General features: G+C 36.3%; 6 protein-coding genes and 3 long non-coding RNA genes across 10 annotated transcripts; 5 read left to right on the top strand and 4 right to left on the bottom strand.

Annotated features, from left to right (window-relative positions):
• Window positions 1-5,955: 5,955 nt before the first annotated feature.
• Window positions 5,956-6,734, bottom strand: LOC131930398 (ubiquitin-like FUBI-ribosomal protein eS30 fusion protein). Its single transcript, XM_059286859.1, is given in 3 exon segments — window positions 5,956-6,134; window positions 6,392-6,661; window positions 6,663-6,734. Coding segments are annotated over 3 exon segments (411 nt in total). The 3' UTR covers window positions 5,956-6,065.
• Window positions 6,735-6,777: 43 nt separating this feature from the next.
• LOC131930393 (uncharacterized protein C9orf85 homolog) lies at window positions 6,778-28,171 on the bottom strand. The gene is made up of 2 exons (XM_059286854.1): window positions 28,161-28,171; window positions 6,778-7,346 (listed from the first exon to the last, which is right to left on the bottom strand). Exon 2 carries the CDS (start codon window positions 7,341-7,343, stop codon window positions 6,810-6,812), a length of 534 nt encoding a protein of 177 aa, XP_059142837.1. The 5' UTR covers window positions 7,344-7,346; window positions 28,161-28,171; the 3' UTR covers window positions 6,778-6,809.
• Window positions 9,259-13,332, bottom strand: LOC131930397 (uncharacterized). The gene is made up of 2 exons (XM_059286858.1): window positions 13,064-13,332; window positions 9,259-10,294 (listed from the first exon to the last, which is right to left on the bottom strand). The coding sequence occupies exon 2, from the start codon at window positions 10,237-10,239 to the stop codon at window positions 9,259-9,261; it is 981 nt and encodes a 326-aa protein (XP_059142841.1). The 5' UTR covers window positions 10,240-10,294; window positions 13,064-13,332.
• On the bottom strand, window positions 22,632-29,248 carry LOC131930391 (three prime repair exonuclease 2). Its single transcript, XM_059286853.1, has 4 exons — window positions 29,204-29,248; window positions 26,571-26,792; window positions 25,323-25,440; window positions 22,632-24,471 (listed from the first exon to the last, which is right to left on the bottom strand). Exons 2-4 carry the CDS (start codon window positions 26,782-26,784, stop codon window positions 23,511-23,513), a joined length of 1,293 nt encoding a protein of 430 aa, XP_059142836.1. The 5' UTR covers window positions 26,785-26,792; window positions 29,204-29,248; the 3' UTR covers window positions 22,632-23,510.
• Window positions 29,249-31,252: 2,004 nt separating this feature from the next.
• LOC131930395 (von Willebrand factor C domain-containing protein 2-like) lies at window positions 31,253-34,061 on the top strand. The gene is made up of 3 exons (XM_059286856.1): window positions 31,253-31,384; window positions 32,855-32,999; window positions 33,922-34,061. The coding sequence occupies exons 1-3, from the start codon at window positions 31,283-31,285 to the stop codon at window positions 34,059-34,061; spliced, it is 387 nt and encodes a 128-aa protein (XP_059142839.1). The 5' UTR covers window positions 31,253-31,282.
• Window positions 34,062-52,184: 18,123 nt separating this feature from the next.
• Window positions 52,185-55,930, top strand: LOC131930394 (uncharacterized). Its single transcript, XM_059286855.1, has 5 exons — window positions 52,185-52,219; window positions 52,958-53,085; window positions 53,850-53,882; window positions 54,332-54,430; window positions 55,632-55,930. Exons 1-5 carry the CDS (start codon window positions 52,185-52,187, stop codon window positions 55,862-55,864), a joined length of 528 nt encoding a protein of 175 aa, XP_059142838.1. The 3' UTR covers window positions 55,865-55,930.
• Window positions 55,931-58,251: 2,321 nt separating this feature from the next.
• Window positions 58,252-69,847, top strand: LOC131930399 (uncharacterized). Its single transcript, XR_009384123.1, has 3 exons — window positions 58,252-58,324; window positions 68,954-69,051; window positions 69,613-69,847. It is a non-coding gene; the product is annotated as an uncharacterized LOC131930399 (long non-coding RNA).
• A 2,492-nt stretch (window positions 69,848-72,339) lies between these two features.
• LOC131930390 (uncharacterized) lies at window positions 72,340-75,339 on the top strand. The gene is made up of 3 exons (XR_009384122.1): window positions 72,340-72,437; window positions 74,537-74,596; window positions 75,091-75,339. It is a non-coding gene; the product is annotated as an uncharacterized LOC131930390 (long non-coding RNA).
• Window positions 75,340-89,581: 14,242 nt separating this feature from the next.
• LOC131930389 (uncharacterized) lies at window positions 89,582-95,203 on the top strand. Of its 2 annotated transcripts, none has more exons than XR_009384121.1 (3): window positions 89,582-89,646; window positions 94,283-94,380; window positions 94,947-95,203. It is a non-coding gene; the product is annotated as an uncharacterized LOC131930389 (long non-coding RNA). The 2 variants fall into 2 exon arrangements; XR_009384120.1 differs by having other exon boundaries at window positions 89,597-89,698.
• Window positions 95,204-106,937: the final 11,734 nt, after the last annotated feature.

The raw sequence follows: 106,937 nt of genomic DNA, 5'->3' as shown, positions 1-106,937 counted from the left end.
AGTCCATATGTCTCTTGACGTCGGAATATGAAGGGATAAGCATCCGCCTTTACTTTCTACTAACGTTGAGTCCGGAACGAGATCCGAACTTGAGACTTTCGGGCTAGCAGTCGAGCGTACTACACCCGACCACGACGTCTCTCACTAGAGTCGAGAAGAAAATGGATCACTTACGACTAATATTAAACTGAAGTCGACTCGGAAACCAGAACTGAAAGATATCCTTACCCACACGGTAACCTTATCAACTAATTAATTGTACTATCTAAGCATAAACTGAAGTAATATTAGCGCACTTATAAGAACTAACAGCCAGAGTACTAATGAACTTTGAAGTAACTTCCGTGCACTAGAGAATCAATTGCACAACATGGCATTAAAAAACAAAGAAAACGATAGCATAACAGGAGCATAGATAACATTAAAATATTTCTATTTTTTTTTAAATGTAAAGTTGGAATTGCGAAACAATCTTTCTCTGACGCAAGTTTTTCCCAGAACATTTTGACAACTTAATCTCCTTAACGCTTATCGTGAGCTGGAAAAGGATCAATGACCATTCTAATAAGTCCTTTCTCTTCAAATCGTAACTTTTCTTCTTTTCATCCATATATTATTAACGTGATCTACACCCCCCCCCCCCCCCTCATTTATAGCGCAGTTTATCAGCTAATGATTTTCTAGGACTATAGTGTTATTAACATAGACCATCTGTTCCGCGTTCAAAATTGACGTTTTTGTCTGTACTTCTCCAAGCGCTTTTACACTTGCAACATGTATACTATACATATCCGGAAAAAAACAACCTCACAGCAAGTGAGTATAAATGTACCGTGGGATAAATGTTTCAATATAAAATTAACTTGTTGTGATTTTCTTTTCTAGACATTTATAGTATACATGTCACAAATGTTATCGCGGTGTTAGAAGCGCGCTGTATCATTGAGTAAATAAAATAAATTGTTATAAAGCTTGAAATCTTTTCTTTTTATTTAAAATTTAAAAAAAATATTACAAAAACATTAGTTTACATTAAAACACTAAGAAAACAACAATGACTGCGGAGTTGAAATTTAGAAATGTTTTGTTTTGTTTTAATTTGGTTTTTACTTGGTTTTTTCGTGTCTTTTTCTTAGCAAAGAAGACGGTTGGTCTAATATACGTCATTAAATCTGCAGAGTTCTATTATTCAGTTTTTATTACTGTTAGTAATTGGTATTGAATGAACATTGCAACACTGCATTAGGAACCCAGCAATAGACCCCTGAACATTGGCGTCAGCTGAACATTGCATTAACCAGCCAACATCCAACACTGAACATTGGCGTCAGCTGAACATTGCATTAACCAGCCAACATCCAACACTGAACATTGGCGTCAGCTGAACATTGCATTAACCAGCCAACATCCAACACTGAACATTGGCGTCAGCTGAGCATTGCATTAACCAGCCAACATCCAACACTGAACATTGGCGTCAGCTGAACATTGCATTAACCAGCCAACATCCAACACTGACCATTGGCGTCAGCTGAACATTGCATTAAGCAGCCAACATCCAACACTGACCATTGGCGTCGACTGAACACTGCACTAGAGAGCAGAACCTCAAATCAAGGTTGAGCCCAGTACGGTCGTTTAATTGAATACTTATAACAAAAATAAACATGTTTCGTACTACATTCACCCCCCCCCCACACACACACACACAAACCGTCATAACAACTCTCCTATACATGTGACGTCATACACGAACGACTCAGACCTCGGTCTTCTTGTAGCAGGAGAGTGGACCACTTTAAACAAACAGACGCACCCGTCCATCCTTCACCAACTTCATCTACCCACAAAACAAATACGGTACTTCTATGCTCTATCGTAGGATGCTTACAATATTGTATCGTCGGTATCGGTTTTTTATTTCTATTATTTTATGTTATTTTTTCAATTAGCGTCTAAAGTTATGGTAGAGATACCAGCCAATGCGCCTTACAAGTGTGACAAAGGTAATCTCAAAGTTTTTTTTCTTCTTTGAGACCTAACACCAGCCTATAGCAAATGTAGTACAGCGAGGTTTCGTGTCGTTTTGAAAGGGTCGTGGTGGCTGGGCTAAAACATCAAGGATACAATTTCAAACCAGGAGGTGTGTTGTCTGTGTTTGTATATCCTTCTGTGTGAGTGTATGTCTGTATGTGTATGTGTTTGTGTATGTGTCTGTGTATGTGTCTGTCTGTGTGTCTGTAGGTGTTTGTGTTTTTGTTTTTGTGCCTGACTGTGTGTCTGTCTGTGTGTATATGTGTGTCTGTGTGTATGTCTGTATGTGTATGTGTATTTATGTCTGTGTGTCTGTAGGTATATGTGTCTGTGTTTTTGTGTCTGTGTATCTGTCTGTGTATGTGTGTGTCTGTGCCTGTATGTATGTGTGTATTTGATATGTGGGGCTGGGGGGGGGGGGGGTAGAGTTTTAGAAAGACGTTAATATAAACATGAACACTTGAGCAATATGGACACAGGTAGTTCAGCACGCCAGGTAAGGCTCGCACGACCAACCCCGGGTAGACCAGGTAAACACGTACCCGTTTGGTCAGGTAGGAGCCTGGTGGTTACATCACACCGAGGGCGGAAGTAGTTCACTGGACCGTTTAAGTGTGCGCGAGTTAGTGGACCGTGACCACAAGGTGTCTTCTATGTAACAACAGGGCGGATATGAAAGTGAATCTTTAAAAACAGGTCTAAAAGTAGTTGACGAGATGGAAAGAAGTGGTAATGGAATGACAGTACAGAGCATTAACCATAGGGGCTAAATGGGCTAACGGGGTAAAGTGATAAGACGTAGGGGCTAAAAATGGTATATCGGGGTGACATGATGGGCAAAGAATGTGGGCAAATCGGGGCGACATGTTGGGGTGAGGTGCTCAACGTGTGACATGATATGAGACCTGGGTGCTAACCGAGCCATTGGACTGACATGTGTCGTACCAGCATCGTGTATAAAGGGTAGCCAGTAAAAACAACGGTGACTTGTATCATCTTACTTTCGGTCGCCAAACTTTAAATTCTAACAAAATATGCTTTGTAAAGACAGTTAACTGACTAGCACACCCCCTCCCCTTCACACGGATGAAAAAAAAAACATCACTCTTGTATTCGGCAAATACATACTCTGAAACTTCAGTTTTCGTAGATTTAGTTATCATCTGTCTCGGATTTCGCCGATAATTTTCAAAAACTATGATTTTACTGTTTAAAATATATAAATGTATGCTCTTTTTATAGATAGAAAAAATCTAAAACGTGTGGGATCAAAATCCTTATAGGCTCATATCCATTGAACATTTCACATGAAAATACACTATTATATATTATAAAAATTCCACTTTAGAATGTAAACCAATTCTTATCAATCCACAGCCACTGAATAAATGTAGAAAGTGATATCCAAAGATAGCGCTGAGATCACATAGGAATATTTAAACCATATACTTTTATACCGTACCATAAGAATTCCACTTAGTAGCTAGTATCTAACACCAATAAGCTTGACCTATGACCTCTGACCATGTACGATACAGTCACAAAGCGGCGCAACACCAAAAAGAACAACAACACATCCTTGTCGTCTGCTAAGGACTGTTTGAAGTTTTTAGTACACAAACTTTCCCTTCGCCAGTGTCAACAGGCAGATAAACATGCCAGATAATCTTCGCGTTTGTCGCAAATCCAAATATAATTAAAAATTGTCGTTCGAGAACACAATTTCCTGCGGCGAATCTATGTCCTGAATGGTTACGTCCCTTGCTAAGATCCATACCGTCTTACAAACGACACACCCGAGGTCAGCGCGACACACGCAACACAGCACATCGCGAGCGAATACAACACATCAGTTTTTAAATTTCCCACACCGAGACAGCTGGCCATTGTGGCCGTCGGGGCGTGTGTCAGGTGAAAATATTCGCTACTTGAGAATGGGGTGGGGGAGGGGGGAGGGAGGAGATCGTTGATAAAAAAAAAATCCCTGTATGGTTCAATCCGATAGGGTTGTTCGTTCAGGTAGGCTGGGGAAAGTGATGTCTGGGGAAAGTGATGTCACGGGTAGGCTTACCCTGTCACAAAGGGGGGGGGGGGGGGTGAGTTACTCGGGTAACACTTAGCCTGTCAGAAACGGTTTTTGTGGTAGTACGGGCAAGACAACCTACCTCGGCGAGTGTTGTATTTCGTGAGGTAAAATAATAAAAGGAGGATGGATTTTTTAACACTTGAGCAAAACATTTTATCAAATCTTCAAAATAAAAATAAATATTATATTTCAAAAATAAATTTATTTAAATAATGCAGCTACATGTTTTTTACACAATTCGGCCAAACATTCAATTCATATTCAACACCATTTCGAGTAGAGTATCTCTAGACTCTATATTTGCCTAGGCCTATATTTAATTTTGGTCTTAACATAATAAGGAAGGCGCGTCAAAATTAGCATTTCAGTCCGATATTTTTAATAAAAAATTAAAAAAAAAAACGTGTGTTATAGTTCAAGGTGGGTCGTAGCGTTATACGAAACAGAATTTTATGTCTGAATTTTGAAAAGCCGGGCTTGCTCATCAAGATTATTCGTTGACAGTAACTTAGTGTTTAAGTTTTAACATTCCTTTTTAATACTTATTTCCACCTTACAATATAAATTTGCTCTTGCAAATGCTTAACAGTAGAAGAATCGTGTCTCCATTCACAGGGAATGCTCAAGGAAATGCTAGCCCGCTTCATTACAGCTCAGAAACTCATTAATCCTGTTGCGTAATTAAATTAATAAAGCGTCTGAGTAAAAACCAGAGCCTGGCATATTTGGAGAAAAAAATCACCCCCCCCCCCCTTCTTTCTGGACATCCCTGTACTATCCACAGTAGTATGTTACCGGTATGCTGACCACTGCATAGCTCACGCTGACCTTTGGTCAAAACGCTTCAGGAGTGACCGAGCAGATTGGGGGGGGGGGGGGGGGTGACACGCAGCAGACACAATAGCTACAGATAAGGTCACATGGTTTGTGTCTGTCTAGTTGGTGTGGGAGGGGGGGGTGGGTTAACGAGGAGGGGTATGGTGATAAAGCTGATAAGTGGGCGGGTTATGGCGAGGGGTGTAATTAGACACGAGTGAAAGGTCAAGTATGGGGGGTCATCTGGCGGATTGTTGGCTTTCGTGTCATCTGGAGAAATGTTCGTGCTATATACGAGCGAGAAAAATAACGCACCTATAATAAAAGAAAATAACCGCTACATATTTGTGCTTCCTTAGATTTTCTAGTAACCTAGATTTTTAAGCACTGTGTTCGGTAACAAATATAAAATTAAAGTATCTAATGATAGGACTAAATTACTTTATCCCCGGGATGTGTCTTGACTAGTGAAATGATTATTGTCTCCCTTGGATTAGTATGGAACATTACCAAGGTTTGCGTCCCTTTGATAAGGCTACACTTCCGACCAGTGGATTAGCTAAACAATATATAGAGACATATTTGTTGCATATATTGGTGGGGGGGGGGGGGGGGTAGGTTGGGGAAAAGGTGTGGGTGGATTTTTGAAGGTTGAAGAGAATATAATTAAGTGTGGGTGGATTGTAGAATGAGGTAGGGGCGGATCAAGGAAGAAAGGAGAGTGACCTGTAGGTGGTAGTGGTGTTAACAACTATCCTGTACTCACCGTATGGACACAGCGGATTCGTCGACCAAGGGTAATCCCAAATGACGCCAGGGGTGGCTGTGGCGGTGGAGAAGAGCCCCGACCCCTGGTGCACACAGCCGATATATCCAGCGGAACCCACCCGCAGGTTACCTGTGAGCCTGAGACGACAAAAAAATATGATGTTAGGTTTTTAATTGGTTCTGTGCTCTTTTTTGTATGATGTTAGGTTTTTAATTGGTTCTGTGCTCGCTGATGCTGCTGACTCAAAAACGACCTCATCCTTTGTTCTAAGAATTATAGTTTTCAGCGGATGTCAGAAACGCTGCTTTGCTAACACTTTTTTTCGTGCGAGTTTATTTTTTATTGTACATTCAATAAAACCTATGAGCGGGCATTGAGTCCCTTCTTTCTCCCAAAGCCAGCGACAACATTTACGAATCTACGGTTGTACTGCATACCAGAGGCGTAGCGAGGGGGGGGGGGGGGCGGGGGGTGCGGACCGCACCGGGTGACACCATTTAGGCGAGGGGGTGACAAATAGGCAAAAAAAAATAGTAAAATATAAAGAGAAAATATTGAGGGGGGGTGTAAATCGAAAGATTGAGGGGGGGGGGGTGCAAATTGAAAATTGAAGGTTTGTCCCCGGGAAGAGTCACTACGCCTCTGGGGGGTGACACCATTGAGTGCCGTACCGGGTGACACCCGACCTCGCTACGCCACTGCTGCATACGACGTTTGACACGGCCAGTCTTTCCTTTTTTCTTTTCTTGTTTATCAACTCTAGGTGTCTGCCCACGTACTTTACCAGCACGAGCCAAACATCCATGGACTTTACCTCCAAGCCAGCGCAGCTCAACATTCAATGTTGCCTCATTTCTGAAAGTTACAAGCTCACAGGAATCTTCTGATGACTGGCCTTCATAGAACACTGCCATCTGCTCAAGAGGGAGACCTTCACGTTCTATAACCAAAGTCTTTGACATCTCATACTGTCTTTTGTTGAGCAAAGTCCAAAACATGGGTTTGGAGAGAATTTAGGAACATAGGCATGATGGATGACTTTATTTTTCAAACTGTTTTTTTTTTTCATTTTTAATGACCATATAGTTTTATTGTAAATAATAGCTAAAAATCTTCATCACTACTATCTTCATCATCATCTTCTTCATCATCATCCAAATCATCTTTGAAAGCAGTTGCCCCAAGAACATCTTCAGGATTCTCTCCCTTCTCAATATGTCGATATAAAGTTCTTCTCTGCCTTTCCTTTAAGTGCTGATCTTCAAATTTTAATTGCTCTTCTTGGGCTTTCTTTTCTTCCTCACTCTGCCCCGTCTGTATTATACTATCTTGTTTGGTATTACATTTAGCACAAACTTTAACTTGGGTTGCACAAGGCTGACACACTGTGTAATAAGCTCTCTTCACAGTTTTCTTGTGACATCTGACACATGTAGCAGGCTGGGATAATGGTTTGTATTTTTTGTACTTTATTTTCCATTGAATTATATCCTTACAGCGAAGACAAATGCCTTCAAAATTCAAGTTGTTAATGAGTTTTGTTTTGTCAGATTGATCATGCATGTCATTTTTGAAGGCTCTGTTATTCTGATATTTCTGTTTTCGTGTGCGAGAAACATTGCCACGTTGTGAGCTCATTTTCTCATTTTATCGGATACTGGTGACTGGTATAAAATTCGGTAAAACTCCATTTTAGCGTATTTTATTTTTCAAGCTGTTGCGATTCACAATCAAATACAAACTCCAGAGGATACAGTGTACTGACTGAAACTTAACCAAATGTTTATAGCATTATAAGGGATATAAACGTAAGTACGCAAAGGGTATTCGAAATTTGCATACTGTTGAATTTCAATTTGCGACTTTGCTCAATCGGAATACTGCTATAAAACTTGTTATTGCAATTATGTGGTCAGTTAAAGTTCTGGTATACTGTATTTTAAATTTTGTTCCACGCGTATGTGTTTGTCCCAGTACTAATTTTTCGGAAATTAATCCTGAGTTGTCTGCCTCTATTTATGTTATCACTTAATGGGAGATAACTATTTTACAATTAGTCCAACCCATCGGTATTGCTCAAGTCTCAATGTGTGCTCATCTGTTTATACATTATAAAACGTGTTTTAATATCAAACACGTTACATTTTATAATTTAGTAAGCAAATGTTACGCCCAATTCATCTTCACATGAATTTATATACAGGACTGAGGTAAGTAAAGATAGGGGTCATCCATAAATAACGTCAAGCTTTTTTTGACGATTTTTATCTCCCTCCCTCCCCTCCGTCACACATCGTCACAAAAAGCCAGACCTCCTCCCTAAAATGACGTCACACCTCAGCCTACAACCCCCCTCCAATTGCAGATAAATTTTTCTTAAAACATCGATGTTTTTCCAAAATCTTGTCTGAACTCTCTCAACATTTTAATCAATTCCTATTACAATTTATTAAAACAGTTTTCTAAATCGCGAAATAACGGCTAAAATTTGTTTTCTAACATTACTTTTTGTTAATGCAAAAATGTGACGTCCCACCATCAGAACCCCCCCCCCCTCCCCCTCGTCATACACAGTCACAAAATTACGGACTCCCCATCCCCCTACGGTGTGACGTCATTGATAGTCGACCCTATAGGCCCACATGAATGGATAAGTAAAGGAGGGCCCCACAAGTAAGTAAGTAAATTAGCCATGTAAGCTACTAACTAAACTGCACATATAAAACAAAATTATTTAGATCTTGAGAGCTTGAAGAAAATAAAACACCTGTTACATGATCACAGCAATCACATGTGATGCTCTTTGTCCTACTGCTCAAATATAATGGACATCAAATAGCTGTTTTAACTGTATTGTCACCAATTAGGAATTCTTGAAATGTTTCCACTGTGGAAGCTTGTGAAACTAAACATTTAAGTTCTGGTATTCTTTTTGATCTATCAGTAAATTGTATCTAGATTTGTGTGTGTGTGTGGGGGGGGGGGGGGGGGGGGCATGTTAATTCTATGGGTAAATTGCACCTATGGGAAAACTAAGTACTAGATTTGTGGGGGGCATGTTGAGTCTATGGCAATGGGTGGAGGGGGGGGGGGGGGGGGCATGCAAGTTGATTCTATGGCAATGGTTTTTAGCCTGGGATTGATTAATCAAACCCCATGTATTCACTGATTCAGTCTCAGGGGTTCAGCAGAGGTCAAGACACACACCAGACTCATACATTTCACAATTTGATGGGTTTTGTCAGTGCAGATAATAGAACTGTTACGAAGTGTTTGGTGAATGAGCAAATGAAACAGGTGGTGTTCTGTACGTCCAAAAAGGTTAAGAACCATTGGTCTGTGGAAATGTTATATAATAATATTATCTCGGTAGGGGTGTGTAAAACAAAATGTCAAATTGTTTGTTCTTTGATATGTGAACAATCCACTGAAATTGAATTAGCGATTATAGGAAACTCAAATGTTTACTGGTTTACTATCAATTATTGGATACGGTTAGGGGCCCTTGGCTGCTGACTTATAGCCTCCCGTTTAATACACCAATGAGTGCTCACTAGATATTTTGAGAACCATTGTAAAACTTAACAGTGACAACATATCTGACGTTTAGAAGAAAGGAATTGAAGTTGGAGGGCACACTAAATATTTGAGAACCATTGTAAAACTTAACAGTGAGAACATACCTGACGTTGAGAAGAAATGAATTGAAGTTGGAGTTGGCCACAAGCACAGCGCTGGCCACAGCCTTGGTCCCTTGAAGCAGGGTGAGATTCAGATCGCCTCCAATGTACTCCATCTTCACCATATACCATGAGTTTTTGTTGACCCAATACTTGACAGCAGCTATGCCAGATTGTCCGCTGATGTTCCAAGCAAAAACAACAGAGTTGTTTGATAAGGCTAGTCGAAGTTCCTGAGTGGTGGATGATGATGGTGATGATGATGATGTGGTTAACAAAGTTCCAGAGTCTGAACACGCTGAGAATGAGACTGCAAGAGTAGCAGTGAGGTTCCATGTGTAGTTAGGGACAATTAAAGAGGATGTTGCATTCAGGCAGACTGAGTTGTTCTGAGCTGTGGTATGGGGTGGTATTATGAGTAGGAGTACTGCAATAGTCCAGTGGTACTTTCTCAGCACTGCACGGTGCTTTGTTAAAGTGCTGCTATGGGCAGGATGATAATCTTTTGTGCTACTACCCCTTGTGTTAAAGTACTTTGTGCAACTACCCTTTGTGCCATTACACACAGAAAGAAAAATCTTTGTATTCCTATACTCAGGCGGAGAATCTGTTTTGTTACAACATGTGGTGTGATAATCCTTTGTGCAGCTGCACAGTGAATGACAGCCCTGTCTTCTAGCACCATTGGTGCTTCTGCACTTAGCATGACAGCACCTTACGTGAGTACACATCTTAGAACAGCCCTCTGTTAGTGGACAGCCCTCTGTAAGTGGATAGCCCTCTCTTTGTGGACAGTCCACTACAAAACTCTGGTCAGCATTGCTGTAAACTTCACCCTGAGCTGGAGCTTCCATTGTAGCTCTAGTCGAGTTACAGGCAGATAAAATAGAATAGTCTCTCTAGTGGCATCTGTAAAAGATAGGTTTAATGGTTTTATTTAGTTTTTCTATCAAATTAGATGTTAGAGTGCAAAATATTTCCTCAAAAATAAGTTCAAAATTTTGACAATAAAACCCTCAACAACAAAGCATTTGTGACAAAAACTAGCCAAGCTAGATAAAGGTATTTTGTTTAAATTTTAATTAAAATTAGAGCCACAGAAAATAACATTTCTAATTTTAAGTAACTAGGCCTATATAATTTATTTATTTAACTTGTTGAATTTTATATTAACAAACAAATAGTTTGGCAAACTATAGAACTTACACTACACTATGTTGTAGTTAACATTTACTCTTGCATAACCTTCCATTATAATTTAATTTCTCTGTAGTTAAGTTAGCTTTCAATTAGTCTCTGTTAAACATGTTTCTGTGCCCCTTACATTATCATATTGAATGGAAAAAACACACAAACAACTGATTCACCCATTCAAAATGCTTGCAATTAATTTACTGCATGACAACTGAAAGCTGGGGGTGTGATACATGTATTGTAAAAAAACAACAACCAAACAATGTTTATTTGGCAAGTCATTCTATTAGGCAGCTTTAAACAAAATTTATCTGCTGTATAGCTAGAATAGGGCAGATTTGGGAAGTTTTTGCTTGATAAATGTATGCAGAGGTGAATAGATCTGTTAAACAATTGAATGTGTTTGTGAGTCACATATTGTAATACATTAGTCTTAGATTACAACTGGAGTTTAAAAGGGAGGGTGTAGTTAAGTTGAGCATTATAACAATTACAAGCACAATAGTCTTGAGTTAGGTTTCTGACATGCTTCAGTTGAATCAGTTTTGATGGGTACATGTACATGACAAGTTGAGGAAAGAAAAGACAGATGGGCATAAAATGATAACTCCACTAGCCTTTGCAATGCCATGGTTAAAGAAACAGATGAACGCTACTTCATCGACCACCATGGACTGTCTATTCAGACAGGGTACTTCACTAACTTCAAGGTTTAGGACTTTTAACATGGATTGTACCTGATACAGTCAGAACAGACCTGGTTTTTATAAGTTAACAAGAGATTATGGTAAAGCTGTAGTTGTGGTAGCTTTTGAATAGTGATACAGTGGTCTTTTAATGTGGTTGTCTGTGTGGTACCTATAAAAGATATATTTATTCTGTCTAGTTGAACTACCAAAGCAGTGTGCCTTGTACCTATAATATATATGTCCCAACTTTGTAACCTAATAAGCAAACCTTGTATACATTAGAAACAACCCTTCTGTGTTGTAAAAACCACCATTCAAATACTTCTATATGTTGTAAATACCACACTTGAATCGGTTGTAAAACATAAACACCATTGTATGTTCAAATGTGTGACAACATAATACTAACCAACCCTTTCTCAAGCATATTGATTTTGATAGTGGCTGTATACAGACCAAGACATTTATTAAAAAATATTGGACCATAATTTATGACCAACAATTGTAAATCACAATCTAACTATGGCGCAATAATAAAAAAATAGATCTCCTATAAACAAAACCAGCCCAAATATTGATTAATCCCCAGCTGTTTTATGTTTGAATAAACCTATCATGCAACTGGTGACGTAGGGTCTTACAAAAATTTATAAATACAACATACTGTCCACGTACGCTGGGTATTTTTTTAATTTGTAGGATTTATGCTATCACCAAACACTAGTTGGCTGGCCTGTGTATTTACTGTAGGATTTATAATGCCAGCAAACATTGATACAACACCAGTATAAACAAATGAGGGTCCATTGATTTATCAGACACATGCGGTATGGCCTTATTACTAATATTAGAAAACTAAACAATAACTCTGACAAAGGCTGAGCCTATGAGATTAACAAACAGCATTGGATAATGGTGGTTTGGTAGCCAATATCTAGATATCCTAAATTTGAAAATATCCCAGATGGGGTTGAGGATCTAGTCCTAGAATCTCTCTCTATATTATATATAATATAAGGCCTATTTCAATATACTACTAGATTCTATATAAATCTAGGCCTACTACTTACTACATATTTCAAATGGTGTGGGCTTTTAACTGGCCATAATACTAATTAATAGGCCTATCAATTTTCAATTCTGGATATATATATAATATATATATATATATATATATATATATATATATATATATATATATATAGGCTATATATATATATATATATATAGGCCTATATAGATCTATATATTTATCACATAGCATAGGTCAACTCTAGCAGTTGAAGTAAGAATGTAAGGGAAGTAACTTAAAAAATGCTAGATCTAGACTTCTTTTGTCTGAGGCTCAAAAACAACGCCTTAAAAATCTATAAGCCACAAAAGCTGTATGCCTACACAAAGTAAGTAGGCCTCATGTCTGATTTTACAAGTGGAAGCTAAAATGAATGTTATACGTGAACCGTTATTCTTTAATAATTTATGGACTAAGAAATAAAAGTTTAAATACTTAATAAATTACTTAATAAAACACCTGAAACGGACGTGGTGTGCCATTTTTTATTTTACCTGTGACTTGTGAGTCAACCCAAACGACACACCGAGAAAGCAACACACACACACACACTAAACTTATAATTATAGTGGACACTGACCATATTTATTATTTAATATTTGATTTTAGTTCAAGAAACCAGTCTAAAACTATCATCTTAAAGATGTAATTATTAATTATCATTAAGCTAAACTGGTTTGGCTAACCCAATTTCCCATGTTTATTTTAAAATCGGTCACAAACCTGCGTGTTGGTTTCCGTGTTGGCGACAAAATCTGAAGAAATTTTTACACAATTTTATTTTTTAAATATTTTAATCCAGTCAATGTGTTGAAGTTTGAAAAGTTTAATACATTTTATTTTATCATGTCAGCGTCCTTACACACCAAACAAAACTAGACATTTTTGTTCTAGTTTACTTGTAGGCAACATGAAACGAATGTGTTTATTTTTTCCCACACCTATCCTACACCGAAAGCACACAGCAGAAGAATTGTTTCCGCATTGCGAAACGAAATAGGGCCTACCAGCCTTACATATCCACTGGCCTACAGTAGAACTCTTTTCTCGGCTGGGGTGTATTCCAAACAATCGATCATGTGACCTCGGTGACAGTGTCGTATGGCGAGGAGGGAATACAGGTACGGCAGGTGTGTCAACTGCAAGCAACCGTTTTACCGAGGTTTTTTAAAGCAAGATTTTTAAGCTAAACATTTTAGACGCATTTCTTTCAATACTAGTATAAATTGTATTCCGCTTCGTTTTTAATTAGCTAGATCTATATATCTAAGAAGAAATCGTATTTTTGTACTTTCTTTGATATGTTTTATAAATTAATTGACCACTTTGGCTTGATTTCTTTTGATCGGTGACAGACTGTAAATGTGGATATGTTTAGTTCATCGATTTGTAACAACTTGGAAGTCAACGGAAATCCCCCCCCCCCCCCCCCCATATAACAGGGGCATCAAAAATAAGACTGCAGAACGGCCAACACCACAGCTAGCCTACCATTTTCCCTTTGAACGCATAATCGAAAGTGCATGCGATTTTTACGACACGCACAATTGTTATAAAACGATTTCTTACATCTTTAAAAAGGCTTACTCCTGTGTAATTTTTGTGCGTGTGATAAAATACTATAACACCAAAACGTAACGAGGTTATGCGAAAAACATTTTAGTTGAATAAGTATTCCAAGCACCACGCACTCTGTGTAAAATGCCCTCATGGCAGTGGCGTAGCGAGGTCAGGTGTCACCCGGTGCGGCACTTAATGGCGTCACCCCCCTCCAGAGGCGTAGCGACCCTTCCCGGGGACAAACTTTCAAATTTTCGATTTGCACCCCCCTCCTCATGTTTTTTAGCTATTTTTTGCCTTGGTGTCACCCCCCCCCCCCTAAATGGTGTCACCCCGTGCGGTCCGCTCCCCCCCCCCCCCCCTCTCGCTACGCCTCTGCCTCATGGTGAGCGACAGCTTCCTCTACTCCCCCAGTAGCTACGCCTCAGTCTATACAATCCCCCACCCTAGAAAACAACCACAGCTTGTTTTCGTTGTTCATTAATTCCAAGTCACTTGTCTGTTTGTTTTTGGCTTGTTTCCCAATGAAGGCAGTGTAAGTATACGTCACATATCAATGTGATGACGGAGCGAATTGTGCGCTCCCTCCATTCCTATGTACCGTTTCAACTTAAGCGTAATCGGATCGTTTATAGTTGGAAGGAGTTATCGTTCGTGATAGAAAGCGAGTCGACGAACTGGTCAAGGGAAATGTGTGTATGGTGGGAGGGGGGGGGGGGGGGAAGAGACGTACGCTAGTATACGAACTGGTCAAGGGAAATGTGTGTGTATGGGGGTAGGGGGACGTAACCACTGATCACGTGTCCGATTCAAGATTTTTCCTGAATGTATCAATTTATTCAATACGGGACCTCCATTTCGAATGGCGGACTGCTCGGTTTGGGGTCATCCAATTATAATGTCCACATTGGTGGACGCTAAAAATGGCAATGCTTGTGTGTGTGGAGGGGGGGGGGGGGGAGGAGGATCAGATCAACGTGGACGTCCACATTACTTTAAACATTTATCAACAAAAATTGTGTACAACAAGATTTTTTAAAATTTGCATGCAAGATGTATGGTCCTACATTTCAATCAATAGCAGTGTTCGTCTTTATTAACAGACCTTAGCAGAGCAAAAGGATCGTGTCTATAAGTGTGCCAACTTGTCAACAACGTTCACTAATTTGTTTTCATAAAGCTCACACTTCACTTCAAGGATGATTCACACAGCTGATGTCAACAGGACATCCAGAAGTTTTTCTTCACAGTGAATTTTTTTTAGGCCTTTCTTTGAACCACTGATCACGTGTCCGATTCCAGATTTTTCCTGAACAGTAGCGTAGCGAGAGGGTAGGGGGGCGGGACATGTCCCCGGGCGCCGACCTTAGGGGGCGCCAAAATGGGTTGGAAAAATAAATTGAAAGGATGAGGGGGGTGCAAATCGAAATCTCGAGGGGGGGGGGGGGGGGGTGCAAATCGAAATCTTGAGGGGGGGGGGGTGCAAATCATCGAAAAGTTTGTCCCCGGAAAGGGTCGCTACGCCTCTGTTCCTGAATGTATCAGTTTATTCATTACGGGACCTCCTTGTCGAGTGGCGGAGTGCTCGGTTTGGGGTCATCCAATTATAATGTCCACGGGGAGGAGGAAGAGGGGTGGACGCAACAAATGACCATGTTTGTGTGTGTGTGTATGGTGGGGGGGGGGGGGGTCAGATCTACGTGAACGTCCACATTACATTTAACAACATTTTTAGTCAAAAAGAATTTTTAATTTGCATGCAAAGTGTATACGATATTTCAACAACATGGAACTTATAAAAGCAAAACGATCGTGTCTCTGTTTGCCAACCTGTCAGCACCATTCACTAATTTGTTTTCAAAAAGCTCACACGACAAGGATGATTCACACAGCTGATTCAAACAGGACGTCCAGAACTTTTTCTTCACAGTGAATTTTTTTTTAGGATTTTCTTTGATCAGGAAATGCTCTATGTATTTTAACTGTCTTTCAAAATATCTACTTCATAATTTTTAAACGTTGGAGGTGATGTTTTTTTCCCCTTTAATGAGACAAGTGGATATTACAGATATGACACCAAGGCAAAAAATAGCAAAATATATAGAGAAAAACTTGAGGGTGGGGGGGTGCAAATCGAAAGTTTGAGGGGGAGGGTGCAAATTGAAAACTTGAAAGTTTGTCCCCGGGAAGGGTCGCAACGCCTCTGGGGGGGTGACACCATTAAGTGCCGCACCGGGTGACACCCGACCTCGCTACGCCACTGGATAGAATTAAGACACTGTGTTTGAAGAAGGTAAAAAAAAATAAAAACTTATGATAGAAGTTCAAAATGTTTATTATACTGTACTATTTCAAAATGAAAAAAAAAATGCCATCACTTAAAATTTGTTAAACTACACAAAAGTTCAACCACAAGAGCAAAAAGTTGGAGCTAAACACATTTTAGTGTCAAGTTTTTGGATACAAATTTTTGTCACAATGCCATGAACATGAAAGTTAAACTACAATTTTACATTTTCATATTACACTAAAACACTGTTACAACATTACATATGGTGGTTGTGAATTCATTAGAGGTATGATGTATGTGCTAGTAAATGACAGGTTGATAGAATGTTACACACAATTTTTCAATGTTTAAGTAAGCTATCAACTAGATAGAAAGTTGCGCAAAATTTTATACAGTTCTTCAAAAGACTTACCAACCAGACAGAAGTTATGCTAAATGTAAACAATTCTTCAAAAGATTTACTATAAACAAGACGAAAAGTTACGCAAAATTTTAAACATTTCTTCAAGAGACTTACCAACCAGACAGAAAGTTACACATCATTTTAAAACTACCCTTTAAAAGGCTACAAACCAGTTTGCCAACAGATTGTTGAGCACATGACAACAAACTTCAAGGACTAGAGTTTGAATCCCGCAGCAGTCTTTAGGGCGCCCATTTCTCTGACCAGCCCCTAGTGGATCTCTGACGTGGGTCAGGGAAGGTAAAGGCACCTGGGCACTGTATTAACCAGATATGCAGCGGACACAGAAATAGATCAATGACCAAAAAATACTGGTCACTTGTTTTTACAGACAAATTAAAATTCTTGATAGAAGGTTTATTCTTCTTAAGTCTTCAACTACACTGCTGTGTGCTGGTGAAGACCTTGGGTTGAAACATCAACTAAACCTGACTGTAACTGTTTTTTTTTTTTTGTGGGGATACAAACATCACCTGTCATATAACTATTTGCATAAACCACACTGCAGCTATCATTTCCATTTATTTTACTTAAGGTGGGAAAACATACACTCAGTATTCATTTATCAACTGCAACTAAACATTCTGCCTTTAAATATATAAAACCAATGCTAAGCATTCTATCAATTTTTTTCCACGAGATCAAGAACTGTCATGATATATAATACACTTTACTCAAAATAACTTTGTTCAACTCTCACCCCAACAAAATAATAGCTATTGCAAAATAGAAATAATTCCATATCATCCCAAATGACAGCTATTGCTTTTTTAAGCCTTCCATAATTATTATATCTATACACATTACACTACATAAATAATGGAGTCTGTTAAATTTCTGATTAAAAGCTAAAAATATAATTAGAACCTTTTCATTGTGAAAGTTCAATTACTTATTCGATCAAAACTTATTTTTATTTTAGATATTTTTTAGATATGGTCTACATAGAACAAGATATCGCAAGGTAGTTAAACAACATTATATGGTTAAAAGATTGTTTTATAATTTTAAAATTGTATATATTACAATATCAATGCTTTAGAAAAATACATTATACATGCATCAAGGTGGTATAACATATATTAAACATGAATGTATATCAAGGTCTAAATTTTGAAAATATCAAATTAAGTGCTGTACAACTTGTTACAAAAATAAAAATCAACCGTCACCATGGTAACTGAAAAATACCGTAATACTTATAATTGTAATAAATTTAAAAAAAAAACAGCCTCAGTAGGAGAGTAGCTATCATGCACCTGGGCTAGGTCCAACACAGGGTGATGTGCTACCTGGTCCAATACCGACTTGTTAAAAACTTCACAAGAACTATTTAATTCAAAGAGCAGTGTACTGATTTTATTTACAGCCTAAGCCTCAGTTGTTGGAAGGTATAGCCCACAAATTAAAAAAAACAGTACAAATAAACTACAAGAAAAATAAAAGATAACAGCCAATGAATTGCAAGAAGTGTCCATTGAAAATACAATAAGTGGTACATATTTCAAGACCCTCACGTTACACTTAATAATCAAGCAATTAAAACTCCTCAACCATATCATAAAATATAATCTGAATTTACTTGTGAATATTTTATACAACTTACCGACAAGTTGAAGCATGACAACAAAATGGTTACAATACTAATTGTTAAAAATACCAGTAAATATCATTCACAAATAAAAAAATTATCTACACAATTTTACCACACCAAAAAAAGTGTCACTTTGATTCTGCATGATCAGCAAGCTGAGTTGATGATCTGAGTAGCAGGTCTCTCCGCAGGGGGCATCATTCTCCTCAACTTCGACAGCTCTTCAGCCTTAGTGCTAGCGTAATGATGATACATCATTTTCACACCCGTAACGACGGACAGCCGCAGGCGCAGGTTGTACCTGAATGAGTTTTTCTTATTCTTGACGGCCCGCTTGTACCTGATCTCCAGGTCCTTGATCTTCTGGTCCAGCAAGACAATCTGCTGGCAGGATCTCTCAAACTTACCCCTGGCTTCATTCATCTTTTCTTCCAGCATCTGGGGGTCCATCACAACACTCATTGAGCTTGGTGATAAAGTAATCCAATTTTGTTCTTAGGTCTACACAGAAGAAACTCCTCTGAAGCTACGTCAGTGTAATATTATCACAAGAGTAATCCTCAAAACCTGGGAATTAAAATAAAACTTAAATGTACAATAGTGAAAAGAACTAATATTGATTTAGTTTTAGCTCATTTCCATGGCAAGTGAAAGACAGTGGGCGCATGAGTAACATGGCAGCTGTCCATCACAAATAAGCACCAAATGACAGCCTGTAATAAGTTGGCAGAGATTCTATCTATTTCTTGTTTCTAAAAATTCATTATAAATGGATGACTCCTTATTATTCATCTTTGAAGAGCTACTCAATTTATTTTTACAGAATGTTGTAGGCCTAGGCCTACATAAAAACTATAATTTTATTAGTGTATATTTAATTTAGTAATAATAGTTAGCCTATTTGAGAAATATAAAACCATTTTCTCATAGATCTATATTAGAAAATATAGGCCCTAGGCCTATTAAAAAAAAAAAACATGTCCTTTCTTCTGAATAAGAATCGGACACAACTCTAAGCAGCAACTACTACCACTACCAGTATCAGTTCACTGCTAGTGCATGGAAATGGAAAGAATTTGACATAGATTCTAGTTTATTTTTACATGTAGGCCTACTATGACTATGAGACTAAAAAATCATTTAGAATCTAGGCCATTCCAGATCTAGATTCTAGTACTGTCAGTCACTGACATACATTGTACCGACAACGGAATTTTTACCCTAGTACTAGATCTAGTAGTACTACTACTAAGCTAGATTAGATCTAGAATCTATCAGTCATCAGTGTTACTGTGTTAAAGTGTTGTTAACTGTACTGACACTGTGGGTGTAGTCTTCTTTCTTACTTTTTAACTGTTTCAGTCAGTGTGTTAGGCCCTATGCCGCTATGGATGGAAATTGAAAGTATAATTGAAAGCCTAAAAAAAGTCAAATAAAATAAACACTAAAACTTGAACGTCTTGTCTTTATTTTAAACAGTTAAACTTCCAACTACACCAACCAGTGGCAGTACACTTCAGTCAGTATCTCAGACTGTCTCAGAGTAAAGAGTATCTGATTACAAAAAGTCTTCGACAACTCTTCGAAATTAAATTTTATTAGGAATATTAGGGCCAAATTAAGATCTAGATCTACTTAGCTAAGATCTAGATTATACTTTTATTAATTTACTAACGTGTTGCTGTTTGTACAATTTGATTCTAGTAGATTTGCGACTTAGGCTAGACAAGATAAAATTAATTTTATTTTGTACGCTCCGTACTCCATATTGCCCTTTGTTGTTTTGAGTTTTTTTTATGGTAAGGGTTGATCTCTTTACCGGAAAATACGCTTAATATTTGAAAACAGTTCTTGTGTTATAATAGTAGCAAGAAAACCAAATATAAGCCTGTACGCCTACTGTTTATTTGTTTTCTTTTCGATTGTTTCATGATGATGCAAACTATAAAAATATATACACTGATCGAATACAATAGGTGTATGTATTAAATAATAGTTTACAAAATATTTCCAGATAATATGTGTATCACTTTTTCATACTAAGCCCAGGCCTATAAAGAGCGTCATTCCCTAGGGTCACGTTGACTCTAAAACGAACCAGGCGCGTCCAACGCCCCCCCCCCCCCCCGCCCTGCGGTGAGTTGAATCACAGCAATCGGAGTCCCATGTGAGCAATATGGCGCCTACGTTAGTTTTTAAAGTACCCCACAATAGAGATACGGTCGAAGACGAAACTGAATTAGCGGTTGTGTAACTGGTTTGCGGCCGGTTGCTCACATTATAAAAATATTTATTTTATTATGACACAAACTTTTCAAATATGTTGAAAATTTTCTAAAGCCTGTGAGACAACAGGCTTGAAACTATTTTTGACTTGTTCTTTAAAGTTATACCTCAAAACTCAATATATTTAAAATGAGTTTGTACATTTAATCAAATTAAAACATTTTTTTTTTTAAATTTAAATACTCAGAAATGGAACACTAATAAAATGTTTTCAATCTGATGATTTCAAATGATTTTCCACAATGTATGCCTATGCAACAGTTATTTCCCATTTTAAAATTGCTTTTTATTGCTGTATCAATTTTTATTACTTTATGATCCCAGTATACAGGCCTCTTTGTGTTGTGACAGTCTCTCTAACAAACTAGACTAATTCTGTTGTTTTTCCGTGGTCAGTGTCCACTGGAGTCTGGGTCATTTAGACCAGCAATCTGTTGAAAGAGGCAGCTAGAACTGAGGCGGTGAATTTTGATGGACATGGTCCAATCTCACAGTTTGATGCCATGGACAAGTTTTGGACAGTACCTGGGCAAGAAGTGTCACATGTCACTACCAATATGTCACTGCCAACATAAGTGTCATATGTCAGTGACAACCTAAGTGTTAGTATGTCACTAACTCAAACCAACAAAAGCTACTGTTTTACTTCTGTACTCTGTACCCTTTCTTAGTCTATAAAAATTTTTAAAAATAAAAAACAAAAGAATTAATGTAGACCTGACTGATGTATATCAACTTTTCAGATATAAGAATTTTATTCTATTTATTTATAGTGATTTTTTTTTAATGATTTCTTGGATATTATTATATTCAGTGTGCTATTTAATAATGCATGCTCGGCAGCCGGAGAATTTGACCACTACCATTTAAACCACTCAATGAGAGAATGTTTACCACTACCACTAGTTGAGAGAATATTTACTATTACCATTTAAACCACTCAATGAGAGAATGTTTACTATTACTATTTAAACCACTCAATGAGAATGTTTACCACTACCACTAGTTGAGAGAATGTTTACTATTACCATTTAACCCACTCAATGAGAGAATGTTTACCACTACCATTTTAACCACTCAATGAGAATGTTTACCACTACCATTTAACCCACTCAATAACAGAATGTTTACCACTACCATTCTAACACCATCTCCATGGTTGAAAGATATATTATGGATGTTGATGGATGACAATTTGACAAAGATCTTAAAAGGTCAAATATGAACAATCATGGACACAAAGATCTTGAAAGGTATAATGTGAAAAATCATGGACACAGACAAAAATCTTAAAAGGTCAAATAAGAACAATCATGGAGACAAAGATCTTGAAAGGCATCTAGTGTTTATTTGGTAGCAATAAAGTGACATCATTGAACAATGAAATACTTTAAAAGAAACTACTTAAAGTATCAAAATTATACATTAAAAAATACATTACTTTATGTATGTATGTATGTATGTATGCCTATATAAAATGTGCAAATAAAATGATCAACAAAATAAAAATTATTATAGAAAATAGGTTATCTTACTATTTTAATCAACATCTTCTGCACAAATATTGTGTCATTTAATCAACATCAGCTGCACGAAAATTGATCCATTTAATTAACATCAGCTGCACAAACATTGTGCACCATTAATTTAATCAACTGATCCTTGTAAAATATCGTATTGCAAAATATGGCACTAATAAAAAAAATGTAAGTGTAAGCACTAAATATGACCCAGAGGAACTTGTTTGTAAAATATTACATCATACATTTTGACATGACTATAAATGCTAACATGAAAAATGCCCATAGTTAAACAACTGCCAGGTTTAAACACTTATGTTAAACTATCTTGCTGGACAATAAAACAAATATTTTCATCCAACAAGATAAAAGAATACTAGGAAAGAAATTTAACAGTATTAAAGTCACAAATTTTTCACTGCATTGGATTTTCTAATAAAATTGATTTTGTAAGTATAAAAATATATACGTATATATAAAATGTTGTTACACTATTGTCACAATATTGACTTCCCTACCTCTCTCTCACATGCCTTTCATTATCCCAGACAGACCCCCCCCCCCCCCCCAAAAAAAATAATGACATCACACTTCTGCCTCCATTCCTCCCTCCCTCACAATATTTTTCATTTTTAATAATGCCAATTCTTTGTCTTAAATATTAACTAACCTCATCATCATTAGGTATATATTGATATGTTTGACTTACTTTCCCTGACTTATTGAATGCCCATCAGTAAAACAACACAACTGTATAAGAATGCTTTAGCTGATGTAAAAAGCATTGTCGTGAACACAGTTATGGCTACATGTAGTTAAAATATACACAGCTTATAACTGCATGTAGCTTTTAGATAAAGTATTAAAAAATATTTGAATTAGTCAAATAAGTGTATAGATTTTTTAAAAGTTATAAAACTTCGTAAATGCTTATAAGTAGTACATTTTAAAATGCAATATTTCAATTCAATTCAAATTAGACTGATTGTTATAATGTATCTATATATCGATCTCTCAATTTAAAAATATATATTGGTCAAAGCCAAAATTTAGCCAGTTCCAAAATAGAATGGCCTTTTTGCACTTTGACTGAGAAGTGTCGCCTAAATATGATTATACTGCATCAAGGTGTAAATAACAGGAAAAATGTACTGCAATCAAAGTGAAGCATATAAATACATGACAGGAAAGATATACTGAGTCAAGGTGTAGCATATAAATGCATGACAGTAAAAATATAATGCAATCGAAGTGTAGCATATAAATACATGACAGTAAAAACTGACTGCGTCAAGGTATAGCACATGAAATGCTGCACCAACATTTCATTTAAAAATCAGGTTTTCTAATACATTGTTTTCATTTCCTTCTTTAGTGAGGACATTTGGGAAGTGGCCATTTTGAGCTTTGGCCGTAACATATAATTTTACTCCAGCGTATAGGCTAAAATGTGTGCATTAATACAAGGGACCTATTTTTGTAAGTGGGACAGCTTTTTCATCACACCATCTACAAAAGAGTTCTGCTTTTTGCTTAATTATACTCAACAAAGTCAGACAGTCACCTTCAGCTGTGTGGCAATCAGGGGGTTGCTGGTTAAACAGATAAAAATAAATGTCACTCAATTTGTAAGATTTCTTAACATTTGACTGGACATGTTTTGGCTCTGGTTTCTTTTGAGAGTTTTTTGCCAGAAGGGCATCACCGTTCTCATGTTGTGGTTTTGGAAAATTTTCTAAAAGATTTTCTAGTTGTGTTGGTATCTCCTGACCAGCAGTTGTATCAGAACCTTCCACATTTGATTGCTCACAACTAGTGTATGTTGGCAGATCAGCTGTCATTTCTGTTTGGTCGTTACACATTTTTCTTTGGTCAGCAGAGTTATTTTGATTCTCAGGGCTAAAATACAGCTGCTCAGCACTTTCTGCAGCTTCAAGCAAAGAATGATCATCACTTGAGGCATAGAAACTATCTGCATCAAACTGTGAGCCATTGAAATTATCCCAAGCAGCTTGCTCTGCCTGATCTAAGTTCAGTGAACCAGCTGGGCCGTCATCACCCAATTTCAGTTTTCGTCTCACTGTTAGAGATCTAGCTTTTTGGTCGGGGGGTTCAAAAAACTTGGGTGACGGATGGGTGACACAAATTTTGGTTGAAGGTGGGGTGTGTTCCTGGACATTCCAGCAACCTGTCTCAAGTTTTGTTTGCTTGTTTGGTGAAGCTGTATTGCACAAATTCTTTACTTGGTCATCTTGTGCAGCTTGACAGATGGAAGATGCTGGAAGTTTCCTTTTCCTGGGATCTGAATCAAGTCCATCAAACGCCCTGAAAGCTTCTAAACTGTCAACACATAAAATATCCTTAGGGACGTCTTTCTTGGCTGAGAGATATTCTGAGACCAGCAGAGGGTAATCAAATCTGGAGGTGACAAGAGAAAGTAGCTCATGTACCTTGTAGAAAAATATAAATCAAACTTCATGATACCACTTCCTTTCCAACTCATAAGCCAATCATTCACTAACTCATTAGTCTATTACTCACCAACTCATTAGCCAATCACTCACCAACTCATTAGCCAATCACTCACCAACTCATTAGCCAAACACTCCCCAACTCATTATTTAATCACTCACCAACTCAGTAGTCTATCACTCGCCAACCCATAAGCCAATCACACACAACTCATTAGCCAATCACTCACCAACTCATTAGTCTATCACTCACCAAACCATAAGCTGATCACTCAATGGCTTATAGTCTGCTACCATCCTATTAGCTACTCACCTATTCCATAGCCTATAGTCTCCTACCATCCTATTAGTATTAGCTACTCACCTATTCCCATAGCTTATAGTCTCCTACCATCCTATTAGCTACTCACCTATTCCCATAGCTTATACTTATATAGTCTCCTACCATCCTATTAGCTACTCACCTATTCCCATAGCTTATAGTCTCCTACCATCCTATTAGTATTAGCTACTCACCTATTCCCATAGCTTATAGTCTCCTACCATCCTATTAGCTACTCACCTATTCCCATAGCTTATAGTCTCCTACCATCCTATTAGCTACTCACCTATTCCCATAGCTTATAGTCTCCTACCATCCTATTAGCTACTCACCTATTCCCATAGCTTATAGTCTCCTACCATCCTATTAGCTACTCACCTATTCCCATAGCTTATAGTCTCCTACCATCCTGTTAGCTACTCACCTATTCCCATAGCTTATAGTCTCCTACCATCCTATTAGTATTAACTACTCACCTATTCCCATTGTGTGCAACAAGACAAACAGGCTGAGGCAGACTTGTGAGAAAAGTGCTGATCAGGTCAGCCTGACAGGCAAAACTTTTCTGGCCTTCAAGCGCATCATTGTGGAGTCCTAAAAAATTAAACTTTGTGCATCATACACTCCTACAAAATTAAACTTTGTGCATCATTGTGGAGTCCTACAAAATTAAACTTTGTGCATCATACACTCCTACAAAATTAAACTTTGTGCATCATACACTCCTACAAAATTAAACTTTGTGCATCATACACTCCTACAAAATTAAACTTTGTGCATCATACACTCCTACAAAATTAAACTTTGTGCATCATTGTGGAGTCCTACAAAATTAAACTTTGTGCATCATACACTCCTACAAAATTAAACTTTGTGCATCATACACTCCTACAAAATTAAACTTTGTGCATCATACACTCCTACAAAATTAAACTTTGTGCATCATACACTCCTACAAAATTAAACTTTGTGCATCATACTCTCCTACAAAATTAAATTTTGTGCATCATACACTCCTACAAAATTAAACTTTGTGCATGATTGTACAGTGCTACAAAATTAAACTTTGTGCATCATACACTCCTACAAAATTAAACTTTGTGCATCATACACTCCTACAAAATTAAACTTTGTGCATCATACTCTCCTACAAAATTAAATTTTGTGCATCATACACTCCTACAAAATTAAACTTTGTGCATGATTGTACAGTGCTACAAAATTAAACTTTGTGCATCATACACTCCTACAAAATTAAACTTTGTGCATCATTGTACAGTGCTACAAAATTAAACTTTGTCAAATTCTAACCTTAACCCCATGTGTATCATTGTACAGTTCTACAAAATTAAACTTTGTGCATCATTGTACAGTTCTACAAAATTAAACTTCGTCAAATCCTAGCCTTAACCCCATGTGTATCATTGTAGAGTCCTACAACATTAAACTTTGTCAAAAGGTAACTCTAACCCCTTGTGTATCATTGCATCCTTGGTCAGCTCTACAAAATCAAACTCCCTCCCACAACTAAAAATGAAATGACCCCCCCCCCCCCTTCCAAACCACAATTACAGAAATATGACACCTACAATAAAAATGAACTAAAATTATTTATAATTATAGCACTAAGAAAAATTTTTTATACAGTGAATATAGCCCAGTTGAGAGACAAAACTGTATTTATAATATTATATCACAACAAAGTTATATGCTCATCAACTTACTCGAAATCTTACTAGCCTCATGACAGATCCGTCTTTTAGGGTTGAAACATAGAGTGAGCTTGTTCAAAACTCTGGGTGCTGCTTTTGTGTTGAGCTCTTCCCTTGAGATGGCAATAAAACACAGTTCAGTCATCTTGATCTTGTTCCCTTGGGTGGGCAGGCCAGTGGTTTCAGTGTCGAAAATAACCACAGTTTTGGTCTCTTCTGCCTGCATTTCATTGGCTGAAATAAGAATGCAATACACATCTCAACAGTTTGATTGGTCACCTGTTAATCTTTTTAACCACCACATATTTTGAGAGAGTATCAGTAAGTCATTCAGTGTAATAGAGTTACTAATATATTAGAATACCAAATCTTCAGAGTATGTAAATTACACTTACACTGATACTAGAGTGGAAACATGATAAATGAAAATACCATTACAATTTTGGTCAAAGATACAAAAGAGGTAGGTAACAAAACTGACATTTTTCCTTTCAGATATTATGATTCAAATTCTATTCAAATAATAAATTAGCCATTTTATTTCTGTTTACAGTAATACAAATGTCTGGGATTTTTCATTAAAAAACTAATATCTATATTATAAGCGCGTGCCCTTAGCGCGTCCCTATGTCTGTCCTTTGTTTTTTCTGTCAATGATATAGTCACTTTGTCTTGTTTTCATTATGATTTTAATTTGATACTTGAAAACTGAGAATAGAAATTATAGCAGTGGTTCTTAACCTCAGTTTAATCCAACCCCAGAGGCTCGGTGAGTCAACCTCAGGAGTTCGGCGGTGGTCAAGACACACACCCGACACATATAATTTTTGGTATTTATCAATGTGGAAAATAGAACTAGATCTATTAATAAGAAGGGGTCCAGTGAATACACATAAAACTGGTGGGGTTGGTTTGGTATGTCCACAAAGGTTAAGAATCTCTGCATTAGTTTATACTAGATCTAGAATCTAGGTCCTAGGTCGGCCATTCCACCGTGGATGTGAAGCGGCGAGTTGTAATGTTATAATAATTATCTAGTGACTTTTAGATTTTATTTTATTAAAAATTAACTTCAGAATGATAGTCTTTTCTGTGTTTTTTTAATTTTACAAAACAATACTACTCATTATAATAAATATTGGTAATCTATCGTTTTGGGTACGTAAAATCGCCCGCGGCTATTAATGTACGAAAACGTTACCTCATTGTCAAGGCTGTAATAGAAGTATATCGTGATATGTTTGTGTCAAATATTATAGATAAATGAATAATAAACCTAAATCAATGGCTAAATATATCAATATAGGCCAGAAATTAACTTTAAACAGAAGTGTCTGCAAGCAAGATTTGCTATATAAACAGCAACAATTTGTAAAATAGAGTGACTTCCGCCTGAATCTCGCGCTATAAGTCTATAAAAATAAAACTTTAACAAGATGGCTGCTATAGTAAATGAGCATTGTTGCATCTGTTGGAAACATCGCTGGTGTTCATTTATTACTGAAAAGTTTTACATAAATGAAACAAGGAAACATTTTTGTATTTTTCAAAACACAAACCCTCTTCAAAATGTGAAATAATTATTAAAATGTAAGGAGTCACCTGTTTTTCACATTACTAGTTGCGGGCGATTTTACGTACCTAAAACGATAGATTACCTAAATATTTAATACCGATCTAGATTTTAGAAAATTCTGTTTCTTAATCCCTGTAAAACTCTAGTACTCTAGTTACGTACTAGATCTACTAATGTAACTAATAGGAGTCCTATATTCTATAATGGAGGCGAGCGAGTTGACGAGATTCCGTCCCCAATGTTGTTGACATGGAATAAAAACGTGCTTTTTAGATTTAGACCGTAAAAAAAAATAAAAAATAAAAACTTAAGCCTAAAATTAATTTAGAAATTTTATATTTTTAGAATAAATGTTATAAAAGTTGCAAATCCAGAGAACTTGAAAATAATTTGTTGAGTTTAAGGCTACATTTCTATTTATTTTCATCAAGCCTAAGTTATAACCGGATGTTTCACTTTCGTAAGACAAGTATTGATTGGCTGTACAGTAACTTAGTGATCGATAACTATTTGTTTACAAAACTTTGCAGATCAAGTTTTTAAATTACAATGCAAATTTAAAACCCCATGACCTAGTTTTCTATTTTTAGCTTACAATGTGTACAATAAAATCAATGGCGGCCTATCCAATAGCAGGATGCCATTGTTTATGTCGCCATTACACGTGAAAACCAAATTGTTTTTGCTTTTTTTTAAATTTTTATTTAGTTACCGAAAATATTATAAACATCAAATACATCCAATCTTTAGTAAAGTCCGAAAAAAACCAGATAGACAGGATTTTATAACCATATTAATTGTAACTACGCTGTGCATGATTTTTAAATGAATTTATAGGCCACACCTCTCAAATACCTTTGAGACTTTTCTCGCTCGTGTCCATTAATGAGTAGTGAGTAGGCTACTCCAACTCTAGATTAATAATTATTAATTAGTTAAATTACCCTAGCTTTGGCCTAGTATAATATTACTATATACTATATTAGGTTAAAGTAGATCTAGATCTAGATCTAGTCTAGATTCTAGACAGTAACTGTTAAGTAATCTAATCTAGAGTCTAGGAACACACCTCATTTCCAGGAAATAGGCCCTAACAAAATGAAAACCAGATCAGTAATAAAAAGCGAGAGTGATCTCCCCTCATTTATCTTAATAAAATGGGGAGGGGGGGGGTAACACACTAAGACTTAGTAACACACTTGTTCAGTTAGGTAAAGGACAAAACTGTTTTTTTTTTTTCGTGATGGCACATTGACTCTAGATCTAAATCCAAAGGCGAAAATTCTCAATTAAGATGAACTTTATGAAAATATGATATGAAATTATCAAATTCTGAAGGGCAGAGTTTCTTTCAGGCATTCCTTTTTTCGGACGTCACATTCATTGAAATGTTTTGACGACGTGTGATGATGTTAGTAACTGAATTTTAGCTGTTATTTTGTCGCCCATGGAAAAACTTATTAAAACGCACCTTTTACATTTTTTTTAAAAAAATATGTAGAGATCTAGAATCTAGATCTATAAGAAAACAAAAAATTAAAAGTGACATGTTTTTTTTTTAAATTATTTATTATCAATTGCATAACCGTTACAAGTAGACAATAAAATCAAATATTCATTTTTCGTGCCTTCTTCCACGCAAACGTTTCTTTTAATTCTTTCAATTTAAGTGTCGAAGCGAAATCAATCTTCTATTGAAATTAGGGATGCCAGAATAGTTCTCTACGTCCCTGGCAGCCCCACCCCCTAGAGATGCCTGAAACACTGGTTCAGTATTTAGTATAATAAATTCATAAAACGAATAGCCAGAGGGGTTGCTAATGATTTTATTCTTTAATGCTATAGGGGTAGGGCTTTAAAAAAAACACATAGTTTCTAAATTGAAGTGTTGGATAAAGAAGAGTTTGTGACGATTTTAAAGACTGGCTCTGGCTACATTACCTGCATGCTTTTGTATTATATCCTCCCCCCCCCATTGCTTATTATTACCTATGAACAGAGGCGTAGCGACCCTTCCCGGCGCCCGGGGACAAACTTTCGATTTGCACCCCCCCCCCTCAAGTTTTCGATCCCCCCTTCAAACTTCCGATTTGCACCCCCCCCCCCTCAAGTTTTCAATTTATTTTTCCAACCCATTTTGGCGCCCCCTAAGGTCGGCGCCCGGGGACATATGTCCCCCGCCCCCACCTTCCCCCCTCGCTACGCCTCTGCCCATGGAGCTAAACCGAGGGCAATTATTGATACACCAAAACCAGCTGTAACGGTTTTAATTATGTCGAGAGTGGCGAGACCTTTAAAAACGTGTGTATTTTGCTTTGTTTTGTTGTAATTATCGCCGGCTGTCTGATGATTAACCCCCCCCCCCCCTCCCATCAAATATGTGTACACAAAGGGACTATGCTTAGGGTTGTAAGTAGGCCTATAACTTATCAAACAGCAATGACTTCAGATCATGCACAAATTATAAAGAAAAAGCACTAATCATGAATGCAATGATGGCATCACTCAATCTGTGCTGTTTGTTAACATCAAAATGTCCCATAATGCATTTGATTACTGCCCTCTCTGAAACCAAAAATAAACTTTCAAGTTACTGACTTCGAGGGTGATTTCAGCCTGGGCAAATTAGTCAGGGTCATGCTGAAGACAGGTTTTAATGTTGGCGACTGGGGTGGGGTCGTCAAATGCAGGGTTCGGTACTTACATATTTCGGATGGGGTCGTCATAATATGCAGTGTTTGGTACTTACATTTTTTGGGTGGGGTTTTAGGGTTCAGTACTTACATATTTTTGGTGGGTTCGTCAAATGCAGTGTTCTGTACTTACATATTTTGGATTACATATTTCGGATGGGGTCGTCATAATATGCAGGGTTAGGTACTTACATATTTTGGGTGGGGTTTTAAGGTTCGTTACTTACATATTTTGTATGGGGTCGTAATATGCAAGGTTCGTTACGTACATATTTTAGTTGGGTTCGTCATAAAAACAATTAGAAACATTCACGTTAAAGGTCCCGCTTAATTTGGATCAAAGCTCACAACATGGTGTCATTTAATTAGCGCTAATTAACGAAACGGTTAATAAATGAAACCGAGGACCAGAGAGTGACTTATTTCGGTTGTGTGGCTGTGATCAGGATAACACGATGGCTGTGATGTGTCTTCTTGTGCTGTTTTTGGCTGTGGTGATGGCTGGCACTGAAACAACAGAGACACCAGGGTGTCTGCACAACGGCGTCTATAGAAGGGTGCGCTGTTTGTTGTGTGAACTTTATCGACTTTTTTTTTTTTTTTGGTATTTGCAAAGTATTTGTAAGTAGGCAGACTTTTTGCTTTGTGTTCTCATGGGCAGACTCAGAGGCGTAGCGACCCTTCCCGGCGCCCGGGGACATACTTTCAATTTCGCGGCGCCCCCTTGGGAGCAAATTTTCGATTTGCACCCCCCCCCCTCGAACTTTTCATTTGCACCCCCCCTCAAACTTTCGATTTGCACCCCCCCCCCTCGAACTTTTCATTTGCACCCCCCCTCAAACTTTCAATTTGGCGCCCCCCCTAAGATCGGCGCCCGGGGACATATGTCCCCCCCCCCCGCCCCCCTTCGCTACGCTACTGGGCAGACTTATGTGTTCTAAGACAAACATTTCATTAGAAAGATATTTTCTTAACAATATTCCTTTTACGAGGGGAATGGACATTTTCCCCAGAAAATATATTCACTCTCATAGGGAGTTCATTGGCAGTTGTTCTATAATATAAGCCCTGTGTTCAATTTAAATCATGGAGCGCTCAAGCATTTATTTTTAGTGTTACGCCAAACTAAAATTTTTTTTTACTTTATAGTGCAATTTGTTTTCAAATTTTGATTTTTTAAATGATGTTTTAAATCTAAAAACATTTTTACTTGAATTTTTTATTTTTCATATGAGATTTATTTATCCTGCAGGTATTGTTATTGCTTTTATTTCAACCAATTTCAATAACAAGACAGTAGTTACCAATTTGATCTTTTTAATAAAAGCTTTGGTCGCTAAAATATGTAAAAGATCTCATGCGCGACCAAAACTTTTACTAAAAAGAGCAAGTTTTTTTTTTTTTCATATTTTCAGTGCATTTAAAGGCTTGTCATTATAAAGGTTTTTTATATTTGGGGTCATCCATAAATGACGTCACGCTTTTTTTTACGATTTTTACCTCCCCCTCCCCTCCGTCACGCATCGTCACAAAAAGCCAGACCTTCCACCCCTAAAATGACGTCACACCTCAGCCTACAACCCCCCCCCCCTCAAAATTGCAGTTGAATTTTTCTTAAACCATCGATATATTTCCAATATCTTGTCTGAACTCTGTCTATACAGAATATCCATAAATTGCAAATTTATTAAAACAGCTTTCTAAAACCCGAAATAAAGTCTAAAATTAGTTTTCTAACATGGCTTTTTATAATGCAAAAGTGTGACGTCGCACCATCTGAACCCCACCCCCCCCCCCCTCGCCTCAACACACACCGTCACAAAATTACGGACCCCCCCCCCCCTCCCCGCCACGAGTGTGACGTCATTTTTTTAAACGTCCCCTTTGTTTTACTTTGAAGTGTGTAAAAGATAAATTGAACAGGTTCTACAACTCCAGCAGTATATTTAAACCGGAGATTCTCAGGCTGATTGCACATGCGCAGAGGGCTAGCGCTAATTCACACTGCTATGTTGATCTGTCACCAGGAGGGGGAGTCTTTCGATGACGGCGACTGCAACGATTGCTGGTGTTCCCCGTGGGGGGTGAACTGCTTCAGCGTACTGTGTGCCACACCCCAGTGTCACGACAGTGTTTTCAAGGCTGGGGATTGTTGCCCGTCATGCCCAAGTGGTCAGTGATTTTGTTCCACCCTTCTACTACCTAATATCTATCGTTTGGATTGATCAACTGTATAAGGATTTACATTGCATCGATATTTGCTAAGAATAGACATAAAAAATATAGACAGCTGAATAGTACATAGCTAGGGGAAGTAATGACAGATGTACTGTACCTGATTCAGCTTGGGAAAGTCAAGACAGCTTGACAGGATTTAGCTGGAAAAAGTCACAGTGTTTCTTCCAGGCATCTCTTCAGGGAAGGGAGGGGGGAAGTGGGGGGGGGGGGGGGGGAGCACTCCCCCCCCCCTCCGAACAAAATGGAATTTATATAGAAAATATATACTTGTAACAGTGTCCTCCGCCCCACCCCCCCTCCGACTATATGCCTTCCACCTAAAAGAGTTTCATTCTACTCCGTCTCTATTCTCATAGTGCGTTTAATTCTTTAAGTCACTTTTACTATTGGAAAGGGGTCATCCATAAATGACATCACGTTTTTTTGGACGATTTTTACCTCCCCCCCTCCACTACGTCACATGTCACTAAATGCCAGAGCCCCCCCCCCCCCCTCCTAAAATGACGTCTCAACTTAACCTACAACCCTACTCAAAATTGCTGTTGAATATTTCTTAAAACATCGATATTTTTCCAAAATATTGTCAGAACTCTGTCAACATAGAGTAATTTTGATCAATTCCTATTACAATTTATTAAAACCGTTTTCTAAAACGCGAAATAACGGCTGAAACTCGTCTTCTAACATTGCTTTTTCATAACGTAAAAGTGTGACGTCACACCACCTGATCCCCCCCTCCCCTCATCACACACCGTCTCAAAATTACGGACCCCGTCCCCCCCCCCCCCCCACGAGTGTGACGTTATTTATGGACGACCCCAAACTAAATTTTTTCCCATGATCTTTTGATATGTAGGTCCAAACTGCCGACTGCCGGGAGGTCGTATTATTTCAGTCGGTGTGAATGTGACGATGAATGGCCGTGTGTGCCGATGTGATACTCCCAGGACTTATTTTGGAATCCTAGGCGTCATCTGTACACGGGGAGATCAATAAATATTTGTTATCTCCAAACACCGTAGTTTTTATTTCATGTTGTTGTCTCACAATTATTTAACAAAGTAAACATAAGGGGAGGGAAATGTTCAAGAAAAATAAATAAAGCTGGAGTGCTCTTCCCTATACTTTTTGGTACATTGTTCTATGGTAGAAAATGTTGGGAAGACACTTCCAGTTATATCATCTTACAGAAATGGTAAGTATGTGACAAAAATGTTTTTTTTTTGTCGATAAAACACATGGAGGCAAAAAGTTAATGAAATATGCTGATTTTTAAATATAAAAACTTCTAATTCTGAAGATTTTTTGAAAATCGGAAATAGAGTAAAATACCGCTTCCGGTTACCGGAAATCCACAAGGGACGAGGAGGGTGGGTAGGCTAAAACACTCTTGGAAAAGATCAGTTCGTTGATGCAGAGGCATGTGAACCCAGCTTTGAGGAATGGCCTGATAAGTATAAGATAGTGGGGTGTGATTGCATCACTTTGCTCACAAAAGGTCCGCAGGAGTTATGTTGACCTAAAACCGTGCTCAAGTTCTAGGGTTCACATGGGAGAGTAGAATAAAATAACACTTCCGACTACTAGAAATCACTTTAAAAGTTCTAGGGGAGACAACTCCAAAACCAAACAACTGCTCCCTTGTAGTTTGTTCTTTGTTGGACAAAAGCTATCGAAGCAAATCAAGAAAAAATCAGTCTGAAATCGGAGTCAATGGCCTCAATGGCGCATAACCAGTTGACACGTATACTTAATTGTGTTGGAAAGGATCCTTTCCAAAACTAATAATTAAGAACGAAGAAGAAGAAGAAGACTCAAAAGTTGACAGAAACCAGCGTGTATGATCTTCTACTGATATATACATCTTATCTACTGAAACGGTACTGAAATTATCGGTATTTTATAAATCTGAAATTGAGTAAAGAAACTTTTCTGGATATCGGAGGTCAGTCAACAATTAGAAGTTAACAAAGTATAAGATCTTATATCAGGTTATGTAATTTTGTTTACCTAACTGAAATAGTGCTCAAATTGTCAACTTTTAAGAAAACGTAAGTAGAGTAAGTAGTAAGTACCAACTTCCGATTAACGGAAATCGCTCAAAAAAAGTGTAAAGAAATCTAAAAAAATGCACGACTGGATTTCTTTAAAAAACTGTATAGCACACAAAAAAAAAAAAATAAAAAAATAAAAAAAAAATAAAAAGGAAATATTATAATTAAAAAAAAACAGAAAATAAAACAGAAAATAAAAATAAAATATGTATTAGTACATTTGTGAACAATTCACAGAAATAAAAATACATTGTAAAATTGTTAGCCGGAAACAACCAATATTACCTGCTATTTATTTTCCGTTTATTTAGTGCATCCCCTTGATATCAAAGGAGTGTACAGAAAAGGTGCTAGTAAATAATACTCATTGTCTGCCATTCACATTGACAATATAATATTCTATCTCAGCCTACAGTTTTATTAGAGGGAAATTTATTGAATGCTTCAGACGATAAAAGGGAGAGTATCAAGGCAAAGATTTATTTAAAAAGTAAGGAGTGATCTTAGGATAGATTCAAAGCGGGAAAATGTTAAGTCAACTTGTTTGTGCTTGATATGTTAGTTGTGTGGTTAAGATGGTCCATGTGGTTGCTGTGATATTGTGGTTGAGATGGTTGGTGTGGTGTTGTGGTTGAGATGGTCCGTGTGGTTGATGTGGTCCGTGTGGTTGATGTGGTGTTGTGGTTGAGATGGTCCGTGTGGTTGAGATGGTCCGTGTGGTTGATGTGGTGTTGTGGTTGAGATGGTCCGTGTGGTTGAGATGGTCGGTGTGGTTGATGTGGTGTTGTGGTTGAGAAGGTCGGTGTGGTTGAGATGGTTGGTGTGGTTGAGATGGTCGGTGTGGTTGGGATGGTCCGTGTGGTTGAGATGGTCCGTGTGGTTGATGTGGTGTTGTGGTTGAGATGGTCCGTGTGGTTGATGTGGTGTTGTGGTTGAGATGGTCCGTGTGGTTGAGATGGTCGGTGTGGTTGAGATGGTCCGTGTGGTTGAGATGGTCCGTGTGGTTGGTCGGTGTGGTTGATGTGGTGTTGTGGTTGAGATGGTCCGTGTGGTTGAGATGGTCGGTGTGGTTGGTGTGGTGTTGTGGTTGAGATGGTTGGTGTGGTTGATGTGGTGTTGTGGTTGAGATGGTTGGTGTGGTTGATGTGGTGTTGTGGTTGAGATGGTCCGTGTGGTTGATGTGGTGTTGTGGTTGAGATGGTCCGTGTGGTTGATGTGGTATTGTGGTTGGGATGGTCCGTGTGGTTGATGTGGTGTTGTGGTTGGGATGGTCCGTGTGGTTGAGATAGTCCGTGTGGTTGAGATGGTCCGTGTGGTTGATGTGGTATTGTGGTTGGGATGGTCCGTGTGGTTGGTGTGGTATTCTGGTTTAGATGGTATGTGTGGTTGAGATGGTCCGTGTGGTTGGTGTGGTATTCTGGTTTAGATGGTACGTGTGGTTGAGATGGTCTGTGTGGTTGGGATGGTCCGTGTGGTTGATGTGGTGTTGTGGTTGAGATGGTCCATGTGGTTGAAAGGGTTGGTTTTGTGTTGTGGTTGAGATGGTCCGTGTGGTTGAGATGGTCCGTGTGGTTGAGGTTGTCCGTGTGGTTGAGAGGTGCGAATTAGATAAATTGGCTTTATCAAAATTAATTAAATTAAAGGCTTTTATTTTGCTTACTTTAATGTTTGTGTGTTTGTCTACGTAAATCATGGATTGTTAATTGAACTGACTGACCATTGTCCGAGTGAGGTGAAATTTTAGATACTACACTTCTGTATCCAAATAAAGCTATAGATAAAGCACATGGCCAGTCAAATAAAGCTATTGATAGATACATCACATGGCGAGTCATATAAAGCAAAATATAGATACAGCACATGTCTATTCAAAGAAAGCTATAGATAGATAGAAAAAGCACATGTATAGTTGATTATAGCTACAGAGAGGGGAAAAACGCATAAAAAAAACAAAAATGCGTTGTTAAAGTTAATGATCAGTTAAATTTATTGATTGGCCAATTTTGTTTTTCCTTAGCGTGAGGTGTGTTAATCGTGTAACTTTTTTTTTAAAAAGGAAACTGTTTTAAGCCGGCAAGGACATGTTCACACTGTAAACATTGGGGTGGTGGGAATGTGCGGTGGGGGTGGGGGGTGGGGGGGTGGGGGTGCGGGGGTGGAGAGAGAGGGCTATAGCGATGGAAAAGGGTGAAAAAGAGTATGCAGAGGCACGACACGGAGGGGTGTGGGAACAACGTATATGTATGTGTGTATGTACATATATATATATATATATATATATATATATATATATATATATATATATATATATATATATATATATATATATATATATATATATATATATATTCAATTATACTAACTGATATCTCAATTGAAAATCGTCTATATCATTAAACTATAGGGTGTAAATGTAAGGGTAAGGATGAGTGATTGCTTAAGCTCAAGTGCCTTAGTATATATAAGTGTATGTGTGCATATGTGTATAGCTGCATTGGTGTATGTGTATTTAAGTGTGTTTGTATGTATATATATATATATATATATATATATATATATATATATATATATATATATATATATATATATATATATATATATATGTTTGTGTATGAGTATGTCTATGTGTATGCGTGAACATATACATGGACATGTACATTGCATATTATATATATATATATATATATATATATATATATATATATATATATATATATATATATATATATATATATATATATATATATATATATATATATATATATATATATATATATATACGTATGTAAGTATAGAGAGGAAGAGATACAGAGAGAGAGAGAGGGGGGAGTTAAGTAAGATATTACTATAAGCCTAACAAAATTGCGACAGGTACAGCCCACGCCTAAATCACGTCGTGAATTTAATTTACGTCAGTCAATTGGCAGGTGACACACAATAGACCTGCAAATCTCATGCCATTTGATCTAGTTGCGGCCACCCCAGCAGACTGAACAATTTTTAAATAGAGGATCTATCAGAATTTTACCCACCTGCTCCTGCACTCTAGGATATTAAAACAATTGTATTTGGTAAAAAGGAGTCGCCACTCAAAAAGGTAAAGTAAAATATTCAAAGAATAATATAGGCGGCTAAATATCAATTAGAAGCTGCTTTTTCTAAAGGAATAAAATATAGTGACGTTCTTTATCTAAGCTGTGATGTGGTTTCAGATTCAGGGAGTGTGATATGGTGCTATATCCACACAGTATGGTGTGGTGCTTATTTCACACAGTATAATGTGGTGCCATAACCACAAAGTAGAATGTGGTGCTACATTTACACAGTATAATTTGGTGCTACATCCACACCACAGTATGATTTTGTGCTACATTTACACAGTATAATTTGGTGCTACATCCACACCACAGTATGATTTTGTGCTACATTTACACAGTGTTATGTGCTGCTACAATCACACCACAGTATAATGTGGTGCTACAATCACACAGTATAATGTGGTGCTATACCATACAGTATAATGCAGTGCTACATCCACACAGTATTATGTGTTGCTACAATCACACCACAGTATAATGTGCAAAAAATCGAAATTGAGATTGTTGCAAATCTCGACGTTTTGCACCACCATGAGTCGGAAAAACATAGTTTTGCATTTTTGTTCTTATGTTTTGTGTGCGTGTTGTGTGTGTGTGTGTGTGTGTGTGTGTGTGTGTGTGTGTGTGTGTGTGTGTGTGTGTGTGTGTGTGTGGATGTGTGTCTGTGAACACGATAACTTGAATACTGTTACAGCTAGGTTGATGAAATTTCATATCTAAGTACACGTACTTGTAGTTCTGTATCAACTTTTCAGCAATTTCCGGTAACCTGCGGTGGAACTTATTCTACTTTTTAAAAACCTATAACTTGTGTATTGTTTGAGATTGACGACATTTCACATATAAGTAAACGATCTAACTCTTTGCCAGTCTTTCGACAGTCTTTGCAGCTAGTTACAGTTTTTATTTGCGGAACCATTACATTCTACAACAATGGGGGTTTCGATACATTTATTAGTTACTGATAACGTTAGGTTTGAACACAATTAGTTACTGACACAATTAGTTAATGACTCAATTATATGCTGACACAATTACTTAATTGCTCAATTAGTTACTGACACAATCAGGTACTGACACAATTCTTTACGTGCACAATTCGGCACTGACACTATATATATATATATATATATATATATATATATATATATATATATATATATATATATATATATATATATATATAGGCCTATATATATATATATATATATATATATATATATATATTATATCTAATATATATATATTAGATATCTAATATATATATATATATATATATATATATATATCGATGGTCTCGGTCGCAAACCGTCTAACTCCGAAAATGTAAATTTTACAGGAGAGACAAAAAACTGATTATTTCCTTCTCGATCGCTCTAATACAAATTTTTTCTAAAGATATCTCCGAAGAAACTCTCTACCGACTATACTGTAGTGTTTTAAAATGGGTTTTGTTGATATTTACGAAATTATAGCAGGTTTAAAAAGATAGACGGTTTGCTCGGTCTAAAATTCTCGGTGCAAACCGTCTATCTGTGCGCGCGCAGACTTAGCTGTTTTGGGCCGAGAATTTCGGTCTCAGCCGCGTTCGTTCGTTTTGTCCAATGAACGTGATTTAGTTATGTTTATGTTTTTAAGTTATAATTAACACTTCATAATATTTAGATTATAGTTTTGGGCTCATATTTTAATTATTTGAGTTTATTCTACATTATGGGTTCAGTTTAATTTTAGTAGAGATGTTTTAGTATGGCTTTATCGCTTTTGACTGTATTCATTATGTCTGTATTTAGCACTAGACTTGTTAACTGTTGAAGGTTATGCTTTATTTATTACATCTTTCTATTCTCACAGTTTATTTTACTAAATCTGGTGGGTGCTGGGTTTGTAGAATGATAATAGTAAAAACAGAAACCGTATTGTCAGATATATTATGAATGAGACATAACACATTAATCACATTAATAATGACTTAATGTTTACTTATTTTACAAAAATGTAACACAAAAAAATGTGTTTATTTTTAAAATTTATTCTTTGAATAAACGTCACATAAAGAAAAATGAAATTGGCAACATATTTTTAAATTCAGGGAAATCATCATAAAAAGGTGTGTTTATGACTTGCTTTTAGGTGCTCAAATATGACAGCTTTTATCTTTTTTTTTCTGCTCTTGTACAACTTGACAGGGGCTACAGATGAGATCATAATCTTACGACCCTAGCTTAGCAATTGCCAGCTATCTGCTAATGCTAATTTACTTTGAAGTAGACAGTAGCATCAGGCTTGTACTGCAGTGCACGAATATCTGTCGCTTTGAGTTCTTGATAGGTCTGACTGGTCTTTTTGAGATCGGCTGGTCTCTTGTATGGTAAGGCTGGTCTTTTTGAGAGAGGTGGGTGTCTAATGTCTGTTATGTGAGGCTGGTCTAATGTATGTTACGACTGATCTGTTGAGAAAGGCTGGTGTCTTGTATGGTAAGACTGGTGTGTTGAGAGAGGCTTGTCTATTGTAGGATAAGACTAATCTTTTGAGAGAGGCTGGTCTCTTGATTGGTAAGAATGGTCTGTTGAGAGAGGCTGGTATCTTGGAGGGTAAGATTGGTCAGGTGAGAGAGATTGGTCTCGTGTATATTACGACTGGTCTGATGAGAGAGACTGGTCTCTTGTGAGTTACTGGTGCCCTAATGTTACGACTGGTCTGTTGTGAAAGGCGGGTCTGTTGAGAGATGCTAGTGCCTTTACGATTTGTCAGTTGACAGATGCTGGTGTCTTGTATGGTAAGACTGGTCTGTTGAAAGAGACATATGTTGAGAGGCTGGTCTGTTGAGAGAAGCTGATCTGTTGAGAGAGGCTGGTCTGTTGATAGAGACTGATCTGTTGAGAGAGGTTGGTATGTTGAGAGAGGCTGGTCTGTTGAGAGAGGCTGGTCTGTTGAGAGAGGCTGGTCTGTTGAGAGAGACTGGTATGTTGAGAGAGACTAGTCTTTTGAGAGAGGCTAATCTGTTGAGAGAGGCTGGTATGTCGAGAGGCTAGTCTGTTGAGAGAGGCTGGTCTGCCAAGAGGCTGATCTGTTGAGAGAGGCTGGTCTGTTGAGAGAGGCTGATCTGTCGAGTGAGGCTGATATGTTGAGAGAAGCTGGTCTGTTGAGAGAGGCTGGTCTGTTGAGAGAGGCTGGTGTTAAGAGAGGCTGGTCTGTTGAGAGAGGCTGGTCTGGCAAGAGAGGCTGATCTGTTAAGAGAGGCAGGTCTGTTGAAAGAGGCAGGTATGTTGAGAGAGGCTGGTATGTTAAGAGAGGCTGGTCTGTTGAGAGAGGCTGGTCTGTTGAGAGAGGCTGGTCTTTATGTTGTAAGACTGGTATGTTGAGAGAGGCTGATCTGTTAAGAGAGGCAGGTCTGTTGAGAGAGGCTGGTCTGCCAAGAGAGGCTGATCTGTTAAGAGAGGCAGGTCTGTTGAGAGAGGCTGGTATGTTGAGAGAGGCTGGTATGTTAAGAGAGGCTGATCTGTTAAGAGAGGCTGGTCTATTGAGAGAGGCTGGTCTGTCGAGTGAGGCTGATATGTTGAGAGAAGCTGGTCTGTTGAGAGAGGCTGGTCTGTTTAGAGAGGCTGGTATGTTAAGAGAGGCTGGTCTGTTGAGAGAGGCTGGTCTGCCAAGAGAGGCTGATCTGTTAAGAGAGGCTGGTCTGTTGATAGAGACTGGTCTGTTGAGAGAGGTTGGTATGTTGAGAGAGGCTGGTCTGTTGAGAGAGGCTGGTCTGTTGAGAGAGGCTGGTCTGTTGAGAAAAACTGGTATGTTGAGAGAGACTAGTCTTTTGAGAGAGGCTAATCTGTTGAGAGAGGCTGGTATGTCGAAGGCTGGTCTGTTGAGAGAGGCTGGTCTGTTGAGAGAGGCTGATCTGTTAAGAGAGGCTGGTCTGTTGTAAGAGGCTGATCTGTTAAGAGAGGCTGGTCTGTCGATAGAGGCTGGTCTGTCGAGTGAGGCTGATATGTTGAGAGAAGCTGGTCTGTTGAGAGAGGCTGGTCTGTTGAGAGAGGCTGGTCTGCCAAGAGAGGCTGATCTGTTAAGAGAGGCAGGTCTGTTGAGAGAGGCTGGTATGTTGAGAGAGGCTGGTATGTTAAGAGAGGCTGATCTGTTAAGAGAGGCAGGTCTGTTGAGAGAGGCTGGTCTGTTGAGAGAGGCTGATCTGTTGAGAGGCTGGTCTGTTGAGAAAGGCTGGTCTGTTAAGAGAGGCTGATCTGTTGAGAGGCTGGTCTGTTGAGAGAGGCTGATATGTTGAGAGAGGTTGGTCTGTTGAGAGAGGCTGATATGTTGAGAGGCTGGTCTGTTGAGAGAGGCTGGTCTGTTATGTGGTAAGACTTTTTCTGTTGTGAGAGGCAGGTATGCTGAAAGAGGCTGGTATGTTGAGAGAGGCTGGTATGTTAAGAGAGGCTGGTGTGTTGAGATATGCTTGTCTGTTGAAAAATTAATCATAAAAGCATTTACTAAAGACAACTAACCATGTCGTTGAACATGTACGCCAAACATTTTGTAACCTACCATATAAACATTTCTTAACACGTATCTAAACCCTCAATCTAAAGCTAGTAGTGAATTAACAATTATTAAATTTATTGCACATTCTTGTGGAAAAATAATTCGAATTATATTGTTTTGATTTATATTTAGATTCTTGAATGAAGATCTAGTTTCAAAGCATTGTGTTAGCCTAAAAAATAGTAAACAAATCAGTTTGGTTATTGACAATCTGGAAATAGGCTATATTAAACAAATACTATTTATTTATTATTCTTTAAAATGATAACATGTAATAGAATAGTTGAACATAATTAATCAAATATCCTTACCTATATGTACTGTGACTGCTGTGCTGTAAAATTGTGTGAGGCGGCATACGACTGCGTTCCCGATCAAAAGTGTACTGACAAATACAGCGATATTCGTTTTGCGCCGAGATTTTTAGCGCTAGAAATAATAGGCGGTTTGTTCAAATGATTATACCTCAATAATCATTCTACAGATTTCTCTAATATTTTCAGGCATTATGGGGAATCATATTGGCTTTTGATTTATGTAAAAAAAAGAAAATCGAATTTTTTTGAGTTAGACGGTTTGCGACCGAGACCATCGATATATATATATATATATATATATATATATATATATATATATATATATATATATATATATATATATATTAGATCCTTTAACAATAATAATAAGTATCGTTGATGCTCTCTAATTAATAACATGTGATTGGTTTCGTTACAGTTTGAGACTGTTCGTGCCCTCTGAATGTCAAGACTTGAATTTATACAATAGTCTCCTAGTACTCTTGTCCTCTGAATATCAAGATTTCTATCGTGAGCACTCTCTGCCTGTCTGGATATGAATTCACAGTTTTTACTCACCGTAGCAGCTTCAGTGATGATCGGCTGTCTCTATGCTGAACTAGACCAAGGTCAGTTACGTCATGGAAGTTTTGTGTTTTATTATTCTAAACTATTTATTGTTTTATTTTATGTCCTTTTTTTTCTACGAAAATATTTTTTTGCTTCGATATTTGTTTTTCAATGCTCGGACAAAGGTCAATTAGCACGTCGGGACATTTGATAAAGATCAACTTGTTCGGACTAACATAATGACGTAGGTCAGCATACCATGTTGTAGGTGTTCCCCATTTGTGTTCAATATACTTGGCATAATGCTCAGCCTCGCACAGGCTTACGGAAGAAAATACTTACAATAGACTTGAACAAATAGTTCCAAACAGTTGTTGTCAGATAACATATTTTTCAACCAAAAGTGAATATTTTATACAGTGGCGTAGCCAGGAATTGGTCATGGGAGGGGTTCAAAAATGTTTCTATCTTTATATATAAATATATATATATATATATATATATATATATATATATATATATATATATATATATATATATATATATATATATATATGACTATAAATATGACTATATATATGACATATATATATATATATATATATATATATTTATATATATATTTATATATATATATATATATATATATATATATATATATTTATATGACTATATATATATATATATAAGACTATATAAATATATATATATATATATATATATATATATATATATATATATATATATATATATATATATATATATATATATATATATATATATGACTATATATATAAGGGTCGGGGTCCATGGGAGGGGTTATAACCCCCCTCCTAACCCCCCACCCCCTTGCCTACGCCACTGATTTTATAACATTTGAGAAATAAATACACAATGACTTCCGGTTCTACTAAGGCTAGAAATTTTCAAACAAATAATTACTAGCAATGAAATAGTAATTTAGCTAACACTTTCATTTTTAATTTGGAGAGTCGGGGTGTTATGGTGATACTTACTTACTTACTTACTTAAACCTCTTCAATCCCTGTGGAGTACAGGGCAACAACAAATCTCCGCCGTTCCACTCTGTCTTGGGCGAGCCACTTTAGTTCATGCCAGGTCTTGCCAGTAGCCTGCACTTCTTCTTCCATCTCTCTCCTCCATGTTCCCAGTGGTCTTCCTCTCTTTCGCTTTCCAGGCGGAGTCCACTTCAGCGCCATGTTGGGGAGTCTTCTTTTGCTCATCATTCGAACTTCTGAAACAACGTCGTTTAGTCCTGTCCTTCGCCATATTCCATTGTTCGGGACTTTGTCGTCCCACTTTATTCTTAGGATGCGTTGGAGGGATCTTCTTTCAAATCCTCTGAATCGGCTCTCTCTTTTCCAGAGTTTAAAATATATACTTTTAACAGTGCCCCCCCCCCCCCGAAGAAAGTCTACCGCCCCCCCCCCTAAAATTTCAAGTCCCCCCCCCCCGGAGAAAAAAGTCTGGAAGAAACACTGCTCCTTTCGTGTTAAGTTTCCATGACTGTGCAGCATAGAGGAGTACAGAACGTACATTAGACTTGTAGTTCTCTGCTGCAGTGAGGATAGCATTCACCATCCATCATTATGGAAGTTATGGTGATAAGGGATGTTATATGATTTAATATAAATAAACTTCTAGGTTATACTCCATTGGGGGTCATCCATAAATGACGTCACTCTTTTTTTGACGATTTTTACCCCCCCCCCCACTCCCCTCCGTCACACATCGTCACAAAAAGCCAGACCCCCACCCCTAAAATGACGTCATACCTCAGTCTACAACCCCCCTCAAAATTGCAGTTGAATTTTTCTTAAAACATCGATATTTTTTCCAAAATCTTGTCTGAACTCTTTATATAGAGTATTTCAATCAATTCCTATTACAATGTATTAAAACAGTTTTCTAAAACCCGAAATAACGTCTAAAATTAGTTTTCTAACAGGGCTTTTTTATAATGCAAAAGTGTGACGTCGCACCATCTGAGCCCCCCCCCCCCTCGCCTCATCACACACCGTCACAAAATACGGACCCCCCCTCCCCCTACGAGTGTGACGTCATCTATGGACGACCCCTTGACCGATTTTGTGTATTTTATCATGGAAAACAATTATTGAGATTTTTTTTTTTTTACATTCCCTGACCGCTCCGTTTTTTTTTTAAATATTTGAATTGATAAAATAATTCTAAAGTTAATTTTAACGGCTTATATTCATATTAAATTATGAACATTAGTGTAATCGATGGTTCCCTAACAGCTTTAATTTTAAAAAATGTAACTATAATTTAAACGCTTGCCAATTTTAAAAAGATTTTTACAAATTTTAACCCTACACATACTAACCATAGCAGTAACTTTTACAATACTTTTAATTTAAACAACAATCTTTTAAGTTTAAAAACTATTTCTTCATGAAAAATTACGAACTTTTGATTATCATTTAGTAAACAGATAAACACACACTTCTGACATTAAGAATATTCGAGTAAGAAAATTATTATATCAACATAAGCCTATACTATGGAGAATGTGGCATATTTTTTATAATTTTTTATATAACTAAAATAATTAATCGGGAAAAAATATATGCACTAGCACATAAATCTCTAAAAACAAATTGATTGATATATTAATGATAGCACAATTTTGATTTATCGCTTATTGAACAGGTTTTAAAAGAATTCGATAAATCGCAAAACAGACATTTAAAAAAATGTTGAAATCGATCAGTGTAGAAAAACAAGATTAGACCTGATACATTTGGATGCTGAGTTTTCAAACATTTTATTTTTATTTTAAAGATTTAGACACATGCGCGACACATAAATGCCCGAATTGTTTGATTATAAGTATATGCAGGGGCGTAGCGAGGGGGGGGGGGCGGGGGTGCGGACCGCACCGGTGACACCAATTAGGGGGGTGACACTAAGGCAAAAAATAGCAAAATATATAGAGAAAAACTTGAGGGGGGGTGCAAATCGATGGTTTGAAGGGGGGGGGTGTTGCAAAAAGAAAATTTGAAAGTTTGTCCCTGAGAAGGGTCGCTACGCCTCTGGTGGGTGACACCATTAAGTGCCGCACCGGGTGACACCCGACCTCGCTACGCCACTGAGTATATGCAATGTATCGAGGCTGCAGCTAAATAATTATTATAATTGATAGTTTTGAAATAACTTTAATAATTTAAAAGTTATACTTAGTTTAACGTTATTAAAACTTAGTGATAATGAATAGTAAAATCAATTAATTTATTTTCGAAGCACTATTATTAAACAGAAAAAAAAATAAAGATTAAAAATAGTTACTTCCCTTTCAAATCGCCCAAATAATGAGACATAGGTCTGTTTCAACCACCTTTCAAAATTGTCCACGAATCAGTCACCTTTTGTTTCATACAATATTTCGGCTGCAGTCAAATAGCCCTACAACGTGGTATATGATGCTGACAAAAACATTTTATTTCAATATATTGATTTTATGTAAGGCTCAGGCAACTAGCGGTCAGTTTTCGACCTTTGGTAGGGGACATGGAGGCCGATCCAAATTTCTCCCATTATCCCATTATCGCGAGACTCGCGCATGTGCTAAATTTTAACCGTTGAAAACTGCCTTAAAATGTATATAGATGGATCAAAATGAGTCAAAACTGTAACAAAGTATTCAATCTAGCTATGCTATCTTTTTAATCATTTTCATTTGTTTAAAAAAAAGCCTAGTTCATCGTTTATTACTATTATTACGCTAACGAATAGTAAGAAACCTTTTTTAAAAAAAAGAAAGTACAAGGTGCTCATTGACAAAATCAATACTGCCCTTTGTAAGACTAATACCCCTCATTTAAAACATAATACTGAATTTTAAATTTGTTCGTTCGATGAATAGAAAAATTAAAATATTAACCTGACTTTCGTTATAAACTTAAATGTTTAAATCTCTTAACTCAAAGAGGTTCGCCGAACCAAACAAAGAGCGCTGGGACGAAAATAGAAAATAATAATCATTAAAAAAGTTTAAAAAAACCCACGTTTTCTGATTGAACTAAAAAGTAGAAAATAAACGCTATACATCACAATAATGCAAGCGATCACTCTACTATAAGCGATCAAAAACGTGGGTCGCCGAAGTAAAAGTTATATTACTATTGATTAGATAATACTATTGACTTTTATTAGGGAGCTTATAGAGAGTCAACAGTATTAGAAACTGTAAGAAAATCACGGCGCCCCACGTTTTTGATCGCTTATAGTAGAGTGATCGCTTGCATTATTGTGATGTATAGCGTTTATTTTCTACTTTTTAGTTCAATCAGAAAACGTGGGTTTTTTAAAACTTTTTTAATGATTATTATTTTCTACTTTTTAGTCTTTGTCTGTTTGTTTGCATTAAAATCTTGCTATCGATTTTATCTTTTCACTTTTTTTGGGTAAACGAAGACAACTCGTAAAAAGACAACTCGTAAAAAGACAACTCGTAAAAAGACAACTCGTAAAAAGACAACTCGTAAAAAACACGTTGTTTGAATACGTTACTGACTAGAACACATAGATTTGAACCCGTGTCGAGTGGGATAGCAATCGTGTGCCCAACCACTCGACCATATCGTCTCCCCCAAACTGGCCTACCTCCTGTAAGTTTAAACTCGGTTCAAGCTAAATTCTCTGCCCCTAAGCCTGTGGCGACATGTGATCGTTCGCTTCACTGCGCGCGAGGTACGCGTCGCTGGTTTTTTTTCTAATGGCTAGCAGAGGAGAATTATATATATAGATTATATAGCGGTCTAAAATGCTCAATAAAATGTTTCCATTGATCAATTTAGTAATAATAACAATTGAATATTCAATGGTCATCCAAAAGAAAGCTTCCCTGAAAATTTCAGCGCGCTAGCTAACTGGGAAGTGCCAGAAATTTCGATCGCAAGATTTGATTGGAAAGACAAACAAACAGAGAAAGCAAGTTAAAGAAAACGTGGGAACATACTGTAAAACTACCCAGTCAAATAAAGGCAATAAAACGTTCAGAAAAACTACAGTGAGAAGAAATGCAAATCAAAGTGTCTGCTTAAAAAAATGAGTAGAAGAATCGAGTTGGGTCTGTGTTCTCAATCACGCACACCATTAACGATTCAGGACCATTAAAGTGAACGAAAAAAAAACAGGCAATAAACTTTGTTTAATGTGTGTGTCGTTGTGCCCAACGTCTCAGAACTAAGCAAGCTATGCGTTGTATTGTGACAACGTAAGTTAAGTAACATATAAGGGCTTAGATCGTCAAGCTGTGTATCTCATGTTGTGGGTGATGTTTGTTGTGGTTTGTGGGGCTTTGAGTGGTGGGCTATAGGACATCATGTGTGATGTTTGTTGTGGTTTGTGGGGCTTTGAGTGGTGGGCTGTAGGACATCATGTGTGATGTTTGGTTTGTGGGGCTTTGAGTGGTGGGCTGTAGGACATCATGTGTGATGTTTGGTTTGTGGGGCTTTGAGTGGTGGGCTGTAGGACATCATGTGTGATGTTTGGTTTGTGGGGCTTTGAGTGGTGGGCTGTAGGACATCATGTGTGATGTTTGTTGTGGTTTGTGGGGCATTGAGTGGTGGGCTGTAGGACATCATGTGTGATGTTTGTTGTGGTTTGTGGGGCATTGAGTGGTGGTCTATAGGACATCATGTGTGATGTTTGGTTTGTGGGGCTTTGAGTGGTGGGCTGTAGGACATTATGTGTGATGTTTGTTGTGGTTTGTGGGGCTTTAAGTGGTGGGCTGTAGGACATCATGTGTGATGTTTGTTGTGGTTTGTGGGGCTTTGAGTGGTGGTCTATAGGACATCATGTGTGATGTTTGGTTTGTGGGGCTTTGAGTGGTGGGCTGTAGGACATCATGTGTGATGTTTGTTGTGGTTTGTGGGGCTTTGAGTGGTGGGCTGTAGGACATCATGTGTGATGTTTGGTTTGTGGGGCTTTGAGTGGTGGGCTGTAGGACATCATGGGTGATGTTTGTTGTGGTTTGTGGGGCTTTGAGTGATGGGCTGTAGGACATCATGTGTGATATTTGTTGTGGTTTGTGGGGCTTTGAGTGGTGGGCTGTAGGACATCATGGGTGATGTTTGTTGTCATTTGTGGGGCTTTGAGTGGTTGGCTGTAGGACATCATGTATGATGTTTGTTGTGGTTTGTGGGGCTTTGAGTGGTGGGCTGTAGGACATCATGTATGATGTTTGTTGTGGTTTGTGGGGCTTTGAGTGGTGGGCTATAGGACATCATGTGTGATGTTTTTGTGGTTTGTGGGGCTTTGAGTGGTGGGTTGTAGGACATCATGGGTGATGTTTGTTGTGGTTTGTGGGGCTTTGAGTGGTGGGCTATAGGACATGTAGTGCGATGTTTGTTGTCGTTTGTGGGGCTTTGAGTGGTGGGCTATAGGACATGTAGTGTGATGTTTGTTGTCGTTTGTGGGGCATTGAGTGGTGGGCTATAGGACATCATGTGACATATTGTGTGATGGCCCACTTGACATTGTGTGTGATGGCCCACATGCCATTTTTATGATGGCTCACATGACATTGTGTTTTGTGGCCCGCATGACATTGTGTGTGATGCCCCACATGTCATTGTTTATGATGGCTCACATGACATTTTCTGTGAAAGCCCACATGACATCGTGTGTGTTGGCCCACATGACATTGTTTGTGATGGCCCACATGCCATTTTTATGATGGCCCACATGACATTTTTTGTGATAGCCCACATGACATTGTGTGTGATGGCCCACCTGGCATTGTGTGTGATGGCCACCCTGATCTTGTGTGTGTGGTCAACATTACATAGTGTGTGTGTTCAACATGACATGGTGTGTGATGGCCCACCTGACATTGTGTGTGATGGCCCACATGTCATTGTGTATCGTGGCCTGCATGACATTTTCTGTGATGGCGCACATGACGTCACATCCGATTTTTATAAACTTATATTTAAAAAAAAAAGATACTTCTCAGGAACAACATAAGCTCCACATAGCTATAAATAAAACACAATCTTGTCTTCTGTCAAGGGGTAAAGAAATCTGGAATTACAATAGTTGCAAGGAATAAACTTATCTCCCTTTATAGAAAACTCAACACGAAAAAAATGTTTTTTAAGTATTTGTTCATTGCTTTTTCAATTAAATTTGACCGAATAGAAGTTTTCAATCATTTCATCTATTACCCGATAATTTAAGAAAAAAGAAATGATTCCTTATTCAAAAACATATTTAACTATAAAAATGTATGACAGTGCACACATGTATTAAGTTTTATGTAATAAGATTTAAATTTACGCATTGTTGTCGTTCCATTACAGGACAGATTTGTACCCAAGAACTGTCTGTCGCAAACTCTTCCTCAGGTAAGTAATTTTATCATGAAAGTATGTTTTTATTCCTTTTGAACAAGCAAGGACTTTTACTGTAACATTAGATCTTTTCCTTACACGTTATTTTATCGTTTTTTTGATAATCTTGGAGAGCTTATAAACCTGATTACTTATTATCTCGCTAGAACAAGGAAAGCTACACCAAAAGGCCAAAGTAATAAAATAAGAAAATTGCAAAATGCCCTGTTATATATTAGTGGTAATACCATCCTTACTCAAAATAAAACCTTTACCCTTTAGCTTTTGAAGCATATCATTAGCCGTACAATTTCCGTTAGATGTACCAGTTGTCTATAGTCCGCAGTTATAAACTTCAAAGCTCACATTTTTACGCTGGCTTTACACTAACCCAACTATCAACTAACCTTCACGTCCTTGCTTTAAATCTAACAAGCCTTACGTAATATGTAACATAACCTAATCCTAATTAAACAACACATATATGTTATAAGACATGCTATGGGTTCCTAGTCATGTCAACCAGGGTACCATTTATCGGTGCAACACAAAACGTCACATCAAACGAACTTGTAGGCTACACATCACGTGAATTGAAATCTTGCACTTGTAAAATTAAAACCTCTTATATTCTTTCGACAGACATGGTTGTATTTTTTAACTGTTCCTTTACATTGGAAAACGAAACCGTAACGACAGAGTGTCTGTTAACCTCAGTAAGTAGACAGTGGGTACATTTTTGCTTTTGAAATTATTGTATTTTAAACCAAAAGGTGGAATTACTCGGAAGGTAAAACGTTCTCTCGAAGTTCATATGGCGGGTGAAGTAGAGTTCCGTTGTTATTATTCTTCTTCAGCCAGCGCCATGCTCAGTTTCTACCCGCATGATGAGTACGTATTATGGCTGAGTGAGCACCGCCTGTCGTACGTGGTCATTGTAAAAATATCAGAAAATATGCCTGTAAAATGCCTAGTCTTCATTTTTGATGAATTTTTTTTTTACACTGTGAGTTAAATCAATTCGGTTGTACATGATGTGGTCTAACCGCCTATGGTTAAAGCAGTGGTGGTTAGAGATCCGGGTACCTTTAATTCGTTTTAATTAGTTTAACATTTTAAAATGTCCGCATGTTTAAATAGTATTGTATCATCTCCTATTTAGTTTACCCGGGCGTTCAGACAAGGTGCAATGATAGTCGGAGGCTCCGTTAAAGAAAAAATAGAGTAAGTTGAAACTCCATGGGAGAAGGCACGGTTGGGTGGTAGAGTGCATGATTACAAACTTTGAAAGTACCGAGTTCTCCGCAAGCAGATAGGGTTCGTTATATGCGAACAGCACACATATAGAAGAAAAAACTCCACAAATCAAACAACTGCTGCCTTGTAGTTTGTTCTTGGGTGGACAAAGCTATAGAAACGAACCCAGAAAGAAAAATAAGCTTAAGCCGGGTCGCATGGTAGTAGCTTAATTAACACAAGTCTTCTAATAGTTGATTAGAGATTTAACATATGCAATTCTACCTTATTTGCTACAATGAATAGGGAAGGTAAAAAAAACACATGTTTGTGGAGTATTGAAATAGTTCTTTTTCTTTTTAATCTCGTTCTCAAGCTCAAGAAACATGGGGTACTCGAAGTAGAGTTAATCTGATTCATTGACCTCGGCATATGAAGGGATAGTGTGTCCAGTCGCCTTTGTTTCCCTAACGTAAGCTAGATACCTCATCTAAGCTGAGTGGACTCGAGACTCTCGGGTTAGCAGTCTAGCTCTCTACCGCTAGACCACGTAGTCACATATTGAAATAGTTGGGGCATTTGGAATAGATGGGGCATTGGAAAAGTTCTTGTGAAGGAGCTACTAAGAGATTTGTGATATTTGAAGAAAATAATATTACTCGTTTAAAAAAAAAAAACTTCTGATATTAAAAGTACTTCAAATAATTTATTAATTTTCTCTTATAGAGGAGATTTTTATAATGTGGGATTTTTGATGAGCATCGGTGGTAACCTGGACAAGAATATCATAAAGAATCTGACTCAAGAAGCTCTTGATGTGATATCCCAGAAATGCTATAGGCCTACTAATGAAAGTAAGTTTCTTGATTTTATGTAAAATACTTCAGATCAGTGGCGTAGCGAGGTCGGGTGTCACCCGGTGCGGCAACTTAATGGTGTCACCCCCCTCCGGTAAATATATATATATATATATATATATATATATATATATATATATATATATATATATATATATATATATATATATATAATATATATATATATAGAGAGAGAGAGATAGATAGAGAGAGCATATATATACATATACTATGCATACTGCCTAGCTTCGCTTAAGTTTTCAAAAACTTTAGAGAATTTGAATGATTAATTAATTAGTGATTCACTGTAATGTGGAGTGTTTAGGGCCCCAGCTTACACATTCTGACTATTTATGTCATGCAAACAACTAAATAGTATTCGCAAATTTAAAACTCGCAAGGTTATTAGAACTGCAAAGACTTCATTAAATGTATAAATGAAACAAACATTATATTAAATTTACTTTCGCAATTAACTTCAGATTGATTGTGTAAAATTTTTATCACAGTAGTACGGCCATTTTCGAGTGAAACAGCACACAAACTAGAAAAGATAGCTCCCTCGCAAAAAATGTTGGGTCTTTATACACACTTACACATTTTGTGTTTGTATTTGTGTGTGGGTGTGTTGGTGTGTGTGTAGCAAAATATTTATTCATTTTCCTGTACTTAAATAAGCTATTTTGGTACATTTTTAAAAATTACAATATCATTTGAAACGGTTTAACAATATTTGCATAACATATATCATTTTTTTACAGCCTATACAAACAGCACGACTGAACACTCCTCAGGTACAGTTTAAAATTAAACGCTTAGAATCTGACAAAATAAATGTATTTTCTAAACCTGTTTTATTATTCAGGTGACACTATAGTATAATAAATGCATGGATTTTTTAAGCTGTTCTAGACTTGTCGTTAAGAGGCTTTAGTTGGTGCCAACTTTAATCTTTACAGAGCTCCTACAGTGGTACCTCGACATAAGAGTCAGTGGCGTAGCCAGGATCGTCTCATGGGGGGAGGGGGTTCAAATTTTTCCAACAATTTATATATATATATATATATATATATATATATATATATATATATATATATATATATATATTGCAGGCCATGTTAGTATTTATTCTACGTTCGCAAAGTTTCAATTTATTCTTTGAAGTGCATGTTCCTGTTTATTCTAGATAACTTCCGCAATAACTCTAGAAAATTAATTTGTGTATTTTTTTTTACTCTTCCAGTGCGCGATGCACTACCTAGATGGTTTGCACCATTGATGAGTGTCTTTGGAGGAGTCATTATATTTGTTCTCTTGTTGGTTTGTGTGGTGTGCACCAGAGGTAGGACGTCTAAAAATTCGCAATCTGTGTCATTAAAATAATTTGTTCGTGTTTCCTATGGTCGGGACTACAATCATACCATTCTCATGCGAGTTAAATGTAAAAAATAAAATAAATTAAATATTTTAGGACATTTTTAAAGTCATTCCAGGTTGGTCAGACTTGGAAAATTCTAAAAAGTAGAACATTTTAGACAACGGATATATTCTAGTTCCAACGGTAGTTTGGTAACGGTGTAAGGATTATCGTAGTAGGTTGGTAACGATGTAAGGATTATGGTGGTAGGTTGGTAACGGTGTAAGGGTTATGGTAGTAGGTTGGTAACGATGTAAGGATGATGATAGTAGGTTGGTGACGATGTAAGGATTATGGTGGTAGGTTGGTAACAATGTAAGGTTTATTGTAGTAGGTTGGTAACGATGTAAGGATGATGATAGTAGGTTGGTGACGATGTAAGGATTATGGTGGTAGGTTGGTAACAATGTAAGGTTTATTGTAGTAGGTTGGTAACGGTGTAAGGATTATGGTAGTAGGTTGGTGACGATGTAAGGATGATGATAGTAGGTTGGTGACGATGTAAGGATTATGGTGGTAGGTTGGTAACAATGTAAGGTTTATTGTAGTAGGTTGGTAACGATGTAAGGATTATGGTAGTAGGGCGGTAACGATGTAAGGATTATGGTAGTATGTTGGTAACGATGTAAGGATTATGGTAGTAGGTTGGGTAGTAGGTTGGTAACGGTGTAAGGATTATGGTAGTAGGTTGGTAACGGTGTAAAGATTATGGTAGTAGGTTGGTAACGGTGTAAGGATTATGGTAGTAGGTTGGGTAGTATGTTGGTAACGGTGTAAGGATTATGGTAGTAGGTTGGTAATGGTGTAAGGATTATGGTAGTAGGTTGGTAATGGTGTAAGGATTATGGTAGTAGGCTGGAAACGGTGTAAGGACTATGGTAGTAGGTTGGTAACATTGTGTCTTAAAGAGCAGATACAGGGAATAATTTATACTTTAACCAGCGTCTCCCCCACCCCTTACTTTCTTCAGGGAAAACCGAATTAATAATTCAAGTGAGCTATTACAGCTTTAACAATCTTCGCTCGTGTGAAGTACATACTTTATTTAGTTTTTCATTAAAATATAGCTAGCATCTAATTTTAAGTTATTACTTAAACTTTTATTTCTGAATCCATCTCTCCTCAGGAACTGATGACCTAGAGATCCAGTCGCGCAGTACTAGGTCCACGGCAGTAAGTACTCGACTGGAGACAACAAGTCATGCTGATGTTCACGACAGGGGGATAGAAGAGCAGATCGATCAGGAAAAGGACTTGGGCTGTGTGGATTTAGTGCATGTGCAAGTGGACGGTGGAAGCGAGGAGGTCGTTAGTGGAGCAGTAGGTCAGGAAGGGAGTTACCAAGAAACAAGAATGTGAAAAACCAAAGATTGAGAAGGTCGTGATGGAAAAGAAATAACCTCATTTCCCTTGTTTAAAAATATCAGAAAGTTAGATTGAAAAATATGTTTTTGTTACTTTTAAATTTTCCAATTTTTGCAAAAAGCAAACCTGTATGCTAGATTATATATTTAGAAAAGAATTGTTAAGCAGGTCACCGTTGGAATAGTCATCAGATGATTTTTGTAAATATTTCTGCTTAATGTATATAATACTATTGTGAGGGGTAAATATATTTTAATTTGCCATTTGTATATAATTTACCATTTGAGTAGGCTACGTTAAATTTTAATTTGTTTTCTCGTGTTAGTGTTGGTGTTGCGGCTGCTTATGTTTAGGATTACCATTGTTTGACTATATATTTTTTAAATGAACTTTTAGCTTTATTATGGCCATTAAACTGTAATTAGTCTTGTAAATAATAATTTATTTTGTTGATTATTGATTAAAATTTGTTACTTGTGTTTATCAAGATACTTTATTTTCATCGAAGTACTTGACTTTTAACCCCTGAGAAGCAAAGCCTGCATCCAGAAAACTCCGCCGAGCTCGGTCTTGTGCAGTTCTCTTTATTTCCGCCCACGTAAGCCCATTAGCCTTTGCCTCTACTTTTACCGTCCTTCTCCAAAATTGCATTGGCCGGCCCACTTCCACTGGGAATTCAAGTCTAACGCGATATTATGCTTTTCCCTATTAGGATATAATCGATCCATCCCATTTGTGGGCTATAATTGTGTCAATTAGCTGTCACTTAGTGGTTTGCTATAGGTCTTCATTTGGCATTTGTCTGGCAATTTTATCTTGAGGATTTGTCTTTAACATCTGTTTGTGAACGTCTATAGCCAGCCAGTATTTGCATTGGTAACCAAGGTCTCCAAGCCATAAAGCAAACTTGCCTTAACATTTGTGATAAAGATTCTTATCTAGATTGACAAGGCTGTGCATCTCCATATCAGTTGTAGTGAGTTGAAGGTACATCTTGCCTTGTTGACACGACATTTTTTGTCCTCGTCTGCCCCACTCACCCCCCCCCCCTCCTTGTCGATAACACTTTCCACACATGTGAATTTGTTTGTTTCTCGCGTCTTTTTTTTAGCTGTATAGGTGTGAGCTGGTTATTGATTCTGATGACCACTGTTTTATTTTTTTATTTTTACAAGCTTTTATTTAGTTCACATCGTCTGTTTGTTTATTTGCTTCTTTGTGGGTTCGTGGCAAATTTTGCAACTCAATTTTGAACTACTTCTAATGCAGCGATTTCGTTCAAACTTTCCAGAATCGTTCCAATTCGAAGACAGGTCTTTTTATTGTTTGATTTAATTAGATGTTTAGTTAGTCATCAAAAAATGAATTAAACGGGATCGAAAACTGAGGGGAGATAACAAAATTAAATCACTCGATAGATTACTATATTCAATAATAGAAGAAGAGATTAATTAACAAGCTAGACGCGATCACGATAATATTTACAATTTTAGAGTCGATCGATCTAGTGAAGGCTAATAGGGGCAGATAATAAAGTTTTTAAAATGATTTGGAACTAAGAGGAGGCAGTAAGATTAAGAACTATGCATCACTTTATCAGCTTGCTGATATCTGTAAAATGTGGTCACTTACGGATGCATTCACAAGGCAGATAATCGTCTTTCAGATATCGCAATCTACTGATGGTGTTTTGAAGCAAATACTTTTAGTATTGTTGACTTCATAAATTAGGAATCACTCAAAAGTAGAAAATAAAACAAATATAAAAATATCGATATAACTACAAGCTTTTAAATACACTGAAAATAAGATAAAACGAATCTACTTTCTTGCATACAATCTTTAGTCGCTAAAATATGTAAAAGAATGAAGGCAGATTAATTTTATTTTAACTTACTTCCTCATTCAGACTGTCTATTTGTCGTCATAGATCGAAACGCTCAAGCAAAATTTCGGACACTGACAGATTCTTTTTAAAGTTGGCACGTGGGTCAAGACTCATGAACACACTGCAATATGTTATTAAATTTGACTTAATTGGATGCCTAATTATTTTTTTATGAATTAAATATGTATCCAATAGATAATAAAGTGACCCACGCTTTTCTTAATAGTTATTCGAATAGTAGTGTATTATTATATATTTAAAGAAAATAATTTATTATCTTCTTTTTAGTGCATAATTAGACCTATATAAAAGCTTGTTATTAAAACGTTTTATATAAATTTTACGGTGCCTGTAAAAGCTTGTTAATATAAAGGAATTTTATATTTGATTTTTTTTTCTTATAATCTCAACACCATATATTTTCTATTGTTTGCGGCAACTGGAAGACGTCGCTCTGTGTAAAATAATTCTACTTCCTTTTTTTTTCGCTTTGTTGGGCTATGGCATTTGGATAAACATCAACAGTGGATTCATAAAAGAAAATCTCTTAGTTGATACAGATCTAAGTACGTATATTTAAAGCATTGATGTACATGGATTAAAAGTATCTTAGAAAAGGTATTAAATATTGGAAAACGGGTATTTAAAGTATTAATGAACTGTTAATTGCAGTAACGATGTTCTGCTCTTGATTTAATGAAGTACAGATAACTAATAAATAGTAGTAATGTTTTTGGTGAATCGAAGGGGCGCAGGTATTGGAAGTATTATTACATTGGATTAGAAGAAATCGACTTATCATGCACTTGCAATAACGCATGAGATTACGGAGGTGGTTTAGTGGAGTAGCTAGGATTTTCAGACCCCAATGCAAAAATTCTCAGCGGGCCCCTTTGTGAGCCGTTGAAATGAAAAAAAAAATCAACTGCCACCTACGGTAAAGGGTTTTAAATAATACTAGACAACCCGTTATCGTTAGATAACTGTGGGCTTCGGTGGTCATCCGTAAATGACATCACGTCTGTCACTTATCATCACAAAATAACCAGACCTCACATTTAAAAAGATGTCACACCCCAGACGTTTTTGTCTTTAAAAAAAAAACTGATTTCGGCTGAGCATGGGTCTGACCACACAATCCATTCATATGCTGAGGTCACAAAAAAGAGGTCAACTATACTTTACCTGCCCAGTGTCTCCACCAACTCAGACATGTTTTTGTCTTTTAAAACACCGATTTCACCTGAGCATGGGTCTGACCAAACTATCCCTTCATATGCTGATGTCACAAGTGAACTCTACACCTACCAAACTCTTCTTCACCTGCCCAATGTCCCATTTAGGTCTCAGACATGTTTTTATCGTTAAAAAAATTCCGGCCGAGCATGGCTCTGACCACACTATCGCTTCATAGGCGGAGGACACAGAAACAGGTGAACTCTACTTCACCTGCCATGTATCCAGCCAAGTTCCGATAGGTAACTTTATCATTCACATCTAAAAAAAATAGAAAAAAAAATGTTACGTTACCACGATGTGTCTCGAACCCGTGCCACCCGCATGGTAACCCTAATACACGAACACCTTAGCTATCTAGGGACGTATCTATATATATAAAGCAAAGTGGTCAAGTGCGCGATAGGGCACTTCCCGGCGCCGCAGGCGCGTCAAAATTGGCACAATGGTGCCTCGGGGCGATAGAACACGAAGGCCGGTGACGGTTTGCCGAAAAGTCTACGGAGAGGGGGCCAAAACTGACCTCGACTGACCGGCGCCTTATATGGGCTTTATTACGAAAAAATAATTTCCTCCGACGACCCCCCTTGAAATTTTGTGAGGTGGTAGGAGAACGCCTTGGGGTGTAACAAAAAACTCACCATGTCCGGGAAAAATCGGGAAATGAGTCAAAACTGACCAGTCGTATTTCCCTATATAATCTTTGTATTTTATGGGAAAAACAGAGGGTTATTTCAAAACGGGATTTAAGGCACTTACCCTCTTTACATCTGGCTAATTTTTGGCATGTTTGTAGGTAAATGGCTTGGCCGTAGGGCAGACCTGTCGGTCTCACTCAAAGCCCTCGACGAGGGCTAAAAAGTGACCGCGAGTGAAATTCTCTTTATATGAGCTCTATTACGAAACAAATTTTTCTCCGACGACCCCCCTTGAAATTTTGTGAGGTGGTAGGAGACCGCCTTGGGGTGTCACAAAAAACTCGGCATATCTGGGAAAACTTCGTAAAAGGGTCAAAACTGACCAGTTGTATTTCCCAATATAATCTTTGTATTTTATGGGAAAAACAGAGGGTCATTTCAAAACGGATTTTAAGGCACTTACCCTCTTTACATCTGGCTAATTTTTGGTATGTTTGTAAGTAAATAGCTTGGCCGTAGGGCAGACCTGTCGGTTTGACTCAAAGCCTTCGACGAGGGCTAAAAACTGACCGCGAGTGAAATTCTCTTTATATGAGCTCTATTACGAAAACATTTTTCCTCCGACGACCCCCCTTGAAATTTTGTGAGATGGTAGGATAACGCCTTAGGGTGTCACAAAAAACTTGCCATGTCCGGGAAAACTTCGTAAAGGGGTCAAAACTGACCAGTCGTATTTCCCTATATAAACTTTGTATTTTATGGGAAAAACAGAGGGTCATTTCAACGCAGACTTTAAGGTACTTAAACTCAGTATATCTGGCTAATTTTTTGCATGCTCTTAGGTAAATGGCTTGACCTTTAGGGAAAACTGTCGGTTTTACTCAAAGCCCTCGACGAGGGCTAAAAAGTGACCGCGAGTGAAATTCTCTTAATATGAGCTCTATTACGAAAAACATTTTCCTCCGACGACCCCCCTTGATATTTTGTGAGGTGGTAGGAGACCGCCTTGGGGTGTCACAAAAAACTCGGCATATCTGGGAAAACTTCGTAAAAGGGTCAAAACTGACCAGTTGTATTTCCCAATATAATCTTTGTATTTTATGGGAAAAACAGAGGGTCATTTCAAAACGGATTTTAAGGCACTTACCCTCTTTACATCTGGCTAATTTTTGGTATGTTTGTAAGTAAATAGCTTGGCCGTAGGGCAGACCTGTCGGTTTGACTCAAAGCCTTCGACGAGGGCTAAAAACTGACCGCGAGTGAAATTCTCTTTATATGAGCTCTATTACGAAAACATTTTTCCTCCGACGACCCCCCTTGAAATTTTGTGAGATGGTAGGATAACGCCTTAGGGTGTCACAAAAAACTTGCCATGTCCGGGAAAACTTCGTAAAGGGGTCAAAACTGACCAGTCGTATTTCCCTATATAATCTTTGTATTTTATGGGAAAAACAGAGGGTCATTTCAACGCAGACTTTAAGGTACTTAAACTCAGTATATCTGGCTAATTTTTTGCATGCTCTTATGTAAATGGCTTGACCTTTAGGGAAAACTGTCGGTTTTACTCAAAGCCCTCGACGAGGGCTAAAAAGTGACCGCAAGTGAAATTCTCTTAATATGAGCTCTATTACGAAAAAATTTTTCCTCCGACGACCCCCCTTGATATTTTGTGAGGTGGTAGGAGACCGCCTTGGGGTGTCACAAAAAACTCGGCATATCTGGGAAAACTTCGTAAAAGGGTCAAAACTGACCAGTTGTATTTCCCAATATAATCTTTGTATTTTATGGGAAAAACAGAGGGTCATTTCAAAACGGATTTTAAGGCACTTACCCTCTTTACATCTGGCTAATTTTTGGTATGTTTGTAAGTAAATAGCTTGGCCGTAGGGCAGACCTGTCGGTTTGACTCAAAGCCTTCGACGAGGGCTAAAAACTGACCGCGAGTGAAATTCTCTTTATATGAGCTCTATTACGAAAAAAATTTTCCTCCGACGACCCCCCTTGAAATTTTGTGAGATGGTAGGATAACGCCTTAGGGTGTCACAAAAAACTTGCCATGTCCGGGAAAACTTCGTAAAGGGGTCAAAACTGACCAGTCGTATTTCCCTATATAATCTTTGTATTTTATGGGAAAACAGAGGGTCATTTCAACGCAGACTTTAAGGTACTTAAACTCAGTATATCTGGCTAATTTTTTGCATGCTCTTAGGTAAATGGCTTGACCTTTAGGGAAAACTGTCGGTTTTACTCAAAGCCCTCGACGAGGGCTAAAAAGTGACCGCGAGTGAAATTCTCTTTATATGAGCTCTATTACGAAAAAAATTTTCCTCCGACGACCCCCTTGATATTTTGTGAGGTGGTAGGAGACCGCCTTAGGGTGTCACAAAAAACTTGCCATGTCCGGGAAAAATCGGGAAATGGGTCAAAACTGACCAGTCGTATTTCCCTATATAATCTTTGTATTTTATGTCAAAAACCGGGAAATTTTAACACAATTTTTAAGTTACTTAACGTCTGTAGATCGTGCTAAGTTTTTGCATACACTACTATAGATGACTAGGCCGTATGGAAAAACTGTTGGTCAGATTAAAAAGCCCTCGACGAGGGCTAAAAGACGATCGTGAGTGAAATTCTCCTTATATGAGATATATATATAAATAAATTGACGAACGATCCCCTTAATATTATGTGACGTCGTAGACCGACCCTGGAGGGTAACAAAAAAATTTATTCCCGTCGGAAACAGCCATTATAGTCGTTAAATATGTTCATATACCGTAATTTCTTATATAAGCATAGCAACTGTTTGTTAAAAAAAAGTAAACAAAGACATACGTCATACGTACAGTTTTCAAGGGAGTTAACGTTTTTAAAATTATTATTTTTCAAATAATTGTATACTATTTTAAACAGAAACAGAAAATAACGAAGTATAGCATTTGTTTTAGTACACAATTAAGTTGTTAATCCAGTTACGTATTCTAATTAAATAAATTAATTAATTTCAAAAGACAATGTGACATAAATTATGAGATATACTGTTCTTGGAACCTGTGTAGTTCGAATTCCATTTTAGTTATACAATGCGCACTTTCCAATATTTCTCTGAGAACGGAAATTAAACAACAAACACCATTTATTCTAAAGTTAGCATTACTGTTTAAATTTAAGCACTCCACACCCAATCCATCGCTAAAAAATTAAGTATTCAAATTCTCAAATGTTTTTTTTAAAAACCTATGCGAAGCTAGGCAGTATACCTAGTCTATATATATAAAGCAAAGTGGTCAGGTGCCCGATAGGGCACTTCCCGGCGCCGCAGGCGCGTCAAATTCGGCACGATGGTGCCTTGGGGCGATAGAACACGAGGGCCGGTGACGGTTGGCCGAAAAGTGTACGAGGAGGGGGCCAAAACTGACCTCGACTGACCGGCACCTGATATGGGCTATATTACGAAAAAAAATTTCCTCCGACGACCCCCCTTGACATCTTGTGAGGTGGTAGGAGAACGCCTCGGGGTGTCACAAAAAACTCGCCATGTTCGGGAAAATTCGTTAAATGGGTCAAAATTGACCAGTCGCATTTCCCTTTATAATCTTTGTATTTTATGGGAAAAACAGAGGGTGATTTCAAAACGGATTTGAGGGCACCTACCCTCTTAACATCTGGCTAATTTTTTGCATGCTCTTAGGTAAATGGCTTGACCTTTAGGTAAAACTGTCGGTTTCACTCAAAGCCCTCGACGAGGGCTAAAAAGTGACCGCGAGTGAAATTCTATTTATATGAGCTCTATTACGAAAAAAAATTTCCGACGACGACCCCCCTTGAAATTTTGTGAGGTGGTAGGAGAACCCCTCAGGGTGTCACAAAAAACTCGACATGTCCCGGAAAATTCGTTAAATTGGTCAAAACTGACCAGTCGCATTTCCCTATATAATCTTTGTATTTTATGGGAAAAACAGAGGGTGATTTCAAAACGGATTTTAGGGCACTTACCCTCTTAACATCTGGCTAATTTTTTGCATGCTCTTAGTTAAATGGCTTGACCTTTAGGGAAAACTGTCGGTTTCATTCAAAGCCCTCGACGAGGGCTAAAAAGTGACCGCGAGTGAAATTCTCTTTATATGAGCTCTATTACGAAAAAAATTTCCTCCGACGACCCCCCTTGAAATTTTGTGAGGTGGTAGGAGAACGCCTTGTTGTGTCACAAAAAACTCGCCATGTCCTGGAAAAATCGGGAAACGGGTCAAAACTGACCAGTCGTATTTCCCTATATAATCTTTGTATTTTATGGCAAAAACAGGGAAATTTTAAAACAATTTTTAGGTTACTTAACGTCTGTATATTATGCTAAGTTTTTGCATACACTACTATAGATGACTAGACCGTATGGAAAAACTGTTGGTTAGACTCAAAGCCCTCGACGAGGGCTAAAAGATGATCGTGAGTGAAATTCTCCTTATATGAGATATATATATATATATAAATAAATTGACGAACTGTTACGGGTCAGTTGTAGGTTAGACTAGAATAGGATAGAATGATCTAGAATTAGGGGAGAGTGAGTGTGTGAGTTGAGTTTACCCTAGAATATTGTTAACCCCGGTGTGTTTGTGTATTGTTATCCCAAGGTCGAATGCGGTATAAAAGCTGGAGTGAATGGTTGTCAGGGGGTAGTTAGTTGGCAGGGTTAGGTTGAGGGCTATGTTGTAATGTGATATGTGAGACCTAATAAACGTATCGAACGTTAACCCGAGTCGTTCTTGAATTCGAATCTAACCCGGACGTAACACGAACGATCCCCTTAATATTATATGACGTCGTAGACCGACCCTGGACGGTAACAAAAAACGTTATTCCCGTCGGAAACAGCCATTATAGTCGTTAAATATGTTCATATACCGTAATTTCTTATATAAGCACTAGGCATGCTGCCCAGCTTCGCTTAGGCTTTCAAAAACATTGAGAATTTGAATGCTTAATTAATTCGCCCGAGGGTCGGTCTACGACCTCAGGAGTTATGAAGAGGTTCCTACGTGGACAACATTTTTTCGATTTATAGCTCATGTAAGGCACCAGTCAGTCGAGGTCTGTTTTGACTCCCTCATCGTAGACCTTTAGGCCAACCGGCACTGGCCCCCGTGTTCTGTCGCCCCAAGGCAAAATCCTGCCAAATTTGAAGCGCCTGCGGCGCCGGGAAGTGCCCCATGTCGGGCACCCGACAACTTTGCTTCATATATTATAGAGATTAGCAAATTGCATAGATAAACAAAGATTTCCAAAGTAGTTCCTTTCTTTATAGTCTAAAATAGGAAGATTCACATATAAAAAAATAATAATTAGGTTTGACTTGGTGTGTCTCGATCCAGCCCCACGTGTCTGGTATCAAGTACACTATCATCTCAGCTTATTAGGTACCTTGTAAAATATGGAGAATAAAAGAAGTGTTTAAAAAAATAACTTACACGAATATGCCTATTTTTTCAAATTATTTTTTTTACCCAAAATTAACCAGTTTCATTGCTAAACAAACACAGATTTCTATAAAATATTTAAGTCCTGAAAAAGTTTATTATAGAAATTTATTTTTGGAATAGATTCTACAGTAGATAGAGTCTAAATCTAGATCTAGATCTAGAACAGATCTTAGCGACTTAGCGTCTAAAAGTGTAGTTTTTGCGTAGATTTAGATCTAGTCTAGGTCTAGAATCTCTAGATCTAGAATCCAAATAGATAAAATATTTTTTTAAGTTCAGGCCGAGAATATCCTATTGTGTAGTCTACATTTCATAGCGTATGTAGTCTACATTTCATAGCGTACATAGCTCTAAATCATATTTGAATGAAATAGTTCATTTTTTTAAATTCTAAACTCGGAAGATGACGTCATCAGTTTCGTGCTCTTGTTTTAGTGTTTTAGTGTAAACAATAAGCGACGTCATTGTTAAATGCGTTCTTGTCCCAAGTTTATACACTTTTCCGGTTGCATAAATAATACTGTTTCTCTATATTCGAATACGCCTTTATTTTTTATTTTTCTTCTTTAAATAAAATTGTGGTTATACATTTAAAACATCTAACATATTATTTTCAACAAAAGTCCGTAAAAAGTTCTCGATATATCGCTGCCGATTCTGACGTGATGTCCGGCGAAAATATTTTGCGGACAGAGAGAGAGAAGTGCGCACATGGGGAATTATATATTAGGATAGCAACTGTTTGTAAAAAAAAGTAAACAAAGACATACGTCATACGTTCAGTTTTCAGGGGAGGTAACGTTTTGAAAATTATTATTTTTCAAATAATTTTAAACTATTTTAAACAGAAACAGAAAATGACGAAGTATAGCATTTGTTTTAGTACAAAATTAAGTTGTTAATTCAGTTACGTATCCTAATTAAATAAATAAATAAATTTCAAAAGGCAATGCAATATAAACTATGAGATATACTGTTTATGGAACCTGTGTAGTTCTAATTCCATTTTAGTTATAGATTGCGTACTTTCAATTGTGTCTCTGGGAATATAATTTAAACGACAAACAAAAACATTTTTTCCAAAGTTAGCATTAATGTTTAAATTAAAGCACTCCACACCCAATCCATCGCTAAATTAAGTATTCAAATTCTCAAATGTTTTTTAAAAACCTAAGCGAAGCTAGGCAGTATGCCCAGTTTACTTTTATATTTTATTTTTAGTCTGCTTAGGAAACTTCATTTACGCAGATAGGCCATAGTATTATTTCAAATTAAATATTATCCGAAATTAGCAAATTCCATTGCTAAAACAAACAAAGATTTATATAAAATAATTAGGCCTAAGGCCTGAAATAGTTTAGTATAAAGATTCTAGATCTAGATTCTAGATGTAGAATTTACGTGTTAGTTTTTTGCCGTAGTTCAAGATCTAGAACCTAAATAGATATATCCCATGTATTCTCGAATAAGATGATAATTGAAGCTAAAAAGCGAAGATTTATATCAAATATTTAAGGACTAACATAGTTTAATTAAAAAAAAAACTCAACGATTTATTGTAATTTTAAAATGGCTTTTATTTTTAACTTATTAATTTTGGTTTGAGATCTAGGATTTTTCCTTCCTTCAACCGCTGATCTAGATCTATATATTTAGAGAAATGTATTGTATAATCAAATTAGAATAACTGTTGAAAATTGATGATAGTGTTGGAACTTAATAAAAATAGCAAACGAACGTATCGTTAAAGCTATAGCAGACAACTATATAATGCGTTATACTTTTGAATGGGCAACGAAATCTTGTATGGAAGCTGCCATTATTGTTATTAAAAAAATAATGTAACGTCACTATAAGTAATGTCATTGTTCTGAACTTTTATAATTAAAGTGGTTAATCTATCAACGAATATTTAAATAAATTAACTAACGTCTTTAAATTAATTTGTGATAGACAGTTTGGTCAAAAACAACATTGTTCTCTACCTAAATACTATTTTACAACCGTTCATATAGTGCAGATTCTCTCCTGTAACCAAACAGACAAAGAAAAAAAAACAAATAAAAAAACAAATAAATATAGAAACATGTAAACAAACTTGAGCGTAGTAGTATATTGATAAATATTCTGTACAATTTGCCTTTTTTACTTCCTGATTGTGCATGTATACTATATTATTATTTAGGCCAACTACCCCTTAATTATTTAAAAATGTTATAGCCTTAAAGTTAATTTTTTTTAAGTAACCAAACACAGTTACGTCACAAGGTGGGGGGCTGATGACAACATTTAAGCGTGACACCATGACATAACAGTGTAAACTTTACTGTCAAAACTATATTGCATCAAGCTAAAATAATAAAAGATTATTGAAAGAGAGGTGACTCCTCACATAAAATGCTAATGGGGCGATACCTTTTGTAAACGAGCACGGCGACACACACCTGACCTTGTGACGCCACTAACCTAAAACAATTGTTTAATATTGTACATGGTTAATTTAAAATACTTGTTTTTTTCTCTTCAAGCTTTGGATTTTGCAAAATTAATAATAAGTTTCTTGAGATTCATTTTAGCTGCTTCTGAATGTTCGATTCTTAGGATGGCTAAGTTCCTGACCCACTGGCCATATTTACAATTTGTTTCATAACAAATTAACATGAACATAATGAAAAAAAATAATGGGATTTAAAAAATACATGAAAGACATACAAATTTCCTTCCCGATCACCGTGAAAGAATGCTTATAACACCTAGCTCACCCGTCCGCGTTGCTGCGATCTTGTCCTACATAAAAGAGTAACGAAACAATTTGTAAAAGTTTCATCCTCCGTAATAATGAGGTTGAATATCTTTCTGTCACCGCCAAGGTATTAAATCCGTCGAGTACATAGTGTAGAATACACGTGTGATTAGTGTCATCCGTACGCCAGAGGCGTCGAAAGCCGCCCCAAGTGCAGTTTGACCGTTGAATCAAGTAGTACCACTGACTCTGCAGGACAAGCAATCAACGGATCCTTTGCTCTCAGGTAGCCTTTGGGTAACTATGGCTGAGGACAACCATTTTTCGATTTAGTAATCGATTTTTGTATTATTCCGTGTCCCTAGTGTAGGTCACTCATTAAAACGATTATATGCGCCGTATCAAGTAGTAACGCTGCCCCGGACACCCAATCAACGAACTCCAGGTACAAAGATAGCCGCTGTGAAAGTCTGGGTGGCTTATGGCACCGCCTTACTGCGGGGCGCGCCATCTGAAATAATAAAAATTTAATGGCAGAAACCTTATCAAAAGTCTGAGTTTCTTTCAGGCACCTTTTCAGAAAAAAATGTCTGGAAATAAAACACTGCCTGGATTATTCTCAACGAATTCCCAAAGTTTCTTGGCGATTAGATGAAACCCGAAAACTAATTAGTAGTGTTAGTAGCGTCGTGTTGATTAAAGTTTAATGAGATCAACAAATGAAATGTCAAAAGTAAGTAGAAAAACATTGACACATGTTGGACTTACATCAAATAAATATTAAATTCCAATGTAAAAGTTTTATTTTTTTTAAAATAGTGAAAAGGGCTCCTACGTCCTTTAGGCTCCTATGCCTGGCTTACGCTAGCCTTACAGTAGCTACGCCACTGAGGCGGAATTAATCTGTTTAAGTAGTGGAGTCACTGGTAATGGCGATTGCTTGAGAGAGGTTAAAAATAGAACAGCTATGTAGCTATTTATGAATGTCTTCTGTTGGAAGTAAAACCAAATAAAAAGTCTGTTCTGCTGGAGGCGAGATCAATGTTTTCTACGGACGACCAAACGCAAACAACTGATAACGAAATTATTTTAAAATTTCAGCATTGTTTTCCCAACCCAGCCATAGAACAAGTCACTTGTCGGAGTTTGAAAAATGCTTTTCGCTACTCTGATTCTGAGTGTGTTTTTTATCGTTACAGGTAAATTTATGTATCTATAATATATTTTCTGTTATGATTTTGATAAAATGATACTTATATGATAAAAAATGTAATGTATATATATATTCATAGTCAAAGGAAATATGAAAACTTGCAATAAAAAGTTTGATTTTTTTTCCATTGATGTAGCACTATGCTATACAGAGTTTAATTTAAAGCTATGAATAATTGTATTAACATTGCGAAAGATTTTTAGTTAAGCATTTATTATCCATTGCGCTATTTAGGTTCGTATATAATTCGACACAGTTGTGCTAAAGAGAATAAAACAAATATAAAAACATAAAAAATAATAAGCTAGTTAGTATACATGTTCGACTTAATTTCCATTCGTCTGGACGCATATGACACGTTTAACTGAACCCCACACATCTGTTAACATATAACTTTACCCATTACATATGTTAGCATTTGACATGTTTAACTTTATCCTCATATATATTTTAGCATATGACATGTCCAGTTTAACTCCATACATCATTTACAACTACGTTTTCTCTGTTTAACTTACGTGTCATTTTTTTCAATGTCCGTCTTAAGAAAGCGAAACCGATCAGAACTCTCTTGAATTTCAAAGAGCAAATGGAATCAACACTACAATAGATGGCTACCTACCCCGGTGTCCAGGGTGTGTGGTGTTTGGGAGGGATCCACTGATAGTCTATGGCAAGTTTTATCTACCAAAGGACAAGTGGCACATAATAACGCCAGATCCCGCGTACAAACGACCTCAACCATCTTTTGAAGTCTCATTTTGCGATTCCGGCTGCGAAGACTATGCCAATTGGAAAAAATGGTTTGCGGTAATTAATACATTTTCTCTAATTATGAAAAAAAATAATATAGTTTAAAAAAAAATAACGTTTTACATATTCACTATCGCAGATAGAGTATCTTTGGAAATGTTCCAGAAAATAAAATTTAAATGATTTTAGGAGCATATAACCTCGGATGAAATTTCTACACACTATGATATTTGAGGACAAGTTGAAGATATGTATCTAAGAACAAGTTATTTTTGAGCTAAATACTTGTTTTTTTAGTTTGTACAAGAAACCTTGCTGCACTTAGTGATTATAACTTTTTATCTCGTTGCCATTCGTTGGTTTTTCTAAAAGATCAATATGGGATCTATACATTAATCTCGATTTAGCAATGGAACGGAGCTGGGGTTGTCACCTTTCCCCCTTTACAGCATTTACGGAAAGTTGTTTTCAGTGTTTTCTCCAGGGGGGGGGGGGGGGGGAGGGCGAGATAAAAATTTCGTGTCGGCAGGGTGGGGGGGTGGGGGGTGGACGGACACTGTTAAAAGTATATATTTTCTATATAAATTCCATTTAGTTCGGGGGGAAGGGTAGACCTTCTCCGAGTGGGTGGGGGGGGGGGGGAAGGAATGAGCCGTTGTTTTACTCGTGCGCGTTACCACACTTTCCTTTCAAACTCCTTTTTAAAACGTTTTTCTTAACTCAGCTTCGCGTTTGTTTGTTTGTTTGGTTGTTTGGATGTTTGTTGTTAAAATTGACATCGAAAATTAGCCCACTTCTGATTGCTCTAGAGACCTGAAATTTGGCATGCATGCTACTTTCGCCTAACAATTTCAGATGCAATCATAAAAACTAGCAATTAGTGACCGTAATTAGCTTAATTTAATTACGCCCCAAGGACCATAAAATTGAGGACATGATTTCTAAAGATACCGACAAGACTGGAGGCCTATTGACACAGTTACTTCGGCCCCAATCGATGTGAGCGCGCTGGCCGTGATCGTATAGTGGTTAGTACTTCGCGTTGTGGCCGCGACAACCCAGGTTCGAATCCTGGTCGCTCAAGATTTTTAGTCCGTGTATTTATAAACACTTTTTTAAAAACCACGTTTTTCATGTGTAGCAACGGACTAAAAAGGAGAAAATAAAATACTTAAAAAAAACTTTTTAAAAAACACTTTTTAAAAACCACGTTTTTCATGTGTAGCAACGGACTAAAAAGGAGAAAATAAAATACTTAAAAAAAACTTTTAAAAAAAAACACGTTTTTCTTGTGGACTAAAAAGTAGAAAATAACTATTTACATACATTTGATGACAAAAAACGTGGGTCGGGCAGATGGGTCGGGAAATTTGATGGTGAACGTACCCACGTTTTTTGTCATCAAATGTATGTAAATAGTTATTTTCTACTTTTTAGTCCACAAGAAAAACGTGGTTTTTTAAAAAGTTTTTTTTAAGTATTTTATATTAACACGTTTTTATTAACTCAGCTTCGCGTTTGTGTGTTTGTTGTTAAAATTGACATCGAAAATTAGCCCACTTCTGATTGCTCTATAGATCTGAAATTTGGCATGCAGGTTACTTTCGCCTAACAATTTCAGATGCAATCATAAAAACTAGCAATTAGAGACCGTAATTAGCTTAATTTAATTACGCCCCAAGGACCATAAAATTGAGGACATGATTTCTAAAGATACCGACAAGACTGGAGGCTTATTGACACAGTTACTTCGGCCCCAATCGATGTGAGCGCGCTGGCCGTGATCGTATAGTGGTTAGTACTTCGCGTTGTGGCCGCGACAACCCAAGTTCGAATCCTGGTCGCTCAAGATTTTTTTAGTCCGTGTATTTATAAACACTTAGTCAATTCATACTTAATCAAGTCATTAGATAAAGTAGAAAATAAACTATATAAAAAACTTTTTTAAAAACCACGTTTTTCATGTGTAGCAACGGACTAAAAAGGAGAAAATAAAATACTTAAAAAAAAACTTTTAAAAAAACCACGTTTTTCTTGTGGACTAAAAAGTAGAAAATAACTATTTACATACATTTGATGACAAAAAACGTGGGTCGGGCAGATGGGTCGGGAAATTTGATGGTGAACGTACCCACGTTTTTTGTCATCAAATGTATGTAAATAGTTATTTTCTACTTTTTAGTCCACAAGAAAAACGTGGTTTTTTAAAAAGTTTTTTTTAAGTATTTTATTTTACTTTTAAAATGAAATATGATGCCATGGTTGATAAAGTGTATATATTTTTAGATGTCGATTCTTGCTTTTAAAATAAAATAAATGCGCTTCATTAAAGCACTAAACTTTTTCTTGTATTATCTTTTCTCAAGTATTGCTGGTTTGGAAAGCAAGTCTTCAAACCAGACGGCTGCAAATTAAGTGATCAAATAGAACGAAAATATGTCGATTCCAATTGCTACTGTGATGACACTGAACCGATGCGCTGGTTTGCTTTGATAGACCCCTTTTATTTTAGAAATCCTAACATGATATTCCGTGCTGTTTGGGATGGAGGAGACAGAACGAAACCAAGATTTTTTCCACCTCAGACTTACAACACAATTTATCTCAAGGATATTTTTGGTAAGTTTGCTAAATATATTATATACAAAATTTATAACAAACATTTATTTAACTATACAATAAAAAGTAGGAAATAAATGTTTTTTTAAATATGAAATAATGCATTACTATTTAGATTATAATAATTATAAAGTAAAGCTTAGGTAGCTTATGCCATTTAAGTTAAGGTATTCAATAGATAATATATTCGCCCCCGCTTTTCTTTATAGTTATTTAAAGACTACTGTGTTTTCTATCTTTAAAGAAAATAATTCATTTCCTAGTTTTTAGAGCTTCTTTCCTATTTAAAAAGGAAAGAGTTCAGATTCTGGTTAGGGCACTCGCCGGTGCAGCAGGTTTTTAAAAATTTGGCAGATGTTCGCGTAAACGGGAATAGAACACGGGAGCAAAAGCCGGTTGGTCACAAAGTCAATGACACGCGGGTCAAAACTGATCACCACTGAACATTACCTCAAATGAGCTATATTAAAAGAACTCCACATGTCGAAACCCGCTGTTAATTTAATAGTTCGTACACAGAGTTTCTTCCAGGCATCTCTTCGGGGGGCTTACCCCCCCCCCCCCCCCCCGAAATTTTTTTACCGCCCCCCCCCCCCCGAACGAAATGAAATTTATATAATTTATATAGAAAATATATACTTTTAACAGTGTCCGCCCCCCCCCCCCCGAAGAAAGTCTACCGCCCCCCCCCCCCCCCGAAAATTTCAAGTGCCCCCCCGGAGTAAAAAGTCTGGAAGAAACACTGTTTGTACATCGACCACAGCGTCACAAAAAACGGTGTTACCTTCAGCCAAACCACTGAAGACTGTTAGAACTGACCACATGCCACATATTCTTATATATAAACGTGTTTAATTTTTGTAAAAATATCTAAACAAAAAAAAAACGTCATTCGAATGTTGTAAAAGTCTACTAACTACCTAAAGTAATGATTTTACATTTGAGTTTTATTTAACCCTCCAGCTTTATATAAAACTTTCACCAATTAATAAATTATTCAAATGTTCAGTTTTAACATGTATTAAAATTAGACGTTTTGAATTCGTTAAATAGAAGTTATTTTTAGTTATATAAAGCACATGTAAAAAAAGGCCTATTTATATTACTGTCCTAAATCTTTATCAGTAGTCACTAGCCCATGAAGAATACTTCAATACGAAAGCGAACAAGCAGATGAATTATGTAAATTACATAAATGATGCAATTTAGAAAAACGAAATATAATTATGTAAATGACCATGCTTAATCGATGGCATATGGTTTATAATGGGATAAGTTCACCTTTGATTTACCTAACTAAAACTATGCATCAATTGGGATGGGTTGACTCAGGAATGTAAAATTACGGGCCGCCGCTCATGAGAAAATACATTTTTTCCCGCAAAAGCCGCAAAAGCAAATTCTCAACAACTTCCCAAACTTTCATAGCGATCGGGTGAAAGGTGTAATAATGCATAAAAGACAGACAAACACACATTGCTATATATATATACATATATGTATACGTATATGTGTATATACATATATATATATATATATATATATATATATATATATATATATATATATATATATATATATATATATATATATATATATATATATATATATATATATATTTATATATATATATATATATATATATATATATATATATATATATATATATATATATATATATATATATATATATATATATATATATCTAAATAGCCAAAATCACCGAGAGCAGGAATTATGTATTACATGTAGCATTTTAATCTAAATTATTGTGGTGAAAAATGTTGCTTGTTCTTATGAATTTCGTGAAAACATTTTCTGTATATTTTTGTTTAGCTCTGGTTAATGTGTTATGTTATTAATAGTGCAAAAAAAAAACTTTATTAGAACTTAAAAAAATAAGTTTGATCTTTTGGACTTGCCAGTCCAAAACTGAAAGATGGAGTGACGTTCACCTGGTTCTGTGACCTTATTAGCGTAGCCTGGATACACACAGACGCTCTAAAGACCAAAACGGCAAAATTTAAAAAATTCCCTCTTAAAAAAACCATCACAACACCCCAGGCATCACGTGGGATTAAAATATTGTCTTAATACAGCTCGTGGCCATATTGTTATGTCTCAAAGATCTACGAACAGATCCAAGTCCTGGGCGGCGGGTAAGTTATCTTTGTTGTTGGTATATAAGCTGTTCACACATAACACAACCAGCCTATAAACTGATCGTGGCTTCTACATTAATGATCCCTACCAGCCTAAAGACTGTTAGTACATTCTGTATTAATACACACTAAAGACTGATCGTGGCATCTACATTAATGATCCCTACCAGCCTACAGACTATTAGTACATTTTGTATTAATACACACAAAAGAGTGCTAGTGGCTGTTAAATTAATAAACCGTACAAGCCTAAAGATCGTAATAGCTTCTACATTAATACACCCTACCGCCAGAAAGACTGCTAATAGTAATAGCTTCATCATTAATAAACCCTACCAGCCTAAAGACTCTTTAGAGTCTCTACATTAATAAACCCCGCAAGCCAACGTATAGAACAAACATAGATCTTGTCACCACCGGAATTGTTCAAGTGTAGTTTGTAGTTTGTAACACTGACATGTTTATGTAGAAATATCAACATGTTTTTACAGATCTTCTGCTGGAGTTGACCTCAGTTGTCCTGGCCTTTGGTACCGTGGCTTTCTTCATGTCTTAGGCTGAGATCCTGCTCATTGGTGTCCATTTGGGTGTGACCATTACAAATCTCGGAACCAAGCAACTTTATATCACCACCAGATAGAATGTAAAATGGCTCATGTTAGTGTTTCAATAAAGTTTTATTTCTAATTCATTAAAAGTCATAGTCAATGCTTCTACATCAGAACATTGTTGTTTAATAACTAACTACATAATTGTATAACTATAAATTTTTAAAGGCGGTGTATTTTGTTTTGAAAATATTAATTATCTTTAGTTTATAACTAATTTTTACTTGTAGTTAGGTTTACATTAAAGTTTTTTTTAAGTTTACTATTTTAAACTATATATATATATATATATATATATATATATATATATATATATATATATATATATATATATATATATAAACATAAGCTAAGTTACATTTATTTGGAATTAAATACATATATATATATATATATATATATAATATATATATATATATATATATATATATATATATATATATATATATATATATATATATATAAACCAAATTACATTTATTTGGAATTAAATAAATAAATTTTAATGAAAGTTGTCTTGCTTAATGTTTCTTAATTTCAAATTAAATTTAATTTTGTTAAACGTAACTTACATACTTTGATTCCCATTTATTTACGTTGAAATTAACTTCAGTTCATGCCAATTTAAACACAGAAATAAACACGGAAATCAGTTATCTTTATCTAAATTTTAGAGTTAAAAAGTATAATTGTATTTCAACGGCACTAACAAAATTTAATAAACAACATATTGGGGAAGTAGTTAATTTGTACCTCATAAGAAAATAAACTGGGAGTATTCTCCCTAAACTTTCTCGAATATTCTTATATAACACTACTAGGGCGGCAACTCGGATATAGAAATGATTTTTAATTACTTTATTTTGTTTCAAATAGAATAGAATCTCGTAGAAAAAAGAATTGCGCTCCAAGTGAACGCCAAAAAAAAATTTGCATAATAGTGTGGAAGATTGTTAGTACTTTATAAATTTACATGCATTTTTTGAGATGTCGGAAACATTCTAAATTACTAATTCCGGTCAACGGAAGCTACTCAAAATTTGATAGAAGGCATAGAATTTGATTAAGTAATAAAAAATTAATTAAAAATCATATCTATACGCCGAGTTTTCACCCCCGGAGTGTTAGATAAGTATATTCGAGAAAGTTTAGGGGAGATCACTCTCGCGTTATTTTTTTATGTTACCTTTAATGATATATTAATGTGTAATTGTTATCACATCTATGTTCAACACATATTAGTAATTTTTGTTAGAATACCTTTAACATGCAGTTGTTCTAGATTAAAGAAAATATTGCGTGTATTCATTATAGTACTTACTGATGAAAACACGGACAAAGGACATCTAGAAAATTCATTTTTGGTCGGTTAAATTATTTAAGGCAATGAGTCTGTTTATGGTATTTATTAATGAGATGAGCCCGGCCACTAATTCACAAAGTACAGGGGCGAAAAGTTAAGCCCCGCTATTAGTGACCTATTGCTGTGGCTAGACACTTGAATATCTAGACGCCAGCCATAAAATAAATTCTTATTCGCCTAATGGGTTAGGGTTGGGGTTAAAAAAAGGATTGAGTTAGTGTAATGGTTAGGGTAAGGGTAAGTGTTAGAGTTTGAGTTAGAATTAGGGTTTGGTTCGAGTTTGGTGTTGGGGTTAGGTTATAGTAAGGGTTATAATTATGGTTATGGGTTGGGGTTGGGGTTGTGTTAGGTTAGGGTAAGTGTTAGGGTTAGTGTAATAGATTGTGGTTTTATTAGAATACAACGGACACAGAAGCCATCCAGCATGTAGCTTGTCTTTATTCGAAACCGGAAGCCACATGACATGCAAGGGACATCACTCAAAACATTATAAATATAAGACTAATACAAGAAGAGTGAGTTCCCTTGAATCCACAAGGCTCAATATATTACATCCTTTTACCCTTAGTAAATAACAACACAGCTCTCAAGAGAACAAATGACAGTATCCTAAAATCACCAAATATATTGCAACATGAACATTATATGATTTGAATCATTTGGTAGATTACATCCTTACAAACAAATGCACAATATGCTACAACATAATTAAGATACAAAACAATGATGTCAAAGTCCTCTTAACCTTTAAAATCAAAGGTCTAACTTATCTGGGGCTTTGATTGTCCTGTTTGACCTTCTCAGTGGCTGTTGATTTGGTAACTCAAGATTCTGACCTTCTGGATTCTCTAACTCAGGAAGTCCAGGATCTAAATCATTAATTCCAGAATTTACATTTTCTGACTCTAGAGTACTTGGTTCACTCATATCAACAGAACTTGGTTGTGGAACAAACTGAGTTGTTGTGAACTGGTCAGATGTGGTGGAATTGATAGATTCACACTTATTATCTGCACAAGTTATTTTTAACTGGTCTGCATGTCTACGGACAATAAGTCAATTATTTGTTTTTACTTTATAAGACACAGGTCCTGTATATTGAACAATTTGACCTGGCATCCATTTTTCCCCTCTCCCATAATTTCTCAGATACACATTATCATTAACTCCAAATTCTTTCTCAATGGATGTTTTGTCATGATTTAATTTTTGTGTATGTTGATGTTGGGTAACAGACCTTTGAACAGTTGAATGTAGTAGGTCAAGGTGAGTTTTAATTTTCCTACCACACAGCAATTCGCATGGTGCAACACCTGTTGTTATATGAGGAGTTGTGCGGTATTTGGCTAAGAACCTGTTTACTCTTTCCCTGAGAGAAAATTTGTTACCGGTACTCATTTTTACCATAGCGGTTTTGAATATGCCTACCGCTCTTTCAGCCAAACCATTCCCAGCAGGATGATAGGGTGATGTGGTTATATGCTCAATACCATTTGCTACACAAAACAGTTTAAACTCATGAGCAGTGAAACTAGGCCCATTATCTGAAACAATTTGATCAGGTAATCCATGAGTTGAAAATATTTCCTTAAGTTCTATAATGGTATCACTTGCAGTGATTGTGTTCATGATTTTAACTTCTAACCACTTAGAATGTGAATCAATAACAATTAAGAACATTTTGTTCATGAAGGGTCCTGCGAAATCTATATGGATACGTTTCCATGGTTTGATTGGCCAATCCCAGTTTTGCAAAGGTGCTGTAGCTGGTTGATTTAAATATTGTGCACAGCTTGAACAAAGCTTTACATATTTTTCAATATCAGCATCCATATGTGGCCACCAGAACCACGATCGTGCAAGACTCTTCATTTTGGAAGAACCAAGATGAGTATCATGTAAAGTTCTTAAAACTTCTTTTTGTAACATTTTGGGGATAATAACCCTTGACCCCCATAGTACACATCCATCTTCTAGACTTAACTCTATTTTTCTTATTTTATATGGCCTTGAATCATCATTCACTGACTCTTCAGGCCAACCATTCTTACAGTACTCATATACTTTTATCAAGCACTCATCTTTTTGTGTTTCTCTCTTAGCATCATTCACATTTATATTGGAGTTATCCATGATAGTGCAAAGAACAAATACATCTTCTGGTACATAACTAAGGCTTTGGTTTTTTAAAGGTAAACGACTAAGACTATCTGCACTATTCTCAGATCCAGGTTTGTATTTCAATTCATAATTGTATGCAGCTAGTGTGATACCTCTTGGTAGCTGGACTAGCTGGTGCGCATAAGTCCTTTACTAGCCTAAATTGTTGAGGCCCTATGACTGTTAACAAAACAGCTCTCTTTTTGGCTTCTATCGTCACGTCGTTAGCTTCAAGGTAAAAGCTTAACCAATCTAGATAATCATGAATGGTTTCATCATTCGAATTAAATTCTTTTATCTGGCCATACAGCGCCATTATCCTAGAAATACTTAGCCAATATGCTCTAGCAAGCTTCTTTTTAAGTAAGCCTGTGCTCTTTTCAGTGGATTGATTTATCCTCGTCGCCAATTGTAATAGATTGTGGTTTTTGTTAGAATACAACGGACACAGAAGCCATCCAGCATGTAGCTTGTCTTTATTCGAAACCGGAAGACACATGACATGCAAGGGACATCACTCAAAACATTATAAATATAAGACTAATACAAGAAGAGTGAGTTCCCTTGAATTCACAAGGCTCAATATATTACAGTTAGGGTTAGGGTTATGGGTTGGGGTTGGGGTTAGGTAAGGGTAAGGGTAAGGGTAAGGGTAAGGGTAAGGGTAAGGGTAAGGGTAAGGGTAAGGGTAAGGGTAAGGGTATGGGTATGGGTAAGGGTAAGGGTAAGGGTAAGGGTAAGGGTAAGGGTAAAGTAAGGGTAAGGGTAAGGGTAAGGGTAAGGGTAAGGGTAAGGGTAAGGGTAAGAGTAAGGGTAAGGGTAAGGGTAAGGGTAAGGGTAAGGGTAAGGGTAAGGGTAAGGGTTAGGGTTAGGATTAGGGTTAGGGTTAGGGTTAGGGTTAGGGTTATGGGTTTGGGTTTGGGTTTGGGTTTGGGTTGGGGTTAGGTTAGGGTTAGGGTTAGGGTTAGGGTTAGGGTTAGTACGACGTCCTATAAGTGGGTTTAAGGTAGAAAGATAGCAGCGGAGGAATTAGGGACGCCAAATTAGTAACAAAAACATCAAATAATTAAAAGATATGTAAAAGATATGTAAAAATAAAAACACACAAATTTCAGTTAAAAGGAGTAATGAAACTGCAAGACATATCATAAAAACGCTAAATAAATCTAAACGGAACAGTTTCCAGAGAAATATCGTGTTACGTGAAAGACCAACAAAGCCTATTTTATATAAGAATGATTGCAACAACACTTAAATCGAATGAAGCGGTAACGTTCATGTCCCATTCTACTGGTATCAGGTCTTGACCAACATGTCCAGTTTGAAACAAATTGGCCCGGTAAAGTGCATCGACATACGAGATTTTTAAAAATACGAGCTGGCTTGCAAGCTAAAATTTACTTTCACATACGAGTAACCGGGTTAGCGGGTTTAATAGTTCGTAGAAAAGTGACACACTATAAATGTTGCAACTGATTGTGCATCGGAACTAGTTAATGACTTTTACCTAACTGATTTCCCAAATATGGTGAAAGGGAGAAAAAAACAAACCTCCTTGTACAGATTTATTTTAACGGCCTAAATGGGATGCCTCATTCATTATTTTTAAATGAATTACAATTTTCTGAAATTATTAAGCTGTCCTAAACTACTATTTTACGCGCATTATCATGTTCATTTTGTGCGTAATCGTTTTTAGTCATGTACAGGACTAAACTGTAACATAACTCTAGATACAACTAGAATACCCGTCATCCGTTGGATAACTGTGGGTTTCGGGGGTCATCCATCAAAAAACATCACGTCTGTCACTCAGAGGCATAGCGACCCTTCCCGGCGTCCGGGGACAAACTTTTCGATTTGAACCCACCCCCGCAAGATTTCGATTTGCAACCCCCCCCCCCTCAAACTTTTGATGTGCACCCCCCCCCCCCCCCCCACACTCAAACTTTCGATTTGTGCCCCCCTCAACCTTTCAATTTTATTTTCCAAACCATTTTGGCGCCCCAACATATGTCCCCCCCCCCCGCCCCCCTTCCCCCCTCAACCTCCCCCCGCCTCCCCTCCCCCTCCCGCCCCCCCCCCCCCCCCCCGCTACGCTACTGCAGTGTCACTTATCGTCACAAAAAACAGACCCCACATTAAAAAATATGTTTTTTATCTTTTAAAAACACCGAAAACACCGATTTCGGACTATCCCTTCATATACTGACGTCACAGGTGACCTACTCAACTCTACTTAACCTGTCCAGTGTCCCGCCAAGTCTCAGAAGACATGTTTTTATCGTTTAAAAAACGATTCCAGCCGCGCATGTCTCTGACCACACTATCCTTTCATATGCTTAGGACAAAGAAACAGATGAACTCTACTTCACCTGCCCTGTATCCTGCCAAGTTCAGATAGGCAACTTTATCATTCACATCTAAAAAAAAAAATGAAAAAAAAAATCATTAACATATTGGTCTAGAACCTGTGCCACCCGCATGAGAGCCGGCTACGCTACCAAGTTAGCTATTTACTCGTGACGTCACAAGTGAATTTTTATACTATACTATGAGTCTCCTTATGCAACATGATTTACGCGCATAGTCCCATAGATCTAGATCTAAGTCTAGTAGTAGTAGTAGTAGTAACTTTCAAATTAAATTTTATCTTAAATTAGCCAAACAAAGATTTATATAAAATAAAGAAGTTCTGAAATTAGCTTGCTTAAGTCTTAAGTTTAGTTTTTCTTGCTAGATCTAGATCTAATCATGAGCTACGCTGATAGGCCCGGAGCGAGCATTTTAAAATTACCATATTCCAAACAAAGATTTATATAAAATAATAAAGGTCTAAAATAGTTTAGTATATAGAAAATCACTATTATCTAAATCTAGATAGAATTATCTATATTTTAGATCTACGACTGAGCTATATTTAGAATTTACGTTTATAATTTAGCAAAATTACCGGTATAGAAGCAGCGTATGAATCTTAAGCTACGCAAATACGCCCTGGAGCCAGCACTTCAAAATTTGCATAGTCGAAACAAAGATTTATACAAAATAATAAAGGTCTAAAATATTTTAGTATATAGAAACTCATTATTATCTAAATCTAGATAGAATTATCTATATTCTAGATCTACGACTGGTTTGCTTAAGTCTCGTTTCTTTTTTGGTTTGTATTTAGATCTAGATCTAGATCTATAACTAATAAATTTTTGATTTGACCTAGATTTAGATTCTAGATTCTAGATCTATAAATAACTTTCTTGGACAAATTGTAGATCTAGAGAAATTTATCGTAAAACTAAATGAAAAAGACAGTTTAAAATTGATATAAGTGTTGGAACGTAATAAATACAGCAAACGGACGTATTGTTAAAGTTAAAGCCGACAGAAAATTAGCTTTAGAACGCGTTAAACATTGGAATGGGAACACAATCTTCTTCGATAGGCCGCCATTATCGATGTAAAAAAATAAACACATCATGTGACGTCACTGTTTCCGTCGAGTCTAATAACTTTTCAAATCTTTATAAAAAATTGTGTTTAATATGCGTATGAATAAATCAATAAATCAATTAACGTCTTTAAATAAATGTGTGATTAACAGTCTGTCTGCATTAAAAAATTATTCTCTACCTACATACTATTTTACAGCTCTCCAGATAGAGTCGAACATATCACAATACTCGATCGGACAAACAAAGAAAAAAAATAAATATTCAAACATGTAAACAAACTTGACTTTTAGTAGTATACTAGAATACCCGTCATCCGTTGGATAACTGTGGGTTTCGGGGGTCATCCATAAAAAAAACATCACGTCTGTCACTCAGAGGCATAGCGAGCCTTCCCGGCGCCCGGGGACAAACTTTTCGATTTTAACCCCCCCCCCCCAAGATTTCGATTTTCAACCCCCCCCCCCCCCCCCCCTCAAACTTTTGATGTGCACCCCCCCCCCCCACTCAAACTTTCGATTTGAACCCCCCTCAACCTTTCAATTTATTTTTCCAAACCATTTTGGCGCCCCAACATATGTCCCCCCCGCCCCCCCTCCACCTCCCCCCGCCTCCCCTTCCCCCCCCCCCCCCCCCCCGCCTCCCCTCCCGCCCCCCCCCCCCCTCGCTACGCTACTGCAGTGTCACTTATCGTCACAAAAACAGACCCCACATTCAAAAATATGTTTCTTATCTTTTAAAAACACCGAAAACACCGATTTCGGACTATCCCTTCATATACTGACGTCACATGTGACCTACTCAACTCTACTTCACCTGCCCAGTGTCCCGCCAAGTCTCAGACAACATGTTTTTATCGTTTAAAAAACGATTCCAGCCGAGCATGTCTCTGACCACACTATCCTTTCATATGCTTAGGACAAAGAAACAGATGAACTCTACTTCACCTGCCCTGTATCCTGCCAAGTTCAGATAGGCAACTTTATCATTCACATCTAAAAAAAAAAAATTGAAAAAAAATATCATTGACATATTGGTCTAGAACCTGTACCACCCGCATGAGAGCGGACTACGCTACAAACTTAGCTATTTACTCGTGACGTCACAAATGAATTTTTATACTATACTTTTGAGTCTCCGCGCATAGATCTAGATCTAAGTCTGGTAGTAGAATCTAGTAACTTTCAAATTAAATTTTATCTTAAATTAGCCAAACAAAGATTTATATAAAATAATTAAGGCCTGAAATAGATTCTAGATGTATTAAGGCCTGAAATAGATTCTAGATGTAGAATTTACATTGAGTCTAGTGACCTAGATCTAGGCTAGATCTAGATCTAAATCTAGGCTAGATTCATAACTTTCCTTCGACAGCTGATCTTTAGATCTAGAGAAATTTATTGTAAAACTAAATGAAAAAAGACAGTTTAAAATTGATATAAGTGTTGGAACGTAATAAATACAGCAAACGGACGTATTGTTAAAGTTATGACCGACAGAAAATTAGATTTAGAACGCGTTAAACTTTTGAATGGGAACACAATTTTCTTCGATAGACGCCGCCATTTTATTGTACTAAAGAGTAAACAAAAAACTGTGACGTCACGGTCCCGCCGAGTGTAGTGGTCGTTCTAAACTTTTTAAAAAAAATGGGTTACTCTGCGTATGAATAAATCAATAAATTAATTAACGTCTTTAAATAAATGTGTGATTAACAGTCTGTCTTAAAACAAAAATTATTCTCTACCTACATACTATTTTACAGCTTTCCACGATGAGTGCAACCATGAGCAATAGTCGATCAGGCAAACAAAAAAAACAAATAAATATTCAAACATGTAAACAAACTTGACTTTTAGTAGTATATAGATAGATAGATTTATCCATTGTAGGCCAATAATCAATATATTTTTGTGGGCCTAAATTATATGTAATTTTTGTATGCCAATGCAATTGTTTTTGTAGGCTGTTAAAGATAAATAAATAAATAATACATATATATATATATATATATATATATATATATATATATATATATATATATATATATATATATATATATATATATATATATATATATATATATATATATATATATATATATACATACATATATATATATATATATATATATATATATATATATATATATATATATATATATATATATATATATATATATATATATATATATTGCAGGCCATGTTAGTATTTATTCTACGTTCGCAAAGTTTCAATTTATTCTTTTAAGTGCATGTTCCTATTTGTTCTAGATAATTTCCGCAATAACTCTAAAAAAATTAATTTGTGTATTTATTTACTTTCTCGTATATACGAAGTATAGAGAAAGTATTGTAATCGTGCACAAAAATAACATGAAATTTTGACAGTTTTCATCGTTTTACTCTTCAGTTTTTCATCGCATCCGGAGTATAGAGGACTTATTTTAATCAGGCAAAAATTATAAATACAAATATATAAACATTTTGGCGTTTTATGCGTTATCGAGTCGTAAAAACTGGACTTTGCAATTATGTCCGTTGTCTGTGTGTCCGTGTGTAAACACGATAAATTGAGTACCGTTACAGCTAGGTTGATTAAATTTTATATATATGTATTTTATCAAAATCGTAGGTCCGTATCAACTTTTGAGCGATTTCCGATAACCGGAAGTGGTACTTTTTCTACTTTGAATTTTTCAAATCCCTATAACTTGAGTACTATTTCAGATAGATAAATGAAATTTCACATGAAAGTAAACAATCTAATTCTCTACCTTCTGCCAAATTTTGAGTAATTTCCGTTGACCGGAAGTACTAATTTAAGCTATTTCCGATTTCTCAAAAAACGCACGTAACTTTATAAAGTACTAATAATATCCCGCACTATTATGCACATTTTATTAGGCGTTCACTTGGTGTGCAATTCGTTTTTTTTACGAGATTCTATTCTATTATAAAAAGTTTAAGTAATTAAAAATGGATTACAAATATTGTCTATGTCCTGAGTTGCCATCCCTCGTAGTTTTATATAAGAATATTCGAGAAAGTTTAGGGGGAGATCACTCCCGGTTTATTTTACTCTTCCAGTGCGTGATGCACTACCTAGATGGTTTGCACCATTGATGAGTGTCTTTGGAGGAGTCATTATATTTGTTCTCTTGATGGTTTGTGTGGTGTGCACCAGAGGTAGGACTTCAAAATAATTCGCAATATATGTAATTAAAATAATTTGTTCGTGGTTCCTATGATTGGGACTACAATCATAGCATTCTCATGCGAGATAAATGTAAAAAAATAAAATAAATTAAATATTTTAGGAAATTTTTAAAGTCATTCCAGGTTGGTCAGACTTCGAAAAATTCTAAAAAAGTAGAACATTTTAGACAACAGATATAATCTAGTTCCAACTGTAGTTTGGCAACGATGTAAGGATTATGGTAGTAGGTTGGTAACGGTGTAAAGATTATGGTAGTAGGTTGGTAACGGTATAAGGATTATGGTACTAGGTTGGTAACGGTGTAAGGGTTATGGTAGTAGGTTGTTTACGCTGTAAGGATTATGGTAGATGGTTGGTAACGGTGTAAGGGTTATGGTAGTTGGTTGGTAACTGTGCAAGGGTTATGGTAGTAGGTTGGTAACGGTGTAAGGATTATGGTAGTAGATTGGTAATGGTGTAAAGATTATGGTAGTAGGTTCGTAACGATGTAAGGATTATGGTACTAGGCTGGTAACGGTGTAAGGATTATGGTAGTAGGTTGGTAACGGTGTAAGGATTATGGTAGTAGGTTGGTGACGGTATAAGGATTATGGTAGTAGGTTGGTAACGATGTAAGGATGATGATAGTAGGTTGGTGACGATGTAAGGATTATGGTGGTAGGTTGGTAACAATGTAAGGTTTATTGTAATAGGTTGGTAACGGTGTAAAGATTATAGTAGTAGGTTGGTAACGGTGTAACGATTATGGAACTAGGTTGGTAACGGTGTAAGGATTATGGTAGTAGGTTGGTAACGGTGTAAGGATTATGGTAGTAGGTTGGTAATGGTGTAAGGATTATGGTAGTAGATCGGTAAAGGTGTAAGGATTATGGTAGTAGGTTGGTAATGGTGTAAGGATTATGGTAGTAGGTTGGTAATGGTGTATGGATTATGGTAGTAGGTTGGTAACAGTGTGTCTTAAAGAGCAGATACAGGGAATAATTTATACTTTAACCAGCGTCTCCTCCCACCCCCCCCCCCCCCCCCCACCCCCACTTTCTTCAGGGAAAACAGAATTAATAATTCAAGTGAGCTATTACAGCTTTAACAATCTTCGCTCGTGTGAAGTACATACTTTAATTAGTTTTTCATTAAAATATAGCTAGCATCTAATTTTAAGTTATTACTTAAACTTTTATTTCTGAATCCATCTCTCCTCAGGAACTGATGACCTAGAGATCCAGTCGCGCAGTACTAGGTCCACGGCAGTAAGTACTCGACTGGAGACAACAAGTCATGCTGATGTTCACGATAGGGGGATAGAAGAGCAGATCGATCAGGAAAAGGATTTGGGCTGTGTGGATTTAGTGCACGTGCAAGTGGACGGTGGAAGCGAGGAGGTCGTTAGTGGAGCAGAAGGTCAGGAAGGGAGCTACCAAGAAACAAGAATGTGAAAAACCAAAGATTGAGAAGGTCGTGATGGAAGAGAAATAACCTCATTTCCCTTGTTTAAAAAATTCAGAAAGTTAGATTGGATATTTTTTTGTTTCATTTAAAACTACTTCTCAATTTTTGCAAAAATAAACATGTATGTTAGATTATATATTTAGAAAAGAATTGTTAAGCAGGTCACCGTTGGAATAGTCATCAGATCATTTTGTAAATATTTCCTGCTTAATGTATATAATACTATTGTGAGGGGTAAATATATTTTAATTTGCCATTTGTATATAATTTACCATTTGAGTAGGCTACGTTAAATTTTAATTTGTTTTCTCGTGTTAGTGTTGGTGTTGCGGCTGCTTATGTTTAGGATTACCATTGTTTGACTATATATTTTTAAAATGAACTTTTAGCTTTATTATGTCCATTAAACTGTAATTAGTCTTGTAAATAATAATTTATTTTGTTGATTATTGATTAAAAATTGTTACTTGTGTTTATCAAGATACTTTATTTTCATCGAAGTACTTGACTTTTAACCCCCGAGAAGCAAAGCCCTGCAGCCACAAATCTCCGCCGAGCTCGGTCTTGTGCAGTTCTCTTTATTTCCGCCCACGTAAGCCCATCAGCCTTTGCCTCTGCTTTTACCGTTCTTCTCCAGGATTGCATTGGCAGGCCCGCTTCCCCAAGTCTAACTGGATATTATATGCTCTTCCCTAGTAGAATATTCTCGATCCATCCCATTTGTGGGCTATAATTGGGTCAATTAGCTGTCACTTAGTGGTTTGCTATAGGTCTTCATTTGACATGTGTACAGCAATCTTATCTTGAGGATCTGTTTGTGAACGTCTAAAGCCTGCCTATATTTGCCTTGGTAACCTCAGGTCTCTGAGACATAAAGCAAAATTGCCTTAACATTTGTGATGAAGATTCTAATCTTGCTAAAGATTGACAAGGTTGTGCATCTCTATATCAGTTGTAGTGAGTTGAAGGTACATCTTGCCTTGTTGACACGCCATTTTTTGTCCTCGTCTGCTCCAGCATCCTTGTTGATTATGCTTCCCAGATTTGTGAATTTGTTTGTTTCTCGCGTCTTTTTCTTTTTAGCTGTATAGGCGTGAGCTGGTTATTGATTCTGATGACCAGTTTTATTATTTATTTTTACAAGATTTTATTTAGTTCACAGCGTCTGTTTGTTTATTTGCTTCTTTATGGGCTCGTTTCAAATCTTGCAACTCAATTTTGAACCACTTCTAATGCAGCGATTTCGTTCAAACAATCCAGATATGTTTCATTTCGAAGACAGGTCTTTTTATTGTTTAATTTAATTAGATGTTTAGTTAATCATCAACAAATTAATTAAACGGGGTCGAAAACTAAAGGGAGATAACAAAATTAAATCACTTGATAGATTACTATCTATCTAGATCTATATATATAATTCTCTTCTGGGAGCCGTTAGAAAACAAGCTGCAAGCACCTCCTTGCAGTCCCCTCTCTTTCTTGACCGTAACATATATATATAATTCTCTTCATGGGGACCATAAAAAACATCACGCAGCTTAGCCACCACCCTCATCCCCACCAGTCAGGGGAGTTGTGGTTCACCCCGAATATTTACAATCGTAGAGCCAGGTTAGCGACGACTATTAGGGGCAGATAATTTAGTATTAAACGATTTGAAACGAAGGGGAGGTAACAATTTCTGATTGATATTTTCATTGTCTGTAAATGACTGCTTTCACTGGGCGGGGGGGGGGGGGGGGGTAGGGGGGGAGGGGGGATAGTGTTGAATTTACAATTGATGATAAGCAGAAAAAAAACAACTAGATGTTACGTCGCGGGTCAGCTCATATTCAATAATAGAAGAGGAGATTAAGTAGCTAGACGCGATGACGATAATGTTTACAATCGTAGAGTCGATCGATCTAGTGAAGGCTAATAGGGGCAGATAAAAAAGTTTTTAAAACGATTTAAAACTAAGGGGAGGTAGTAAGATTAAGAATTATGATTCACTATATCAGCTTGCTGATGTCTGTAAATTGTGGACACTTACGGATGCATTCACAAGGCAGATAATCGTCTTTCAGATATCAAAAGTAGAAAATAAAACAAATATAAAAATATCTTTATAACTACAAGCTTTTAAATACACTGAAAATAAGAAGATAAAACGAATCTACATTCTTGCATACAATCTTAAGTCGCTAAAATATATAAAAGAATGAAGGCAGATTAATTTTATTTGAACTTGCTTCCTCATTCAGACTGTCTATCTGTCTTCATAGATCGAAACGCTCAATTAAGCAAAATTTCGGACACTGACAGATTATTATTAAAGTTGGCACGTGGTCAAGACTCATGAACACAACGCAATATGTTATTAAATTTGACTTAATTGACTTAATTGGATTCCTAATTATTTTTTTATGAATTAAAAAATGTATCCAATAGATAATAAAGTGACCCACGCTTTTTAAAATAGTTATTCGAATAGTAGTGTATTATTATATATTTAAAGAAAACAATTTATTTGCTTCTTTTTAGTGCATAATTACATCTATATAAAAGCTTATTATTAAAACGTTTTATATGAATTTTACGGTGCCTTTAAAAGCTTGTTAAAATATAAAGAAATTTTATATTTGTTTTTTTTTTTTTTGTAATCTCAACACCATATATTTTTCAATTGTTTGCTGCAATTGGAAGACGTCGCTCTGTGTAAAATAATTCTACTTCCTTTTCTCGCTTTGTTAGGCTATGGCATTTGGATAAACATCAACAGTGGATTCATGAAAGAAAATCTCTTAGTTGATACAGATCTAAGTACGTATATTTAAAGCATTGATGTACAGGGATTAAAAGTATCGTAGAAAAGGTAATTAATATTAGAAAACGGGTATTTAAAGTATTAAGGAACTGTTAATTACAGTAACGATGTTCTGCTCTTGATTTAATGAAGTACAGATAACTAATAAATAGCCTAACTATTTGAAGAAACGGTAATGTAATGTTTTTTGGTGAATTGAAGGGGCGCAGGTATTGGAAGTATTATTACATTGGATCAGAAGAAATCGACTTATCATACACTTGCAATTACGCATGAGATTACGGAGGTGGAACAGTGGCGTAGCTAGGATTTTTGGACCCCTATGCAAAAATTCTCAGCAGGCCCCTTTGTAAGCCATTGAAACGAAAAAAAAACCAACTGCCACCTATGGTAAAGGGTTTTAAATAATACTAGATATCCCGTTATCATTAGATAACTGTGGGTTTCGGGGGTCATCCGTAAATGACATCACGTCTGTCACTTATCATCACAAAATAACCAGACCTCACAATAAAAAGACGTCACACCCCAGACGTTTTTGTCTTTATTAAAAAACATCGATTTCGGCTGAGCATGGGTCTGACCACACAATCCATTCATATGCTGAGGTCACAAAAACAGGTCAACTGTGCTTCACCTGCCCAGTGTCTCCCCCAACTCAGACATGTTTTTGTCTTTTAAAACACCGATTTCGGCTGAGCATTGGTCTGACTACACTATCCCTTCATATGCTGACGTCACAGGTGAACTCTACACCTACCCAACTCTACTTCACCTGCCCAGTGTCCAGCCAAGTTCCGCTAGGCAACTTTATCATTCACATCTAAACAAAAATAAAAATAAAAAATTAACGTTACCATGATGTGTCTTGAACCCGTGCCACCCGCATGGTAACCCTAATACACGAACACCTTAGCTATCGAGGCTATTATAATCAGTGACGTATTTACATAGATATTTTACTTTTAGTCTGCCTAGGAAACTTCATTTACGCAGATAGGCCATAGTATTATTTCTAATTAACTATTATCCCAAATTAGCCAATTCCATAGAAAAAAAAGAAGATATATATAAAATAATTAAGGCCTGAAATAGTTTAGTATATAGATTCTAGATCTAGATTCTAGATGTAGAATTTAGTCTTTTATGTTGCTTTAGATCTAGAACCCAGATAGGTAAATCCCATGTACCCTCGAGTACATACATGATCATTGAAGTTAAAAGTAAAGATTTTATATCAGGGACTATTTACTTAGATCTATATATTTTACTTTTAGTCTATAGGAAATTTCATCTACGCGAATTGGTCATAGTATTATTTCAAATTAAATATTATCCGAAATTAGCAAATTCCATTGCTAAAACAAACAAAGATTTATATAAAATAATTAAGGTCTGAAATAGTTTAGTATAATAGATTCTAGATCTAGATTCTAGATGTAGAATTTACGTGTTAGTTTTTTGCCGTAGTTCAAGATCTAGAACCTAAATAGATAAATCCCATGTATTCTCGAATAAGATGATCATTGAAGCTAAAAAGTGAAGATTTATATCAAATATTTAAGGACTAACATAGTTTAATAAAAAAAATCCAAAGATTGATTGTGATTTTAAAATGGCTTTTATTTTTAACTTATTAATTTTGGTTTGACCTAGATTCTAGATCTAGGATTTTTCCTTCCTTCAACCGCTGATCTAGATCTATATATCTAAAGAAATGTATTGTATAATCAAATTAGAATAACTGTTGAAAACTGATAATAGTGTTGGGACCTAATAAAAATAGCAAACAAACGTATCGTTAAAGCTATAGCCAACAATTTTATAATGCGTTATACTTTTGAATGGGCAACGAAATCTTGTATGGAAGCTGCCATTTTTCCCACGTTTTCTATAACTTGCTTTTGTCTCTGTCTTTCCAATCAAATCTTGCGATCGAAATTTCTGGCACTTCCCAGTTAGCTAGCGAGCTGAAATTTTCAGGGAAGCTTTGTTTTGGATGACAGTAGAATATTCAATTGTTATTATTACTAAATTGATCCATTGAAACATTTTATTTTATTGAGCATTTTAGACCGCTATATAATCTATATATATAATTCTCCTCTGCGAGCCGTTAGAAAACAAGCTGCAAGCGCCTCCTTACAGTCCCCTCTCTTTCTCTCTATCACTATCACTACCACCCTACCCCACCCCCACATGGTCTGCTGAGCTGTGGTCACGTTAATGTTTACAAACCGTACAGCCAGGTTTAGTGACGACTATTAGGGGCAGATAATTACATTTGAACCGACTTTAAACTTACAGGAGGTAACTAAGAGGAGGCTGCTTTCACGGGGGGGGGGGGGGGTGTACTATAAGCGATCAAAAACGTGGGGCGCCGTGATTTTCTTACAGTTTCTAATTCTGTTGACTCTCTACAAGCTCCCTAATAAAAGTCAATAGTATTATCTAATCAATAGTAATATAACTTTTACTTCGGCGCCCCACGTTTTTGATCGCTTATAGTAGAGGGATCGCTTGCATTATTGTGATGTATAGCATTTATTTTCTACTTTTTAGTTCAATCAGAAAACGTGGGTTTTTTAAAACTTTTTTAATGATTATTATTGTTATTTTAAAAAAATCATGTAACGTCACTATAAGTAATGTCATTGTTCTGAACTTTTATAATTAAAGTGGTTAATCTATCAACGAATATTTAAATAAATTAATTAACGTCTTTAAATTAATTTGTGATAGACAGTTTGGTCACAAACAACATTGTTCTCTAACTAAATACTATTTTACATCCGTACATATAGTGCAGATTCTCTCCTGTAACCAAACAGACAAAGAAAAAAAACGAATAAAAAACCAAATAAATATACAAACATGTAAACAAACGTGAGCTTAGTAGTATATAGATAAATATTCTGTACATTTTGCCTTTTATACTTCCTCATTGTGCATGTATACTATATTAATATGTAGGCCAACTACCCCTTAGTTTTGTAAAAATGTTATAGCCTTAAAGTTAATTTTTTTAAGTAGCCAAACACAGTTACGTCACAAGGTGGGGGGCTGATGACAACATTTAAGCGTGAAACCATGACATAACATTGTAAACTTTACTGTCAAAACTATGTTGTATCAAGCTAAAATAATAAAAGATTATTGAAAGAGAGGTGACTCCTCACAGATAATGCTAATGGGGCGATACCTTTTGTAAACGAGCACGGCAACACACACCTGACCTTGTGACGCCACTAACCTAAAACAATTCTTTAATTTTGTACATGGTTAATTTAAAATACTTGTTTTTTTTCTCTTCAAGCTTTGGATTTTGCAAAATTAATAATAAGTTTCTTGAGATTCATTTTAGCTGCTTCTGAATGTTCGATTCTTAGGATGGCTAAGTTCCTGACCCACTGGCCATATTTACAATTTGTTTCATAACAAATTAACATGAACATAATGAAAAAAAATAATGGGATTTAAAAAATACATGAAAGACATACAAATTTCCTTCCCGATCACCGTGAAAGAATGCTTATAACACCTAGCTCACCCGTCCGCGTTGCTGCGATCTTGTCCTACATAAAAGAGTAACGAAACAATTTGTAAAAGTTTCATCCTCCGTAATAATGAGGTTGAATATCTTTCTGTCACCGCCAAGGTATTAAATCCGTCGAGTACATAGTGTAGAATACACGTGTGATTAGTGTCATCCGTACGCCAGAGGCGTCGAAAGCCGCCCCTAGTGCAGTTTGACCGTTGAATCAAGTAGTACCACTGACTCTGCAGGACAAGCAATCAACGGATCCTTTGCTCTCAGGTAGCCTTTGGGTAACTATGGCTGAGGACAACCATTTTTCGATTTAGTAATCGATTTTTGTATTATTCCGTGTCCCTAGTGTAGGTCACTCATTAAAACGATTATATGCGCCGTATCAAGTAGTAACGCTGCCCCGGACACCCAATCAACGAACTCCAGGTACAAAGATAGCCGCTGTGAAAGTCTGGGTGGCTTATGGCACCGCCTTACTGCGGGGCGCGCCATCTGAAATAATAAAAATTTAATGGCAGAAACCTTATCAAAAGTCTGAGTTTCTTTCAGGCACCTTTTCAGAAAAAAATGTCTGGAAATAAAACACTGCCTGGATTATTCTCAACGAATTCCCAAAGTTTCTTGGCGATTAGATGAAACCCGAAAACTAATTAGTAGTGTTAGTAGCGTCGTGTTGATTAAAGTTTAATGAGATCAACAAATGAAATGTCAAAAGTAAGTAGAAAAACATTGACACATGTTGGACTTACATCAAATAAATATTAAATTCCAATGTAAAAGTTTTATTTTTTTTAAAATAGTGAAAAGGGCTCCTACGTCCTTTAGGCTCCTATGCCTGGCTTACGCTAGCCTTACAGTAGCTACGCCACTGAGGCGGAATTAATCTGTTTAAGTAGTGGAGTCACTGGTAATGGCGATTGCTTGAGAGAGGTTAAAAATAGAACAGCTATGTAGCTATTTATGAATGTCTTCTGTTGGAAGTAAAACCAAATAAAAAGTCTGTTCTGCTGGAGGCGAGATCAATGTTTTCTACGGACGACCAAACGCAAACAACTGATAACGAAATTATTTTAAATTTTCAGCATTGTTTTCCCAACCCAGCCATAGAACAAGTCACTTGTCGGAGTTTGAAAAATGCTTTTCGCTACTCTGATTCTGAGTGTGTTTTTTATCGTTACAGGTAAATTAATGTATCTATAATATATTTTCTGTTATGATTTTGATAAAATGATACTTATATGATAAAAAATGTAATGTATATATATATATATTCATAGTCAAAGGAAATATGAAAACTTGCAATAAAAAGTTTGATTTTTTTTTCCATTGATGTAGCACTATGCTATACAGAGTTTAATTTAAAGCTATGAATAATTGTATTAACATTGCGAAAGATTTTTAGTTAAGCATTTATTATCCATTGCGCTATTTAGGTTCGTATATAATTCGACACAGTTGTGCTAAAGAGAATAAAACAAATATAAAAACATAAAAAATAATAAGCTAGTTAGTATACATGTTCGACTTAATTTCCATTCGTCTGGACGCATATGACACGTTTAACTGAACCCCACACATCTGTTAACATATAACTTTACCCATTACATATGTTAGCATTTGACATGTTTAACTTTATCCTCATATATATTTTAGCATATGACATGTCCAGTTTAACTCCATACATCATTTACAACTACGTTTTCTCTGTTTAACTTACGTGTCATTTTTTTCAATGTCCGTCTTAAGAAAGCGAAACCGATCAGAACTCTCTTGAATTTCAAAGAGCAAATGGAATCAACACTACAATAGATGGCTACCTACCCCGGTGTCCAGGGTGTGTGGTGTTTGGGAGGGATCCACTGATAGTCTATGGCAAGTTTTATCTACCAAAGGACAAGTGGCACATAATAACGCCAGATCCCGCGTACAAACGACCTCAACCATCTTTTGAAGTCTCATTTTGCGATTCCGGCTGCGAAGACTATGCCAATTGGAAAAAATGGTTTGCGGTAATTAATACATTTTCTCTAATTATGAAAAAAAAAATAATATAGTTTTAAAAAAAAATAACGTTTTACATATTCACTATCGCAGATAGAGTATCTTTGGAAATGTTCCAGAAAATAAAATTTAAATTATTTTAGGAGCATATAACCTCGGATGAAGTTTCTACACACTATGATATTTGGTGACAAGTTGAAGATATGTATCTAAGAACAAGTTATTTTTGAGCTAAATATTTGTTTTTTAGTTTGTACAAGAAACCTTGCTGCACTTACTGATTATAACTTTTTATCTCGTTGCCATTCGTTGGTTTTTCTAAAAGATTAATATGGGATCTATACATTAATCCGGATTTAGCAATGGAACGGTGCTGGGGTTGCCACCTTTCCCCCTTAAAGCATTTACGAAAAGTTGTTTTCAGTGTTTTCTACAGGGGGGGGGGGGGAGGGCGAGATAAAAATTTCGTGTCGGCAGGGTGGGGGGGGGGGGGTGGACGGACACTGTTAAAAGTATATATTTTCTATATAAATTCCATTTAGTTCGGGGGGAAGGGTAGACCTTCTCCGAGGGGGTGGGGGGGGGGGGGGGGGAAGGAATGAGCCGTTGTTTTACTCTGGCGCGTTACCACACTATCTTTTCAAACTCCTTTTATTTTGCTTTTAAAATGAAATATGATGCCATGGTTGATAAAGTGTAAATATTTTTTAGATGTCGATTCTTGCTTTTAAAATAAAATAAATGCGCTTCATTAAAGCACTATACTTTTTCTTGTATTATCTTTTCTCAAGTATTGCTGGTTTGGAAAGCAAGTCTTCAAACCAGACGGCTGCAAATTAAGTGATCAAATAGAACAAAAATATGTCGATTCCAATTGCTACTGTGATGACACTGAACCGATGCGCTGGTTTGCTTTGATAGACCCCTTTTATTTTAGAAATCCTAACATGATATTCCGTGCTGTTTGGGATGGAGGAGATAGAACGAAACCAAGATTTTTTCCACCTCAGACTTACAACACAATTTATCTCAAGGATATTTTTGGTAAGTTTGCTAAATATATTATATACAAAATTTATAACAAACATTTATTTAACTATACAATAAAAAGTAGGAAATAAATGTTTTTTTAAATATGAAATAATGCATTACTATTTAGATTATAATAATTATAAAGTAAAGCTTAGGTAGCTTATGCCATTTAAGTTAAGGTATTCAATAGATAATATATTCACCCCCGCTTTTCTTTATAGTTATTTAAAGACTACTGTGTTTTCTATCTTTAAAGAAAATAATTCATTTCCTAGTTTTTAGAGCTTCTTTCCTATTTAAAAAGGAAAGAGTTCAGATTCTGGTTAGGGCACTCGCCGGTGCAGCAGCTTTTTAAAAATTTGGCAGATGTTCGCGTAAACGGGAGCAAAAGCCTGTTGGTCACAAAGTCAATGACACTTGGGTCAAAACTGACCACCACTGAACATTACCTCAAATGAGCTATATATTAAAAGAACTCCACATGTCGAAACCCGCTGTTAATTTAATAGTTCGTACACAGAGTTTCTTCCAGGCATCTCTTCGGGGGGCTTACCCCCCCCCCCCCCCCCCCCCCCCCCCCCCCGAAATTTTTTTACCGCCCCCCCCCCCCCCCCAACGAAATGAAATTTATATAATTTATATAGAAAATATATACTTTTAACAGTGTCCCGCCCCCCCCTCCCGAAGAAAGTCTACCGCCCCCCCGAAAATTTCAAGTGCCCCCCCCCCCGGAGTAAAAAGTCTGGAAGAAATACTGTTTGTACATCGACCACAGCGTCACAAAAAAACGGTGTTACCTTCAGCCAAACCACTGAAGACTGTTAGAACTGACCACATGCCACATATTCTTATATATAAACGTGTTTAATTTTTGTAAAAATATCTTAACAAAAAAAACGTCATTCGAATGTTGTAAAAGTCTACTAACTACCTAAAGTAATGATTTTACATTTGAGTTTTATTTAACCCTCCAGCTTTATATAAAACTTTCACCAATTAATAAATTATTCAAATGTTCAGTTTTAACATGTATTAAAATTAGACGTTTTGAATTCGTTAAATAGAAGTTATTTTTAGTTATATAAAGCACATGTAAAAAAGGCCTATTTATATTACTGTCCTAAATCTTTATCAGTAGTCACTAGCCGATGAAGAATACTTCAATGCGAAAGCGAACAAGCAGATGAATTATGTAAATTACATAAATGATGCAATTTAGAAAAACGAAATATAATTATGTAAATGACCATGCTTAATCGATGGCATATGGTTTATAATGTGATAAGTTCACCTTTGATTTACCTAACTGAAGTTATGCACCCATTGGGATGGGTTGGCTCAGGAATGTAAAATTACGGGCCGCCGCTCATGAGAAAATACATTTTTTCCCGCAAAAGCCGCAAAAGCAAATTCTCAACAACTTCCCAAACTTTCATAGCGATCGGGTGAAAGGTGTAATAATGCATAAAAGACAGACAAACACACATTGCTATATATATATACATATATGTATACGTATATGTGTATATACATATATATATATATATATATATATATATATATATATATATATATATATATATATATATATATATATATATATATATATATATATATATCTAAATAGCCAAAATCACCGAGAGCAGGAATTATGTATTACATGTAGCATTTTAATCTAAATTATTGTGGTGAAAAATGTTGCTTGTTCTTATGAATTTCGTGAAAACATTTTCTGTATATTTTTGTTTAGCTCTGGTTAATGTGTTATGTTATTAATAGTGCAAAAAAAAACTTTATTAGAACTTAAAAAAATAAGTTTGATCTTTTGGACATGCTAGTCCAAAACTGAAAGATGGAGTGACGTTCACCTGGTTCTGTGACCTTATTAGCGTAGCCTGGATACACACAAATTCCCTCTTAAAAAAACCATCACAACACCCCAGGCATCACGTGGGATTAAAATATTGTCTTAATACAGCTCGTGGCCATATTGTTATGTCTCAAAGATCTACGAACAGATCCAAGTCCTGGGCGGCGGGTAAGTTGTCTTTGTTGTTGGTATATAAGCTGTTCACCATAACACAACCAGCCTATAGACTGCAAGTGGCTTCTACATTAACGATCCCTACCAGCCTACAGACTGTTAATACATTCTGTATTGATACACACTAAAGACTGATCGTGGCTTCTACATTAATGATCCCTACCAGCCTAAAGACTGTTAGTACATTCTGTATTAATACACTCTAAAGACTGATCGTGGCTTCTACATTAATGATCCCTACCAGCCTAAAGACTATTAGTACATTCTGTATTAATACACACAAAAGAGTGCTAGTGGCTGTTATATTAATAAACCTTACAAGCCTAAAGATCGTAATGGCTTCTACATTAGTACACCATACCGCCAAAAAGACTGCTAATAGTAATAGCTTCATCATTAATAAACCCTACCAGCCTAAAGACTCTTTAGAGTCTCTACATTAATAAACCCCACCAGCCAACGTATATAACAAACATAGATCTTGTCACCACCGGGATCGTTCAAGTGTAGTTTGTAGTTTGTAACACTGACATGTTTATGTAGAAATATCAACATGTTTTTACAGATCTTCTGCTGGAGTTGACCTCAGTTGTCCTGGCCTTTGGTACCGTGGCTTTCTTCATGTCTTAGGCTGAGATCCTGCTCGTTGGTGTCCATTTGGGTGTGACCTTACAAATCTCGGAACCAGGCGACTCTATATCACCACCAGATAGAATGTAAAATGGCTCATGTTAGTGTTTCAATAAAGTTTTATTTCTAATTCATTAAAAGACACAGTCAATGTTTCTACATCAGAACATTGTTTAATAACTTACTACATAATTGTATAACTATAATTTTTTAAAGGCGGTGTATTTTGTTTTGAAAATAGGAATTATCTTTAGTTTATAACTAATTTTAACTTGTAGTTAGGTTTACATTAAAGTTCTTTTTAAGTTTACTATTTTAAACTATATATACACACACACACACACACACATATATATATATATATATATATATATATATATATATATATATATATATATATATATATACATATATATATATAGAAACTAAGTTACATTTATTTGGAATTAAATACATATATAAATATAAATATAAATATAAATATAAATATAAATATAAATATGTATATATATATATATATATATATATATATATATATATATATATATATATATATATATATATATATATATATATATAACTAATTAACATTTATTTGGAATTAAATAAATAAATTTTAATGAAAGTTGTCTTGCTTAATGTTTCTTAATTTCAAATTAAATATAATTTTGTTAATTAAACGTAACTTACATACTTTGATTCCCATTTATTTACGTTGAAATTAACTTCAGTTCATGCCAATAAACACGGAAATCAGTTATCTTTATCTAAATTTTAGAGTTAAAAAGTATAATTGTATTTCAACGGCACTAACAAAATTTAATAAACAACATATTGGGGAAGTAGTTAATTTGTACCTCATACGAAAATAAACTGGGAGTGATCTCCCTAAACTTTCTCGAATATTCTTATATAACACTACTGGGGCGGCAACTCGGATATAGAAATGATTTTTAATTACTTAATTTTGTTTCAAATAGAATAGAATCTCGTAGAATAAAGAATTGCACTCCAAGTGAACGCCAAAAAAAATTTGCATAATAGTGTGGAAGATTGTTAGTACTTTATAAATTTACTAATTCTGGTCAACGGAAGCTACTCAAAATTTGATAGAAGGCATAGAATTTGATTAAGTAATAAAAAATTAATTGAAAATCATATCTATACGCCGAGTTTCCACCCCCGGAGATAAGTATATTCGAGAAAGTTTAGGGGAGATCACTCTCGTGTAATTTTTTTACGTTACCTTTAACGATATATTAATGTGTATTTCTTATAACGTCTATGTTCAACACATATTAGTAATTTTTGTTAGAATACCTTTAACATGCAGTTGTTCTAGATTAAAGAAAATAATGCTTGTATTCATTATAGTACTCACTGATGAAGACACGGACAAAGGACATCTAGGAAATTCATTTTTTTGGTCGGTTAAATTATTTAAGGCAATGAGTCTGTTTTTGGTATTTATTAATGAGATAAGCCCGGCCACTAATTCACAAAGTACAGGGGCGAAAAGTTAAGCCCCGCTATTAGTGACCTATTGCTGTGGCTAGACACTTGAATATCTAGACGCCAGCCATAAAATAAATTCTTATTCGCCTCTAGGGTTAGGGTTGGGGTTAAGAAAAGGATTGAATTAGTGTAATGGTTAGGGTAAGGGTAAGTGTTAGAGTTTGAGTTAAAATTAGGGTTTGGTTCGAGTTTGATGTTGGGGTTAGGTTAGTGTAAGGGTTATAATTATGGTTATGGGTTGGGGTTGGGGTTAGGTTAGGTTAGGTTAGGTTAGGGTAAGTGTTAGGGTTAGGGTTATGGGTTGGGGTTGGGGTTAGGTAAGGGTAAGGATATGTGTTAGGGTTATGGGTTGGGGTTAGGTAAGGGTAAGAGTAAGAGTAAGGGTAAGAGTAAGGGTAAGGGTTAGGGTTAGGGTTAGTACGGCGTACAACCAGTGGGTTTAAGGTAGAAAGATAGCAGCGGAGGAATTTGGGACGTCAAATTAGTAACAAAAACATCACATTTTTTAAAGATATGTAAAAGATATGTAAAAATAAAAACACACAAATTTCAGTTAAAAGGAGTAATGAAACTTCAAGACATATCATAAAAACGCTAAATAAATCTAAACGGAACAGTTTCCAGAGAAATATCGTGTTACGTGAAAGACCAACAAAGCCTATTTTATATAAGAATGATTGCAACCACACTTAAATCGAATGAAGCGGTAACGTTCATGTCCCATTCTACTGTTATCAGGTCTTGAACAACATGTCCAGTTTGAAACAAATTGGCCCGGTAGAGTGCATCGACATACGAGATTTTTAAAAATACGAGCTGGCTTGCAAGCTAAAATTTACTTTCACATACGAGTAACCGGGTTAGCGGGTTTAATAGTTCGTAGAAAAGTGACACACTATAAATGTTGCAACTGATTGTGCATCGGAACTAGTTAATGACTTTTACCTAACTGATTTCCTAAATATGGTGAAAGGGAGAAAAACACAAACCTCCTTGTACAGATTTATTTTAACGGCCTAAATGGCATGCCTCATTCATTATTTTTAAATGAATTACAATTTTCTGAAATGATTAAGCTGTCCTAAACTACTATTTTACGCGCATTATCATGTTCATTTTGTGCGCAATCGTTTTTAGTCATGTACATGACAAAACTGTAACATAACTCTAGATACAATTTATCCATTGTAGGCCAATAATCAATATATTTTTGTGGGCATAAATTATATGTAATTTTTGTATGCCATTGCAATTGTTTTTGTAGGCTGTTAAAGATAAATAAATAAATACATACACACATATATATATATATATATATATATATATATATATATATATATATATATATATATATATATATATATATATATATATATTTCAGGCCATGTTAGTATTTATTCTACGTTCGCAAAGTTTCAATTTATTCTTTTAAGTGAATGTTCACTTTTAAGTGAATTTCCGCAACAACTCTAGAAAATTAATGTGTGTATTTTTTTACTTTCTCGTATATACGAAGTATAGAGAAAGTATTGTAATCGTGCACACAAATAACATGAAATTTTGACAGTTTTCATCGTTGTACTCCTCAGTCCTTCATCACATCCGGAGTATAGAGGACTTATTTTAATCAGGCAAAAATTATAAATACAAATATATAAACATTTTGGCGTTTTATGCTTTATCGAGTCGTAAAAACTGGACTTTGCAATTATGTCCGTTGTCTGTGTGTCTGTGTGTTCGTGTGTAAACACGATAACTTGAGTACCGTTACAGCTAGGTTGATGATATTTCATATATAAGTATTTTATGAAAATCGTAGATCCGTTTCAACTTTTGAGCGATTTTCGATAACCGGAAGTGGTACTTTTTCTACTTTGAATTTTTCAAAAGCCTATAACTTGAGTACTATTTCAGATAGATAAATGAAATTTCACATGAAAATAAAAAATCTAATTCTCTACCAACTTTCAAATTTTGAGTAATTTCCGTTGACCGGAAGTACTAATTAAGCTATTTCCGATTTCTCAAAAAACTTTATAAAATACTAATAATATCCCGCACTATTATGCACATTTTATTAGGCGTTCGCTTGGTGTGCAATTCGTTTTTTACAAGATTCTATTCTATTATAAAAAGTTTAAGTAATTAAAAATGGATTACAAATATTGTCTATGTCCTGAGTTGCCATCCCTCGTAGTTTTATATTAGAATATTCGAGAAAGTTTAGGGGGAGATCACTCCCGGTTTATTTTACTCTTCCAGTGCGTGATGCACTACCTAGATGGTTTGCACCATTGATGAGTGTCTTTGGATGAGTCATTATATTTGTTCTCTTGATGGTTTGTGTGGTGTGCACCAGAGGTAGGACTTCAAAATAATTCGCAATCTATGTCATTAAAATAATTTGTTCGTGGTTCCTATGGTTGGGACTACAATCATAGCATTCTCATGCGAGATAAATGTAAAAAATAAAATAAATAAAATATTTTAGGAAATTTTTAAAGTCATTCCAGGCTGGTCAAACTTTGAAAAATTCTAAAAAGTAGAACATTTTAGACAACAGATATATCCTAGTTCCAACGGTAGTTTGGCAACGATGTAAGGATTATGGTAGTAGGTTGGTGACGATGTAAGGATTATGGTGGTAGGTTGGTAACGGTGTAAAGATTATAGTAGTAGGTTGGTAACGGTGTAAAGATTATAGTAGTAGGTTGGTGACGATGTAAGGATTATGGTAGTAGGTTGGTAACGGTGTAAGGACTATGGCAGTAGGTTGGTAACGGTGTAAGGATTATGGTAGTAGGTTGGTAACTGTGTAAGGATTATGGTAGTAGGTTGGTAACGATGTAAGGATTATGGTAGTAGGTTGGTAACGGTGTAAGGACTATGGCAGTAGGTTGGTAACGGTGTAAGGATTATGGTAGTAGGTTGGTAACGGTGTAAGGACTATGGTAGTAGGTTGGTAACGGTGTAAGGACTATGGTAGTAGGTTGGTAACATTGTGTCTTAAAGAGCAGATACAGGGAATAATTTATACTTTAACCAGCGTCTCCCCCCCCCCTTTCTTCAGGGAAAACCGAATTAATAATGCAAGTGAGCTATTACAGCTTTAACAAACTTCGCTCGTGTGAAGTACATACTTTATTTAGTGTTTCATTAAAATATAGCTAGCATTTAATTTTAAGTTATTACTTAAACTTTTATTTCTGAATCCATCTATCCTCAGGAACTGATGACCTAGAGATCCAGTCGCGCAGTACTAGGTCCACGGCAGTAAGTACTCGACTGGAGACAACAAGTCATGCTGATGTTCACGATAGGGGGATAGAAGAGCAGATCGATCAGGAAAAGGACTTGGGCTGTGTGGATTTAGTGCACGTGCAAGTAGACGGTGGAAGCGAGGAGGTCGTTAGTGGAGCAGAAGGTCAGGAAGGGAGTTACCAAGAAACAAGAATGTGAAAAACCAAAGATTGAGAAGGTCGTGATGGAAGAGAAATAACCTCATTTCCCTTGTTTAAAAATTTCAGAAAGTTAGATTGTAAAATATGTTTTTGTTACTTTTAAATCTTCCCAATTTTTGCAAAAACAAACCTGTATGCTAGATTATATATTTAGAAAAGAATTGTTAAGCTGGTCACCGTTGGAATAGTCATCAGATGATGTTGTAAATATTTCCTGCTTAATGTATATAATACTATTGTGAGGGGTAAATATATTTTAATTTGCCATTTGTATATAATTTACCATTTGAGTAGGCTGCGTTAAATTTTAATTTGTTTTCTCGTGTTAGTGTTGGTGTTGCGGCTGCTTATGTTTAGGATTACCATTGTTTGACTATATATTTTTTAAATGAACTTTTAGCTTTATTATGTCCATTAAACTGTAATTAGTCTTGTAAATAATAATTTATTTTGTTGATTATTGATTAAAATTTGTTACTTGTGTTTATCAAGATACTTTATTTTCATCGAAGTACTTGACTTTTAACCCCCGAGAAGCAAAGCCCTGCAGCCACAAATCTCCGCCGAGCTCGGTCTTGTGCAGTTCTCTTTATTTCCGCCCACGTAAGCCCATCAGCCTTTGTCTCTACTTTTACCGTCCTTCTCCAAAATTGCATTGGCTGACCCACTTCCACTGGGAATTCAAGTCTAACGCGATATTATGCTTTTCCCTATTAGGATATAATCGATCCATCCCATTTGTGAGCTATAATTGTGTCAATTAGCTGTCACTTAGTGGTTTGCTATAGGTCTTCATCTGGCATTTGTCTGGCAATCTTATCTTGAGGATCTGTCTTTGTAATAGATTGTGTTTTATTATGACACACTGGACGATAAAACCATGTTGATGTATCTATTCTTTATTCAGCCTCAACTACCGGAAGTCCGGAACACACATGACATACAAGGGACATCACTCAAAACAACATTATAAATATAAAACTAATACAAGAAGAGTGAGTTTCCTTGTCTTCACAAATCTCAATATATTACAGTCTTGAACATCTGTTTGTGAACGTCTATAGCCAGCCAGTATTTTCCATGGTAATCCTCAAGGTCTTCGAGCCATAAAGCAAACTTGCCTTAACATTTGTGATGAAGATTCTTATCTAGATTGACAAGGCTGTGCATCTCCATATCAGTTGTAGTGAGTTGAAGGTACATCTTGCCTTGTTGACACGACATTTTTTGTCCTCGTCTGCTCCAGCATCCTTGTTGATCATGCTTCCCAGATTTGTGAATTTGTGGAAGGTCTTCGAGCCATAAAGCAAACTTGCCTTAACATTTGTGATGAAGATTCTTATCTAGATTGACAAGGCTGTGCATCTCCATATCAGTTGTAGTGAGTTGAAGGTACATCTTGCCTTGTTGACACGACATTTTTTGTCCTCGTCTGCTCCAGCATCCTTGTTGATCATGCTTCCCAGATTTGTGAATTTGTGGAAGGTCTTCGAGCCATAAAGCAAACTTGCCTTAACATTTGTGATGAAGATTCTTATCTAGATTGACAAGGCTGTGCATCTCCATATCAGTTGTAGTGAGTTGAAGGTACATCTTGCCTTGTTGACACGACATTTTGTGTCCTCGTCTGCTCCAGCATCCTTGTTGATCATGCTTCCCAGATTTGTGAATTTGTGGAAGGTCTTCGAGCCATAAAGCAAACTTGCCTTAACATTTGTGATGAAGATTCTTATCTAGATTGACAAGGCTGTGCATCTCCATATCAGTTGTAGTGAGTTGAAGGTACATCTTGCCTTGTTGACACGACATTTTTTGTCCTCGTCTGCTCCAGCATCCTTGTTGATCATGCTTCCCAGATTTGTGAATTTGTGGAAGGTCTTCGAGCCATAAAGCAAACTTGCCTTAACATTTGTGATGAAGATTCTTATCTAGATTGACAAGGCTGTGCATCTCCATATCAGTTGTAGTGAGTTGAAGGTACATCTTGCCTTGTTGACACGACATTTTTTGTCCTCGTCTGCTCCAGCATCCTTGTTGATTATGCTTCCCAGATTTGTGAATTTGTTTGTTTCTCGCGTCCTTTTCTTTTTAGCTGTATAGGCGTGAGCTGGTTATTGATTCTGATGACCAATTTTATTATTTATTTTTACAAGATTTTATTTAGTTCACAGCGTCTGTTTGTTTATTTGCTTCTTTATGGGTTTGTTTCAAATCTTGCAACTCAATTTTGAACCACTTCTAATGAAGCGATTTCGTTCAAACAATCCAGATATATTTCATTTCGAAGACAAGTCTTTTTATTGTTTAATTTAATTAGATGTTTAGTTAATCATCAACAAATTAATTATACGGGGTCGAAAACTAAAGGGAGATAACAAAATAAAATCACTTGATCGATTACTATCTATATATATAATTCTCTTCATGGGGACCATAGAAAGCACCACGCACCTTAGCCATCACCCTCATCCCCTCCTGTCAGGTGAGCTGTGGTTTACCCCGATTATTTACAATCGTAGAGCCAGGTTAGCGACGACTATTAGGGCAGATAATTTAGTATTAAACGATTTGAAACGAAGGGGAGGTAACAATTTCTGATTGATATTTTCATTGTCTGTAAATGACTGCTTTCACTGGGCGGGGGGGGGGGGGGGGGGGGGGGGGGGATAGTGTGTTCAATTTACAATTGATGATAAGCAGAAAAAAAAACTAGATGGCTGCGTATGTTACGTCGCGGGTCAGCTCATATTCAATAATAGAAGAGGAGATACTAGCTAGACGAGATCACGATAATGTTTACAATCGTAGAGTCGATCGATCTAGTGAAGGCTAATAGGGGCAGATAATAAAGTTTTTAAAACGATTTGAAACTAAGGGGAAATAGTAAGATTAAGAACTATGCCTCACTATATCAGCTTGCGGATGTCTGTAAATTGTGGTCACTTACGGATGCATTCACAAGGCAGATAATCGTCTTTCAGATATCAAAAGTAGAAAATAAAACAAATATAAAAATATATTTATAACTACAAGCTTTTAAATACACTGAAAATA

This window comes from Physella acuta, unplaced genomic scaffold, assembly GCF_028476545.2.
Source record: "Physella acuta isolate Inbredline_101_S28 unplaced genomic scaffold, ASM2847654v3 ptg001767l, whole genome shotgun sequence".
In the NCBI taxonomy this organism is placed as follows: Eukaryota; Metazoa; Mollusca; class Gastropoda; family Physidae; genus Physella; species Physella acuta.
Note: the sequence above shows the minus strand (reverse complement) of the source record. Positions and strands in the feature narration are given on the sequence as shown.

Excerpts from the sequence above, each read along its gene's own strand:
- LOC131930393 (XM_059286854.1), bottom strand. The coding sequence starts at position 7,343 with ATGAGCTCACAACGTGGCAATGTTTCTCGCACACGAAAACAGAAATAT.
- LOC131930397 (XM_059286858.1), bottom strand. The coding sequence starts at position 10,239 with ATGGAAGCTCCAGCTCAGGGTGAAGTTTACAGCAATGCTGACCAGAGT.
- LOC131930391 (XM_059286853.1), bottom strand. The coding sequence starts at position 26,784 with ATGCAGGCAGAAGAGACCAAAACTGTGGTTATTTTCGACACTGAAACC. Across the intron at positions 25,441-26,570 it reads TGAGGCTAGTAAGATTTCGA|GACTCCACAATGATGCGCTT; the intron begins GTAAGTTGATGA and ends TTAATTTTTTAG. Across the intron at positions 24,472-25,322 it reads GTTGCACACAATGGGAATAG|ATTTGATTACCCTCTGCTGG; the intron begins GTGAGTAGTTAA and ends TGTCACCTCCAG.
- LOC131930395 (XM_059286856.1), top strand. The coding sequence starts at position 31,283 with ATGGCTGTGATGTGTCTTCTTGTGCTGTTTTTGGCTGTGGTGATGGCT. Across the intron at positions 31,385-32,854 it reads ACAACGGCGTCTATAGAAGG|GAGGGGGAGTCTTTCGATGA; the intron begins GTGCGCTGTTTG and ends ATCTGTCACCAG. Across the intron at positions 33,000-33,921 it reads TTGCCCGTCATGCCCAAGTG|GTCCAAACTGCCGACTGCCG; the intron begins GTCAGTGATTTT and ends TTTGATATGTAG.
- LOC131930394 (XM_059286855.1), top strand. The coding sequence starts at position 52,185 with ATGATAGTCGGAGGCTCCGTTAAAGAAAAAATAGA. Across the intron at positions 52,220-52,957 it reads TCCGTTAAAGAAAAAATAGA|AGGAGATTTTTATAATGTGG; the intron begins GTAAGTTGAAAC and ends TTTCTCTTATAG. Across the intron at positions 54,431-55,631 it reads TTGTGTGGTGTGCACCAGAG|GAACTGATGACCTAGAGATC; the intron begins GTAGGACGTCTA and ends ATCTCTCCTCAG.